At 37.9% G+C, this 144179-nt stretch overlaps 2 protein-coding genes across 6 annotated transcripts; one reads left to right on the top strand and one right to left on the bottom strand.

Annotated features, from left to right (window-relative positions):
- Positions 1 to 29263: 29263 nt before the first annotated feature.
- Positions 29264 to 46002, bottom strand: DIRAS2 (DIRAS family GTPase 2). 3 transcript variants are annotated; one of them, XM_054652055.2, is made up of 2 exons: positions 45809 to 46002; positions 29264 to 33310 (listed from the first exon to the last, which is right to left on the bottom strand). In XM_054652055.2, exon 2 carries the CDS (start codon positions 33269 to 33271, stop codon positions 32672 to 32674), a length of 600 nt encoding a protein of 199 aa, XP_054508030.1. In that variant the 5' UTR covers positions 33272 to 33310; positions 45809 to 46002; the 3' UTR covers positions 29264 to 32671. The 3 variants fall into 3 exon arrangements, with proteins under 3 accessions (XP_054508030.1, XP_077027342.1, XP_077027343.1); XM_077171227.1 differs by lacking the exon at positions 45809 to 46002 and adding an exon at positions 45606 to 45802; XM_077171228.1 differs by lacking the exon at positions 45809 to 46002 and adding an exon at positions 43961 to 43984.
- Positions 46003 to 91687: 45685 nt separating this feature from the next.
- On the top strand, positions 91688 to 139868 carry SYK (spleen associated tyrosine kinase). 3 transcript variants are annotated; one of them, XM_054652026.2, is made up of 14 exons: positions 91688 to 92117; positions 109292 to 109745; positions 111186 to 111346; positions 120287 to 120425; positions 121834 to 121915; positions 122995 to 123041; positions 127308 to 127376; positions 131352 to 131442; positions 132107 to 132284; positions 133434 to 133643; positions 134081 to 134270; positions 135590 to 135730; positions 135936 to 136048; positions 137608 to 139868. In XM_054652026.2, the coding sequence occupies exons 2-14, from the start codon at positions 109332 to 109334 to the stop codon at positions 137678 to 137680; spliced, it is 1908 nt and encodes a 635-aa protein (XP_054508001.1). In that variant the 5' UTR covers positions 91688 to 92117; positions 109292 to 109331; the 3' UTR covers positions 137681 to 139868. The 3 variants fall into 3 exon arrangements, with proteins under 3 accessions (XP_054508001.1, XP_077028342.1, XP_077028341.1); XM_077172226.1 differs by having other exon boundaries at positions 91960 to 92089; XM_077172227.1 differs by lacking the exon at positions 127308 to 127376 and having other exon boundaries at positions 91690 to 92117.
- The last annotated feature ends 4311 nt before the right edge of the window (positions 139869 to 144179 follow it).

Below are 144179 nucleotides of genomic sequence, written 5' to 3'. Positions count from 1 at the left end.
AATTTCCTGAATTATTGGTAATTATGGGTTGAAGTACAGTTGTTTTCTTTTAAGACAGAGATACATATATAGCAGTGTGATTTAGCATTGCAAGTTGAAGGGTTCAATAGAATGCAATGGAAATCAGGGAACAAAAGGAGAGGGCTGGAGGAGTTTTTCTTCCTTCACAATTTTGTGTGGCTTTTAAAAAGTGAAGTTATTTAATTAATTGAATTTAATTTTTAATTTTAATTTTATTCTATTATTTAATTAACTTGCTTATTTCACACCACAGGAAATGTGGTGCTAAGAAATAAAAAGAACATAAGAAAATATGAGATGTCTGCAGGGTTTTTATTTTCTTCTACTTTACCCTGTATACAGTATTTCAAGAGAAGCAAGTATTCCCTTTCTCTTGACAGTCCAGGCTTCTCCTGCAAAGACAAATGAGATATTTGCCAAGATAATGTGCCATGCTTGATGTCAAGTGAGCCAGTCAGAACAAATCACTTCATCAGTAGTAAGTTATTTATAGTATTCATACATATGTTATTTCTGTTTGCTTTGCTTTCTGTCCTGCTGGAAATCCAATTCAGCTCTAACTACTGTGATAGTTAGCAGTGTGTGATGTAACCTTTCTTTCCCACTCATTTTGTATCCTTAATATGTGGAGATGGCTTGGGCATGACTACCCATTCTTTCAGATACAGTTTGGCTTCAGAGAGGAGCAGGAGGAGCAGTGACCATGATCTGACAGAAGTGTCCCCTGCTTTCCTTAAAACTCTTTCTGTGGTCAAAACTGAGGTGTACAGGTGAGCAGTAATTGGAAAGGAAGGACAGCAAAGGTGTTTAGATTGAATTATTCCTTATTGCACTGCTTTTGTGTATTGATAGTGTGCCAGACTTCTCTCAGGGACTGGCTCAGCTCTTCCCTCCTGGTTACTTATGCTGCAATTTCTTTCTCCAGTTAACTCCTTTCTCTGTGTTTCACGCTACATCTTTTCCCTTTCATTTTTCCTTTCCTTCATTTTCACATAAAGTCTCTGAACACCATCTACCAGAAAAGAGGCAAAGGTGAAGTGGAAGAAAGAGTGGCTCAGAGGGCTGCTAGTGATGTGGAAATGCACATGGTATTCATGCATTTCCCTTTAGTTCTGTATATAACAGCTATTCATCAGTAGCTACTATGCTGAAAGTCATTTTGGTATAAAGCCAAAATTAAAATTATACTTTATATTGTCATTTTACATTCTTCTTTTGTATTATTTTAATTAAATCCAAAGATCATCAAGAACTTCATGTTGAATTATTTACCTAAGTATCCCATAGCTTTACTTAATTAATCTCTCATGTAAGTAGCTGTATTTAATGCAATGATTATGAAAGGCCTAAATGTGATATTTGCGAACATACAGTTAGAATTATCTTGAGTGCAAGTGCAGTTAAGGTTGCATCATGTGCTAACTTAATTTTTATGCAAGTACGTTTTCATCAACAGCCTTAAAAATATGGGCATTACATATTCCCCTCAGAACTGGGTTTCTCTATACCATACATATTTTAATAAAGTACTCCTGTCCTGAGAAAGTATAATAGGCAAAATTTGTACTGAAGAGTGTGCATTCAAGTTCCAAATGAAGAGTGGAAACTCCTATATTTCCACATTTATTTTGTATATGATTAATCATGCATGAACACAAAACCCCTAAATGGAAATGAGTCAATTTGCTCATCTCAGTGTGACTTTTAATAAAGACAGGACCTGTGGTCCCGATAGGAGTTTAGCAAGAGTAGGACAAATGAGTGAAACGCAGTGAATACTGCCAAGTGTTGAGCTCAGACAAGAATACAATGGTTATGTAGCATACCAGGAGTAGATGACGGATGGAAATGATGGTGCACTGCTGCAGGTCACACTTACTGAGACTCTTGGGGCTCCACAAGTCATAACTGGACCCACACTTCTCTCCTAAAGTAGGCAATTGAACTTTTGGCTACATTCAAAGGTAACTGTGAGATAATACATTCAGAACTCAGTGATTTACTAGTTTTACTGCTGTCTAAATTAAATAGGTTTTCACAGAAAAAAAAAAAAAAGGTTGCTATTCCTTTTTTCCTTTAAAGGGAAACATGCCTTTCTGTATATCTACAGTAAGCTGTCTGGCCCATTCTTCCATTTCTTTTAGGGAAACAGATTCAACTTTGTTCTTGAAGTTTTTGTAAGGATCTTTCCCATAGAAAAGAGAATTTAGAAGGTACTCTGTCATGCTGTTTTTTCTAAAGTTTGAGTCATTTTTGTCTGTGGTTTTGTTTTCTCTTATACAGAACACAAAATTTAAAGAAAGGTCAAAGCCACAAATATGCCTTCATGCATACATTTTCACTAATCACTTTTCCTGAGGCGCTAGATGTTTAATCAGAAGTGTCTGTGTGTGGGGGTAGGGAATTAAACAGGAGTGTTGCAGCAGAGGCTTTCAGTAAAGCACCCAGTTTCACTTTCTTCTTTTATCTGGCAGTACTTGTACTCAAATTACGGAGCTGATGGTTGATAGTAGCAGATTTAAGACCATACCAGATGTGACAGAGCTGGTATGTGGGAGTAGTTAATGAAATAAGATGTGGTCTTCTTGAAACAGCTCACTATTATTTGAGTTCTGTTTCCAGTGTGAAATCTGAAGCATGGTGAGAGGTAGATGACTCTTCCAGGGGAGAATTTAGCAATAGGTTTGGTTCAATTTGTCTGACACATAATGTCTCTGTAAGAGTATTTAATGGCAGTATCACAAATAGAAGTTGTGAGGTACACCTTCTACTAAGAACTTTTGTTGTCATGATACATGTTTGGTCTTATGATTTTTGTCACTATTTGATTCTTTTAGTGACTGTTTTAATGAGTCATGAAACATTCAGCAATTGCAACATCTTGGTTTGCTTTTAGTGGTTGCTTTGTTACAATTATAAATTCAGCAAAAAGTAAGATAAACAGAATTTTTTTTTTAAATCTGTAATTTAAGTGGTGAGAATGAACAAAGTGATGTATAGCTGAGGATTTTAAACAGGCTGTATCTCAAGCAGATCACAATTGATGCCTGCCTTTATGTCAGGGAGTGGGGGGCACTTAGTGCAGTGTGGGGATGGCCAGGTTGTTATTCCATATCTGGCACATCATCGCTGGGGAGCCTGGTTTCAGGGAGAAAAGTGAGTGCCCCACTAAAAGTGCATCATTTTGCCTCCTCCTCTCCAGCAGGAAGGTCTTGACACCAGACCCTTCAACAACTGGTTCCCACTGCTGGTGCCCCCCCCCCCCCCCCCACTTCCCCTGGCCATTTTCTCCAGGGCACAGCTACAAGACATATTGCTGAAAGGAGAGCAGAAAAAATGAAAATTCCCACTAGTGCTGAACTGACGGCACTGGCACGGAGCCTGCCACAGGAAAAGGAGTTTAGAGTGGGAACTCCAGCCCAGGTGAGATGGTTGAACCATGTGGAAGGGAGCCCAGAAGAGACCAGAAAATCCAAGCCAAAAGGGATGCATCAGAATACCTGTAAAAAGGGGCACCCACCCATGGGATTGCCCTCCAGTGCAGCACAGTAGCAAAAATGGTGGTGCAGGGACCTGCATGGAACTGAGCTCAACAGAACACTGGTGTGACTGGGATGACTTGGTTTTGGGGGAGCTTGTTTGCCATTGTTTGTCATTGTTTCAGGCTGGGGGGTGGGAAGCTGTGGGAGCCCCCTCCACATCTTGCCCTAGGACCCGATGGCCACATGAGTGGCACATGGGGACAGTCACCATAACGCCTCTGTGTGGGGAAGCCACGCAAACCTGACCTTCAGGGGTGTGTGCCGTCTTGGCGTTGTGTTCTCAGCAGTAAACACTTTTTGGTGCATAAAGCACCTTCTCTTTCTGTATATTTTTTTCTATTAATACTGCTGTTATTGTGTGGATCTGATTCCATTGCTTTGTGCTTTCAGTAATTTGTTATCTCAACCCATAGTCTTCGCTTTTGTCCTTCCCTTACTGGAAGGGGTGGGTGAAGGGGAGTGGCTGTTTTGAGTCTATTTTCTGGCTGGTATTGAAACGAGCATAATGGTAAAATTGGCTCTCATTAAAGAGTATTATTTTGTGAAAAAAACTGCAAAAGAAAACTCTATCCGATATTATAGAAATATAATTACATCCTTTATGTTAAAAAATTAGCAAAAGAATATGTGATGTCTTTCTCCATGGAAAATGGAGAAGCAGTTTGAATTATGCATACATATTTCAAAAGACGATACTTTTTTTTTAAAGGCAGCTTCATTGTTTTTAAATATAGGAATGAACAAACAGCATGCTTTGCAGTAGGTCTGATAATTTAATTCTGCTTCTTTAACCTTGTGCAAAAATGAAGTTGTGAGGATAGTCTCCTGGAAGGGAGAAAGATCTTTAGAAAATAGTTTTGTGAGGAGTCAGATGATCTCCTCCCGAAGTATTACTGACATTTCCTGATGCCTGAAAATAATGTCTGTATTTTTTGCAAATATTAATATCTATACACATTCTGTCATTACTTACTGCAGTGGTTTGACCTTGGCTGAGCGCCAGGTGCCATGTGCTCCATCACTCCCTTTCTCAGTAGGACAGGGAAGACAGAGAAGGAAAACAACTAGTAGGTTGAGATAAGGCAGTTTTCTAAAGCAAAAACCAGAAAAAGCAAGAGTTTGTGCTCATATAAGAAGAAGGAAAAGTCAATCTTTACTTCCCATCAGTGAGTGATGTTCAGACCCTTCCTGGGAAGCAGGGCTGCAGCACACACAGCAGCTGTTCTGGAAGGAGGACATTATGGAACAACAAAGGCCTGGCCATCCCTCCTCCCTCCCTTACCTTCTCTATCTGAGCTGGTGAGATATGGCATGGAATATCCCTTTGGCTAATTTGGGTCAGCTGCCCTGGCTGTGTGCCCTCCCAGACCTTGTCCCCTCCCAGCCCTTCGACGTGGGGGAATGTCAGAGGGACAGCGCTGCTCGGCAGCAGCAAAGCAGGGTGTGCTGTCAGCCCCCTGCCAGCAACCAGTGCAAAGCACAGCACTGTGAGGGCTGGGAACTTTACCTCAGTCAGACCCAATACACTCACAAAATGTGCTCAGCAAGAAGTTAGACATAGCAGCATAGTACAGGAATGATACAACAGGATAATGGTACAGTCTTATAAACTAAGTCTAATTTATGATAATTTAGCTACATTGTTGCTGGCATTAAAATACTGTTTATTGGTAAAAGAGACATACTTCAAACAAATTATTGGGTTTTTTAAACATTTTGTGATTATAAGGGAAAAGGCTAGTGTACATAGAAGACTATGTATACATAAATGAGTATAACTGTAAACAGAACTTCATTTAGTAATTCCTCTTCAGTGAAATGGTAATAGTATCATAGTTCATTATAGGAAGAACAGAATTTTCCACTTCCTCTTTTTCAGAGATTTAAAAACCTTATTGCCACTGATGTTTTATGACATTTGGCAAAACTTTCATTTTTTCCTCTCTTGTTAATGTGTAGTAGAAGTTAATATTTGTCAAGTCTACATTTTCAGAGCTTTTGTGCACCAGAAGCATGCTGACCTAGCATTAGTTTTGCATACAATAATTTGTTTTAGCAGATACTAATGCCACAACCTAACAAGTACTGCAGGTTTGTTCTCTGCAATGGGACCAAATCTAGGTTCATTGACTTTGGAAAGATTCCCAGTGACTGAACATAAGCCATGTTCAAGCTGCTTCTGGTTGTACTTTCAAGAGATGCCAAAATCTTACACCACTGACAAAATCTGTCAAACCACCATCTTGTAAGAGACATCCAGGCAGCTAGAGTTCAAGTTGTCTGTGTGCTTTCATTGAAATACAGACTATGTTGCAGAGCCTCTATCTTGCTATGATTTCAGGAGTCCTTATTACTTTCCAACAAGATACCCCAAGGTCTTTGAAAGCACTGATGTGACCTGTCTTTCAAACAATGAACAGAAAAGAAGCTTCAGTCATTAATTGCAATTAGTTTTGACCACAAGCTGTATAGGAGATCTCAGGCTTGAGTTCCAAAGAAAGAATCAAGGATGTTTGTGCTTTTACCTAAGTTGATTATAAAGCAGCAGCTCTCAGAGCTGGGATAGGGCACGTCTCCCATCTTTTGAAGAGCTCACAGAATTAGCTGAGGTACACAGATCTGTAAAAGCTGGCTTTCATCTAAGAAAAAAGCATTTTAATTGGGTTTTTGTTTGAGCACTTTATTGTTTTTTTGTTGGGTTGATTGGGCTTCTTTTCTGTCTAGTTGTTTATTGTGGAGATGTTTAGAGAAGAGCCGATTGAGATACTCGGGCACTTCCCTACTGGACCTGGCCAAATTCTGGAATTGGGGGTGCTAAAAAATGAAAATGAATAGGAAATAAAAGTTAACCACACTTTTTCAGATGTTAGATATGATCAATCTTGAATCTGAGTCATAGGGTAGGGAGATAATCCCAAGATAGCCTATCCTTTAATACACAAGCCAAGATTTATAGAGCTATACCTTGTAACAGTGCAATAATATTTTAATATTTTTATTCTCTAATTTGTCTTTCTTTCTCTCATTCTCTAATAGAATAGTAGCTCATCATCTGCAGGTCTCCTATGTACTATAAAAACCAAGTGTAGAATTTTCACTCCACTGTATAAATTATGGCTACATAGATGTGACTCTAGCTGACTTCAGTGACATTGCTTCTATTTAAAACTTGGGTGAGGAAGAACAGTCAGATCTTTTTGTGTGTGCTGAAGAGAAATCTTCACTTCCTTTTACACAGCAAAAAGTTCATGCTGTCTATTTTTTTTATTCCCAAAATCCTTCTTATAATCAGACTTCTATAAGATATTTTCTCAGCCACAGATGAATTTCATTCAGAAGGGAAAAATCATGAATTTGATCTGTACAGAAAATAGAATTAAGTAGAACTGAACTAGTCTTTCGATAATGACTTTGCTGTATGATGCTACTGTCATGATTTCAATTAATTAGTCCTGCTTGAATTTGTAGCTGATATGTGACTTTATATTATTTTATATTTTCTGACATGGCTTTTTCAGATTTTATGTTTTGGTTTTTCTCTCATGATGTTTTTTGGAACTTAACTGTTCAGGGGGACAGACTATCATTGTTTAACTCAGAGAATCTAAGTAAATGAGTCAGCTCAAATACAGAAGTTATGACTTATTAGAAGTATTAGGTGACAAGGGTATACACATTATCACTAAATATAAATTCCTCAGGAACAGTAATTAATTTAGGAACTTAAATTAAGAAGTACGACTTAAAATCTGCAAATAAAATTTTTCTGATATATACAGGTGTCATTTTTAGGCTTCCTCTACCATGAAAAATAATATAGAGCTGAAGAATATATATACTGAAGTGTACTAGATGGTGGTGATTAATAATTAATTGTCTCAGAATTGCTTGTTATCAAATTATTCATTCTTGAAATGCAAACATGCTGTAAGCAATTTTTTTTCTATTTCTTTTTCCTCATTGATGCAAAACAGACACAGCTTCACCCTAATCCAAATCTAAATAAAACAGATATTCCAGGAAGAGATGTAATGGTTTTAATTTTTTCAGAATCATAAAGAAATTGAAGTAAAATGTAAATATATGATATAATTAAAATGCATTCAGCTCTAATTCAATGGTATCTTGTACCTCATAAGCAAATACTGCTTTAATCATAGACTTCATTACTTTCATAAGGTAGTTTTATACCAATATGTACTGCTACTAACAGTTGGTGAATATATCTCATAATTAAACAAGAAATTCCATTTTTAGGAAAACTATAACTACAAAGCTTATAGTTAATTTCTTATAGTCGTGAGGCATCAGTGCTGCTCAAATTGAAGTGAATATTTGCATGAAAGAACCTCAAGTCCTGTTCCTCAAAGCTGGTACTTTTGTGAGAATGCCATATGCCTACACTCTGTTCTTTCTAGAGCAAACAACTAATCATTAATGATTTATGAAGTCTATTAGTCTTACAATACAAGGAATGAAAATATTTAGAAGCTTCATCTAGAATGATCCATTAGCTTGTGAAACTTCTAAAGAAAAAAAGGTGAAAAATAATTTTGCTAGGTGATTACTTTTTCTAATTCTGCTTTAAAATATTTGAATCTGATCACCAGCAAATACTTTATTAATTTTTAATTATTTTTCTTAGGCATTTATCTCCTAACATTCAATATTTAATAGTTCTTTTATAGAAGAGTGTACAGATTTGCTACATGTTGTGAGTTTGCTCATATTTGTAAAAGATAGATGTTTGTGATATATGACTCTGAAAGAAGGTATCACAGTGTTTGAGAGCAGAGCGAAAGAAAGTATTAATTTTTTAAAATTTTAGGTAATTTAATTGGCTTATACATATTTTTTTTAAATTTCCATCTAAAATTATATAATAGTTCCTTTCTATTTATGGATATTTCAATTATTTTATTTTATTACAATATTATATATATTATCTATTATTATATAGAGAGATTTATATTATAATATTATATATATTTAGTTATTTTAATTTATGGATATTCTTCAAGTTTGTTCTTTTCACATTTTGCCTCTGTGTTTTTTTTAGTTTTTTTCTTTCAGCCAAGGAAGAAGATGAATACTTCTTTCCAATTTAATTATTAAATAGCACTCAGAAAAGATGAGTTATCTTTTAAGAAAGTTGTCTTTTCCTTATTTTCTGAAGCACAGAGCACCATGGCCTTAAGTATTGCAAGGAGGCACAGGGACATTTTTCAAACTTAGGGTCTGTGGGATCCTGCCTGCTCTGCAAAACGGGAAGGGAAATATTAGGGAAGGAGCAGGAAGACAAAAGAAGAGACAGGTCAGTAGCTGGGTGTAGGAGGAGATCTTACAGCAGATCCAGCAATTTCCAGTGTGGTGGGAAGCTTGGGTGGCACCAGCCAGGTCATTATCCCAAGATCTGAGGGAGTCTTGCAATAAGAGTTGGTGTCTCCTTGGGAAAGGACACTGTGCACTCGTCATCCTGAGGAGAATGCACTTTGTACAAACTTTTAATTTCAGTGCTATTCATTAATTTCAGAATTATGCAGTTGCCCTTGCTTCTTTGTAAAAGTTCATTAGGTACAAGCCAAGCTTCAAAACCCTTCAGTTACACGATGTGATGGAAGACATGAAAAAAAAAAAAGCCACTTTGCAAATGAAAATTATGCCAAAACATGTCGATTTAGCCTTATGTTCCCATTTTATAACATGCATCTTTATAAAACTTAATCTAAATTACTCTTTTAGCGAATGGACACAGCAGCCTAATTCTGACCTAATAATGAAGAGAAACTGTAAAAAGAGAACTGATCTCCTCAAGCTGGCATTTGCTTTGGTAGAAAGCCAGAATATTTTAAAAAAATTCATATTTCAGACAGTTATTTAGTCTGACTAAGAATTAGTCAAAAAGTTCTTTTGTCTTTCATAGGAACTGTTTATTATGACAAGATTTCCCAGACAATCTCCAGTTGAGCTGCTTAAAGTGTATCAAAGAAACTATTACATAAAACATTTATTCTTTACAACCTTAATACCACATAAAAGCAAAGAATAAAGCAGTGGTAACTAAAAAAAAAAAAAAGGAATTTTTATGCTGTTTCATCAGCCATTTTCCTCCTTCCACAATGGAGCCAAGGGGTTTTGATCAGAAATGTACCCTAGTGAACAAGAACAGGATGTTACTCCTTCCAGCTGAAATGAAGCTCTCTGACAGATTTTGAATGTATGCAAAGGAAAAAAAAAAAGAAAAATAAGTATTCTCATTATTCTCATTATTATCAAACATAGTGGTTGCATTTAGATTGGAAAAGGATGTAAAATCAACAGCAAAAAAATATTTAACCTAAGGTAAAGGATATCACATGGGAGAAAATAGGATTGAGTATTTGTTTCTGCTAGTTTTTATTATAGCTGAAGTATTTTGTCAATAGAATGTGCTTATTTTTCCACCAGTAATTTATTCATTCTTTGTCACTTCCAGGAATTTTTTTGTTTTCATGGCAGCAAGAAATTCAGTGTTCCTAACCAAGAGAAGGCATTGCAAGGGTAAAAGGTGACATTTTATTGTAGATGAGGATAGTGATGTTTTATCTATAGTGAAGTAGGGCTGTGTTGTGCTCCTACACAGTCTTAGCTAGAGCTATTTGCCTTTTTTCAGGTTTACAGTGGATGACATTTAATGACACATTGTCAGGTTGCATCACATTATTGTCAAAATTAGAGCTTTTATGCTCCCTGCCTCAGGAGGAATATTTCCATGGCATTTCAGAAGTGTACGACAGAATGAGCAACAATGGGCAGAAAAGAGCAGGGCAGGTTCTCAGTCACATTAAAATAAGGAAATGCTCAGGAGCTGAGGCCATGCTACAGAGACAAAATATAATGACATTATACGTCAAAGCGTCCTCTCTATTTCTGCTACCACAAGCTTGGAGTTCAAAAGCCTGAAGGGGACTTGAGTTCATGAAGTATTCCTGCATAAGAACACCCAGGTAATTTCCAAAACAGATTGAGAATAGTTTTTCTGTTTCTTATTTCATATAATGCATAAACGTTCTGTTGAGGAACATGTTCACTTCAGCCACAAATTGATGTTCAGATCACAATCTTAAATTATGGTATTTAATAACACAGTACTATTATACAGATAGGCCTGCTTAAAGCTAATGAAGGATTTTCCCTGAGAAGTTATGCCTTTCATTTGCTTTTGAATGGTAGAATTATTTTAAAATTTAAAAGATTTAGTGTGTAAAATGTATTTCTTCAATTTGAAGTCAGACCTGAAAGCAGGTTTTTTGGTTGGCACGACCATCAGGTTTTCTGATTCCTCCCCCACTCCCACTCTTGATTGGATGAATAATAAATTTAAAATCTTCTGTTTCTTCTAGAAAGGCTGTTACTTGTGAAAAAAGCAGGTCAAAGTCCTGGAATTGATACTATGCTCTTTTATCTTTTTTCTTTTTTCATACTCCTGAAACCTTATGGCTTCTATAAAAGAAAAAAGAAAAAGAAAAAAAGAAAAAAAAAGTAAAAGGTAGTAAAATAATAAGGGTAGCTTTATTTAGAAATTCTATTATTTCATCTATCAGATCATTCTTTCCCTGCCCACTGCTGTAAGGGGGTTGTACTAGATGTGTGGTAAAATAGGCATGCAGTAGGGAAGGGATACAATCCAGAGGGACACAATAGGCTTGTGAATCAGGTCTCTGAGAAGGTTCTTTCATGAAGCTTAAGAAAGCCAAGTGCAAGGTCCTGCACCATGATCAGGACAATTGCAAACGTAATACAGGCTGGGCAAAGCAGCCCTGATGAGAAGGACATGACCCAGCCATGGGCACTCCCAGCCCAGAGAGCCAAACGTGTCCTGGGCTGCATCCAGAGCAGCGTGGGCAGCAGGGGAGGGAGGGGATTCTGCCCCTCTGCTCTGCCTTCCTACCTGGAGTACTGTGTGTAGCTCTGGGTTCCTCGGAATGAAAAGGAAATGGTCCTATTCAAGTGAGTCCAGAGGAGGGCTGTGAAGATGATCTGAGGGTAGAGCACCTCTTCTGTGAAGAAAAGATGCCAAGACCTGGAATTGTTTAGCCAGAGAAAAGAAGGGTTCAGGAGACCTTGTAGCAGCCTCCCAGTACCTGAAGGGGGCCTTCAACAAAGCCAACGAGGGAAGGCCCTGGAAGTGCTCAGGGGCCAGGTCAGATGGGGCTTTGGGCAACTTGATCTATTGGCAGAGTGGTTTAAAGCAGATGACCTTTAAAGGTCTCTCCTAGCTCAAACTATTTTATTATTCGATATAGTTCTGATATATTCCAACCTTACATTCACCTCTTTATTATTTCTTTGGTTTTCCTAAATGGAGATTTACAGTGCTTTTCTCACACTTTGGTATGCTAACTGCTTCCCACGTGGAATGAAAATATCTCTCTGCATTTCAGTACACAACTTCATTTAAAAAATTAAATACTTAAAATTAGTGTGCCTTTGCTTTGTGGCAGGAGACCTCAATAGTAATTTGGCAGAAAAATCTCTGATTATGGTATTTGCCTACACACATTTCCTTCTCTCCTTTAGCCCATTTCTTCTCTAGAGCTGGCTGGTTTAGACAACTCATTTGTGGAATGCACGGTGCATATGTCAAAGCTCATACTGTTGTTCATTGAGTTGCTACGTTCCTCCTGACTTTGCTGCCCCAGTAAAATCAGTGTTGTCTTTCTGGAGTCATGTCTCCAGTACAAAATTTTTTTTGTGGATGTAGACAACTCTGTGTTAAAGTGAACATTGATGTATAATTTTCATGGTTATTGATAGGGATCCTAAGATGAAGACTAAATATTTAGATTCCTCTATTTAATAGAAGATAATATTTATTTTGGTTATTGGTCGGGGTTTTTTTGTGTCAGTATTTCATGCCAACTATAATTTCCAAAAAATAGTTTAAGAATCCCTGGTCTCCTCAAATTCCTCCTTGGGTTTCAGGATTTTGGCTCCTGAAAATACAGTGGACTCTCTGGAAGTCCTGGGTGACCTAGATCCTTCTTGAAGAACCAGAAGACTTCAAGTTCCTGTGACAGAGCTTCCTAATCCTTACTAGGGTGTATATATAAACTGTATTCTATGAAACACACACACACGGACACACACAGACACACACATACACGCAGACAGACAAAGAAAATCTTCTGATAAATTGGATCAAAATTGCAAAGTACTGAAATAAGTTCCTTGCAAACTAGAAACACCACATTTCATCTAAGGCTGTCCTGGAAGACTACTTTAAGGGATGCATAATCCCCTGCTAGATGAAATTAAATTTATTTTTTTCTAGTGAGCTATTACAAATTGCAATTGGGGAAAAAGAATGTTCTTTTTAACAATGTTTAATATTGACCCTGTAAAACATTCTAACCTAATTATTCTAACAAAATGTGAATTGTTTATGCCAGCAGCACAGACTAATTGTGCAAAAGCAACCCATGCAAGCAATTTTGTAATTTAACTGAGGGCAGTGATAGTCCAGGTTTAAAATTATGGTCTATTAGGGAAAGATACCCTTTTCAGAGCGAGTATGGGAGCACCAGCATTATTTGAAAAGAAAGAAAAAACTGTGTGGACCTAATCTTGAAGTAATTTTCTAGCACTATTTTTTTTTTTAAGTCATCAGGCTGGGCTCCAAGTGCAATTCAAATAAGTAAAAAAATTATAATAAGCTTTGTAAATTTTGTTCTCATCTATAAAGTATGTCTTGCTCCGAATTCTGTGCTGAAAATACACCATCCATCAGTCAGGATGTTAAAAATGCAACATGTACAGGATGTGAGATCACTCTCCTTATGAAATCTCCACATGGTCATGTAAAAATTATGCACTCTTTGAGGTAATTGGAATGCTGCAAGATATAGAGAATCAGAGTAACTGTACATTTGAATGAAGTGTATGACAGCAGCATTTAAAAGAGAGGTTTTAAATCCAAAACCCAAAGAAGCACTTCCATGATTTATGGCCTAAAATCCAGTTTGCATGAGCCAAGCCAAGTAATTTGGAAGAGTGCTTCTTCTACCTAAACTGAAAGAAATACTTCTTGGTCATACATAGCTGGATGTATTAGCCAGTGTGGTCCAACTTGGCCCAGAGGATGAACTCTCACTTCCCTGCAGGCATCTTTGAGGGCATTTTATTTACTGGCTCCTTGATGCACCTAGCTATTGGGGCACACTCAAAGCACACAGATTAGCTGCTGTGTTCGAAGGAAACATCAGGACACCTGGGTTTTAATTACATACTCCACTGCATGACAGAACCTCTACCCACACAGGATACATATTCAAAAATAAGAAGGCTGGAATAGTCAGCCTAGATTTATAAAGGGCATCATGTGTATGACCAGCCTCACTGCCATTGCTTGGTGCGTTTGCTGACAGATGGGGAGCAGCAGCTATTTTTTACCTTCACTGTAGCTTTTCAGAAGGGTCCCTCTGATACTCATAACCAGGGAGAGGTGCAGACTGAGTAAATGGACTGCTGGGGTTTAGAAAGTGGCAGGTTCATAATGCTCAAAGGCTAGTGCTGACAGCTGGAAGGTTGGTTACAAATGCTGTCAGGCATTTGATGGGCTGATCCTGAAGCCAACACTGTTTAATATCTTTAGCAACTCACATGATCGGAGGTATTTCCTTGGCAAGTTTGCAAATGAGACTCACCTGTGTGGAGCAATTGATAAATTAGAGAGCAGTGCTGTTTAAAGGGACCAACTAAGGTCAAAGGGAACTGAAGACTATTATCTGAAGAGAAGACAGAATTGCAAAATGCAACAACACTTGCAGTCATGTCCATCTGATGAATAAATTCAATACACCCAGGTGACAGCTGGAAAGAGACTTTGAAGAAGTTTTCAGGGTCCTAGTGGACAACAAAACTGAAGATGGTCTGTCTTTGCAGTAATGAAGGCCAACTGCAAACTAGGTTGCACTGTCTAAAACTAGGAAGCAGGTTTAAGGAAGTGGCTGTTTACCTCTATCCAGTATTCATAAACTTCAACTGCATCATTATTCTGAGTTCTGTGCCTCCCTGTTCAAAGAAGATATTGACAAATTTTAAGATGCCCACCCAAGATAACTGGGAACTGGAGCACATTTAGTTGGAAAGACTGAGAGCACTGGTTTTGCTGAACATGTATAGTGAGATCCAGGCATGCCAGGAGGCAGAAGTACGCAGAACAGGATGAAAGGTAGCAGGCTGAAGTTACAGCAAGGGAAAAAGAAAAAATTTCCGCTGTAGTACTTGTAACCTAGAAGATGTGGAGATTTGACTGAAAAAATGTTTTGATTAGCACAATACACCATTAATTTTTTGCTTTTAGCAGGAGATGGGACTGGGCGACCACCAGAAGTGCCTTCCAACCAATGCTTTCTGTGATTATGCGCTGCAGCACCCTCAAACCACACTCCTAGTGCTACTGCCAGTGGCTGTCTGAATGAACCAAAATTTTGCTCATATCAGCATTTCCCTATCTTTATCTGCTATATCCATCTCACAGACTTCTGTAGCTCATGCACTACTACCACTTGTATGCTGCAACTCTCTTCAGCGTTGCAACTGCTCCTACCAGCCAAGGAGAAGGTTTTCACAAACAGACAGGACCATAAATTATGTAATTTCATCCTTTATCAATCTCTATACACAAATGAACCCATTACCTGCCCAGCATATAATAGTTCCACTTGGGATATTAATTTCTGAGCAGATACTTGTACAAGTACAACTATGTTGTACAGAACTTCCAGACTTAAAAGCAAACAGCTCTGAAAATAGAATTCTTCATTTACCTGTAAATTGTACCTTGAATTCCAGTTGCAGTAATTTGCATTTCTCTCGTAGCCTTGACTACTTTTTCTCACCTTCTACCTTTGCTTAAGTTTCAACATTTACAAAAGACTACGTTTTTCATGATTAGCACTGGCAGCTTTCACAGGAGTAACATGTTTTAAAGGTGAAGGCTAATTAAATCTGTAGATGTACCTCAGAAACAAAGCCCAAAGCATCTACCTCTGGGAGTCATCTTTTTTGGGAGATAAACAGTTGTGGTACCATATTCCACCCAGAGCTGGACAGTGGCTGTAATTTTCTTTTCTTTTTTTCTTTACCCTTGTGAAATCAAGTGCAATGTGCAAGCCACTAGCACAGTAGCTACATCATGTCAATGAAAGCACTGCCTTTGTTTCAGTTTGTTTGTGTCAGCTGGTCCTCTGCTCAGAGGACAATAACTCTTTGTGAGGAAGTGTAATGGGGCTTCTCTACTCTGATGACATTCAGTAGGAAGTGCTATGAGAGAGATACTGTAGTGGCATTGTATATATCTTTTGTACATATACACTTCCTGGTTTTGCTAATAGATGCTTAATAAATTGTCTGTATGAGTATGTCAAGTGCTTTTTTAGGCTTTATTTTCTTCCCTCCAAATTGAATTAAAAAAAATATTTTTTTTCCCTACAGCTAAATTCTCTGACTTGTGTTCCAGACATCTAAATATTAAGATGATATAGAACATGAAGGAATAAACAGAAAGGTGGAGGGGGGAAAAATTCTCAGACAAACACATGCTATGCTACAACAGTTTTAATCTATGCACTATGTTTCTAAGATGTTTTTTGATCTTGTTAGACTGAATTTTTCTTCAGTTGATAGCTCTAGCACAAAATTTATGTCCATGTGGTGGTTCAGCACTAAAAGTCTGCCGGCAATATTCATTACATGCTTCTTAATTCTATGTCAAAATCCTTATCTACATTTTTGTAGTGTTATGGCTGTCCCTGGATATTGGACAGTCAACAACATGAACAAACTGTTGTGTCACATATGCTAACATATTTTAATCTCAAAGACATTTAAGAGGAAAAAATTATTCTGAAAAATATTAAAGGAAGTGATTTTCCTTAAGAATGTAGCTGAATTATTTGTTTTCAAAAAAGAAACCTTATCATCTGTATTAAATATATAGAAATATATTATTCTGAAATACGAGAAAAATCTAAACTAAGCTGATTATCATGTGATTTGTCACTGTGGGTTTTATGGTTTTTTTTAAAAGCAATCTGTAATGTAAGGCAGTCTCACCCATTTCAAATGCAAGAGAAAACTATTTTCTGGCCTTGAAGAAGTGGTGAAGGCAAAGATTGTCAAATTAAAATCTTTAAAATTTATTTACTATAGCAACTTTTAAATGTAGTTATTGGTGCATGAAGTATAGGAGTATTAATTTAAAAAATGTTACTCTTTTTTTCTTCATTTTACTTAAAATCCTGCACTCTTTAATCATCAATAATCTGGGATTATACCTATGTTGGATTATCCAACAAGCTTTCTGGGTATGGAAATTAATTTTTGCTATTACATTCTTACGTCTCATTTAAAATGATGCTGTTAAGAAGACCACACAAACTAGTTAGCAGCACTGTGAAAATGGAAATTACATTAGTATTTTATTTAAGTATTGTTCATGTTTAAGAATTGAAAACTTTTAGTCTAAATTTTTAAGCATAATAGTAATACTGTACATCTAAGTGAACACCTCATTTTCAGATTTACATAAAAATATGTCTGATTTTGCTACATCAATTAAACCCTAGAATGTCCTTATTCATTCTAATAATCTGAATTATATAGTAATTTATTCACTATGAAATGAACACTTGCAAGTACTATATAAAATAATGTTTTCCTCTGCATTTCTTTACCTTGTTAATTTGCTTTTAAATTTAAAGTTGTCAGTTTAAAAAAAACCCTCATCATCAAGACTTTAACATAAAAGCAACCAAGTAGTATGATCCACTTTAAGAAAACAAATGGAATTTTTCAGGGCCAGACATTTTCTTACTGCTCAGATAAACTAATAAAAATGTAGGACAAATCACAATAACAACCAAAGGTACTAATCTGGTCCCCTCTCATCAAAGCATTTCTACATACTAACGACAAGTACTTCCAATATTTGTGTTCAATATTTGATTTTAATATTAGTGCTGAGATTTGTACATAAAATTTCAAAGTTATTCTGCAATAGTCACACTTTATCCTTCCAACAACTTGAGTGTGCAAGTCCATTGACTGTGTATCAAGAACTATACCCATAGTATTATTTGAAGAGCAGCGAAGCTGAGTAAGGGTCTAGAAACCAGCTGCAGGAGCTGAGGATCCTTTTCCTGGAGAAAAGAAGGCTGGGAAGGGACCTTATTGCTCTCTCCAACCACCTGAAAGGAGGGTGTTGCCAGGTGGAAGTCAGTCTCTTCTCCCAGGCAGTGAGTGACAGGATAAGAGGAAATGAACTCAAGATGCAACAGAAAAGGTTTATATTAGATATTAGAAAAGGATTCCTCACTGAAACAGTGGTCCAACATTGGAACAAGCTTCCTATGGATGTGGTGGAACTGCCTTCCCTAGGAGAGTTGTAAAAGTGTGTAGGTTGGGGCACTCTGGGACTTGTTATGACTGCAATGAATGATGGTCAGGTCTTTGTGCCTGCGTCCCTACACACACCTTCTGCCAGGGTGGGAGGGAGCTGTGATGGTTGGCATTGATGTTGGTAAACATCAGCCTGCAGGAGGGCATAAAATGTTGCTGGATACTGGGCAAAACTGGATTAATTGCCTCCAGATGTTGTAGGCATCTTCTGTGTGGATCCTGCCCCTGTCAGAGCAAGCCCCGGCTGCCTTTTAAGAGCTGCAGACAACCAATTTTGTCTTGATATCAGCAATAATTATATTATCTCACATCACCTCAACCAACTAAAAATAGTTGGGTTAAAGTAAATCTATTAAAACATATTTAGTGGGTGATAACGTTCACGCTGTGTATTTCCCAAAGATTTTGGAATGGATGACTGGATGTCCTTGAGTGTTAATACTACTTTTCTGTTTGATACAAAAGATTTCACATTTATTGTATCTTTTTACTGACATTTAGCATTATGCTTTGCTGGCCACAGCCTTCTACATGTCAGATATTGTCAGCTCTCCACTTGATTTGATGCCATGTAATTGAATAGGACATTATTTCAAGTGGTAGTATTTTTCAGACAAACTTCTTATAATTGTATTTATTCATCTGTCAGTAAATGGGCTCTTAGAACATAATTAGTTACAAAGTTTTCACATCTTGCCTTGAAACCTAAAGTTTCATTTCTGGCACAGCTGCTGCTCTATTTTCTCTCCTTCCCTGAAAAAGTCCCCATTCACAACTCAGGATGTGGGATGGTTTCCTAGAAGAAGACTCTATAAAGTTCCTTGAACCTAAGATGTAATTACTTCCCTATGCCAGCTTGCTGTCCTGGTAATTACTGCAAGTGTCCCTCAGCTCTTCACTTTTGGCTCTGTTGGCAAGATCAACAGTATCCCATCAAGGATATCTGGACAGCAGCTGGCTCATGAACTTGCTGGTTTTCTTCAATTTGGAAGCACATTTTTCCTTTATGAGGAGAAACTTTTAAGTGAAACCTGTCACCCATGGTGCAATGCTTTGGCTTCCTATTCATTACATCCTCTGCAAAGAAGTTTAGGCAGGAACCCCACAAAAGGAAAACTGGCTTATCTCAGATTGTGAAGGAAACCTGTCAATGAACTAACAAAAAAGTAGCGTCACCGACCAGTGAAAACAGAGTGCTAAACAACACAAATTCTTGCTTTCTTCTTGACGAGGCTGGGCTGGTGTGATACTGTATTCCTAACATGAAACTGGGATTTCCCTGTGATCCTCTTTTAAAACTCATATTTTTAAGGATCGCAAAAGAGCATTCTTCCAAAAGCATGACAGTTGTTAGCAGTGCATATTCTGTCACTGACAATAATCCCAGGAGAATATATTGCTGACTGGATTTGTTCCCCCCACACACAAGTGATATGCTTCTCTGTGTGGTGGGACATGTCAACAACATCTCATGCTGCTCAGAAATGTGAATCTAAATTTAGGAAGACAATTCATGTAGTCAGATTCAATTACCTCATCTAGAATTTGGACCTAACTAACCAGTGCAAAAATCTCAATTTTCTGCTAAATGGCATAGAGTTTGGCTTTTTTATTTTTCCCCTGCTTTTGTGAAAGGTTTTTTTTTGTTTCTTTGTTTCTTTGTTTTGGTTTGGGTTTTGGGGTTTTTTGTTTGTTTGGGGTTTTTTTTGTTGTTTGTTTTGCGTGTTTGTGGGTTTTTGTTGGTTTGGTTTGGTTTGGTTTTGGTTTTGGGTTTTTTTTGTTTGTTTGGGTCTTTTGTTTTTGTTTTTTGGGAAACTAGGAGGTTTGTTTTGTTTTGTGGTTTTTTGGGTTTTCTGAGGGTTTTTTGTGTTTTATCTTGAAAAAAATTCTGATGGTAACACTGCGTGGCATCAAACCAAAATAGCAAGCTGATATTTATCTAGATGAAATATTGCTACCTACATTATCGGTATATTTCTTGATTATCAGTTAGTGACTTTTGAAAAAATATTTGTGAGATAACTCCTCAGGTAATTTTGAAATTTTCTATGGCTATTCTTACCCTAAATCCTCAAAAAGTTGTGCTTTTAGAAGAGTTGAATCTGGATGTTACATTATCTTGCAGCCTGAATAATTGACTAGAAATCCTGAATTAAATAACATGTTTGATTTGTACTTGAAGGTGACTTTTTAAGCAGTAGTTATTTCAGCAAGCCCTGATATTACCAAACATGGAAAAAGCAATTGCCTTTCTCTCAGACTCTCAAGTAGCAGTGAATACGGAAGCAGGAACCTTTGAACCTGAAGATCCTGAACATTTATCTTCCTGGTTCTGAGTTAAGTGAATTGTCTCATCTTTGTAGTTACATACAAATTTACAAAATGACCTGACCATCTATTCCTCAGATAGGCAGAAGAGCATTGTGAATGCTGGAAACCATCATACGTCTTCTGAAAACAAAGCACAGGAAAATGAAACAACACCTGGATATTAATAATTTTCTGTCTCTTTAGGTATCAATAATACCTCATGTAATATACACAGATGAATTTCATGTATGTTGGGGAATGAGCCATGGTACAGCTCTTATTTTTTTCTGAAGTTTTCGATAGTGCATTTAAATCTGTACATTAAAAAAAACTGTCATTCTACATTACTTTTCCATCGCAAACGGACTTTCAAAATTACTAGATAATTATATTTAATAACCTACTGTAACTAAATATAGGTAACAGAAAATGAGTTTTAATAGGAACAAATAAGAAATTAATGTACTCTAGCTTTTATTGCTCTCCATAAAACAATTTTTAAACTGTTCATAAAATGGAAAATCTTTAATCTGCAATCCTGTAAGCTACATTGGTTAGCATCATCTCAAGTAGAGTAGTGTACTCCTCAAAGCATCAGATTATGTGTTTGAATGTGCAGGTTCATTAAAACAAAGAAGACACATATAGTGCTGAAACAAGACTTGCACTTTTCAAGTCCATGAAGAATTCTTATTTACAGAAGACAAAAAAAAAAACATTGCAACCAATGCAGTAAATCAAAACTTTTATTTTCTCAGTCACTGAAATAAAGCAGAATTTTAAAAAATTAAAATTATCATCCTCAAATACTATGAGATCTTCCATGTCCCTTCCAGGCATAATATCCCTTCCAAGAATGCTTGAAGATGTTAAGAAACAAAAGAATAGTTTCACAAAAATTATCAACATTTTGAGAGGCATTCAACTTTCGAGATTGGTTATTTTGTTGTTTTTACAGGTTTGGCTTTTTTTTTTTCAATGAATATCTCATCATTAATCTCCCTTTGAGATTGCTTGCTATACTAATCATATTGTCCATATGGCATTAAAGTAATTTATAAACAACCAAGATTCTTATTCATCCATGCTTCAGATTTTTCACAAAATAAATGTGTCATCATTTTTGATGGAAAACACATTTGTGATTTATAAATTACTAAATCCAGTCTATTTTTCCTCATATCTGGAAATATAAAAGCTAACAAAAAAAAAACAGAAAGTAATCATCTGGCAGATACACTCCTTCTCTGTGCAATGATGAAATAAAAGATAAAACAAGGCAGTGAAGAAGGATTTTCCTGCCACACTGCTGCCAACCTGGCAACCTCTGTTGCCAGGTGGGGATTTTTCTATTTTATCACAGTCTGTCCAAATGCCAAAAAAAGTCCATTAACATGGAAATTGTAATTCCTGAAGAAAGAAACCTTGCATGTATTATTTCTCCAAAGTTTAGCTGTAGAGGTGGGTGAAGAGAGATGGAAAATAATTATGAGCTGTTACTAGGATTTCCCAGGATCTTCTCTTTAATTGAGGTAGAAGCAAAAGGGCAAAAGTCTAAGCAACATAACAGAGTTTAAAAGAAAAAACAGCATCAAAAATACAGTCTCAGAGTTGCCTTTCTCTTTTCTTCTGTTTTTATTTTTAACAAAGTCTAAACTCTATTCTCCCTGGCATTTCAGCTGAGAATTTTGGAATTAGGGAAAGAAATCCCCTCTCAGTTTTCGCTTCTCAAGACTGAATAGGCCCAGTACCCTCAGCCTGTCCTCACAGTGATGCTCCAGTCCTTAATCATCTTCCTTGCTCTTCATTGGACCTGCTCTAGGAGCTCCATGTCTGTCTGGTACTTTGGAGATCAGAACTGGACACAGAGCTCCAGCTGTTGCCTCCATTGGAGAGAAAGCGTTACACTGAGACAGAAAAGCTGAATTACCTCTGAACATTCACTAGTTTGTAATCCAAGAGCAAGTCTTTGTGTGATACTTTCCCTGGGTGTTAAATAATACAAATGGATGTTGTTGTAGAAAGTCTTATAAAGGTATTTATGATATTCATATTTCATTCAAATATAGCAACAGAAATTGTTTATGTCTGATATTCTTAGTATTCAAAAGGAAAAAACTGAAGGGAAGACGTTTGATATGTAATTTTCACTGAAGGTCATTGGCCAGTGTTACTCCCAGAAAGAACACCCACCCATTCAGGTTCTTTCATTTGTCTGTCTTTGAAAGCCAGCTCTTTGGATGTGCCAAAAAACACCAAAAGCTTTCCCAGTGCATCTGGGAAGTTCTACTTTTGCTAGTTGGAAATATGATATTCCAAGAATAAGGAAAGCTGACCTGTTCCCACTAATTTGGGGATTTTCTATTTATAATCCCATACAAAGTACAGGATAAGAGGATAAGAGAAGAGGAGTGGTACCCATGAATTTATTTTTTTTAAATAGGCACTTCATCAGAGGTGAAGTGAGCTATTGGTCAGTAAGCGCCCATGTCCAGTCAACGAGCAAATCTAAGCTAAAGACTACTTAACTTCTCTCTACTTAAATACTCTCAAATGTTGAATGTTTACAATTTACAATGTGCATTACAATTCTAATGGGAATATGGCCTCTTTTCCCATTAGACATGAATTAAAAGTAAAGTCAGTAGCCACCATCATCTCGTGCAGGGGATTTTTACCATTCAGTTGCTTTCTGACTTTCTCGCATCATGGTGCAATTAAGACATTTTCATTTTAGTCTTACTTCCCATATGCAAAGCCAATCATGCCAATGAAAGCAGAAGTCAATAGGTTTCTGTTGTTGTTCCTTTTGAGACTGAGATGAGAACTCTTTTTTTTCCTCAGCAAAGCTATCTTCAAATGAATGCTCAAGAAAGCTTTCATCTAACATGGCCTTTCATCTCTTTTTAAAATTTTATTTTTATGGAAACCTTCTGCGAAGAATACATAAATAACGCCATATTTTAGAAACTAAACACATCTTGAGCATGAGAACCATGAGAGTACACACCGATGTATCCAAAGGAAATAGATTTTCACCATGTGCTGAAAGTTTGGAAGACATGATAGACTTTGAAAAATTGACACCTATTTCATAAAACAGTATTAAAGGACATAGAGAAATACAGTTTTCACTTTATATGCTTTGTACATTTCCTGCAACCTCAAGAACAAAAAAAAAGTTGCTACAGTTGTATACTAGAGGAATTTGGATACATGGGTATTAGTTACTTTGCTATAGTTCAAATAAAGTTTGAATTAGAAAATAGAAAAGAAAAACATTTCCTAGGAGTCTCCTGTTGTAATTTACAGGTTTATCTGCCTCTTGCATTGTGACCACACAAAATACAGTGTTATTGAAAACAAACTGGAAAACTTCAGGACAAATTTATTACAAACTAAACCAAGAATAAGTTTGGTTCCTAGCATTTGGAAAAATGTGAACTTGCACATACTTCCATGTATTTGAAAGTAAGAATATAAGCTAAACTTGTCCCTATTCAAACTTCTGGTTGAACTTCTGATGCTCTAACATACTTGTTTTAGTGATATTTCAAACCTTAAGCCATATTTGTGGGAGAAAAGGATGACTAATACTGTCTCTACAAATGACTGTTGAAAACTGCTGTTGAATTGCAAACTCTAATTGGCGTTGAATGTAATTTAAAAGTCTCTTGCTGAAAATGATGTTGATATGGAAGTTTGTTTTCCTAACCTAACTCATATTAGGACCCAGTAGAAGAGCACTAATATCAAGCTTCTAAGGAAACACAACTTACATGTTAAAACAAATCACAACAGTAAATAGAATACAGTTTTAACTACTAGTTTGCATGTAACAATACATTATCTCCTACATTTACATAGTGCAGAATAATGTTTTCTTGACTACATCTGATTCTTTAAAATTAGATAATTTGGCTTCCATAAATAGTTAAAAGTGATGCTGTGGTGCCAAATGGACCCAACGATGTTTAGACATGGTAACTTCTGAGAGATGCAGAACTATGTCTTAATCCACAGGCATTGAAGGCCATACCATAACACTGAAGTTTAATATTACTTTTGACTCACATAATTTTTGAATCCACTCACATCACCATACTTGCCAGCATTATATAAGCATCAGTTATTTATGCCGCAAATGGTGCTCTTTTGATTTTTCTCTCTGCTCTATAAATATTTTCTAGCAGAAAAGTGGGTGCTTTGGCTGTGGCAAAGGCAGTGTGGCTGACTGGCTTTTCTGGCTTTTCCCAGGGCATGGAGAGGCAGGGAAAAGAGACAGACAGATGCACTTCCCTGTCCAAGCCCCACCCTCCCTTCAGCCTGCCAGCCCCCACATCTCACCATAATGAAATGCTTAATTTGTGTCCATCTGGCTTTCATGGTATTTTCCAGATCTACAATGGGGGCATGCTTTATGTGTGGTTACATAACTGATAGGATTTTTTTTCTTTCATGGAAAGGATTTAACAGAGTGGTTGCCTACTGACGACTCTTATTACTACATTATTAATACATTATTTTGAACTGTTTTCTAGTCAATAATAAACAAATTTAAATTGCTGTCTACCACAGTGGGGTAACTTGGTGTTTTTGCAAAATGGTATTCAGATTTTTTCACTAGGCAAACAAAAAGATGATGAAACAATTAGGTGAAGGACAAATTTACAGAATTAAGCAGTCTTCAATTCAGATTTGAGTTTGAAAGGAAACAGGAGAGCAACCATGGACAAATATGGCTATGGCAGTAAAAAGAAAGGACAGAATTTAAGACTGTTTCTTTTACCCCAATCTTTTTCTAAGGTTCATATTGACTGCTGCTTGCTCTGAATGATTCACCTGTGACCTAATAAATTTTACCATTAGGATAATTCCAAGGATATGTTACTGGCTTTTTCCTCGTTTTTTTCAACCTTCTGAAATATTACCACTGAAAATAAACACATTCACCTTTTCTCTGCATTCACCATCCCCAGAAAAGCCATTGGCTGTAATTCAGGCTCTGTATGCTTACAAAATGTTTTACCATTTGTTGGAACATGAACATGCACTTCCTAGAGCTACATATAAAGATACTATTATTTAGTCACTTACAGATGTGTTTCTATAGGACTATCTTGCTTTCTCTTGGTGCTATATTAGACTTTGTTGTTCCAGTGGGGTTTTAATTTCATTTTAAAAGGCAAGCTGTGATTCAGTGCAAGGTTTGCAGAAGAAAAGGGCATGGTGCTCATGGCTGTAGAGGTCATCTCCTTTCATTGTGGAGGACATCTGGTCTCTCTCCATGTAGTGGGAAAGAGGACTGCCTGGACTAAATAGATATTATGGCTTAACCCCAGCAGGCCAGTAAGTACCACAGCAGCAACCAGTGGGATTGGGCAGAGAATTTGAAAGTACAAATGAAAAAAATCATGGGACGAAATGGACATTAATGGGTTGCTAGGTAAAGCAGAAGCTGTGCATGCAGGCAAAGCCTCTCAAGGAATGAATTCAGTTCCTTCCATGGGCAAGCAGGTTTTCTGCTATCTCCAGGAGAGCAGTGATAGTGACGTGATAGTGACTTGGGAAGACAAGCGTCATGGCCCCAAATGTCCCTGGTCTTCCTCCCCTGTCACCCAGCTCTATATATTGAGCATGATGCCGTATGGTCTGATGGGGCCTGTTGGGATCAACTGTTTGCTCCCAGCTTGTCGTGCCTCTCCTGCTTCTTGTGCCTCTTGTGCACTCCTACCCTCCTCACCAGCATGCAGTACGAGGAGCAAGAAAGGCCTTGACTGTAAGCCCTGCTCAGCAATATCAAAACCATCTCTAAATTATTATTGTGTTCAACACTGTCAGGAGCCAGGACATCCCTGTGGCTGTCCTGAGCAGCCAAAACACCTGCCAGGGGTCTCAGAGATGCTGGCACAGAGCCCAAGATGCCTGTGGTTTTGATTATGACCCATGGAGCAAGTTACCCACCTTAGATGAAGATCTGCAAGCCACGACAAATTAAGTAGAATGATAGTGAATTTATCATGGGGTGAAAAAGTAGATTTTGGGATTTTTAGAATGGGGATTCAGGGAGGAAAGATGGAGGGATCTGGGCATGTCCAGCATTTCTCCTTCTTCTTCTTGGCCTCTGTCCTCTGCTGTGATGTTGGCACTTTTAGATTGGTTTAGAGTAGAAGCTCACTGTGTATCATAGATGATAGGTATTGCAAAGTAATTGTAAATATTGTACATGTAGTTTTTAGTATAAAGACATAACACCATCCCGGGGGCAGACACAGTGCCTCTGACTGTCTTACTGAGTGGACCTCGGCAGGACAGGAGAAAGAATTTTATAGATAAGATACAAAAAACAACCTTGAGACCGAGAAATGAAGAACTCTGACTCCTTCTTCAAACGCTGGGCTGGGAAAAGAGACTTTCTAACATTTCTTGGGGTCACTCTGACCAGCTAGAGATCCCGACACAGCACAAATCCAAAACACACACCCATACCAGCCACTGTGAAGAAAATTAATTCTACCTCAGCCAAAACTAGTCCAAGAGGAAAAAAAAGAGAGCTGAAACCCTGTGGCTATAGAGTGTGTTCTATACAGGCATGTAAGTCATCTATTCAAGGTAAAGTTGTTTTTATCAGGAGTTAAAGATTTGATGAGATCGTTGAGGGAGAAGCTATTGCTCTCCTTGTGGAATCTACTGTTGTGATGGTCCAAAGAGCCATGTTCATTAGCATAGCTTAGCACAACCACTCTATATTGCCTTTTCTTTTGAAAATACTTTTAGGAGTCCTTGCTGATCTCAAATTTTCTGGGAAACAGAAAGTTCTGTAAAATGTTAAATTTTCTGGCATTCCAATTTTCTTTGGGTCTACCTCACCCCCCAAATTATAATCCTCCTACTTCTACTTTGTTACAATGAGCCCACTTCACAGGAGACATCTAGCCTACAGGGAAAAACTGGAATCAAATTCATGTGCCTACATATGCAGCATTATTTTATTGTAATTAAAAGTAACAAATAAGCCAAGAATAATGTTTTAGGACCATCCTGCAAGGTCAGCAGCGAGATCTGAGCCAGTAAAGAAGGAAGGCAAATTCCAAAGACACAAAGTATCTTTTAATAACAATGAACAGAAGTTGCAGCAAAACAGATATACATTGGGATGAATGGCCCCTCAATGGTCATCCCATCTCTCTTTGAAAGATAATGTAGAACATTCTTTCTCCTCTTACATATTAAAAAAAATATTTGCCATACATGCCGAATGAAAGAACACCAATTCTGCTTATTTGTTGCTTTCTCTACTGAAATTAATACAAATACAGCAGTAATTTCCATGTGACAGACACTGTCATCCACAGCTTTTAGAGCAACAGGTGTGGAGACTGAGAAGCTGATTTTAGTTTTGGGGTGGATTTTGGTGCTGCATCCCTGCCCTGCTCCTTCCCCTTGCCAGCTGCAACATGATCTGAGAATCTGAGAATAGAGATGCTCTTGTGGGATCCATTGTGGGCCACTTGTTGTCATCTGAGTATGAAATAAATATATCAGACTGAATAACAGCTCCTCCTTCGAACTTCAGTTTCTTTATGATTTCATAATCCCTATGACCCGTTATTAAATAATGTACTCAACCAAGATAAATTATAGGAAACAGAAGAGTTTTAATGCTTTCTTTAAACTGCAAATACATCTGGTTAATTTACAGAAGAGTCTGCATCCTTCACAAGGAACACCCTCCATGTATTTTCAAGGCTCCGCTCTCCCTCTTTGCAGTTTTAGTGGAGTTAAACTTTAGATACACTTGAGTATGTGAAATAAATTTGTGGATTAACTAGAAAATGTGCTTCAAAGATGGGTGAACCATGTCAGTTAAATTGCTAGTGAAATAAGTGTGGCAGGTATTCACAAATTTGAATGAGTGTATGAGTTAAAAATTAAAATACTTTCCATTGGGAAACAGGAGTAGTAACCAATGGGAAAAATATTAAAAGCAAGGGAATTTTATAATGCTTCTGGTATTTCTGTGGAATATGATAACATCTATAAAGTAATTCCTGACTGTATTGTGTAAAACCCCGGACAATGAATTGGCACATCCACTGCTTTGCCATAGACTGTGCCAGAATCAGGACCAAGACCAGTAACTGACAGCATACTGAAAGAAGAAAAAAAAAAAAAAAAATAAGAATTCATAAGACCTCTTTACTAAAAATAAAAAGCTTTGTGGGCTGACAAATGTAATTACTTCACAGTAACCTTAAATTTACATTCAGTGCTCAATATTTCGTCACTGGTTATAGTGCCTATCATTGTGTCTATTTATTTCAGATTGTTAGTGGATCCTTTCCTCTGTTGAATATTAATTATTGCTTGCATATGAAAATAATTATTTAACTGAACAACTTTGGCTGCATCTTCTGAATTGCAAGAAGTTGTAAACTATTATTTTTGACATTTTTTGCAACAGGTGGTAATATAGAATGCAATAGTGGGAAGTTCTGCAAGAACATCAAGAATTTTTTTAGAAATGAGCAGGAATAGCAGGATCCATACATTAAGTATTAATTTTTCACAAGCATATAATTCTATCTGCCATTATTTTAAAGCAAATAATAATAAACAGACTAGAATTATTTTGCTTCCAGAATTATTTTGCTTTTTGTTGGCCAAAAGGAGCATCCACTGATAAGCTGTTTTGGTTTGGTTTTGTTTGGCTTAGGTTTTTTTTTAATGGAGGTAGAATTCTTTGTGTGTTTGCCAGAGTATAATAGAAGTAGTATTAGGTAAGGTAATACTGCTCTATCAGAACTGATTTGTATAGCTGAAGATTTTGGGACATGTTAGCGTGTCCTAGCATGTTAGAGTCTGTTTTAGAGAATTGCCTTTGCAATTTCAAAAAATATATAATATGAATCAAACAAATGCAGGCAACAACAAGACTTCTTCCAAACTTGTGTTAAGATTTAAAACTTTATTTTGAATATTTAGATCACCACAAACATGGAAACTAGTAGACACAAATGACTTCTTATTCAGTTTTGAAACAAAATATTTGCTAAAGAAATTGCAACAACACATTTTCATGACGAGAACATACCCTAATATTTCATATCTACATATAAAAGTCATGCATTTTAAAGATCTGTTTTGGCTAGATTGTGTTTTCTGGGTGCTAAAATTCACTGTAGAACTTACACGTTTTAAATATTTTGCATAAACATTTTAAACAGGCTACTATAGTCATACCACATTCCCAAATAAAACACAAAATGTAATAAAGCTGTACATTTTCTTGTTCTACCTATTTTTTCCATATTAAAAAAAATAATTTGATTTGTAATAGCAAAACAAACATTTTAAACCAGCTCACACATATGCAAGATATGTAAAATCTAATAGTAGAAACAAGGATGGCAATGCAAGGGTATAAAATATGCTCTCTTTTGAGTCTGTGGTCCTTGAGTAATATTGCTTCTGTTCTGGCCTTGCTTTGATACATGCAAGTCCATGAAATACTTCATGGCTTATTACATAGCGGGTGAGGAGTCAGCTGGGAACTAAAGGAATATGGTCCTCAAGCCTAAACATTGGCAGGTACTTGTTTTATTTCCATCTTTGCTATACAATTATTCTATTCTTGCTATGAGGCACATTCAAAAAAAAAAAGTCCAGGGCTAAATTTCAGCCTGTAATATCTTTGCAGTCAGTACATTTTAAGTAATTTAGATCCCCTGTACTGTACTTCTGCAAGATATTTTACTATGTAAATAATTCCTCCAGTTCAAGCAATAATGTTAAAAGGTTCTATATATAGTTTTTATTTTTCTCTTTGAGATTCTGTCATAATTCTATGCTGGCTGCTAAGGCATGTGCCACACATGATGACCTTTGGCACCGGCGTGTTAGCATCTGAGGGCTTTTGACCTCTGTATGTGACCCATTATGCCTTAACGTTGATAATTTTCTGATTTTACAGCTTCATCCATGGAATCCATTGCTGTGACGTTGAGCATCATCAGCAATTTTTTTTTAAAAAGAGTAAATGTATAAACATTTATAAAAGTCTTACTAAACATAGTGCTTTTAAGTGTTTTGTATCCCTGATGTGGAAATATTTTTTGATCTACTGACAGACTATCAAGAAAGATGCACTTGGCTGTATAGGTCAAACCAGGCTTCTTTATGTGTTTCAGGAACTATTTAAGAATGTGAAGAGACAGTCTGACAAAACACAGAATGAGCACGGGACTGTGACAGAGGAGATCTGCTTTTGTTCCTGGGTCTGTCACTATCCTGCTGGACAATCTATGTGCAGTTGTTTCCTCTCTCTGTGCCTCACTTTCACCACCTGAGAAGTTAAGGAAATGATGTCATTTTTGCAAAATGCTCTGAGATTTATGGAGAAAGGGTGTTTTGTAAGAGCCTGGAATTTACTGTTAATGAAGAGCATTAATTTTTCCATGCTCTTTCCAGTTTTCTCTTCTTAATGCAATAAAATAAACAGCAAAAAAAAAAATTTGTCTCTTTGAAATCAGTAGGAGTTTCACATTCAATTCTACAGGTGCCAGCACTACTTCTGACTGCATGACAGAAGTTGTCCTCCTCTCTACACAGCACTAGTAGCAATTCTTTTGTATGCTATTACTCTACCTCTGAAATATCTGCACATTTGCTAGAAATGTGGAAGATAAGCAAGCAATAACTTCAAAAGGAACAAAGTAGCAAATTTTAATGCAAACACTGCATTTGAACATCCCCTGGAAAATATTTATAATGCACTAGCATGCAGGCTAATAATATTAGTACTTGACTTAGATTTCCCATGTTTCTTGACATAAACATTTACTAAAAAATATGGTAGGCTCTTCTTATTGGTTCAAAGCAGTTCCTAAGGTACAAATTGAGACTTACACAATTTTAATGTGTCGTTTAAAAATTGTATGTGCTTATTTTATCATAGATGGCCTTTGTCATCACTAGGATACAAACTTCAGTCATTCATATTAGTTTTTTAAAAAGCTTTGGACAGACATCCAGGAAAGCTCACAATTTTTTCTTCCCTTTCAAAGGTTTTGAGAAGAGCATTTTCCCCTGACAGGATGTTTAAATAATGTGTTTTCTATTCTGAACTTTGTATTGCATTATAACTCCATTCTGACTGCAGAATATTCCAGATCCTGTAGTGCTCATCCCAAAAACCCCCATTTTAGAGACTCTTGTGGTCACTAACTTCAGATATATATTTGGTTCTATAGTCACAGCAGTTCAAATCAGTAGTTTAAATGGCAAATATAAAATACTTCTGACAATATAAAGGCAATAGATCTCGTAGGGCATGAGCATAAACCCTTCAAACTGGAATATAGTAATGTAAAGAAGTATCAGTCAGCTAATATGATAATTTGTATATTATGCCAACCCCACTCGAAGGGTACCACCAGTTCAAAAGACATTGCATTCATTCACTAACCACACCATGTGTTCATCTAACTGGCAGCAGCATTAGAACTGAGTCTCTCCCACAGAGCCTTTCATAGGCAACTACCCAGTCAGTTCTCCCTGGGGAAGCTTTCTGGTTTTACACGTACACCATTCCATCTGGCATTCTCCACAAATAAATGTTTGTTCTTCTGAAATATATTTAGGCTAAAAACTCAGGTCGTCCTTGAAACAATGAGCCCAGAAAAGATGATCTCCAACTTACAGGACTTGGCTTTTCCACGATCTTCAGTTAAAACACTGCATCATACTAGAAAGAAGTATCATGCAGGGGGCATAGAGACAATATCTGTCCCTTTTCACTGCTATCCCCATGCTTCCTTTTACTGCGCAACAGTTCATTTATTCAGGTGATCCAAGACTGTCTTATGCACACTCTCCCACCAGTCAGTAATTAAAATGGCATAGAATTTTTCATCCACAGCATTTTTAAGGAAATGGTTAACACCACTAGCATGTATTTGTATGTTCTAGGTTTCTTTACTACCACTTTGTTTTTCTTCTGATATTACACATTGTTTTCTCTTGCAATTATATGCAAATGCAGGTAATATTAAGTTGTTTTTCCAATCTTTCATATTATGTGAATGATGACAATTCTTTTTTGTAAATTACAAAATATGGTATTCCAGGACATCTTTTGTTTTCTTCCTGATATGCTTTAATTGATTGTGAGACTACACATATTTTTATTTTTCCATTTTTTTCAAAGCAATTACAGTACCTTATTTCTTCAATTTCCAGGTATTTCTTTTAAAACAGATACTAATAAATAGGGTCTTGCATGGTTGTTTGCTGTCTATGGGTTTACATGCGTATTGTCAGATGAGACTTCACAGCTGATTCTTGACAATGCAATTTCACATCACCACACATTTTCCTTTCAGCTTCTCCTTCCTTTTCTGCTGCTTGCTTTTTTTGCCATCAATTTGCAAACTCACAGTCCTGCGTTTCTCCAGGTTTAGCAATTCTTGGAATAACTCTTTCACATTGTGGTTCGTCTTGGCAGAGGTCTCCATGAAGGCACATTTCCACTTCTTAGCCATGGCTTCTCCTTCACTGCTTTCTACCTCTCGATTTTGGTTCTCATCATTTTTGTTCCCCACCAGCATTATTGGAATGCTTTCTATGTCTCCTTTAATCTGACATATTTGCTCGTAGATTGGCTTGAGCTCCTCCAAGGACTGTCGGCTGGTGATAGAGTAAACCAAAATAAAAGCATGTCCCTTAGAAATAGAGAGACGCTGCATGGCTGGAAATTGATGGCTCCCTGTAGTGTCAGTTATCTGCAAAGTGCATATGCTCTTATCACAGCTGATCACCTGCCGATAGGTGTCTTCAATGGTAGGGATGTAGCTCTCTCTGAAAGTGCCCTTCACAAATCTCAAGACCAAAGAACTTTTTCCCACTCCTCCAGCTCCAAACACAACTACCCTGTAATCGTTGCTTTGCTCAGGCATGTTTCTCTCTGTGCCACTTGCTCAGCTAGGGGGGAAAACCTAGGAGAGAAAACAACAAAAACAAGGAGAGAGACATTACTACAAATGTGGAGTGCATGCTGTGATGTCTTTCCCAGTAAGACAAATAAATGTAATGTAAGTGATGGCAGTTGTACTAATTTAATAAGTCTTGCAAGGGGTTACAGAATTATTTAATTCAGTTGTAAATTAGGGTTTGCAATCCAGTCTGGACTGGTGGCAAAATACCATCTTTGTTGCTTCATGGTTGATTTTTAATTAACATTATGTGCTTCAGTATTCTTCCTTCTGTACTAATATTAACATGACTAAAAAGTTGCATCTGGGAATTTCTACATGGCCTTGACTTGAACAAATTGTAGAAAGGGAATTATCCTTCTATATCTTAAATAGATCTAAAATAATAGTCAAAACTGATCACTGTATGACAGTCAATTACTCTGAATATTCCAGCTTTTCAATAGCTAAGGAATTTATTCCCGCTATGACTAGACTACAGTTCTAAATGACAACTAAGATGAATTTGTGGATTATTCAGCAACAGCACTTATTGACCTTTGTTTTTAACTCCATGGGAGCACGTGTCCCACTTCAGTGTGTTTTGCCACTGGCATTTCAGGTCAAAGAGCACATTTTGATAAACTCAGATTGCTCACATTCAGTCTCTCTCTTTATTCCAATATTTATCTTGCAGTAGACGATATTTGACACTAGACTAGCTATACTTATCAGAGAGGCTCTGCAGACATATTCATAACATTTTTAGTGGCTTGTATTGCTAAGGTTGGCAAGGGCATATGTCAAAGGTCACAGAATTCTGTGATTCCTGCAGTCAGTTGCCCTTGACAAAATCCATCTGAGTATATTCGGACCACAAATATGGAAGTAATTTTTAAATAAGAGAAATGGTAAAATATTCACATGTTTACAAGCTGTAGATGTTTTAGAATTCATTTAAATAAATTGAAGATTAATTTGTCCTCCCAGCAGTAGCAGCTCAATGGGTACCTAGCATATCAGTACACATAGTTTTTGTATATTTAGTAAGATTTAAGCAAATAAACACTTTAAAAATGAACCCTAAAAATTAAAGAAAGCATAGGGTATTGTGACTCTTCAGACCAAACTGTTATATATAAGGGGTACTTATGGAAAAAAATGCAAACTTTGCTGCATCTGTATTTGTTCTGAAGAAAATGGGCAGGCTTTATAGGGAATTTTGCCCAAGTGCCTTAATGGCACCAAGTGATTAAATTTGCCTGTTGTAATTTTGCTTGGGCAGCAATAAATCTAGAGCAACCCAAAGAATTTCTTCCCTTTTGAAAGCAAGCCTTCAAGCTATTTCTTCAATGCAGCAGAGGGAGTCACTGCATTGCAGGGGGTGATTTTAAGTTACCTTTTACCTGTCTAGCAGCAAGACAATACTGATGGTTTAGAGGTGTGGATCTTAGTGGACTTCCCATGCCCTTATTCTTGTTGCAAGCTCATGCCAAATTTTCTGTTTCTGCATTTTGATGCAGTTACTCATTATGCCAGTTAGGCTTAAGCTACGGCAATGCATGCTGCACTAATATCTTCAGTTTGTTGTTCAAGCATATCCTGATGTAGTTATCTTTCTTTTACAGGGCATCCTATAGTGTCCTAATTTTAATGTCTGAGTAAGCTGAAAACATCTGTCCTTACATAATTTGTTGGATGAAGGAGTTGTACTTCCTCATCTGCCATACCATAGGCAGAATAACCAGTGCTACTGGGGATGCTGATCCTGAGGCAAAGTGCAGAGCTGCCACAGCTCTGTCTACCCAGCCTGGCTTCAGGCAGAAGGCAGCTTCACCCCTTCAATCTCTCCTGTGCTACATTCACTGTCACTCTGAGAGGCTTGTATAAATATAGGAAAGATTGATAAATAAGAGTGTTCATCCTGAGGCACTGAAGCAAAATTGTTTTTCTGACAGCAGTATTGAAGGAATGGAAAGAAAAGGTAGCCTCAGAAAAAATGCTCATGTATGTGTTTATAGAAGATGCAAAACCCTCTGAGGAACAAATAAAATGAGTGAGCAGCTCATTATGTTAAAACGAAAGGAAAAAACATAGCTGGAAAAAAAAAAATGAGGAGAAGAAGCTAGCATAATGCTGTTCCACTGAGAATAAATCTGTATGTAAGAATTGCAGACATGCAAATTTGGAACAGTCTTAGAGCTTACAGTTGTGGATGTCTGCACAGAATGAGTTACCATAAGAATTATAGTTTAATAATTTCTTGTAAGTAAAAAGGCAAGAGAGCAATATCTGCAAATTCCACTTCAGAAGCAGCTTAAGCATTGCACAGTCATATTACACGTAGCCTAGGAGCTACAGCGCTAGGAGAAAAATGCACTGTGAAAACTTTTACTAAGAAAATCAGTGAAATGTGGACTAGAAAAATACAATTTTAAAAGCTAGCTGACTGTACTCCTGCTGTATTACACTGTATACTCTAAAAATACTCAGAAATCTCCAAGAAAACTGGCACATATAGTAGCCCAATAAATAGAACAAATTTAAGTGGGGCACTTAATGGTCTGAAGTATTAAGCATACAGAAAAGTTCTAAGACATCCTGAAATAGCATGGTAACAATCTTCAAAACATAGCAAGTTGTTACAAAGACGAAGAGTGTAGTGAAAAAAAAAAGAGGTTATGTGCTTGCATTGTAGAACAAATTCACATTAGACAATAGGAAAACTTCACAGTGGTAAGAATAGCAGATCTAATGTGTAGGGAGATTTTGTAGATATTCTTCAGAGATTGCCATAGTATCAAAGGATAATTCCAGTTGGCAGAGACCTGAGTAGTTTCTGGTCCAGACTGCTTATCACAGCTGGGTCAGCCATGACACCAGAGAAGGTTGTCTATCCTGTACAGATGTGAAAATCCCCAATCTTTCCCACAGTCTCTCTGGGAAACAAACTCTGATGCAAAATTACCATCAGGATGATTTTTTCCTTCTTATTCCTAATCTAAGGTACTCTCTCAAGCATACCTGTTGTCTCTCCTCCCAGCATCTACTGTTGTGAAGAGTGCAACTCCACCTTTTTGATGGCTTTTCTGTAGGTGTCGAGGGCTGTGCTTTGCTGTCCCTTGAACTTTGCCTTCCCCGGGCTGAGCTGGCCCTGGTCCCTGAGCCTGCAGGGCAGGACAGCGCCCAGCCCCGGACCCCTCGGTGCCCCACCTGCCCTTGCTGCAGTTTCTCGGCTGTTTCCCGGCTGGGGGTGCCCGAACCGGACAGGCGGCATTGCTGCTGTCCCGTGAGCGCTGGGCAGGGGGGATTGTCACCTGCCTCGGCCGCTGGCCCTGCTCCTGTGCATACAGACAGGTGCAGGGGGATTTGCTGCCGCCGGGCCACTGCCGAGCATCACCAGGTGACCATCACCAGGACCATGACCATGACCGAAGCACCAGGACCTTCTCTACAGAGCCACTCCTCCCCAGCCAGGGTGACTGCAAAGGAGCAGTAACCTCAGTAAATGTTTGGTCTGTGAGTCCTGAAGATCCTCAGTTTTGCCAAAATAAAAATTACAGATTTTTATACATTTTTCGTGCTCAGGAACTAAAAAAAAAAAAATACAAATACAACCCCCCCCCTCAAAAAAAAAGCTCACACAAGTCTTTATGATCACACACAGAAAGAATTCCCCAAATGTTGTTTATAATTTTTTTTGTGTTCTCTATGTGGATCTGCTCACAGAATCTCCTGCAGGGACAATAATTCGATATGAATGGTTGGACTTGCACACAAGTGTTCATTTGTTAATGCTTTTCATACCACCCTCTTACCTTACTGATGTTTCTTTGTCTTAAAATGTGTTAACTGAAACACACAGGAGGACAAAATAAAGTATGGCATTATTTAATCAGCTTGTGGCATTATGGCCAGTGAGGGTATGGAAAAATTAACTTTAAAGTCTGATTTTTCTGTACAAGATCATTTGTGATTCAGAAAACCAGTCTTTCATAATCTGCACAGAAAAAAATATTTGCTTTTTACATGTTAGAATGGATTTATTCTGTAATGAAGCCTCATTTGCTGCCTTTTCTGCTTTCACAAACTACAACAGTGAAAACCTATCTCTAAAGTGTCAGTTTATCAACACTACACTTATTTGAAAAGCCAAAGCCATTTTCATAACATACATTCATACCATTCATTTTGAATTGTCTGACTACAAAGGTCAGCAATGAGTCTCACAAAACAGTGAGTCTGTACCTCTGCTATGTTTCCTGCAGATACTTCGCCAGCACAAGGCTGGAGCTGCTCTAGTTCAGCTGCTGCAGGTGAGCTTGATGGCCTATTCACTGGGGCAACATATTTAACCACTGCCTCCAGTTCCAACTTAGCTACAGACCTTTATGTTAGTCTGCATGCTTTCCCTAGATATTTCTGATATGCCAGGTTAAAGAATTGAAATGTTTTTCTGACAGAAGGAAACAGTCCAAGGTCTGAGCAATTATGGCATAAACTGACTTATTTAATTATATAGTGCATTTTATTATTAAAAATATGTATTTTAAATGTCTAAATAAAGTAACTCATGTTACAGATTATGCTCTTCATAGTTTAAACTCCTAACGTTCATTGGCTGTTTAATTAATTTCATGTGAGTATATTAGCATTTAAGGAATCATTTATACTGATCCTTTACTTAGCTACTGCACCTCCACAGCTCTCTGTAATCTTTAATTGGATTTTTTATAGTCTAACTTTTTTGTCAAATGTATTTATGACTTGCCTGCCACGTGGGTATTTAGGCTATACAGCATATGCAATAACAGCCAAAAGCTAAAGGAAGCCTGAAAAATAACTTCTGAAAACTAATCTACTTGAGTACTCTTAGAGCAATATGAGATTAGAACTCGCAGCTGGTGAACTCTTTCAGTTTATGCTTGAAAATAAGCACAGAAAATAAATCAACCTATCTCCAATGTTTCCAGTCTTGGGTTTTGTTGCAAAAGATTTTCACCATGTTTGCATTGTTAGACTACCACAAAATGTCACAAATTGTAAGTTTAGTTGATTTTTTTTTACTAGATTATATCTTTTAGTGTTGCATTCATTTTAAAAAACAGTGTGATGTTGCCTTCACTTTCTGGAGTCAGAGGCTTTGATTACATCTTAACTGATCTAGTTTCTTTAGGTCTTACGATGTCCTACTGAGATGTCAGTCTGATATGAAATTCAGCAGTTGTCAGATGCTGTGTATTAATTTCCTGGATTTTTTTTTTTCCTCAAGTAAAACCATTTCATGTCAGTCATGTATTTTTTTTCTTTTTTTTTTTAAGCTCAAAGGCAATGTCTCTGTTTATATTGTCATTGTTATTGTGAAAAACCAATAAAGTACAGGCAATACATTTAGTTCAAAATCTTGCCTCAGTTTAAATTAACAGTCCATGAGGCTAACCAGGGATGACACCATGACACAAAGATATGAGGTGCAAGGTGAAGGATCTAGCTACAGATAAGATGGATTACAGCAGGACTGTAAGATCAATGTCCATTTCCCAATATCAAAGGTGAAAAATGTCACATTATTTATATGAAAGAGGAAAAGAGCTCTGCAAGGATCTTTTTCTTGTTGTGCATATAAAGAGACATTTCTCAGGGAGTATTTTCACCATATCTGCTAATGGATATGCACTTTAAGAATGGGGACTTTCCTACTTCCAGTGCCTTCATCTGTTAATATAAGACTTGGTTTTTCATTCTATTCCTTCACTTGTATTATTTGGTCTTCTCAAGTCAAGGGTAAGTTGGACACATTTGGAGACCAAATGATAACTGTTAAAAAAACATTTTCCTACAACATGAGGTTCTAATCCATAGGGAAAGAACTTTTTTATTCTCATGTGAAACAAAATGTTCTTTGAAAGTCTGCTCTTTGATGATCAGCTAGTCTAAATCATGATTTCTTTTTTTCACTGCATAAATGCAGTAGCATTTATTTATGTTGTTCTCAACAACAGTTGGAGAGAAAAGCATTTATAGCAATTCTTTTCAGTTATAGAAAGATGACCAGAGAGATTTCCTTAGAAAAATGGCATCTTCTTCACAAAAAAAGTACTGTCAGAAACCTGCTGATTTTATCTGACACATTGTCCTTATTGTGAAATTTGCTTGATTATCTGAAAGTAAGGAATAAAATCAGACATTTTTATTATTCAATGTATTCATAGAAAGCAAAAATTCAAACTAAAAATTCAATTTGTTTAAACCAAAACAGATTTCATTTTAGAGTTAGGTTCTCTACAATGTTGAAAACATTTCAATTTGCATGGAAAATTAATAATTTAGAGTCCTTAAACTGAAATTAACATCACAAAGTCTTTCTGAGAGTTCCTAAGAGGTTTTGCAGGTTCCCTTCAATATCCTGGCCTTACACAGAAGAGAAATAGAAAGGACAGGAGGCTTTCAGACAATTTTTTTTGCATTTTTTTTTCTGTATTTAAATGAGACTATTGTCTTAAGAGCAGCTGTATGTAAAGGAGGTAGAAGCCAGCCTCTGTGCTGTCCTGTAGTCATCACACTTATGTCGAAAATCTCATTCCCACAAAAATGCCTTTTCAAACCTTGAAACCCTTGGTAAAAGAAAGAAATTATTAAACCCTTGGTAAAAGCAAGAAATTATGAAACCCTAGGTAAAAGAAAGAAATCCCCCATGCACAGTTGTGACTGTATGAAAATCTTTACTTGTTCTTTGGCTAACATATGGCTAGCAGATGTTGTGGCAGAAATAGTTTTGCTAGGCAGGAAAGAACTGGAAAAAAGAAAGGGTAGAGACAAATAGACAATGTTTCCTGTAGGAACAACAGATAGCATGGATTTTTGGAATTAGGCTTTACTAAAGTGGCATTGCTCGTCGAAGACAGCAGGACTGGTGGCAGAAGAATGAATGACGCAGTAGGATCTGTTGATTCCCTTCCCTGATGAGGGTTCATGCGCAGAAAATGAAGAAGGTGCTGGACCTGATCCAACAAAGAGCTCTACACATAGGGACACACTGAAATTGTTTGCTCTGCTGTTGCCTGAGAGCTCTGTTACCCAGAACTAACTCTTTTGCAACAGATATGTACTAATGAACCATTACTGTAAAACAAGGTTCAGCATCATTGAACACAGTTACTGTGTGAAAAAAACAAAAACAAAACCAAACAAAAACAACAACAAAAAACCCAAAAAACCTTACTTTCAATTAGCATCAGAAATATTATGCTAAATTTATCCAGGATGGACAGGTGAATACATTTACCACATTAAAAAAACCCTCACTTTTGTGCAGAACCAGAAATATTATTCGAAGATTATCCAGGGTGCATAGGTGTCCTATCGGTTGTTACTTCCTATTTAGTGGCTTGGTTAATCTTAAAATTTAAAAGGGAGAATTTCATGAGAGTTCCTGTCTAAATTCAGGCTTTGCTTTAGGCATGCCAGATACTTTCTTGATTTATCTACTTGAGTATTTAGGTTGACCAGTGTCTTAATCTCTAAGTGCTTATCATCAAAACTCAGAAACAAATTTCTCAGAAGACTTTCCATATGTGTAGTTAGGTAGTCATTAATGCACACATAGAAATAAAAGTGTCAAAAAAACAGAATTCTATTTAGCTCCCTTTGGAAGTGCTTTTTTTAAAGTTTCTTTCCCCAAATTAATTAACCAAATACAGTAGTTTTTCCTCAGTTTTCAATTGATTTAACTTAATGAAGGAAAGATGGAAAGATCAACTAAAACATCATATGTGTGCCTTTCAACAAGTAAGACATAATGCCATTGGACAGAGCAGTATGATTAGAAACCAGAATTTATCACACCTGCAAATGCAGGATCAGAGACTCAGTATGAATTTTCAGCCCCTCTGGTTTCTAATAGTAGAATCATTTTTGGTATTGAGCAACGGCTTTACATGTTTCGTGAACTTCTGCTTCTCCAGCTGTACACTCGAAAAAAAATAGGTTCTGACTTATGGATCTCAGTATTGTGAAATAAAAATCCCAGCGTTGACCAAAAGCTATTTCCGTATAAATATGTATATTTACACAGAAGAATTGTAAATTCATGGAAGACTATTTTCCATTCATCAGAGGAAACACTGAAGACTGGTGGCCATTTTGCCTTTTATTGTGGTTCTCAATTTCATAATGTTAATGTAATTTGAGACTACTTATGTAAATCTTCTATAGAAGCAAAATTATTAAAGGTTAAGATTCTTTTTATGACATAACTCCTGTCATTAATTTTCCTTGTCTGTCTTGGAAGGATAGCTAGATTGCTATCCTGACCACTGGAATATTTCTGATTTCACACCCAAATAGTATTCCATTCAAAGCAATGGCTTAAACAGAACATTTTGCCACTAGCTTGTTGGCGAATAACTTGGGAACAGGTTAATGCAGTGGGTTTCAGGACCCAAAATGATCCCTGATAATTAATTAAACAATGTAATACAGTCGTTGATATGTTTCCAGACCCTACTAAGCAGCCTGTTCTTCTACTGAAATTTTTCTGCAAATCTGAATATTTTGAAAACTAACAATTAAATTATAACTGTGGACTACAATATAGTAATACCACCTTTCTGATTGTTTATAAATGTTCAGCACTCCAACTTGCACTACTTTCAATTCTGAAATAAGACAAGTAGGTTTAGCCTTAAGAGAATTTTTTTCTAGATGCATGTTTCTTTTCCTTGTAGTATCAAAAAATTTTATAAAAATTATATTTTGAAGATAAAAACATACTGAGTAACACACTATAAGCTTTACATGTACAGACTGGGAAAGTGGTAATGTTGTTTATTTGGGTTAACTACAATACTTTAGTTACTAATATTTTAATTAATTAATTTAATTAATTAATTAATTTAGTTACTAATTTTAATACTTTAGTAGCTAATATTTGATTATTTAAATAATTAACTCTTTCAGAAGAGATAAAATTTGTCAGCTAAATTTTCAGGGAAGAATATAAAAAATAAACAAGTAAAAATAAAAGAAGGGCAAATGTTCTTTTCTTAGCTTCAGATTAATTATAAGAACTACTGGGCATTTTGGGAAGGAAACAACAAAATCCAGTCCAGGAATGGATTTGCCCTTTTCATATGGTTTCTTTAATATATACATATTTTGAATGAGGAAAGTGAAAGGCTGACGTATCTTCAGTTTTGAGAATCCTTTTCAGATTCAGCTAAAACCAATTTCATTATCTGCAGTCAGGCTGATGCTGACTGGATTTTCCTGCCATGGCATATTGTAGACGTGCATAGCCAGAGACACTAATTTTAATCTCAGATAGAGAAAATCAACATTCAACTTAAAGTTATTTCACCAAGAGGAGGTGCTCCTGACCTCAGTGTGAGTCAAAAGTGCATTTGTCACAGACTTGACACACACTTTTCCACATTTTCTTGTCTTTCCTTGATACCTATCTCAAGAATTATTCTTTTATCAATACTTTGTGATTGAAAACTAATCAATATTTCTTTTCTCAACAAGGTAAATGAGAATATTTTCTGCTTCAATTAGTATGTACATCTGCATAGACACTCAGGTGGTCTTTTCCACTGCTCTTCCAGCAGTAAGGTAAGACAATTTAATGCATGTTTTAATTTTAATGTCACAATAAAAATGCAGTCAAAAGTAACTGTTTGATACTTGGAAACATCTGTATTTAAAGTTAAAATCCCAAAAGGAAAAGAAAATTTCTAGAAATATTTTCTCTTGGATATTGGTCATTTTGGATATTGGTCATTTAAAAAGGAAATTTATATTACTAATATCCATGTTTTACAAAATTGCCATTTTTTCTTCCTCTATTTAATATTGATTATTGCTCAATTATTCATGGTAATCTAAAATATTAAGGGAAAATTAATAAAAATTTGGAATCAGTCTAGATACCAAACAAAATGTCCCACAGTGAATACTGTTTCAGCTTACACGTACAAATGTCCTGATACTCGCACTAAATTTGGGAGAGGGCATATTCAAATGCAGCTCATTATGTATTACAGAAGAATTACTGAGGAACACTGTGAATTGAATCAATGTAGAAATCAATGTAGAAAATAAAACCATTAAAAAAAAGAAAATATATAAGTTTATAATCTGAATAATGAGAAAAAAAGGGAATATGAATGAAATTGGATGCAGTCTTTCTGTAGGAGCATCTTTGAACCAGAATATTATTTATTGCACATTTATTTAAAAATCTAGTTTTGGGAGCAATAGCACGTACTCTGTCACAATGAAAGTCCAAGTCTGATTTTTCACACATGATGCTGGGATCTCTACATGGGCAGCTGTGTTAGTTAGCACAAAAGAAATCCAGAAAACAAAGTTATCAGGTTATCCTCAAAGGAAACTAGAAACAGTGCTAATAACGACTTCAGGACAGTATCAGTTCATGTACAGCCCACTATTTTTATTGGCACTACAGAGACTGCAATGCTGGTGTAATATAATCATGACCACTTGGCCAGAAGGAGCTTCTGAACTCCAATCAACTTCCTAAGAGCCCTGGTCTGCACTGTGAGAAAGTGATATTACTCAGCCTGAGGTTCATCAGTGCTTGTGAGTCTGCTGGTGTAAAAAATAGTGCAGCACAGAGCAGAAATATGCTTTCATCTGACTGATGTGAGATACCTGGAAAACTGTATTTCCGAAGATCTTCACTCGCTTGCAAAGGGATTCCTTAGTGCAGGCAACTTCCAGAGAAAAGTAAAAATGGTATTCAGTACTGGAAGAGACTTTCTGGGTTATCAGATTCAGTGCTTTGCCTTTGCAGGCAACCATTTCACATAATCCCTTCCATCAAGTTACAACTAAAAGGTATTTAAAAGGTTTTCTATGTATTACTTCAACTAGAATGTAATTTAAGAACCTTGCTGCTCTAATGGTTTGAAATCTTCCAGCCTAAGTGCATTCACTGCTCATTTATACCAATTCATTCTCCTCTCTTACCAGGAATAAGGATAAATAGCTGCACATCACACTCATTTCTCCATATCCATGGGAGCATGGATTTGTAGCTGTGTGGTTGAACTTGTTCCATGTTTGTACAGTTCTTCATGCAAGAGCCTTAGATTTGCTGCGTGTGGTGTGAGAGAGAGCATGAAGCCTGGAGGAATATCACATTTCATAGCTCCAGAACAATGGCACAAAACCCATTCTGCATGAATTGGGTACTACTGCGTTTATTGAGGACAGACTGGCCCCAGAGAGCAGCTCCTGAGCATAACTGAAGTCCATTAGTGAGAAAAGTAAAAAAGGGAATGGGAGGGGGGCAAGCCAAGATAGCCCTGTAAAAGCCAGAGTTAAATATGTTGAGACCTGCAAACATTCTAGATAATGGTAAACTGTAAATCTTGGCAAAGATACAACAGCAGTCAGTTTCATCAGCCTTGTCTGCCCCAAAAGGAGTGGGGTGTACACAGCTGTACACAGCCTACACAACTGTATTTGTGTGCATTTATAAACAGGCATATATGAGTCCTCTCACTAGGTACTCATGAGAACAGGACATTCAGAAAATTCTTTAAAATTAAAATGCATCCAATTTTGTTGCTCCATTCTGTGTTCACCCTTCTGTGTCCAAGTGGTGCAGCATACAGAGCATCCCACATTTCATGGGGAAGATAGAAAGGGATAAATTGTTATCAAATCTGATTCAGCAGCTCTCAGGCACTTGAGAATGGTCTTTCATGATTTATTTTCTTTCATTCAGTTGGAAGAGGGACAATCTACTGGGAAAAAAATCCTGCCTGTCAGTGGGATGCTGCAAAGTTGTATCCGTCTTGGAGAAAGAAACACCTTGTGTTATTTTATTCAGACCCCACATTTTTATATTCTTCTATCAGTTAAGTTAAAATGTAGCTTTCATTTCAAAGAAATAAAAAATTAATCTCTCCTTAAGCCACTGCAGTGGCAGTTCTATAAACTAGGGCAAAATTCAGCACATTGAGTTTTAATGAAAGTCAGCTTGAAAAAAAGGTCATTACTAGCATCCCAGCACACAGAAAAATTATAATTAACTGGCCAGTGTGTCTATGACCAGCATCTGACTTCCTTGCTAGCCTCAGTTTACAGCATGCTATGTTCTCTACATAAGATATTAGCTTAGAGCATATCTTGCAGTTGTAACTCAGGCAAAACTCCACCGACTTCAGAGGAAATTCTGCCCAAGTGAGCATTGTGGATTTTGGCTGAAGAAAAGGAAGACCTCGAAATTCCATGCAAAGCTTTGCCTTTTGTGCAAGATAGTGTAGAAGAACAATGGAAAGAAATTTACCTGTGTAGGAACAGAAAGCTTCAAACGCTCTTCAGTTTCTGTCTGTCATTGCACCAGCTCTTCTCCCTCTCTGCCCTGGGCTCCCTCCACCAGAAAGGAGCCCCTCTCTGAAGCGGGGGGCTGCGGCTCCGCCGCCCGCAGCTTCCCTGCCCCGGCGCCCGGGGCTGGCTGCTGCCCGTCCTCCCTCCCGCCTGCCCGGGTACCTGGGTCCTGGGTAGTGCTCCTGCGGGCTGGATCGCAGCCTCCCTCCTCCTGCTTTTACGGGCGCGCTGACTCCAGCCTCTGCTGGTGCTGCTGCCTAAATGGCGACTGCAAAGCTCATCTAGGCTTTTAACTGCCACCTACTGAATAATTGTGGAATATATGTATGTGTGGGCAGATGTGCACATAAGCTGTAATGTTCTGGTTCTCTCTACCAATGTAGTAGATTTTTACAATTAGTCTCTAAAGCCTCGACACACGCTCTAGTTTATCATTTAAAGCTGTAGATTACATTAACCTGAGCTCACAATTCTCTATTTCTTTCAGTTCTGAAACAGAGAACAAGCCTGTCTCTTTAAGTTAAAAAAGCTTACAAAACCTTTGGTGAGGCTAATCCCCAGGGCAAAAAACAGCATAGCCCTATTCAGACCAATGGAGCTGTGCTGATTTTTATTACTTGGAAATTTAATCCCTTAGGTCTCATATTTATTCACAAAAAACCCGAACCTCCCCCCCCCAAAAAAAACCCCAAAAACAGAAACAAAAAACAAAACCAAAAACCAAACCAGTAGAAAGAAAAACGTGCCTTTAAAATAGCTTTTGTCCAACATAGCACCTCAGAATTTCACTCATCTGAAACAAATCAGATTTTTTTATTTCCTGACAGCACTGTCAGGATAAAACAGGACTGCTGAGATTTATAGACAAAGATAAATTAAGAGGTTTTCTCCACTTTTAATGGTGTAGAGGCTTATTTGTGGGGTTTTTGTTTGTTTGTTTGCTTGGGGCTTTTTTGTTAGTTTGGTTTTGGTATTTTGGGTTTTGGAGTGTTTTGTTGGGTTTTCTTTTGATTGCTTTGTTTTTTTGGTTGGTCTTTTTTATTTTTTTGGTGGAAAAATCCAAATGCAAAATCCAGTGTCTCCTTCAGATGTTTATTTTTAAAGCAGCTTCAAACACTTTTCTTTCTAGGCTAAAAGTGAGGTCCACTGAAGGTCTTTGAACTGTCACTGCAGAAAGGAAGCATTAGTACAGGGTCTCTCTATGAATCTGGGTGAATCCCCAGGGAAGGATGGATGGATGGATCCCTCAATCTGCTCAGCTGGTTAGAGTACGGTGCTTTAAACACCAGGACTGTGGGTTCAATCCCACAACAAGTATGTTAGGAGTTGGACCTGGGGATCCTTGTGGATCAGAATACTGTGTGATCTGTGAGATGCTACCTTTATAAGCAGATAGCAGGGACTATGGCTCTTCTAAGCCAGCTGCCAGCATGTAGCTGAGTTGTGACATAAAAGGGCTCTACGCCCATCTTGAGGAGCACTGCCCTGTGAAGGGCTGGTCGCACCCAGAACCTGTCACAGCAGCAAGGAAAGGATTCAGTTTTTATGCTTGCTGTGACTGACCAATTGAGCAGCTAGCTTCTTACAGCTGCTGTGATAATTTTTAAATGGCACCTTCAGTGGCATTTAAAATATATTTCATTTGTTTTTTAAAAATGGATTTGTTTTGATTGCTTTTATGAAAGGTTCATTTATTGTGTTAACACTTTTGTTGAAGGGAGAAATTATGATGTTTCTCCTCTATGTGTGTTAGGATACATGATGACCTGCAAAATATGGCCTGAGGAAATAATTTTCATTAATGTGCAGTTCATTAATGATTAATGAATTAATCATTACAGATTAATCCTCAGCCCTGTTTCCACAGGCTCCCAGGCAGGCAGCAAGCTGTGGAACAAACCATGTGCTGCAGGCCTGCTCCCAGAGCCTGACAACAAAGCCCTGCCTTTGGTTTTGTCACAGCTTCTCAGCAATATCTTAATCCTGTGTGCATGGAGACTTAGCTGATTAATATCTCAAAAAGAAAAAATTATACTGTAAACTAAAAATTATAGTCTAACTATATAATAACTGCAACACAGCAACGGTCAAGCTATAACATTTATAATATTGCTCAGGGATTTTGTCTATGATTTTTCCTGATTCTGCCCATGGTAGCATGGGTTCAGAATCCAGACCCATTTATTTAATAAGTCAAAGTGCTCTTGTATTTACAAAGAATATGGCTTCTCAATAATTTTCAAAGGTTAACAGATTTCAGTCCTCAGTGAGTGCATCCTTATTGTGAACACATCTTTCAATTTTCCTTAAAAAGAGTGCAAGCATCTGTAGAATTTGAGTCTTGACTTGCCACAGCTTTCAATCACTGAGTTCATACTACAAGTCTGGGAAATCTGGGTCTTGCACCCTATTCTAACAGGATGAATGTTCAAACTTTGAAAACATACTTTTTCAAAATGATGATTCTTTCCAAAACTGAATTTATTTCAAATAAAAGTATAGGTATAGACTGTCTTCATTCTTTCCTTACCTGTCCAAGGAACTGAAATTTTTCATGTACAGGTTGCAGATATGTACCTCACTGAGAAACAAAATGTCCAACAATTTCTTCTATCAAGGCTCTATTCCACCAAAACCACCACAATATTTTTCTGATTAGAAGCACAGTACTGAATTGCCATGCTATAATTCACTGTAAAAGAGTTTTGTGGGGGATTTCCCTGACTCTCTCTGCTAAAAACTAACATGGCAGTTACCCCCATCAGTGAGCATTTTGTAAAATTTCTGCTTTAAATGGCATTGTTCAGGTGTGCTAGGCAAGACAGCTAGACGGCTTCCAAAATCTCAGGCATGCCTCACCTAATAATATTATTCACATGGGATCCCAGCAGAGAATCCCAGAGAACTACACCCGGGTCCGTTCCACACAGGCCAGCAGAGGCACAGCTGGGTAAATATTTTCCTACCCTAAGCTGCAGGGAGGTTGCATTTCTCTGGACGCGGATGCACGCGAATGTGGGTCAGAATGGACAGCGTCTGTTTGCAGTGAAGGTCTTCCTTTCTCCCAGAGGCACCAGAGAGCTCCACTCTATAAAACACAGAGTGTGCATCATCTGTTACTGCACAGAAGTGAAAGTGCAGAAGGCAAGGGCACAAAGCTCTACCAGAGTATTTCTGTTACAAGCTTCCCTCATGAACAAAAGTCTTAGGCAAGCAACATAATTGTCAGGTTTCTGTGCTGCATGTGAGCTAGAGAGGGCATTCAAGGAACAAGAGATCTGCTTAGTTAGCAAAATATGAGCTGCCTAAAGCTTGAATGCACATTTAGCACAAACCTGCATGAGTACTGAAAGTCCAGCTTTTGAGTCAAAATTCAATCCATGGCCTATATAGTGCATAGGAAAATGAGAAAGTCTTCCGTTTCCCTGGAAAAGATTAAGATGTAAAACAGTGGCTCACATGTAAAGATTTTCTCTCTGCAAGGCAGAACAAAATCTTGGAGAAGGCAGCAGAGAGCAAGGACTAAGCTCAATTTTTTCTGTTCTAGGATGGTTTTCCTCCTGTTAACCTGTTTCTCTGGAATACTTTCACTAAACCACAAACTGGCTAAAATATATCCCTTTTCTTCAGCATGTTTGGGAAGGTACTCTCTTAGTTATGCAAGGTCATAAAGAAATTTATTTCTTCTTTCCAACCATCCTTCAAAATGGCAAATAGTTAGTGTAAATTTAAATTCATACTTTGCTATCTTCCTATGCTGTATTTAGTTGTACTAAAAAATTAGCTAATCTACATCATCAGTATGGGAACATTGCAAAAGATTTTAGCATCAGAAATATTTACTGGAATTTTGTCCAACAGGGAAAAATTAGTCTTCAGAAAAAAATTATTATTAGGAGTGATTCTCCAGGACAGCTGATTGTCAGCCGTAGATCTTTTAATGCCCTGTATTTGCTGAGTCCTGCTCTTGCCATGGTATGGCAGTAGGCACAAGACTGTATTTTGTATTTGTGCACTACATCTGAATACTAGGCAACTTCCACCATTTTGTAAATGAAGCATAAAACTTCTATGGTATTTTTAGTGCCTGCATACTGCTTAGAACCTGTAAAACTCAGAAAAAAACCAACCAGTTATCAACAAACTTATGAATAGCATTAAAAAAAATATGATAATCAAATTATTTACTGTACTTTTCCTGTTCATCTAAGTGCATCACAGACAATTTACAATGCACTGGAGGTATAGGTGATTACCTCTGGCAGAATTACATCTTATGTATAAATCAAATGTGATTAAAACATATGTAGTGTGTCAGGCTGTACATGGTCTACACCCAAACCATGAGATGGAACCAAATTCCTCCTGGGTGTAATCAAGGTTCGCATTTATGTTGAAGGAACTCCCGACTGCCTCTTGATTTGATTGGATTCAAAAGGTGGGTCCTTACCCAGTATGTTTAAATGGCAAAGTTTCACCTGACAACCAGTGTTGGTCTGTGTTGTAGAGAAAGCAATTCTTCTGGACAGGGGCATTTTATACTGTATTATTTTCAGGCCCTACTGGCAGATAGATGGAACACTGCTTTTGCTAGGTGTGGACTTTCAGGACTTTTGTTTGTTTGTTTTGGTTTTGGTTTTTCGTTTGTGGGTTTGTTTTTGTTTTGGGTTTTTTTGCAAGGAAACTTTGTGTTGCACACAAAAGCTACACATAAATTTCAAAATTATTGTTGCAATAAAATCCTGCCTAGCCCTTAGCTTGCAATAAAAGTAAGCAGCTAGTCCTGGAAAATTGCAAGACATCATTCTTTACAGACTATAGATGAAATTGGTAGTTTGGAGAAAATATTGTCAGATTTCAGAGTGCCGTTTTCTTCTCTGCCAGTTTTCAGTGGGTTTCAGCCAGTCTCTCTCACTCACACCTCAATAGGATGAATACAGCTGCCATTAGACACCTCTCTGACTTGCAATCTCCATTATTGACTGTTCTGCTCTGAACCAGAATTGTCCAAGTTTTAACCTGATTCCTGATGAAGGGAATGGAGCACGAATACAGTTTTGCCTTATTGTCTGTATGAGGGTCACAACTCTTCAACTTCCTTCTGAGCACTTGACAGCAAGAGATTTGCTGCTGATTTACAGGGAAAGCAACACAAGTTATAAAACTCATTGGTTTCTGGGATGTCAAATATCATAAAGGTGATTGAAGGTAGACCATTGAGGTAGACCATCAAGTGCATTCTCTAATATCTTTCTGGGCTATGCAGGGGAGAGTGTAATTGTCACTGAAAATTGATACCTAACTGCTTTTAACCTGATTTTCTGTGAAAGGGTAAGAGAGTGTAGCACTGTTCGGTGCTACATGACTGTACATAACATGATTGTTTAAAAAAAATATGGATGGCATTTATAATTGCCAGAGGAACAGAAAATTTCTTTGTTCTAAGCATAAAAAGGGTCACTTTCAACTTTTTTGAGGAGAAAACAGTAACCAAGCTTTGTTAGAAATCCTTAAACCACATTTACTGTTATTAGGAACATTATTAGAAGTTGGTGAAATCTCTAAATTCAGGTTAAGAATGCTTTATAGAAAAGCAGAGTATTTCTGTCTTTATTAGTATGCATAAGCACCCATGGCACAATATACTGGATATACATTTGTTTGTTTAGAACAGTTCTTCCATTTACTGATTGCTACTCACACTAAACCCCACAGTGTGCTTGACCCATAATCAGCCAGACATCCTGAAGGAAAAGTCATTGAAGGAGGAAGGTTAAGAAACTTTTGACTTAATTAACATAGATAAATGACATTAACTACATGTCATTCATTGATCTTAACTCTGTTGCTCATGGCTTCCAGTAAATTAACAGAGGTGTTACTCATCTCTTTCTTGAGGATATTCACAGTGGGAAGTGGAGTCATGTATCTGCCAATGGCATCTGCTAAGTTGAGCCCTGTGGTCTTTCAGTGCTTGATCATCAAGTGGATTGTTCTACTCACTGTGTCATGAAATGTCAAATACTACTGCAGTGTTTGACACAGTGAACAAACCTTTTGAAATCAATATCAATCAGAAACTAGACCATGAGTAAGATGTCTGGCATGAAGCAAGTTTAAGAACATGTCTATTTCTTTTTCACTGTCATGTAATAGAGTGATAGACTGATGTGCTTCACTTTCCCTGTCCCACTCTGTCAGCCCTTTACACCATTGAATCAACAGTCTCACCAGCATTGCTGTTGTTGCAGAGATCCTGTGTGTCTCTAGAAATGTTTTAACAAGCAGTGTTCCATCAGCTTGCCAAGAATAGCTGATGATTTTACAGGTTACCCCCACTCAGCTAGAAGAAACACTGCCCTTTACCTGTTCAAGTGAAATTGATTTTTACCTGTCAAGGCTGAAAGAGAGATAGTGAACACTGCAGCCACCTATCCATGTTCCAGCATGATGGCCAAGTTCTGTGACAATCTCCCGGGAAGCTAGAACATGCAGGCTAGGACAGCAGCTCTGACAATCTGTGCAGAGAGTATCTTGTGTTCCTCACTGCTTCTGCAGGGCAGCTTGCTCAGCTAACACTTGTCAGAGTGAAAACTGAGCAGACTACTCCTCCTCCTGGCATTGATCAGGAAGGTTTGTATTAGCAATGGCAGGAGCCTCGTGCCACCTCGTGTTACAGGGATCCACCCCTTCCCCTCTAAGATTCCTTACTTGCCAACCAAAGTAAAGGAAAAGGTTGAATGTATTTTCAGTGATGAAAACTGTGTAAATAATGGGAATTAAAAACCCTGTTAATATTACTATCAGATTCCCCCTTGTCACCTTATTGCTAAATTTTCTGTGGGTTGCACATAAACAATGGAAATATTTCTATCTGCCCTTTACTTTTTGCTGACTTCTCAGTTTTCTCCATGGTCCTTACTACATATTTCTCTGTGCAATGTATTAGCATTTTTACAGCCTTTGCAGACATCTATCTGTACATTTATGCATTACCTGTAGAGCCATATAAAATGTCATGGCATCAATGATACCTGATACTTTTTACCAGTTGCCATTGCTCCATGTTCATCTCATCACTGTGGACTCCCTGCAGAAGCCAGCAGGCCAGGGCCATTTATCCTCCTGGCAAACACAGTCTCTCTTCTGAATGGCTCTGCATGTTCTTAGTATTACACTATCTTGAGTAAATTTGTTAGCCACACAGAAACATGGAATTGCCACAGTGGAAAATCACAATAGACTTAAGTATCTTGATCAAGCAATATTAAATAGCATGATGAAGCAAAAAGACAATTAAAATATTTATTATTTTTTCCTCATTTTTTATGAATTGTCTCAGAGAATGCAAAGTGAAAGTTGCTTAGAGGATATGATAAAATTCAAATCCAGTTTTGTAACAATGTTTGCCAAAACATCAGGAAAAAACATTCCCAAGGACAGCTTTGGGTAGGCAAAATTTCTTTGCAGAGATTCTATTCATTTGGAGTGAATTCCATTCATTGACAAAAAGTTACTTACCCGTCTAATAATTATGCCAAGTAACTGAACCTATAGACCTTCAATTTTTAGAACACTGCTCAAGTTTGAATAGATTATAAGCAGAGTTTGCATGTTCTTCACTTACCCTAAAACATGAACAATAAGAGGGGCATTAAAACTTTCCCAATTACATATCAGATCATAACCCAAGGACAAATAGATGTCACTGTACTTTAGTGGGTAGAGTAGAAGTGAATTCACATGTCCAAGCTCACCTTCTCCACTGGCAGCAGTGCTAAGAATAGACTTGGCTGAGTCCTTGAGAACTTTCTGGTCACTAGTCCTTCCCAGAAGCTATGGATAGATAGCTCTCTTGAACACATGTGTGCTGCATATCAGTTGATAGTAAAAAAAAAATCTAAGCCCCATGGAGATTTAAAAAATGCCTAGACAACTCCACTGCCCTGTGTTTAGTGCATTAAAATGTGTGCATTTTTATGAATCACAAGGTCTGTTTGCTTTCTTTTTAGGTGATAGAGATCTTGCAAACTATCATTTGAACACTGAAATTTGTAGTCTTTTATTTCACTTCTTTGGGTGGGAGGTCTTTACAAAAGAATTTCTGTGGTTGTGAGAGCACCACTAATGAACTGCAGTTCATTATAATGAACTACACCTTCTGTAGCCTTGAAATGGAAAGAGACAGTGAGGATGAGGAAGGAGGGAGTTAACAAGGTGAGAAAGCAAACAGATTAAACGTGTGGGTGTAGGTCTACCATCTGCTTGAGTCCTTGCATAACCACAGGAAAAAGGGCATGTCTTTTTCGGGAGAAAGAGAGAAGCAGCAAAGGCTGCATCAAGGTCCTAAGCATGACGAAAGGTCAAACACTAATAGAAAATATTGAGCTGCCACCTCCCTTCACTGCTGTGTTAATACTTTTGGAAAGCCCCATTACACAAATCCCTGCTCACTGGGGTGAATAATGCCATTGGTAGCTGTCTGCTCTGAATGAAACTGTGAATCACTGATTGTATGTGATGAGGCTTCCTGCATGCAATTCATGGTACAGTTACTGAGTATAAAATAGAGCTTTCTCTCAGTACAAAATATCCCAGCATCAAAAAGCAGAGGTACCTGTATTTGTAAACTGTTCACGGTTATTTCAAGATGCCCATTTATTCCAGCTAGTTGCCTGTTGGTCTGATATCAATAGAGAAGAAAAAATGTATATGCATCCTGTGGGATGTCAAGAATGTGACTGTAATAAAAATGTTCTCTGCTTGAAATATAACAGCCCTTTTAGAGTAATTTGAAGGCCTGCTGTTCATTCAAATTACCTACTGTGTGGGCTGTGTGCTATTATACGACACAACATGTAGGAATAGACAGAATTTGCTTTCCCTGAAAGAAATAAGAAATGTTATCTTGCATGCAACATTTTCAGAGTAACCTAATAATATTTATTTAAGAAAATTAGTTCTTTAAAAATAAAGAAAAAATTAAAGAATTATACCACATGTGCAAGTTGATTCTGCGCTTTTCTGTGCCACTTTTATTGTAATACTTGTTCTTTAAATATAAAAAAATATGGTTTTGCTTGGAGCTTTAAAAGCCTCAAAAGACCTGGACTGTAACTGTGGTCATGAATGAGAGTCTTTGTGCAGACACCCAGCTAGGCACCTACTAAATCAAAACTTGAGTTGTTTGAACATTCCTGTTGAAGTAAAGTGGTAGAATTGGACGGTGAGTGTATGACTACTGTTTTTAGGCTCTGTGTCATTTAGAGTTTGTCTCAAGAACAAATTTAGAGTATGTCTCAAGTGTGGAGGGTACAGAGAAACTTGACCCTCGGCCAGATAAGCTAGCTCCAAAGTCAAAACCAGTACAACTTCCTTAGCTCATCAGTTCTCTCAAAGTAATTCAATCTGCTGAAAAGTGCAGTGCAGCACCTTCAGTGACACTATGCTTGCACACCTGAGACCTCTGCTAGTGCCCAGAAAAGCCCACAGCTACAATGACCAAAAAATTCAAGGTTTGCCCTCCTATATGTAAGAGGTTAACTTACTGTGTAGCCATGCAACCACTGACACTACTGCATTCATTCTGAGGGAGTCATTCAGGTATATAAATGAACCTAAGAAAATAATTTTCCTGAAAAGCCCACTTAACTACTAGACAGAACTTGTCTAGTAACTCTTTTTTTCTGTAATAGAACTTGCTGAAAAATTGGATTTCTCAGGCTAAATTGAAATTGTTTTGTAAGAGGTAAAGCAGACTTAAGCCCCACTTAGTGGGTGGTAGCCTGTCTTCATCAAAATTGGATTTCAAGATGTACTAATTAGCACAGCTGAGACTTTGAACCTTTCTGAGTAAGATTGTTCCAAATAAATGAGCCCTCTCTATCCTGTAACACTGCTGCAGTGCTAGAACAAGGATGAATGCAGGTATACTCTTCCCAAATCGTTTGTACTGGCATAGACAGAGAGAATACACTTGCATTAACTGCTACCACTTCATCATTCTGAGAGTAAAACAATCTTACTAAATCTAGCAAATGCTTTTCCCCTGCTAAATTTGCTGATACATCACAGATAAACTCTAATTCATTGCTGTGTAGACATTAAATATTTCATTTTGTAAAATACTCCTTATATAATTTCAGAAAGAATTGCATTCATGAATACAAATTGGAATCAGGCAAACATTTTATTAAATAAAATTTTGTCTGGAAACACTATGCATACAAATGATTTGCTTAGAGAGGGATTCTTAATCTGTTTTAGTTAAACACAAAGGCTTCTCCCTAAGGAGGAGAGCTACCAGAGAAAGCAAGAAAGAAGAATAGCTTAAAAGATTTAATTGAAGTTCTTTATGTACCTTTTAGCAAGAGAGAAAGAGAGAAGCTGCTCCTTGTAAGTCTGCAAATTTGTTATTTCAATTAAAGCAAAATTTTACATGCCTGTTTGGTTTGGGGAATCTGACTAAATGCAATATGCCAGCTTTCTTTCTGTTCTTTTGGGCCTATATCATTACTTTACGAACTTTCACCATGACCTTCTGATCTTCAATCACCACAAAATAACCCCAAACTCACAAAATTTCTATTGGCAAAAGATTATCTGGATATTTTCACAGTTACGAATCCAGTAATCTCAGGATTGTTTGTTTGAGTTTTTAAAATAAATATTAGCCCAACAGTGTCAGATCTGGGCACCTTGTCATAGTGTCAAAAGTCAGTAGGTAGTGGCATTGCTATTGTTCCACACAGTAAAATCTAGAACTCAGTTCAGGAGTTTGGGAAGGTGTGAATTCTTGTCAGCAAGAACTTCCAATCTCATCTTCATGAGGTAGTAACATTGAAAAACATTGGCCCAAATAGCCTGGCCCAAAGACACTTTTTTCTTACCTAACATTTTATAAAGTATCAAAAAACTTTCCCCCCCAGCAAAAACAAAACAAACAAAAATACAAAAAATCAAAACCAACAACAACGATCAAAAAAAAGAAATGAAACAAAACAAAACTGTTGCTAACTACCTTTAAGTCTTTAATGAGTCAGCATCTTTTACCAAGGCATTATGTGTGGTCATGTTGTGGCCTCACATTATTAGTGGTAGGGTTATTCTGTGCTCACTAGCCTTGCCTTCTTTGCTTGCTTTTGTATAGGTCTGTGTATTTCACACCAGTCCCCCGACCTTGTCAACATTCAAAAGTCTGCAAAAGTCATGCAAATCTGGTGTACATTTCCCAAAAGTACTGCATCTATCAGTACTTCAGAGAAGCCTTTATATAACCTAAATAAAGTTCTGATGAGGTCCTTACTATTGCTCCACTACAAAGGAAATAAACTTCACCACAAATGGCCTGAGCTCTTCACAGCGCACTTTTAAGAGCTGAAAACAAAGATTTGTAACAGAGCTTCAACAATGAAATACACCAAACTTCATATAGCCTCAGTACAAGAGTACGTAAGATTTACAGACTGAAAGCTTCCCTTCCCAGCCTGTTGGTCTTCTTTCAGGATGATATGAATTTAAATATGAATGCTTTGTGTGATCCCTCATGCTATGAAAAAATGAGATAACTCTTTTACAACAGGGAAAAGGTGGCCCCAGCATCTGAGTGCAGTCCTGTTCTGTTCAGGAGAGCTGGCTTTAGCACAATATTATGGCCCCCTTCATTTGCACTTTAGTCTTTTTATGCAGGTTTTGATGGAGATGGTTCAACACAAGTTGCTCTAACTTTTCTGTTAAAGGAATTTCCAAAAACCCAGCATCCACGCATTTATCTCATGATTCAGGAATAGGAAGCCTCTCAATGAGATTACCAACATTGTTTTTTCAAATGTACTTTTGATGTTCCTCTGTCTGTCTGGAAATTCAGTACATAAAGCTGTACTGAGAGAGGCTACAGTCACCAGAACTGATCCCCCTCTTACCAATCCCTAAAGAAAGCTGTGAAGGGAAGTTTATAACATGTCTTAGACGACACCTTATTAGAGTTCACAGAGGGAAACTTCTCTGTCTGCTCCATTTTCAGCAGTTCATCAGTGCTTGCCTAGCCAGTAATGACAACCTTGGGTGTCCCCTGGTACTGCACTGGTAAAAAAAATCTATTTGAAACTATCTCACCCTGAACAAGAGTAAGCCTAAGGGAGATTTTTTTTAAAATGCCAAGTTATATTTGGGAAGATAATAATTTTGGTTCTACCTCTCTAAGAAAGGATTAAAAGGACAATGTTATAAACAGTTAAATTGCAGCTTTGTTGAAACCAATGCTTTTAAAATTATTTATTGCAGCAACAAATTTATCCTATAACATGTATAACATAAATAGTTTTTTAAAAATATAAAACATTATCCAAAAGTGTAATTCTTATTACAAGACACATGGATCTTTATAGAATCTATCTTTTTATCAAACTTTCTATATAATTAAGATTAAATCTAATTTCTAGTAGCTTAAAAAAGTTTGTGGTCTGTTTTTTGGTTAAATTTCCACTTTTTATACTCAAGAACAAAACTACTGACACTGTCTTAGAAATCTATGAGACAAATGATTCACCAGGAACACAATGAAGAAAAATACTTCTAATCAGAAAAATACACAAAATTATTGCTAAAATTGACATAAATTTGATAACTTCTTGCACTGTGCTATATGACATTATGGCGTACTACACAGTTATTCCAGAAATATTTCACCACTGCCTCTTGAAAACCTTGAAGTGTCTGGTAGTTTCATAGAAAATCCAGTACTCTGAAAACTCATAGGAGTAACATAGTACAGCAGTATGCTGGTGAATGTTTGTGAAAGTTACAGAAAAGGAATTTGAGTGGCTAGCAGAAATGATAAAATAAAAATGTTCTAATTAAAATAAGTACAGGATGCTTTAAAAATGTATTTGCAAGGGAGATTAAATGAGATATACAAAAAAACTTATGGTCATATCACTGTCCACCTTTCCTGAAGAAGGTATTTTTTGACACCAGGCCACCATACTATCACCAGGATGTGTAGCATGTTAATATGCTTAGATTTTTCCAGTAAATAATGATTTTGTTCCATCTTTTAATAATTGTATAAATTAACCAGAAACATTCTACAGTAATAATATTGTGATTAATCATAAAGCTAAGAAAGTGAAGACAGAGGTCCATGTGCAACAAATCACTAGCAGTCTGCTCTGGCTCAGAGTTTCTTGGCATATAGGTTTCTTGGCATATAGGTGCAGATTTCCACACTGAGTACTTCCTTCAAACCATATTTCACAAATCTTCCTTTCAAGTCAACACAGCAAATCAAAATCTGATTCTTCAGACTCTGCTTTCAGGAATTTTTTGTTTGACTGCATAGCCTGAGTACAAAGCAGAAGCACACAATATCCCACAATAGGTCTATCATGTATATGGGCAATGTGGGAGTGAAAAGATGTCCCTCATTTGGTTTTGGTCTAACACTTTGTAAGGTGGGACTCAAAATGGCTAGAATACATTTCATGGCATCTGTCAGCGCCAGTTTTATGCCAAGTGGACTCTTTGACAGCAGCTGGCTGTGGCTCTGCAAGGGACACAGGAGTGCCAGGACTGTATTTGGAAGCCTTGCAGACTGCTAAGTTCCCAAAAAAGTGCCTGGCTGGTGCCTGACCTCAGAACAGACCAGACCAGGGTGACACATGCTGATGTTACACCTCGTTTCTAACTTACCCTTCTGAGCAGCAGGGGTGACTGGATCATTTGTGCATCCAATTTTCCTGCTTTAGACCTTTTATGATGCCTGTGCTGGATCTTTTCGGCTTCAAATGGCACAATGGTGACTTTGCTGTTCAGCTGTTAACCATCACCAAGATGTTTTATCACCAGGCCTATGAGAGACCAGGTTAGTATGGCAGCTTTCTCTTCTCACCACACAGTAATACAAGATGTGAACTGAGGCCAAATATGACTCTAGGACTCCAGTGATATTTTTAGTAGTATTTTTTAAATATTATTATCCAGGATGCTTTTTTTTTTGGACTTTTTAAGTGTGGTCTATGTAAATACAGCAGTCTGTGTGAAATCTAATACGTGTCGCTAAAGACAATATAACATTTGTTGCCTAAAATTTAGGCAACACTACAAGCTTAAACTGAATTAACTGATATTCAGTGCTCTGATCTGCATTTCCTTGGGTGGTGCAGAACAGAAACAGGGAAAAGTACAGTTAATGAGTCAAAAGATGATTTATGGCATATACTACTTGATGAATTAAAAACAGCTGACGCAAAAATTCAGATTATGAAATTGAGTACATGTTTTACAACAACAAAGACTGTCAGCACCCCCACTGATATCTGGTCTTTAAGAGGTGTTCCCTACATTAATGCAGTAGGTTTGGTTTCAGTTATGGGGTTTTTGTTGTTTTGTTTTTGTCTTTTTTTTCTGCTTTGTCTTCTGCATCCTATTTAGAAAATAGTAAATTTCAGCTAATGCTGTAGTCATTTGGTCTTCCAGGGATCCTTTCACTTATTGTCCTGCTGCAACAATTCTGGCATTGCAAACCAGGAATGAATAAAGCCAAGAAAATGAATCAGGTTTGTAATTTATCAGAGTGCTTTTTCATTTTAGCTATCTTTAAATTGCTTTTTCACATAACAAAGTATCTTAGAGTGGAGCAAGTTAAACCAGCAATCTTATAAGAGCTCTTTTCATTGACAGAATATCACAAGAGTTTTCTGTAAATATGCACCACCTCTAATACTGCAAGTGATGGATAAAGCTTAACCAAAAAAAAGCCAATTAGTCACAAAAATTATTTTTTATATCTAATTTTTTTATCCACTTTGTTTACACGTGTAAGGATTTTAAGCGTATATGAACAGAAATAGTCAGAAGCTATTAAATGCGACAACTTTCTGCACAATGAGAAAAGGAAGAGGGGCTGCTGGACAGTCTAAATTGCTTCAAACAGGGTAAAGTTTCAGGATCCTGCTCCCAGAAAGACCATTTTAATGTACTGAACAGGAGGACATGTGATAAAGGGCAATCAGAAAATGGAATAGAAATGGGAAATGAAAACTATTGTATCTGTAGCCCCTTGAGGGACAAAGAGTGCAGGAACAAAGTTAAAATAACATCTTTGACTTGAATGATGTGGTAAAGGTCATTCTGCCTCCAACAGAATGTATGAAAAGTACATTAAGTCAGAGGCTACCACAATTTTAACAGATGATAAAGAAATACTTTGAAAAGACCCTGGTACAGAAGCTGCCTTTTTTGATTACACTGCAGTGAAATCTGCAGGCCAGAATAGGGAGCATTTGTTTTACTGTAGCTAGAATTTCTCCATAATTGTCTGAATTACAGTTTTAGGTGAACATAACATGTCACCAAGCAGATTTGTACTCTATGTTCCACAGATTTCCTTGTTTTTCAGAACAGACTTATTTTTCACAGTCAGGTATTTTAATGGTCAGACATCTCAAATGCAGTAACAATAATTTCTTCATATCTATGCAATTTTGCCGTTCAATTATACTGCATTTTAAAATTATGCATTTATTTCTCTGTGCATATGTGTGTGTCTGTATGTAGCTATATGTAAATATATAAATAAATTTATTTTCTTTAGGTGTACATTTAAAGCTTGAAAACCGAATTTTTATTTTGGATAACATTACATATAACAGAAATTAATATATCAGCCAGATAATTATTCTTTGTATCTAACAATGAATACCACAGTGTCACTGGTACTACAGTACATTCAGGCAGTAAATAGAACATACTATGCTCAAAATACTGTATAAAAAACCCCACTTACTTGTATTCATGGCTACTTTGCCAGCTCCCTACTCCATTTAAAAATCCAGGACAGACAGAGACATTGAAATAAAAGGATCTAGACATATTCCCAGTGTCTTGCTCATTCATTAAACACATGTGGCTGCCTGAATTTTTGGAGAATCTCAGCTGCAATGATCATTGAATCTATGTAGATTACTGGCCACATCACACTGACTGTATTTATTGGAGGGATTGGGTACTGAGCAATTATATATTCAATTTCCACAGCCCAACCAATGCAAAAGTCCAACATTTTGAAAGGATAGTTAATGCAATTTTTAAAATTTGTCCAGAAAATGCAATTAGTACAGATCTTGCAGTCTTTTCATCATCTGAGAGGACGGTACAAAATAAGAAAATGCAGTGCTAAGTCTTTTTCTGCTTCAAGCACTGCAACATGGCTGATGTAATTGAATTGGAAGCCTGTGGGCTGCTGGCAACCATGTGCTTCTGAAAGTGATCACATGTGAACACTTTTAGGAACTGAAACCCACATAAGCTAACATTTCCTAAGGGTTTGGAAATTTGCCCAGTAAATACAACCAAAATAAAAAGTGTAAAAAACAAAGCAAAATCACCCTAAAAAGTAAATAAATTAAAAAATCAAACAAAAACAGCCCCAAAACCAGCCCTGCAGAGGAGATGGCTAAAATACATCAAGAAATAGATTTGAGTATTTTTAGGATAGATGGTACCAAAACCCACCACCATGATCTTGTCATACCAAGCCTACTTATGAGTATGGAACATCAGAAACCCCAGGGGAAGGACAGGATTTCAGAAATCATGATGATGATGATGATGATGATGATGATGAAACATTCAACTAATTGCTTTTCATGGGATATTTTCATTTAAAACAGCTGCTACTTGTGCATCAGAACTCATTAACATACTGCACTCTCTATTTAAGCTATATTTATATGAACAAATAATAAATCCCTAAATGTATTACTCTGACTTTGAGTGTTATTTGCATATTTTGGCAGAAAACATTTAGACTTCTTCAGTAAGTCCTGAAAAGTCAGATGGGAGTTTGAAGCACAAATTGTGCTTTTCGGTTTTCATCTTATCATCTGAGGTTACTGAGGGTGAATACTCTTTCTGAGCTGGAAACTTAACATAGTCTTAAAGTGCATCAGGCCAATTCCTCCAATTAATTGTGAACATTCTGAGAATCTCTGCTCTTTGCCCACCTATAACTCCAATTACTGGACAGTTTTCAGGTTCCTACATGGCATTTTATGGTACCTGCCCTCTTTCAGGTGTAGTCTGTGGCCTCATCAAAATGTACCTGTCCCACTGCTACAGGGAAATCTTAACCAAACACCTGCAACAGGCGTGCTTCAGATTGAGTCAGTTATTTTGCACATCTCTTTTTATAGCTATTCCCATTACGTGTCTGAGTTGGAGTAAGCATTAGAAATGGTTAGAGAAAAAACCAAAGAATCTTTGAATTCTCCAAAGTATTGATTATGAAGATCAAATTGCTCAAGAGGCATGATAGTTAGGATATATTTCTCACCCCATATCAGTGAGCTCAGTTATGTCATGCTGAGTATAATTAAGCTGGACAAATAAGTCCTACTGGTATCCTCCAGAACCAGAAAGGATTATGTCCACAGAAAATGGAAAATTATTAACTCTAACAAAATAAAATGAAGAAATTATTTTATGGATTGATCAACCTTCTATTTCAAAACAGTTCTATAATTTTCTAATGAATAATAATTTATAATGACTTGTGATGGAATCTGTAAGCTGGTGGAAGAAAGGAAATGACATTTGCTCCCAAAATTAAAGAACATACAAACAAACAAACAAAAAAAAAATCCAGACCAGAAAAAAAAAGAAAATTTATCTCTCTGAAACAGCTCTCTTTAAGCAAGACATCAAGTTGCCCAAGTGCTACTTAGAAATTAGTGGTATTTTGGAAAACGTCTTTGTTTTTATGAAACAGGTCAACTATAAATCAAGATGTAAAAGAAACAAAAGTCTCTTCATTCTCAAGAAAATATTAAAGGGGAGTCATAAATATACAATGGAACAAATCCATCCTTGGCTCACCTTTACTGAGTCACTGTTAAAGACAAAAGCCATCCAAAGAGAAACACAGTGAAGTAACATTTTACTAACCCAAAAAGGGAAATTACCTGAATTTATTTACTTCCACATATCTTGAGTGTCCTAGGGTGACGTTATGATGCTTGTATCCCCATTCATGTGTTCTGTTAATGTTGGATATTATGTTCTGTACCTTTAAGACCGGCTCTGGAGAGGGAAAGTTTTGTTTTGGTTTTCTTATCAGCCTTGCGGGACACAGAGACTGCAGCTTTTGCTTTTGCTGCTTTTGTTTTTTGCTTTGCTCTCTCGCTCTTGCTTGCTTCGCTTGGACAGTTTAGCTAAACTAGCTAATGAGCAAAAGTTTTTGCTCATTAGCTAGTTTAGCTAAACTGTCCAATTTCTTCCTGGACTGTTTCTCCTTTCCTTTTTCTGATCATTTTGAACCTGCTCCGGACTGGGACCTGGGAACACCGAGAGTTTGCACCTTGTGGCCTGCAGCAGCTGCCCCAGCGCCGGAGGGACTGAGAACAGAGTGACCACCCCCCAAGAGAGACTTTCTGGGTTTGTCATCTCTTTTCAGAGCGGTGTCATCCAGTATTGTTCATTTTGTGTGCTGGGGGGTGCTGTGCTTGTTAAATAAACAGGTTCTTTCCAGTCCTCTCCGAGGAATCCTTCCCAAACCGGTTGGGGGGAGGGGCCGTGGGGGTTTGCTTACTGGAGGGGCCCTAATTTGGAAATTCTCCTCCAAATTTGCCCTAAACCAGGACAGCTTGCTGTTGCAGTTAATAATTAATAGCTCTGTTATGGTTATGTACCAGCCTTATTCTGTTCACTGAAGGAAGAGTGAATGACTTAAGTCCTGAGGGTATGAATTTCTGCCCATTTCCATGCACAAAAGCCTTTTACTGATTCTCAGCATTTTCCTTCTGCTGTTTAAAAAACCCAAAAACCTCTCAAAAAACAAAATAAACAACTACCACAGAACACTGAACTTTTACTTCCCCTTCTGATTATAAGAAGATAGGGATTGACATTGAATCTGGTACTTCATCTGGAAAAACAGTTGTGAGGAAAGTGTCTTGTTTACAAAGATATTCTTGTCTCTGACCCTGGATCAACGGCTGTGCCACTGCAGATTGTGAAAAAGCTCTTGTTTCTCCTCCATCTCTTCCATCTGCCTAACACACCGATGATGACATGGCAGGACACTATACTCAGTGCTGAAACATTGCCTACTAAGACAAAGACCCCTCAATCACTATTATCTTCCTGATCCTTGCTTGGCCATGGCAACCAATGTCTCTCCACTGACACCTGGGAAATATTCATGGGAGTCTTTTGCCGAACACAGCTGCAATAATAATTGCAGGTCCCAACATTTCTTCTCAGCACAGGTTTTATTTAGGAAGCAGAGGAGACATACTAAAAAGTACTCTTTTGCTTTCAGCAAAACACTTGAGCAAGGCTATGGTAAATCTTTCTATTTCTCTATATTCTCTGTCTTGTTAAATACTGATGTATTTTAAATACATTTAAGTCTTTGTTTTTGTGTATGTGCATAAAACAATTTGGACCTACCCCTTACTTTCGTAACCCAGTGGTTTTGTGAGATTTAAGTTACCTTTTCTGAAGATCTCTTCTATGACATCTAGGAATTTCACAGAATTGATTAGCATTTCTTCCATAAACGTTAAAATGCATTAGATGAAAGCCATGGAACTAGTCACAGGATGCTTTAGTCTACCATTGATCTACAGATTTGACGTAGGCCCTGGCAGAGGTTAGGGACATTGTAATTATTTGATTCTATCCAAGAGAGTTTAAGTGGCATGAAACCAAGATAGATGAATAGAAAGCCAACTGCATCCTAGGCTGCATCAAAAGCAGCACAACCAGGAGTTCAGGAGAGGTTCCACTGGGAGTACTGCATCCAGCCCTGAGATCCCCAGCACAGGAAGGACATAGACCAGTTGAAGTGAGCCCAAGCCCAGAGGAGCCCACCAAGATGAAGAGAGGGATGGAGAAACTTTCCTATGATGAAGACTGGCAGAATTGCAGATGTTGAACCCAGAAAAGAGAAGTCTTCAGGGTTACCCAATTGCAGCCTTTCGGCACCTGAGGGAACTTACAGGAAGAGAGCAAATCGTCACAAAAGGCTTGGCATGAGTATCTAGCTGTTTGCAAGAGCACATACTGATAGGATAAGGGGGAATGGCTTCAAACTGGGCATGTTTAGATCATGTGTTAAGAAGAAATTCTTTACTGTGAGCATGGTGAAGCACAGGAACAGGTTGCACAGGGAAGCTTTGGATGCCCAACCCTGGAAGCGTTTAAGGTCAGGTTGGACAGGACTCTGAGCAACCTGGACAAGTGGGAGGTGTCCCTGCCCATGTCAGGGGGCTGGAACTGGATAATCTTTAAGGTCCCTTGCAACTCAAGCCATTCCATGATTCTATGATGTTTGTGTTCACATATGACTTTGGTTTTGACTTAAAGAACCACAAAGGTGACTTCCTTGAGTATTCATACAACTATGTTCTTATATATTGCTGAATTTTAGCAAGCCATAGGTTTATGTTCTAAGCTGTTCTAAGCAAGCAGCTCTTTTACAAGCTAGTCATTGTCAGCCTTGTGACAACATATGAGCTAAATCCAGTTCTGGCTCTAGCATCCTTCACCTTTAGCATTTGATTAAGCCATCCTCTTAACTCTTGGAGTAGCCATCTGGACACTGATTCTTCAGCAGATGTATTTCTCCTTCACATGGGACCAAATGATTGCAAAATACTTTGTGAGATTTTCATGGTCACTAATGACAAAATATCTCCAGGAATTTTTATGCCTCTTTTCCTCATCCCACATTGTTCTGGTTCCAGCTAGGACAAAGCTAATTTTTGCAGTAGCCAGGAGGATCCAGGGATTATCCTATGCAATCTCACAGCACTTTTTGAGAACAGGTAAAGAGATCCCTTCTGGGTCATACAGTGCAGCAGAGGGAGCAATTGGGTATTCCCTATTGTCAGGTGTTCCATAGTGAGCAACCAAGTGTGAACTGTTCACCTTTTTTTGTATGCTCTGTCATTAGTATTGATGTTGTTGTTCATTGTCTCATTTCATTGCTGTTTCCAGTAAATCTTACTTATCTCAGCCCATGACCTTTACCTTTTGTGCCTCCAATTCTCCTGTCTATTCCACCGCAGAGGCATGCAGAGAGTGGGGAGTGATGGAACTGTGCATGGTTTGGAGTAATTCAGTGGAGACACTAAATTGTGTCCCCATTCCTAAATCAGAGCACTGAAAACAGCAGCATCTTTGCTTTCATACTTTGTTTTAAAATTACATTTTTCTTTACATGATATGCCTTGAACAATAATTTTTTTTTTTTTTGCACTCAGTTCTACAAAATTCTACAAATGCTAAAATGATAGATTTGGATTCCAAAAGCTCCCTTTTGCTTAATCAAAATATCCATGGAAACAAATATTGACAAATCTCTTTGAAGATTTCTGTAATATCTCTCTCTCTATATATATATCTATATCTCTATATAAGAGATTTATATATAAATCTCTTTCTAGAATTTCTACCATTTCATTTTTTCATTTTCTTCTTTTTATTTTTTTTCTCCTTGTTCAACCTGAAAGAAAAAAACCCAACAAAATAGGAACAATTCTGCAGACAAGTAAAAATTATAAATTCTTTATAGTTATACTAATTATAAAGTCACTGGAATATTCTGTTATTGTATTGTGGAATGGAATATTTCAGTCATTTTTCTTCAGAGGTTTCTGTTGTAATATTTCAAGAAGTCAAGAAAATTTGCATTAATGAAGCAGAGAGTTTGGCTTCTTCCTTTCATATTTTTTTTTTAAATGGCAGTTCCTGACAGCAGATTTGGCCTTTGACAAGCATGTCTTTTCTAACAGATGGTTGCACAGAGTAAGGTTTCAAAGAATGCTAATAAAGTTAGTACTTGATATGTGCATGCAATTCTCCTTTAAAATCAAAGGAGAAGCAAAGAGCAGCTGCCCTGAAAGGGCAGGGATGCTGCACACATGGGGGAATGAGAGCAGAACAGGCAGTGGCCTCCCTGGCCACTGGGAGAGCAGGATGGGGTGCTGATGGAAATCAGGATCAGCTGAGAGCCTGAGAGGCCAGTGGGCAAGTCACAGGCTAATGACACATCCATTCAGATGGGCATGCACAAGGGAAGATTTGTATGCAGTGATTGTACCAGTTTGATGTTTGAAAATGTATCTAAATTGTTTTCAATGATTAATACTAATGTCTATCATTTTATAATATAGAAATATGAGAGGAATCCTTCATTCACTCATCTTGAATCATATTGAGTTCTTTCACATTCATGTTTTTTACCAAATAATCAAAGCTATGATGCGTCATTTCCTCCACAGCTTGAAAGTAATTCTTCTGGCATATTTGAGAAGCAACAGTTTGACATTGGTGTCAAATAAATTAAAAATCAGCTTGATGGTGGCAAACAACACAGCAGTACAGACAATAACATTTGAACCTGTGTATAGGGAAAAGTAAAAGAAAGAAGATTAAAACATCAGCACAATGTGGGTAAGGATCCTTTCACTTCTTTACAATACATTATTTAATGGCTTTATGTGCTATGATTTCTAAGTATGTAATGCTGCATATCTGATCCTGAATCTGCATAGTCAACCCACCCTGCTATAAAAAAATGCTTTTGAAGAGTAATCTAGTCTAGAACCTAGACTACATTAGAACATTCTAGTCTGAAAACTACTTCGAACAGCCTCACAGACTGAAAGTAGGATGTGAACTCAATTGAACACTTCAGGTGCAATAAAAGAGGAGAAAATAGTGATTTTAAACTGCAATTGTCAGGGAAAAAATAAGTAATTCTTTGTTTCATAGCATACAGACTCTGAAAAAATTATATGAGTATCAAGAGAAGATATGATATAGAGACTCCCCAATCAAATTACAGTGGATGAAAAAGCCAATAAAAGCAGTGAGAAACCAGAGTTTCTACAGAATGCTGGCAGGGGAAAAGTCTGTCTAAATTCTAAAACAATAATAAAATTTATTGATAGACTTCCTTCTTTAAAACACCCATATTTCATGTTTTCTTTCATGACTCAGATAAACATTTTCTTTTGTGTTCTTTTTGTCTGCTAGGTGTTAAATAAGACTTTGGAGATCAGGAAAATGAGATACTAAAAATATTGTATTCAGCTGAAGACTGTAAAGTTATGTACAAAAAAACCTACCTACTCCAGCAACTACTTAAAGCAACACATAACCCCTTTCCTATTCAGATTTTGAAATTTCTGTGCTAAAAATCCATCATGGTGTATTTTAGAGGAGAAAAACTCACAAAAAAGCCCAGAACAAAATCAAAAACCAAAACTGAAACAAAAATATCCCAGGAAAAAGCAAGCAGGTACCTTTTAATTTATGAACTTTGAAGAAATAGGAATTTGATTTTTCACACTATGTTTGAATATATCACATAAAATCTGTCCATCATTTTGTTTTCAAACCCCTTTTCAATGCATCAAAATTTTAGTTTCAAAACTTTACATGATGAGTTTCCTTCTCTCCTTATTATTACTTTATCTTGCATGAGTTCCCCCTGAAAAGGAGCTATTCACAAAAGAAGAAAAAAAAAAGGAAGAAAAGGACCCACAGAATCTTGCTTGAGTCTTACTGAGGTACTTTCTTTGCAAATTTCCCTCCTGTTCCTATGTTCTCCTTTATGCATAGTTAACATGATACACAATGAAATTACAGTGAATGAAAAAGACAATTAAAATGGCCTTAAAATAAAGAAAAAAGCACAGCTTTTCCCGTTATTATTACCATCCCATGACAGTCTGTGTGCAAGATATTGCAGAGGCAAACCCATGTCTCTGATCTAGGGGAGCCTCTGGATAAAGCCTTCTTGCTCAGCCTACAGGAGGCATTACACTTGCTGGCTCCTGTCCTGCTGGGGCACTTCAACCACCCTGATAACTGCTGGGAAAGTGGCACAGCAAGCTGCAGGAAATCCAGGAGACTCCTGGAATGCATGGAGGAAAACTTCTTGAGCCAGGAGATAGCACTGCTAGAGAGGATGTGATACTGGAGCTGATGGTCACCAAGAGAAGGGAGCGAAGCAGGAACATACAGAGTGGAGGCAGCCAGGGCTGCAGTGACCATGCACTGATGGAGTTTGCAGTCCTGAGGGATATGGGTCAGGTAAGCTGTAAAGTTAGGAAAGCAGACTTTCAGCTGTTCAAGTCAGTGTGATCCCCTGGGAGACTGCCCAGAGGATCAAGGGAACAGAGCAGAGCTGGTAGATATTTAAGGACACCTTCCACAGAGCACAAGAGCTGGCAATTCCCAGATGGAAGAAACTGTGCAAGGATGGCAAGAGACCAGCATGGCTGAGTAGGGAGCTGCTGGTCAAACTACTGGGAATGAATCAAGTGCAGAGACAGCCGAGGGTAGGACAAGTGACCTGTGAAGAGTACAGAGATGAACTTCAGCTGTGTAGGGATAAGGTAAGGAAGACCAAGGTGAAGTTGGGACTGAGCCCAGCATGGCACACAAAGAACCCGTAACTTTTACAGGTACACTAACCAGGAAAGGAAGGTCAAAGAAGGTGAACACGCCTGATAAACCGTTGGAAATCGGTAACCAGGGATAGGGACTAGGCTGAGGTATTCAAAAACTTTTTTGACTCAGTCCTCAATGTCAGCCTCTCCTCCCACAGCTCTCAAGTAGATGGACAGCAGAATGGGGAACAAGGGAGCAAAGTCTCCCTCACTCTAAGTAAAGATCTGGCATGTGACTACTTGAGGAACCTAAATGTGCATGAGACTATGGAACCAAGTGAAATACACCCCTGAATTCTGAGAAAACTTCCTGATGTAGTTGCCAAGCCACTCACCATGGTATTTGAAAAGTCTTGGCAGTCAGGAAAAGTTCCAGGTAACTGGAAAAGGGACAACAATTTTTTTTAAAGGGTAGGAAGGATAACCTTGGACACTACCAAAGTATCAGCCTCATAGCAATGCCTGGGAATACCATGGATAGATCCTTCTAGAATCTGTGTCAAGGCACATGGAGGACAGGGAGTTGATTCAGGACAGCCAGCATGGCTTCACCAAGGGCAAGTCCTGTCTAACAAACCCAGTGGCCTTCTGTGATGGCATGACTCCATCAAGGGAATGGCTACAGATGCCATTTGTCTGCACTTCTATAGAGACTTTGACACAATCCTCTATCTCTATCTCTAAATTGGAGGCAGATGGATTTGATGAATGGACTGTTAGATGGATTAGAAAATGGTTGGAAGTGACATCCAGAGACTAGTGGTCAACAGAGCACCATTGGGCATCAATGAAAAATGGTGTTTCTCAGGAATTCATTTGGAACAGTGTTCTTTAATAAATTCATCAATTACCTAGACAAAGGGATCAAGTACACCCTCAGAAAACTTTTGGATGACACCAAGATGAGTGGTGCTGTTGACACACCTGAACTTCCAAATTCCATCCAGAGGGAGGGATGAAGCTCATTTAGCCATGGGAACCTTAGGAGATTTAACAAGGCCAAGTTCAAGGCACTGCACCTGAGTCAAGGCAACCCCTGCTATCAGCACAGGCTGGGGATGAGCAGATGCAGAGCAGCCCTGTGAGAAGGATTTGGGGGTGCTGGTGGCTGAGAGGCTGCACATGACCCAGCCATGGGCACTCCCAGCCCAGAGAGCCAAACGTGTCCTGGGCTGCATCCAGAGCAGCGTGGGCAGCAGGGGAGGGAGGGGATTCTGCCCCTCTGCTCTGATGAGATCCCACTTGGAGTGCTGCATCCAGCTCTGGCTTTTATGTAAAAGCTGTATTTCTGTTCTGTTTTTCAAGAATCTCAGGCTGTATATCTTCACTTACAAGCTCCCTTATCATTCACAAGTTCTGTTCCTAGAAGAAAATGATTCAGAGACTTTCAGGTTTCCCTCTGTTGTTAAAAATATTTTAGATTGTAGTTTATATTTTTTAAAAAGAAGAATGTACAAGACCACACATGCACTAGTTTAAAATCTTGATTACAACAATGTCTAAACAGAAATGACAAAAAAAGAAAAGAGCCTTATGAAAAGGGCAAACCTGATGAAAGTTTCTTTACTGTCAACTACTTGAGTCTTAGGGATGTCCTGATTCAGACATCATGTCTTCAAATAGAAAGCTTTTTGTATTAAAAATGCTTCAGAGAATTCTCTTTTGTAGCATCGCCATTTACGTCTTAATCTAGCACCAACTTTTTGAAGTCTACAGCAATATGTATCAGAGCCTCCTGCACTTTCAAAGTTTGTGAAGAAGACTGTGTGAAGAGCAATGCCTTTGTTTTGAGCACGCCCTCTCAACTTCAACTGATGCCCTTACTCAATCTTTTATAGATCTCTATGAAATCTTTCCTGTCAGACTGTTTGCTAGGTTGAAGAGGCTTAGTGATTTTCCCTCTATCTTAGTTACTGCTTTCAAGATAGAAGCCCTCCCTGTAGTAGCTCTCATTGTGTAAATAGCTGCATTTAGAGTACAAAATCAATAGAAAATAAGGACCCAGCATAAAACAGTTAAGTGGCAATATAGAAGGTTTTTCTAAAATCATACAAGACTATTTATAGCCAAAGTTTTTTTCCCCTTAAGTGATACAGAAATGGATAAACAAAATCATAAGGTTTGTGCTTGCTCGTCTACCTGACCTACCTAACCATGTGAGAGAAAATGTCATGAAAAATTTGCCTCAGAATCTACTTTTCATGTTTCTTTCTACTTTATCTTCTGATTCGCTAGCCAGAGAGCCACCTGAACTCCTGCTGTGGAATATAGCAAATAGGATTTTTCTTCTAATTTTTGCATGATTCCATCACACCTTGGCAGCTGATCTAGGACGTAACCACACCCACACACACATGCACACATACACACTCACTCAAACATACATGCACGCATTGTGGAAGTGCACAGACATTCTAGACAACCTGCACAAAATAACTATTTTTTGTCAGTGAGTCTCTGGTTGGTAAATAATTTTCTCAAAAAAACCCTCTTGATGTAGAACATGAATTTCCTTTCTGGTATGAACTAACCAAAATTTCAAAAAAAAAAGTTTCATCTTGCAAATGAAAATCAGGAAATGTTATTAAAAAGTAGATCATACATAAACATCTATGTGCAAATTTACCTTACATAATTTTGATGATATAAATATATGCAGAACAATGAGTCTAATAATTTTACAGAAAAGACAGGTAAAAATTAGAATTATTGTGAAACAAAAATATAAGACACAGCTTCCTCTACTGACCTTACAAAATTATATTATAGATCCAGCGTGGAACATAAATTTTATAACTCAATACATAGACATCATGAAATAAAAGCTTTTCTAAAATGAGCACATAAGAGTGGAGAAAAGCCTTCTTTCCTTTTTCAAAGAAAAAAAAAAGTGTTTCAGTTTGTAAAATTGAAAAACAAATTATTCCATTTAAAATTTATTTTGATTATTCAATGTAAACATCAATGTTCAGTATGAAACTGCAGTTCTCCACTGTGGTGTACTATTTACAGGGACTATCATTCAGGCTTTTGGAAAACCTAATTTTCTCCTCCATGTTAACATTCAGATCAGACTATATTCTATATCATCGATCTAAATAATGGTTGAGAGAGACTTTGCATTTTTAAATATGTAGTTGAAGAAGAGAAGCCAAAAAACCAAGCAGGAACAGAATCCTAAGGGACTCTGCTGATACATGAACTGCAGGCTAATGTGAGCGATTAAATTTTTACAGATTGTTTATCAGCCTGGTTTACCAAGCATGACTTCTGCTGCTGTGTATACAAGAAGACTGCTAGACTTGTTAGAAGAATAGTGGTGCTCTGGGACAATTTATAGAACCCAAGATAATCTCACTGCACAGCTGTGAGGAGCCAATTTAGTTTTGATTTGTCTCAACCCAGGTTGTCAGAGGCGTGTGGAGGAGAGGTGCACTTGTGCCATGTGCAGGAAGCAACTAGAAGAAGCCTGGTCTGTGGGGAGGCTTTGCCTGGCAGCTGTTTCATATCCCACATGGCACAAGCAGACAGCAGGAGACCACCAAGGACACCAACAACACCAAGCACCCTCCGGAAAGGCTCTGCAATCAGATGGCAAATTTCCAAGTTTCCACTGCAGTCCATTGGTGGAGACTTGGATTGGGCCAATGGTCTCTCATCAGCAGGCAGACCTTGGGAGGGGCAAGGGGGTATAAAAGGAACTGCACCACAAACTCTGGGGCATTTTGAGACTTGCTTTTTGGCTTTGTGCTTCTTGTTTTTGAAGCTTGGTGATTGGGGCATTCTGAGAGTTGTCTTTTAGGGCTTTTGGAGACTTGTCTTTTGGCCTTTGCCCCAGCCTGGCTTTTAGCACTCCTGCCCTTGCTGGCTCTTGTCTCTTTGTCTCCACCTCCATTCCTTTCCCATTTCCTTCCTTCTTTTTTTTTTTTTTTGTTTTTGGTTTTTGGTTTTTGTTTTTTTGGCTTTTTGTTTCTTTGTTTGTTTTGCTTTGGTTTGTTTTTTTTTTTAGCCCACTTTGTTTTGGGCAACTCGTTTTTGTTTTTCATTACCAATAAATGGTTCTTAGATACAATGTTTGTCTTGTTTGACCTAATTTCATTCTAGAAATTTTAAAAGAGCTGGCAGCTCCCCACAGTGGAACATGACAACAGTGCACCAGGAAGCAGGATTTCAGGAGCATATGAGATGACCCCTGGGCACACTTGCACGTTATCAGGTCAAGCTGAGCTTTTTCAGTTTGTATGTCATCAGCACTGGAGTCAAAATCAAGAGGTATGAGAAGAATATGTCAGAAGCCTTGTAGTTGAGAAGAAAAGGGAGAAATATGAACTTTCAAACAGCTATGTGTTGAAAGTCCTACAGCCCCAGGAACAATGGAGGCAGTGAGGCCTGGAGCACTGGAAGTTTCCTCTGTTGAGGCTTGCATTCAGTGAGATTGCAAGCTACTTACCTCTCATTTAGTATTGTATTTATCTAGCTCTGAGTGAGGAACTGAGCTCCAGCATCACTAAAGAGAACATGTTGCATAGCCATGTGAGCTATCTCCCAGTGCACCATCTGGCACAGTGAATGGAGGGAAGGCACTATATAATCTGCCACAGCAATGCATTCAAACAGCACATTGCTGAGACTCTGACAATCCCCCTGTAGCACCAGAGGAAAATGCAATACATCAAATGCAGCAACAGATCCTATAGCCACTCTGACAATCAAAGGATTTCACATGACTTAAATTATATCAAATGGACATTGGAAACCCAATGAAAAGATTCTGTCTCTGTGATGCTGCTAAGAAAAGTGCAGACACATGGAGCAGGGAAAGCACAGGAGGTCTTGCAATGTGCCTTTTAAGGTGAATGGGAAGTTCCTTATCGATATCCAATCTGACATCCTACTCCTGCTAAAGCTTACTAAGGGTTCATCGTGCTGAGTTTTGCTCAGTATTGAGATATAATTTGCTAAGAAGCACTTTTTATTTTATAAGGCTTACTTCTGCTTTTCTGGACATTAGAAACTAAATTACCATGCTCTGAATAGAGCTTTTGTTAGCAAATTAATTTACCTTTTGACCAGCCTACAATGGTAAGGCATGGATTAAGTAAATGGACGGTATTTTCAGTGGTCATGCTTTATAGCAATATTGATACATTCTGACTAAATACAGCCATTAAAAAATGCTGTAACTGGATAAAAATGCTGCAAGTAATACATTGCAGTTTTTCCACAGAAATCTCAGAATGGTGTCCCCTACTTGAATAGTAGCTTATGCTCGCCCCTCACAAGGAGTTACAGAAAGGGACCAAAAAAATTGGTACAGGCAAATGCTTCCTCATTGAGAGTGAGGAAAGATCAAGACTCCATGATGCCCATTAAGTGGTACTTCATTGATGACAGTATTGTAAAATGCATGTATGCATACAACAGTTAGACTTCTGATTATAAAAGTACTTTTTAACCCAGATGAAAAAAGAAATAACCCTTAGAATTGAGAATTTTTAGTCCTCATTTCAAGCTTTTTCTGAATAGCAGCCATCAACATACCTCCCTGTAGGAATGTTGATAAAAGACTAATGGATACAGCAGAATATGCTTTATGCTCATAGAGATAAACAATTTATGGAGCACAATATGAAGCAGTGGACTAATACAAGAGTTAAATAGCAACAATTTTATGTCTGAAAAAGCTGCCTGCTAGGTGCCAGGTGGATATTGTAATAATTTCTACAGAGTGTGAAATGCGAGTTAAGATATTGCATCAGAAGCAGCAGCTCCCAAGATAAAGGAAATTACCTTGGTAGGTGCTGTGGCATGTAACAATAGAGGGATGAGCTGAACAAAAATAAACTTGCAGAAGTGAGTATTATAAGAGGAGTTGTAAACCAGGAGGTGAAACTGCAACTGAGGTTACACTTGGGAAATGAGAATTGAGGATATTTTGATTCTTTACCCAATTCCATTCTATGGATAATATATGTAAGTATTTCTTATTAATTCACTAAGATTAATTCACACTCCATAATACTGCCTTAGACCTTACACTTTACCTGGAACTTCAAATTACTTTGGCTATCATGTTGTATATGACAATATTCTGAATATGAATCTTTCCCTGTAAGCCAGAAACAGCAGTACTCAGTGCAGTAGTTTAACCCCACCTGGCAACTAAACCCATGCTCATCTGCTCAGTCACTCCCCCTAAAAGAGATGGGGGAAGAAAATCAAAAGGGTAAAAGTGAGAAAAGCAGTGAGTTATGATAAAAACAGTTTAATAATGAACATAAAACAATAATAGAAATATTACAAATACTAAAGCTAATATGAATAATATTTTAGTGAAAAGGGAAATAACAAATAGAGAATGATAAAAGCCAAGATAAGTGATACAGCTGAAAATAATTATTCAGCACCAACCAACCAAAGGCTGGCCAGCCCCTGAGCAGCAGCCCTTATGACAACCTCCTCCCCAGTCTGCTGAGCATGGTGTGGGATACCCATTGTGGCAATACATGGTGTGGGATACCCATTTGTTCAATTGATACCAGCTGTCCTGGCTGAGTGATCTTCCTATTCATGTTAAAAAATAAACATCAAGGGAAAAAAAAGGTAGAGAGAGAATAAGAGCTTGTCAAGTTAATTCTTGCAGAGTCTTCTGAATCTGTTTTTTGTTGACACAGCTCGCAGCTAAGATATCCAAAAAAGCAGATGCAGTGTCAAAATAAACTCTGTAAACCCATCTGACTTTTCATAAAACTACACTGACCTGCTTTTGGATTTCAAAAATTGTAGCCCAATTTTTGGGCTACAGAATACTAAGTATTTTATTTTTAGACAATACAAATCAGCTTGGGCATTGAAGAAATTATTATATTCCTTTGTTTAAAGTGGTGGTTGCACTCTTTTCTTCACAACTGCCAATATTAAGAAAAATTTGTCATACAATATTTAATATCAATGCTTACTTTATAGATAAATTGATGCCTTAACTTTAAATAAATATTCAAATGCTTGTAGTCACTTACAGGAATGTACATAGCTGACAGAACATGCAAACTCAATTATTGGGAATCGTCCCACACTTCACTGAAAGAGATTAACTCTTTAACTCAAGCAAGCTACAGTTTTGTCATCTTGATCAAGTCCCTATCTAAATACACTTAATTTATTCCTCTTTTTTGGTCTCTTTCATCAACTGCTTATATAAAGCATGTAAGTAAGTTAGGACATGATTTTAGAAGCCTATGCATAAGAGAATCTCATGTGTCAAAATGTATGTCAAATAATTTTAGTGGTGTATTCTTCCAACAGTGTGATCTACCTTCCTAAATGCAGTAACTGAGATGGCTCCACAGGTAAACCTGTAGTTAGACTTTCATTCATCCAGTTGCAATGAAGATGAAATCACTGCTTACATAATTTCAGCCTTTTAGAAGAAGTTAGACATTGAGCCTAAATTATTTCCAGTTTTTAAAGAGAGAAAATAAAGTACACAGAAGATGAGTTTTTCCAGTTAAGTAATTGGTCATCTTTCAGCACAGCATTTCTTCTTTGTTGGATTCTAGATGACTTGTCTTTCCAAGATATACATACCATTTAGATAATGAAAGGTGTCTGGAATGAGATGACTCTCACCCTTTCTGTGTGCTGTGGATTAACACGGTGTCTTCATGCAGAATATGAACCGTATGAATTCACATCACAACGCATGACAAATTATTCTGCTCAAGCAGGCTACCTCTGAGAGCAACACACTCATTCAGTCTCTCAGAATTTTGTCCCAACAGGTTCGTATTTTTACCCAGGCATGAGATTCCAAAAGATGGAGCAGTGCATTATTCCAGTACTATTGCTGGAAGATACCATGGTAATAGAAGAAATATGCAAAAAGTGATGTTATCAGTGTACATGTACAGGGTTTGCTGAAACACTTTCCAGTTTATTTTATGCAATTTGTAACTTCTAGATACCAAAATATCACCTTGAGAGTTTTTTTTAGGTTATGTCTCTTTGGCAAAAAAGACCAAAAACTTCATGTGCAATCGGGAAACAACTAAGGATTGTGAACATTTGCCTCTAGCTGGGGCTAGGAGTGCTATAAGCTGCCTGCTGGAAACAAAAAAAAATCTATCATGGATCTCTATTAATCTCAAATTCACTGTAGAAGTAAAACTTAATACTAGGAAATGAAACCTGGAGGGAAGAGCAAGAAGACTTCCATGTCAGGCTTTTGTTCCAGAGGAGGATTGGATGAGGTATATGCCAGAGAATTGTTCTGTAAACCTAAAGAGACAGTAATTCCATAACCTGCCCATTCTATGTACTGCAGTTACTCACTGACCTCCTTATTAGAATGTTTTTCCTTATTTCTATCCTGCACATTTTTGGCTGTAGCTTAAGCATATTATTTCTCATCCTAGCTATTTTTCAGACAGACTGAATGCATTTCTTTTCCTTTTCCATACTCCTTCTGTTACATAAAAGCCATTGTCTTTAGTTCAGTCTTTTGTTCATGCTAATAGCCCCACAGGTCATGGCTCCTGGATTTCTTGCAAATTCTGTGGACTGGACTGAACTACTTCTAAATCACTTTGCTCTAGCCAGTGTCTTTGCATTTTTCTGGAAATACATGTGCTCACAAATGAAAATTGCACTCCAGCCACAGTTGTAGCAATGCTGTTTAGAGTAGAAGTATTCCAGATGCCTTGATGACTGTTCTCCTAAATTCCAGTACAATGTGTTTAGTAGTATCATGATGTTTTCAACTCACGCTGAGGCTGTTATAAAATGTAACATATCTTGATCACTTTCAGAACAACACTTATCTTCAGCTGACTCTTCCTCATTTGTGTCGATGATACTCATTCCTACATATAGCTTCTGGTATTTCTTTTTGTCAAAAATTGAGTTAGTTTTCCTAAAAACTCCTCCAATCTGTTGTCTGTTTTGAAATGTAATACTGTTTTTCCAGCCTTTCCAGCCTTCCAGTTTCACTTCACCCACATCTTTTTCATAAACACATTTCATATTGAGGCGTAACTGGATAAATACTCTGTGCAGAAAAATGACATTGCCAAGAGCTCTGTTGTCATGTGAGCAAAAGCCCGAAGCTCTGTGTAACTATGTACTCAACCACACCTCTCTAAGTATATGAGATCAGGACTGTAGAAGTTGTCACTGCTGCTAGGGAAGCTCAAACCACCCTATGGCTTTTTGTGTTCTTTTTTGTCCCAACTACTTCTTTATCTCAGCTGCCATGTTTTGAAGATAAAACAGCAACAGACAGAGATTTATTGTGATGTATCGTGCTGCTGTGTCATACAGCTATGTGCCTCGCATTTTCAAGGTGACCCTTTCGTCACACTGGAGTTTAGTTAAGGAATGCATGCACAGTGAGAAGACAGACTGTTGCTGTTGTCTCTGTCACTGAGTAAGGCTTATGGTGAGGTCAAGACGACATTAGGGGAGTCCTCCTCACCACACCAGCTGACTTTTCTTCATTGATATTTGCTTTTTCTAAATTAACAAATATTTGCATAACTAAATATTATATGCAGCCATCTCATATTGACTGAAGTGTGCATCCCAAAAGTAGTTTTAGACCCCAAGGTCTATTTCATCCAATTTTTTGGCATTCAACATCCAAATACCTATTAAGTGATCAAGCAATGTCATGCATTAAGAAAACAAATCAAAAGGAGAGAAACTGTGGACATAGTAGTAAGTACTAGTACTAGACTGACAGAATGGGATAAAGATGCTTAACTGATTCACAGAACAGGCATAATTTCAGCTTATATTCAGCAAATATTCAGCATATTATGTTTGAATATTCAGCATATTCAAAAATGTGCCTCTGGTAAAACTCAGCTCAACTGCTGTCCAGTATATGCAGATCCCTCTATCCATCATTCTCTATTTTCTTCAAAACTAACAAATGGGGTATCAGTTAAATGCTTTTTGTGAAGGTAATGATTTCTGCAGACACTGTACCTTTTTCAAGTAGACAAGGAATTCTATATAAACCACCAGTCATCAGCCATTCATTTCATGTTATTCATATTTACCTGGTGTATAAATTGCCTCCCTTCAGTTTGACCTCCTGGGAAGACACAGTTCAGCTGATCACATGGTTCACAAATTTTCTTGCAGGCCCTTAAATTTACAAGGAGAGCTTTCAAGAACATTTGTAAAACATAAACATATGGAAAAAGGAAGTCATACTAAAGACTTAGGCTTTTAATCTGACAACTTACTTAGTTTGTCCTCCTTCTCACATTCAAGTCCTGAAATAATCTCCAAATATTTTTTCCCACTGGGGAAAAAGAATTTAAACAAAACACAGAAAAACAAGCGAATGCTGTAGATGGAGTTGCAGCACTATATAGCACTGAGGTTCATGACCTTTCCAGAAAGCCCTGATGTCAGTTGTTTATAACTTCATCAGACCATGACCTTTAACAATGATTTTTTGCATGCTTCATTGCCTGCATAAAATTCTATCTTTCATAATTTCATTTAAACTCTATCAGAGGCAGGTTTTTGGGTTTCTTTCCCCCCCTCAGAATGCTAGAATAAAGGGTTTTTTTTGCTATTCAGCTATTCAGTGATGAATTGTAGTATTTTGTACAGTGAAACAAGGATCCAATAAACGTTATGGGACATTTTGTGAGAAATTTAATGGTTTTCTCATATTAGTCTGGCTAAGTTATGCATTCCAGTTATAAAGCTAGGATCCCATAAGATAAGACTCGAGACTAAAGTCACATGTAACCCACTATAAATCCATTATGTGCATGCTGCATAGTACACGACCCCTACTTGTATAAACACAATTTTTTTGCAAGACCCCTGCTCATTCACTTGATGAGGGCATTTGCAGCTCTTCTGTAAGCCAATACTTAGGGTTTTTTATTAATGCTCATCTACCATCAAAATGTGCAGTGCAGTAGGCTATAATCCAGGCTGACAGGACATCAGCTGTCCTCCTAACCCCCTTGTGCAGGCAGTCACTGACAGCCCCCCAGCACAGGGAGGGAGGAGAAGAGGCAGATGGGAGGAAGGGCCTTCCTCTCTGAAAGAGCAGCAAACTAGCACACAGAAAGACACTTTCGGCTGTAGTGAAGAGTAACCACAGAGAAGGCTCAGTGCAGAATTACTGTCCTTTAAAAGTCTATGTGTATGTAATGTTTAACACTTCTTTCACAGGCAAAATCCTCATTCATCAAATAATGTCCAGTCCAGCTATGAAAACCATATGAATTTCATCAGCAAAATTCATGTCTATACAACATGATTCACCACCAGAGCAAGTCTACCCTATCTATGCTATGGGTCAGGGTTCCTGGCAAAGACAGGTTATGGGCCATGCAATTTCAGAAGACAGACGCAGTCAAGCAGAATGACTTAAAACACTGCATTGGATCTTCAATTCTACATTTCTTAGCTTCAAATAATTTAATTTTGTGACCTCAATGGCCTTTTATTGTATTATTTCTATATGCATGTCAATGCATATTGTTCCTTAGGCAAAATATCTTGCCTTTTTTATTTTTATTTTTTCTTTTTGTATTGCTCCTGTCTACACGCATTTATATTTGTCATGTTTGTTTCTACATCCACAGGGCTGGAGATGTGCCTTATAAATCCCTGAATTGTCATGTACTTCCATGACGTCATATCAATAATAATAAATGGAAAAAAGAAATCAGAAACTTACTTTGTGAAGCCCCACTATGAAGTATTGCTGAACTTCTGAATTAGATGTTGTTGGAAAAAAAAAGGTGTTAGAAGCAAAAGAATGGTGAGGAGGATGGTAAATTATCTTAAGTAACCTTGCAGATGGGAATACCAAAGCCTGGAAAATAATAATGTGGGAAATGCCATATTTTATGCCTACTACTGCTTGTATTTTGTTTGTTTTGAGAATTAGTATTTCTCTGTAGTGATAACACTGGTGTTTGGAGAGATTTAGAGGCACCCTTATTGACCTGCTTGAGCTGCCTGTCTTGGGAAAGAGAAGATCAAAACTCAGAGATCATAAAAAAGTACAAGGGAGTTCACAGGAAGGTGGTAAACTACAGGTGCATGAGTCCTTTATAAATGGGCACAAGCAAGGTCATTAGGGTGAGCAGAGCCTGACGGTGCCTCAGTTCCTGCTTGAGTGCCTCTCAACCCCTCCTGGTGCTGCTGCAGGATCCTCCCACTAGTGAGGTAATGAAATAAACTTACTCTTTGCATTTCAGCCATGGTTTTGTGCTGCCTGCCTGTGTTGACTCTCACAGATATTTACTGACTTGGTACAATTAAAAATAAATGCTTTGACATAATATTTTTCTGTAATTTATTGTATTCAATACAAAATTATATTGCCTTAGTTGGAGGCAATATAAGGAGATAGAAATTCAATGGTTTTAATGCTTGCAGCCTGTATTTATATATGGCCAAATTGTTCAAAACCTGCTGCCCTTTCACTGACAATTACTCTACTGAAAAAAATTGCTCATCTTACAAGAGCACAAACATGATAAAAGAAGAATATATGTTGTGGAGAGACAGGAAGAGAGAAAGAGAGAGAGAAGAATACTGGCCAGTCGAAACCTCAACGTGTGCATGAATGGATGTACAGAATCACAGAGAGTAAATGTTCTCTCCTTATGGTCATGGATCTACCACTGCCTTATAGCAATATATATACACACAGCTGAGATCCTAGTAAGTTCAAAACAATGCTCATCACACATTTCTAAGCATTGAAACACAAATAAGACAAGATATATTAAACATTGAAAATGAAAATTGTAACAATGTAAATGTTATAAACTAAGGCAATAGCAGCTTTAAAAAATATGAACACAGGGCTGGCCTCAAAGTTGAATAAAATCTCTCATAAAAAGTGCTTCTTCCATGTACTCAAAATCACCTCAATAGTTCACTGTTTCTCTTAACTCATTTGATGAAGAAACCAGGAGGTAATTTCAGGATCCCTGAATTCCCTGAAATACTCAACTAATGGAATCAACAACCTGTGTGGCTCCTGAGAGCCACAAGACATGATCCAAAAGCCAACTAGGGCCACGTGTCACAGTTTCTATTGAGGCATTTTTTCAACCTATAAAAAGTGTATGAATAAGTTGGGAAAGCAATTACTCTTTGGCTGTAACTACTGCAGCCCACAAAGAGAAGCAAATAATTAATTAAGATGAAGTGGTATTTTATAAGAATAAGTGAGAGGGGGAAAGTAACCAGAATGTTCTTCTAGATAGATTTTGGAAGGCCTAAAAGTGAGGTCTGAAAAAGTGTACAGTCCCCAGCAAGAATACAGTACATCTCAAGAATACAGTACATCAATACAAATGCAATGGAAATGCCTCTTCAAGCTAGAGTCCAAGAAAAGTTGTTACAATATAAATATTTCTCTAGTCTTGCAATCATAATCTCCTTCACCCATCAGCATCTTTTTATAAACTTTTTCTTGTATCACTGTTGAGATTGATAAAAAGTGCAACCACTGTGGAGCTGCCTTTAAATTATTTGAAAGACTGCAAGATGGAAGAATAACTGAATTCAATCTAGGGCAATGGTATCCATTTGCCGTGTCTTTCTGAAATCTTGGTGAAATTCATTTCTGTTTTCCATAGTGCATGTTTTCCATCCTTGCACATGCACCATGTAGCGGTCAGATACACAGTTTGCTTTAGCACTCTGGGTTCTACACTGTAGTATGACTTGCAAGAGATAAATCAGGCTAGATAGGGACTAGGAAACAAGCATCGGCTTTCCAGGTATTTCAGTGAGACTCCAACACTCCAGACCAGATCTTAGGGTTATTTGGGTGTCTGGAGCCATCTGGAGTCTTTTTAACACATCTGCCTCCAAACTTTTCCCATAGTGTACCTGTTTTCAAACACAAAGTCTGATTTTCCCCATTATATCATGGCAATATGTACAGCATTCACATGTAGACCATCATGATTTACACTTGAAAAATGTTGTATACAGAACAGAGATTTTTTTGCTCAACCAAAAACCCCCAACAAAACCACCCCATCTTGCTCCACAGATGCAGAGAGGCAAAGCAAACCTATTGTTTTAAGTAACTCCTAATTTCAAAATCTTTTATTTGACTTATTTATGCCTGCTGCATCACGCATTTAGAAATACACTACAAAAAAAAAATTTAAAAAATCTTTTGATGCTTCACATATAGCATGCCTTATTTCTTCACCCCTCACTTGCTGTTAGAGGTGCTGTGATGTGGTTGTGACTCTTTTGGAAAGACATTATTCATATGTGATTAATGTTGAAAGACATATTTTAGTGCCTCTACTTCCACCCCAATGAGGGACACCTGCAGTACAGTATCTGACTAAACACCCCAAATGCTGTTTTTTTAACTATAGTTTTTTTCTCTATGTCATAAGCACATGTCTACATTAGAAAAATAATCTAGAAAAATGTTCCTTTTTCATATAAGGTTTGTTCATTCCATTTCTCTGTGCAGCTTTTTAAAAGTTTTGTTTAACTATGAAAATATCTGGAAACAACATATAATATAGGCATAAAGGAAATTTTGACAGCATTATTAAGAAATCTACCAGACATAGAGAAGTCACTGTTGTATAACATCAATGTAAATGAGATTAAAATCAAGGGAACTTCTGCTTTCTGTTTCAAAACGATGAGATCTCAAATGGTTTCAGTTCACAAGGAGCTACAAACACTTTTGTGTGTGCACTTGGGTGAACTTTGACGGAAATTCGGTTGAGATTATTTTTCCCATGTTCTTATTTGGGGAAGATAAAAGAGATCTTTCAGCTTCCCATATTCATGATTCATTCTAAGTATTTTTTAAGCCTCAGTTTTATTTAAAATGGATATTGCTCCTGTCTTGTCCCCTAGAGCTCAAAAGCTTTTGTATGGCCATGTGATGCTTCCATTCTTGCAAAGAGCACCTACCCCAATGAAAAAAAGAAAAAACTTATTACATTGATTTAATTCCTTCTGATGGCTCTGCATAATTCTATAAGCAAGTGTGTTTTTAAAGTAATGTTTAAGTTTAAACTGATTTAGTCCAAGATAGAACAATAATGACTGTTTAAAGACATTTTAAAATATGTGTATGTGTGTGTGTTTGTACACCTATAGGGAAAAACATGTTATTAGACAAGTGGTATTTCTTTCTTATCATCTGGACTAAAGAAAAACTAGAAAACTAGCCTAAAATTTCAGGATTATCAATCCCTGATTGTAAAACCTTTTTGCTTTTTGGCAGAAAATCTGCCTTCTTCATGACATACATTATTACAGCTGTTAGAAGTACAGTTTCTTTCTGGTAAAATTCTTTTGTATGCACAAAATTAGGAAACAAGTACCAGTATAAATGGCATATTCATTTAAATAGCAAAACTTCCGCTCCTCCTGAACATTGAAAACAATGTTAACATTCTTGCAATCCATGGATTCCCAAATCAATTTGATCATGGATAAGATAGTAGTGTTCAAAGCTTTTGGAAGAGTTCAGATTCTTTTTTTACTCATTTTAGTATAGTTTTTATTCAGATGCAGACTGTGATAGAGTTACATCACTGCTAAATCAAGTCTCAGAAAATAAAATACGATGGAAGACTGAAAAGTGCCATTTGTGTAACTTCAAGGCATTCCTTAGACTACAGCATCTTGGATATATTGCTTCAGCATGAAGACCAAGATACCTTGCAGCAGCAAACAAGTTAAAACTAAATTATTCATGACACTCTGATATTGACTAAATATTTATTACTGTAAAGGCAGGAATTTGGTCATGTTAACAGTTAACATTTTGGGTTATAATTTTATCATATTTTATAGCCTGATTCATTTGACAGTGAATCCTGGATTGGAGGTGCTCACACTGTTCAGCTGGAAGATATTTATGACTGGGATGCAAGGTCAGCTCAGATCTGGCAGGACTCATTAGTTCAGGTGCAGTGATGTGGAAATGCTTCATAGCTCTTCCAGAGTTGGCACAGTCCAGAAATAGTACATCTGCCTTTTGTGCATCAATCAGATACTGAGACAATTATAAACTGGCTTCACAAAAGAGGACTATTTCTTGCTATTTGGTATTCTCTTTCTGCTTCTTCAGAAAGCAGTGTGGGTCCATCTCAGATTACTAGTTCTGAGCACTATGGGTGACAGCTAATTCATTTTCTAGAAGTGTTTAATAGACTAAAGCATAAATGCACAGATGCAGCCGGTGCCAGCTCTGCGTTTTAGGAAATACAAGACCCTTGACCACAGTGCAAAGATTGAGTGACTGGCTCTGTAGGAAACAGCTGACAAGTGTAACACAGAGGATAAAACTACAGCTGCATCCACGCTGATTCTTGCAGTGTCTCTCTGCCTCATGTCTTGTCACTGCTCCTTGAGATTAGAGAGGGGATCAGTGACAAAGGTATAACAGGAAAATTTAGGAGAAATAGTATAGAAAAGTCCCATAAGTGGGTTTATACTGAATTGGCTTCTTGTAGGTTTACAATGGGAATATTTTTTACTATTTTCATTTCTGCATCTCTTAAAGACATGGAAATTTCACCTATTTGTCTCTACTTACTTATGTCCTAGATTCAGTATCAATATGGCTGCTTTTACTGTCCATATGAAATGTATAATAGCCTTCGAATGAAACTGGAGATGCTTAAATGCCAATGCATATGACCAGGAGGTGTGACAGCTAACAATAGTACACATCTCACCCAGTGCAGTCCCCCCTCACAGCATGTTTCCATCCAGCACTTCTCTGCTTTTGCATTTCTAAGATGGCAGCAGAGGAATGCCCACCTAGGTGTCAATCATCACAGTACACAAGAGAAGGAAATGTGGATTACCCCATCCATTAACTGATGCTGCAACCAGGAGGGATCACAAATGGAACAGGATGAAGAAAATGTGCTCTCCATGGTCTCTGTACACAACCGATGACAGAAAATAAAAGGCTTCTGTTGATTGTGTAACTACATGTCAATGCAATCATCAGCTGTAACGCAAAGGCTGCCAACACTGTTCTTTTTGCCAACTGTGACAAACCAAGACGGTTGTCAGAGGCTATGGACATATCCAGCACTTCACAAACTGAAGTGCCCCGGAAAGGGGGGCACTTGCTGAAACAGAATCCCCCCATAGTTACTCAGTCTTCTGACAGTTAAAAGGTGATTATGTATCTTTCCTCTTTCCTTTTTTTTTCACCTTCATGGTGGTTTTCATTCAAAGCAGAGATTGCTAATGCTAATAAATTCTTCCTAAGAATTTTGCTCAAATCTTCTTAAAAATCAGTTTATCATCTCCTTGTTGCCCATAGTTAATTTTTGTGCTACAATTAGGCAATTATTTTACAGAAAGATTTACTTTTTAAAAAACCCTGGGTTTTTGTCCAATCATAACTTGTTATTGTATATGCTTTTCCTTCTTTCAGCCAGTGTTTTCATGCAATGCATCATTCTTTAATATTCATTTAAACAGACACATCTTTTCTATAAAAACAAAAGCTAGAAGCAGTAACTAGTCATGGGCAAGCAGCGGAGGAAGTAATAAAGACCAGACTGGCTTAAATCTTCATTTCCATGTAAGTATGTCTTTTGTAAAGCCATCTAGGCTCATAACACGTCTTTTCTCAACTAATCTTAGCTGGCATTGCCCCACATAAAATTTAAATTTAGACATCATACCTCCTCACTCTTTAATGTGTAAAAGTACATCCTACAACTACTCTTAATCACTGGTAAGCAAAACTATCAACACTTTGAAGTGTGACACATTTCTTGTTTTGAGGTAAAAATAGAGGGGAAAGGCGATAAATGTGGCTATTGCTTGAAAAAATTTAGTATTAAAATAGTTATATTTATACAGATATAAAACAACACAGATATAATAACAATTACTATGAACTGACAAAGAAAATACCTTCACAGCCCTGAATTTTCTTATTACTCTTGATTTCATATAGCAAAGAGTATTGCTACTGACATTTCTGGTCAAAGCAGTAAATTAGTATGCAAACTAAATAGTCATAATTTATAGATTCTTACAATGAGCAAGCAATTAAATTAATTTGTTGGATACCACCAGTTTACTTCTGTTTAAGTGTACTGAGTTTCCCCTAGAGATTGCCACAAATGTTTTCCACTTAAATTGATCTACAAGTGAGTGAAAACTTTATGGAACACATATATCTTGTATTTAAAATCTATGAAATATTTCAGGCCTGTTTCTTACATAAAATAGGGATCTTTCAACTCCTTGGATAACAGAAGGAGGCCAAAATATTTGAGATTACAGTCCTTACTTTTTGAAGCTTCTGATCAAGTTCAGTTTTTTGACTCTAATACAGGACATCTGTAGTAAAAGGTGGCTCTGCCTGTGGCAGAAGGTTGAAATGATCTTTAAGGTTATTTCCAATCCAAACCATTCTGTGATTCTATGATTCTATGACATTTGCTTTTGTGTCACAACATTGCTTTCAGGCTATTGACTCGATTTTCTCTAAATGTTGTTCACTGCTATTGTGCTAACATGGAATCACTGCTTCCATCAAAATTAAAATGAAGCAGATAATAAAGAACTCCCAAATAGAACATATTTTTGCTCAAACCATGACTGAATTCAATGATCTGTGCAGAAATTTTATACGTCTTAAGCAAGCAAAATGCGTCACTTCTGCATTCTTTTTGTGGAGATGTACAGTCCCATCTTACTGACACCAACTTCTTCTATCACAGAGACCCTTTACTTTTAGCTGTAGATATGGTCACATTGAGAAATTGAACCTCAAATAAAATCATCTTGTCAGTGGCATTGTATCTCTTGTTGCTATGCGTTTTAGGCAATTTCACATTTAATCAGACAACAAAGCATGAGTTTAACTTCAGCGTTCCCTACTATAGAAATGGAGATGGCACTGCAGAGAATGCCCACCTCCAGCCTGTACTTACCTAAAGGGTAAGCCACAGTACTACCACGTGTGCTCAAGCAGAATTCTAGCAGGGCAAACAGCGTCTGTAAAAGTTGCCTACACTTGTACGACAGAAACAACAGCTTTGCTGAAGAAAGCCTTATTTCCACATACCTACCTGTATTTTCTCCAAACCACCCAGTCCCTGCAGCAATGAAGACAGAAGGAAGGCAACAGAAGTAGTAGGAAGGCAACAGAATAGACACTTTATTCAAATTTGCAAATTTTGGAGAGGGTCAATTTTAATCTTATAAATTTTATAAATTTAAATTTTATCTTATAATTTCTACCGATCCTAAAGTCAGTATTGTAAAGAAATGAGGTTTGAGAATATTCTAATAAATAATTTAAGCAAACAATCATGACTGCTGAAAGCAGAGATCTTTCAAAATATATTGCCATAGGGAAAGCATTGAAACTCTCTCAGAAACTCCTAAAAAGTAGGGAGTATTATAAAGTTAAATGTTGCAGTTATTATACTGCACAACTATTTGGACACCATGTAAAAATTATTAATTTCTACTGTATATATTCCTGTTGGGTAGGAAAATCCACACATTTACTGAATCCTTCCAGAAAATCCAGATTATTAAATTTCTAGAAAAAAAGGATGAAATATTTTACTTTATTGGTTGCTGACCTTAAGCAGAGCTGGCCACACATCACAGAAAAGCTTCAGAATGATAATATGGATATGTTAATATACAGCATTACATGTAACACATGAAATAAGACACCACACTGTTGTGAGCACCTTACCAAAAATCAGTATCACAGAACTCAGCTATTTGTAAAATAGCTTGTATGAAATGAAAGAAAAAGTAAACTGTGGACAGCCTAAAAACTCTTTGCTTCACTTACTGGGTTTCCCCTCCACTGGTGCCATAAGCTGACCTGGGCCAGCAGCCAAGCACCCACACAGCCAAATGCTCAGCTCCCCCTGCCCAGCGGGACTGATGGCAGAGAAGGGAGACCAAAAAAAGCCATGTGTCAAGATAAACATAATTTAATAGGTGAAGGGGAAAGCAACAAGATCACAACCACACCAAATGATGCAGAGCTGGTCACCCACTGCCTCCCACAAGCACAGTGACAAGCAGCAAACATCACATTAGTGGCTGCCTTGGAAGAAGCCCACATCCTTCCACCCTCCTTCATCTATACCCAGTTTTGAGTGCTAATCATGAGAGCTATCCCTTTGTTCACTTGCAGGCAACTGTCCCAGCTCTGTCCTGTCCCAACTTCTTGTGCACCTCTGGCTTACATGCTGGGGACAGGGGCAAAGTGAAAAATGGAGAAAGCCTTGACATTGTGCAAGTAGTGTACAAGAATAGACAAATTATTAGTGTGGTATCAAGACTTTTTCAGCCAGAATCAAAGATTCAGCACCATATTGGCTGCTGTAATGAAAGCTATTCCTTCCCAGCAAGGTCCAGTACAATTGCTTATTCATTAGTGGTGATTTTTTCACCAATTTAAGGTTAGACTTCCCCTTAAAAAACAGTTCATAGTCCAATAATGACTTTCCAAAAGCTTTTCCTGCAGATCTGCTCTCACTTGGATGTTGACAGGAAAATAACAATACCATAAAAACAGGTCTAAGAATTAGGTTTTCTAAGTTATTCTCGTTTTTCTACCATGCAGACAGTGCCAATAAGAAATGCACTGCCATTACAGCAATTGCCAAAAGTCTCACTGAAACAAATCAAAAGCAGAGACCTTTTTAAATGGTATGAAATATGTGAGATTTGTACTTTGGCAGCTCTACTGAATATCAGGTGTACAGTCCGTTTTGCAATAAGGGAGACAGTGTTTTGACTGAAAATCATGGCTGGATCCCACAATAGTGCAAACACCAATTTATTATGGGGAAGAAGGAAGTGGATTTTTCCTGTTGCAAGGACTGCCCATCACGGGACACCGCACTGTATCACGCAGCACAGTCACTGCTGAAGGAGACCTGCCCACTCCGGCCTCACCCAAGGCCCCTCATGCCACCCAGTCCTGTATGACCGGCATTAGGAGTGGTTTGTGCCTGGGCAGTCACGATAGCAGCATTTTTTGGCTGTGTGGTCTCAGCTTCCAGAGGAATTAATTCCATCGCACAGGGTGCAAAGGACGCCTTGGGACTTTCCTTCAAGCTAAGTGCATGGGACACTGGAGTCTCCTTCACACCTGGAGTTGCTACAAATGTTTGAACAAAATATGGGAGAAATTTTTGTGTATACACGGCATACAGCAGGAAGGGTAATACTGTGCTGTGGCAGGCCCCTTTGCTGCTCCAAAAGGAAATCCTCTGGGAGTCCTTTTCTCGGCGAAGTACACACAAAGCAGCAAAGAACCTAAATATTCCAGAATTTACCAATTCACAGTTGGCATGTGCACCAATAGGCACACACTCGTTTTTTCCCTTTCCAGAAGCCGCAACTGGCACACTCCGATCCTCTGTCCCCAGCGTGGTGCTGAGCGACGGCACGTCCATCTTCCAAAGCCAGATGACCGTGAGGCGACACCGGCGCTACAAGGAGCTCGGGCCGGGGTGCCAAGGCGAGCCGGCATGGCGGGGTCCTGGGGACAGCCCCGTCAGGCGGCACTAAGGGACGCACGTCACGGGTCCCGGGCAGCCCGTGCCGCGGGGTCCGCAGGAGACGGACGCTGCCTGCCCCGCGGGAGAAGCAACAAGCGACAAGCGACGCCGGCGCCGCCGGGGCTGCAGGGGTGCCCGGCCAGCCCTCCGGGGCCGCCGCCCGAAAGAGGGGTCCGGGGGCACGGCGGCCGCGCCCGCTGGAGAGGAGGGAGCGCTCGCCCACACTGCGCTGAGGAAGTGGCCGCGGCTGCGAGTGAAAACGAGGAAGCGGCGGATCCGGCGGCGCTCTAGGAGAGGTCCGGCCCGGTCCGGCCGCAGCCCGGCACGGTTCGGCCCGCCAGAGCCGCCCGCCCGAGGGCTGCCTGCCGGAAGGAGGCGGCGGCGCGGAGCCGAGGGACCCCGAGGCAGCGGTGAGCAGCGGCCCCGGCATCCCGCACGGTGAGCCCGAGGGCGAGCGGCCCGGCGCCACCGCCCGTTCCCCGCCGGGGCCGCGGCCGGGAACGGGAACGAGGCCGGGGCCGGGGCCGGGAATCGGGGCTGAGGCCAAGGCCGGGGCTGGGGACGCGGCCGAAGCCGCAGGAGCGGGCGGCGCTGCCGCTCCCGGTGCGGGGTTGGGGTGTCGCGGACACCGTCAGAAAGGAGAGCCGGAGCCCTCAGCAGTGGGTGGGAGGGAGGCTGGAGCACCTGGGACGCAGGAGAGTCCTAAGGAGCGGCGGCGGAGAGGAGCACTCGTGTAAGGGTGGGAGCGGCCGGCTGGAAAGGCACCGCCAGCCTGAAACCTTGCTGTATTGCGGTGCTTCGAAAAATAATTACCACTAGCCCCGCGTCTCAGGAATTTAAATCTAAAACTTAGGTGCAAAAGAAATTTGATTTTGCTTTGCTACGAGACGTTACTGTGGTGGCAGGTTTTAAACAGAGCCAAGCGTACACAAAAGTAAGGCTACTGTTTGAGTGGTGCATAGCCTGTGAAAGATTTATGACTGAAAAAAAATCTTTAAAAAAGAGAGTTCTCTTACCAAACTTCCCTGTTTTGATTCCAAGAAAACAACTGTGGTTATTGTATCACTTGTAGTCGATTCTACAAGCCTGGTGCCAAAGAAATTTCTCTTAGTTTTGTGTTCTGCCAGCATTATTCAGTTATCTTTGTTAACACTGTATTTGCATGCACTTTATGTTGTAGCTGTCTAGATTAGTTTGAAGTGATGTGATGTTTTCTTAGACAAAGTAAAACAAGACTTTTGTTAGATGAAACAATCCTTTAGAAGAGTGGTAAGTAGAGTCCTAGTCTGACCAAGTTACATGATATATTGTAGAACAATTATTTAAGGTAAATTTAAAACGAAATTATTATTCTTTAGGGCATTAACAGTTAATAGGATTTTTTTAATGTTCTTTTCCATTAGGTTTCTTTCTTGCTCTTTTTATCCACAGAAGCGTAGATCTCCTGCGTCCTTGGGTTGAATCCATGGAGTAATCAATGGACACAGCCATGGAGTACAGATGTGTGTAGATTCAGCGTGCAAAGCTCTATATTTTTACAGGCTTGGAGGCCATACAGTGTAGCGGTGTAGATTGAGGCAGTCCCGTTAGAGGAACTGTGACTTCTTTTTTTTTTTTTATCCCTCTGTTGAGCATTGAGAGATAAATAAGGAAGTTTGAATGTTCTTTATATTGTGACAGTTATCTCGTGAGAGAGAAAGATTATAGTCATAGATACGTATATTTAAAGAGTTTGGAATCAGATGTGATTCTTTTAAAAAAATGGCTGAAATAGATTAAAGTATATAATTCTTTTGGTTTTCACAATCATTTAAAATCACTAGAAAATACCATGATAAATACTGTTGACATGTTCAGTGTTTTTTTCAGTTAAAAAATATTAGCACTCTGTCAAAGTAAGGGTGAACCGTGCAGCTTTCCCTTTTGCACATTGTTGCAATTTGATAGAAGAGCAGAATTAGATCCAAAACCACAGGAAGACAAAAAACATATTTATTTTTAGAATTAGCTAGTGGTTTATCTTGAGCACAAAATAACAGTGTAGAAGACTGATGGTGGAATCATAAGCTTGTCTTAAGCACCTTTGAAGATACCAATGACCCAAAAAAAAAATCTACAGTAATTTCCTTAGTCTCCCATCTTTTTTTCTGGACCTGTTAGGACAGAAGTATTGGAAGTGTGAAAAATCACTTCTGAAATATATGTTATATTCAGAAGTCATGGTCTCTCAATAATAATAATAATTTTCTCCTTTTTTGCAAATTACACTTCTTTTTTTCTTCCTAATCCTTTTTCAAGATGCAATATTTAGCGGAAAACAATGAGTCCAATGCCATTGCTGATTTGAATCCTATAAGTATAAGAAATTGTTTACATCTGAACCTACTGAAAATTCTAGGTAGTGTTATTCTTTTTCCAGCTTTATAGACTTTTGGGTCAGTTCTCCAAGATCGGTTGTGTACACATTATGCAGACTGTGCCAGAATCTGCCTTCAGTGACATGTTTTTAGCTCCAGAATAGCACAGCTGAAAAGGGGAACTTGTCAGGGTTTATATCATAATTGCAAGGAATACAAGAGTTATCTATGAATGTGAGTAATAGTCACATAAAAATCATTCCAAATGAGTATTCTCTGTTATGCTGTGCTCGAAATAAACCTGTAGCTGCTTCTCAAAACTACCTCTTTTTTGCTCAAATGTAAACATGTGCTTTAGTTGCTCCACTGGGGCAAGAGTGCTTGTACCATTCAAGATATCTGTTACGAAGCTGAAGATGGACTTGCAAGTGTTTCTGAGTTTCAGTAGTAAGTTTCAGTCATAAGAATGAAAACTTCTCATCTTGCAAGGATTTACAGTATAATCTTCTTAAATTCTAATTTAAGAAAAAGTAAAATACCAACTTATTGTAGGGAAACAATTTTGTAGTTCAGTTTGACAGTAGTTTTCCTTGCATTTGACAAAAGAAAAGAATCTTGGTGGAGGAGGAGAGGGCAGCTCACTAGATGTCTCAGCTGGCATTTCTAGAAATGATTTTACGAAAAAGGATTCTTAATATCTGTACTACGTTTACAGAAAAACATTAATTTCTGCTGTTGAATTTAAGCCTTTCAACCACTCTCATAAGAAAGAGAAACCTTGGGCTTTACAGTATCCTTCCCTAATCTTTTGTATGGTGTAGGATAGTACAATACACAATTATTAATATTTATTTGAGGCACGGTACATAGCTGACACTGTTTACCTTTTAATTTCATGACATAGGGTAATGTTAAGGCATACAGTTAAGCAGAAGTTAACTGGAAGAAAACATTTCCTACTGACTTCTTCATTGCATGTTGGGGTGATTAGAAAACATCAGCATTGCAAATGTGAGAAGTGTGAAGGAGAACCAAAAGAAAAAAATGCCAGGATTTGCTGCAGCAAATGATAATTAATAAATAAATATTGTGTTTGACACAGAAATATTGCCTGCCTCAAAGAAATTAAATACAATTTTGTAGTTTGTGTATGCATTCCAAATTTGAAATTAGGTATAACTTCCTGTGCCTTTGCATACAAAGATTAGTGATACTTCTTAAGAGTGGCTTTTCTAAAAATGAAAGAAAAGGTAGAAATGCTTTGGAGACTCACAGGGATCCTAATGTTATAAAGTGACTTCAGAATATCTTGGGACCAGTGTTATTTAATATCTTCATTAATGACAGACAAAGGGATCAAGTACATGCTCAATAAATTTTTAGATTTATTGAGCATGCACCAACACCAAGCTGAGAGGTGCAGTTGATACACCTGAAAGATGGGGTACTATTCAGAGGCACCTTTATAAGCTCAAGAAATGAGCCCATGGGAACCTGAGAAGATTTAACAAGACCAGGTTCAGGGTGCTGCGCCTGGGTTGAGGCAAACCCCAGTACCAGCACAGGCTGGGGATGAACAGATGCAGAGCAGCCCTGCCCAGAAGGACTTGGGGGTGCTGGTGGGTGAGAGGCTGCACATGACCCAGCCATGGGCACTCCCAGCCCAGAGAGCCAAACGTGTCCTGGGCTGCATCCAGAGCAGCGTGGGCAGCAGGGCCAGGGGGGGGATTCTGCCCCTCTGCTCTGCTCTGGTGAGAGCCCACCTGGAACCCTGCATCCAGCTCTGGGGTCCCAGCACAGGGAGGACATGGAACTGTGGGAGTGAGTCCAGAGGAGGCCACCAAGGTGACTGGAGGGATGGAGCGCCTTTCCTGTGAAGAAAGGCTGAGAGAGTTGGGATTGTTCAGCCTGGAAAAGAGAAGCATTCCAGATTACCTAATTGCAGCCTTGCAGTATTTTAAGGAATCCAACAAGATAGACATAAGAGCATGTAGTGACAGGACAAGGTAGAATGGCTTAAAACTGAGTTGGTTTACATATTAGTGGATGGATTATTACATGGATTACGTATTAAGAAGAAATTCTTTACTGTGGGAGTGGTGAGGCACTGGAACAGTTTGCCTGGGAAGTTGTGGGTATACCATCCCTGTAAGTGTTCAAGGCCAGGAGCTGGCCCCTCCAGTCTGGGGCTCTGAGAAAACCTGGTCCAGTGAGAGGTGTTTCTGCCCATGACAGGGGGCTTGAATCTAGATGATCTTTAAGGTCCCTCCAACCCAAGCTACCCTGTGATTGTATGATATGCAAAATGCTGCAAGCCTTCCCTTTGTACCAGAGGAAATAATTTAAACTTTGCATGTATTAGAACCTAAATAACCAGCATATGGAGTATGATTATAGCTAGTTTGTCCAGTTTCACTATCACTCAGTGTGTAGTAAACAGATGTTAGAGTATATTGGTTGACCAGCTAGGACTACTGAGTCATTTCTCCAGTTTTGCCCTTATTTGCTTTGAGATAGCATTCCTCCAAACAGATGGATTTCCAGGTGCTTGAGTGGAAAAAATGTCCAGTAAAAATTACAACTTTGCCTTCTTTAAAAATGGAAAGAGGCAGCAGAAGGAATTTTTCAGCACTGACACTGAGCAGAAGTAAGGTATAAGGTGCTAAAAGCTTTGATAAAGAAGCAGGACTTCTGGCATGGTAGTGTGTAAGTCCAGTCATGTAAATCCCTGAGACAGTATCTAGGCTAGGGGTGGAATTGAAATTGACAGGAAACACAATTGTGAAAGGAGGCAACTACAGAAAATACATTCAGGAAGTGTTAGCGTAGGGTATGTGCCAAGGAATCGGGCACAAGCTCAAATAAAATGAGTAAGGTATCACCATTTCATGCATCAGCCACAGCCCATCCCTACCCTCTTGGAGACATTCTCTTATTTCCCCCCCCCCACCCCCCCCCACCACCCCGTCTGTATAAAATAACAAAGTAAATGAGTGGGGGGAAAAAGAGGAAGAAACCATAAAACTTCTAAGACCATGGAAGAAATAGAATCCAGAACATATAGAGACAGTATGTGTCTTAGCTAAAGCCCATGTGACTGAAAACGTGTGGTATGCTAGATCTAAATGCTAAAATGTGTGTTGCTGCTGACCACTGAGTGTGTAGTTCTGCTTTTAAAAGTTCAAGTATCAATTTCAAAATTGGCTCAGTTTAAAACAATGTCTAAATGTGTCTTACAAAACTGATTTCCTGATTTTTTGATAGGGTTACCTGAAAAGTTGATTTTTTTAATCTAGATTCAAAGCCTGAGGTTAGAACTTTGCTATAAAGACAGTCCTCCCCCCCCCTAAAATTCTTGTAAAGTGCATTAAAGAAAAGCTTCAACTGAAAAAAAAATTAGTTATTTTGTTTGTAGAGAACATAGAAAAGGAAGCTGGTATGTGTGTGAAAAGCAGTTGCTTATGGGTAAGTTCCTACTCTGGGAAAGAGACCAAATTTGATAACTTGAATCAAGTAGATCAATCTGTGCAAAAAACCACAAACCTAAAATTTTGTCAAGGTGGTAATCTTTGATGTCATAGAATCACAGAAAGTTTTGGATTCGAAGGGACCTTAAAGATCATTTATCTCCAACTGTACTACGATTGGCTGGGACACTTCTTGTTAAACTCAGTTGCTCAATATCTGAAATACGCGGAATGTTGAGCAAAGGAAGCAGCACTAGTATTGTCAACTTAGGCATAAAGTTATAAATGTCACTGCTGCATTTCATAGAATTCATGTGAATTCCACAGTGTTTTGCTCAAGAGTTAGTAAAGAAAGCAGGATGTTTAACTAAAGATTATTTTTCCAAGTTGGATAACTGGATTAGCTATCTCTTGGATCAGTGAGCATCTTGGTGCTGTGAAGTGAAAATGATCACTTCCTTAAGATATGATAAGTATCAAGTTGGAGAGCACTGTTCTGAACAGTTCTGACACCCCAGAATTGAGGTGGCCATTAAGGGAGGCTTTGAGTAACTTTTCCATCCTCAGTTATCAGGTGCAGTTGGCAAGAAATCTCCTGCTGCCTCAGGTGCAGGGAATAACTGTGTGACAGTCTTGATCCAATAAATGCCTCAAAGATCTTCTCTGCGGGTACTTCTGTGCACAAAAGTGCAGGGGGAACCCCCAAGATGGGATGAGTAAACTCAAACCCACTGGAACATGCTTTCTGAAAAAGACGCAGAGCCGTGTTCACTTGGAAGCAGCGATGTGTTGAGGCCATGATGTTGCAAGTGTGAAATCCAGTTGCCTCCAACTCTCAAGAGACAAGTTTCATCAAATGGAGTTGGGTTTTTGTTATCCTGACATAGCAACTATCCAATTACCAGTGGACCATTTAGAGAGGTAGCTGTTGATGCTGTGTGGAGGACAACACACCATGAAAAAAGAGGCCTGCCTATGCAGCCTGGCAGTTTGTCATGCAAGAGGTAGGGAAATATTGCCTATTGGCCCAGAACACGCTGAGGCCAGGTGCATCCTCTTTCTGCCCAGAGTGATAAATTGGTCTTGTCAAGGGTATTTAGTTGGCCCAGGGGTTGCTAATGGGCTTACTTTGCAGGATGGGAAGAGAGGGCTTATATCTTTCTCTCTGTAGTGTTTCTGGAATGCTCTGTGTTTTATGTGAGAGGAGAGGTTAGGTTTCAGTTTGCTGGCTAAAATAAGTTCCTGCCTGTCAAGAGACTGTTCTGTCTTTATACCAATGAGAAGTAAGTTTTATCTGTGCTGCTTGTTCTGATGATAAAGGTTGATATGGGGAGAGATACAGACTTAATCTTTTCAGGATAGCTGATGCACTAATTATTATGAAGAGCCTCTTTTGCGAAGCAGTCTGCCTTTTATGATGTCTCTGTTCTCCTCATAAAACATAGTCAGGAAGAGCTGGGACAGTTGTTGGATGCTAGTATTTTTTAAGAGAAGCATTCCTTTCCTAACAAAAATACTGTTAAATTAAAAATGCTTTACTGGGGGAGTGTTCTTGGAGTGGTTGCCCAGAGAACTTGTAAATGCCCCATCCCTGGCAGTGTTCAAGGCCTTATTGGATGGGGTTCTGAGCAACTTGGTCTGGTGAAAGGTGTTTCTGCCCATAACAGGAGATTTGGAAGTAAGTGACCTTTAAGGTGCCTTCTAACCTGAACAATGCTGTGCATCTATGCTTCTAATTATTAGATAGATTTTAGGAAAGATATCCCTAATGCCGTCAACCTGGCTGTGTGAGCTAGTGTCACATCTTCCTTTCAAAAAACCAGAAATGCTTGGCCTTTTTTCCATACTTCTGTGGCTGTCAATTCTTTTTGAGTGTAATTTCCACTAAGAGATAGTGCTTACAGTGTGTCTATAGCAGAACATTTACCTGGTCTGTGCTCCTAGCAGAAGGTTTTCAGAAAATAAGGTAACATGGCTTGGTTTTTATAGACTCTAGAAAGTGGCACTGAGAAGACTTGGCCAGTTTTATAGAAGCTTGCCTATTCTGGGAGTATGAAAGGCAAGTTGTTTTTGTTCCTACAATAATTTCTGTATTTTATATATAAAGCAGGATACTGCAGACTGTTTCAGGTGAGAAAATAACCTCGGTCTGAAAGAGGAAGCTGCCTAATTTTGCCTCTCTGACTCATGGGGCCAGTCCATTGAGGCGTGTGTTCATCAAAGGTTTTAGCAATTCTGTAGATAGACCAATACATTTCAGATAAGGAATTAAGTATAATGGGGTCCAAGCATTCTTGCTTAACAGTAAGTGAAGGCTAATATTCCTGGTTGAGAAACTGAGATAATTTATATATCTGTAGCCTCTAGACTTGGAACTAAGTAGAGACAGACCTGCACAAAGGGGAGTTCATACCTGCATAGTAGCTTTGGAAATGCCAGCCTGCAACAATTACTGATTTTAAAAAAGTTAAAATAGACACTTACTGGAATGTAAAATAAATCTATCTTGTGGGTCTGCTGACTAGTAAGACCACAGTGGTCTTTATCTGAAACTTTGATGAATGAAATTCATTCAAATTGCATATGAATGAAATATGGCATTTTGTCTTAGTCCTGTAAAACTAAAAACTTTGAGACTGCTGTAATAATGTTGAATTTCTCCTGGGTTGTTTATTTTAATGGATGAAGCTTTTCATTCACCTTCTGTTTGATTATAGCAACTTCCTTCTAGAATTCATGATTCTTTAGTTCTGACATGTCTTGCTTTCCAGAAAATTTGCTAAAAATATTACAAGGAAGGAAAAACAAAGTTATGGCTTGTGAATCCATCCACACTTGGACCCTGATCTTTCTGGATGACTCCAGCCTTTCTCTGAAAATTTAAAGTATCATCAACTCTCTGCCTAAGGCACTTTTTGTGTGTGTTTGGAAATCAGACAGATATTCCAGGTTTTGACTTCCTGGAAAAAGAGGAATGTTTTGAATCAATGTTTTTGGTCTAACACTCTGGTAGATCTTTCTCTGGCAACTTCTTTCTGGGTTGTGACAAACAACAGACCTCAGTGAACCTTGAAAGAAGATTTTGGAGTAATTTGGGGCTGGGGGGAAATTTAGTGATAGTTAGATCTTTGTTTTGCTCTGCAATCACTATCTTGTCCATAATAGTTTTGTTATTGCTGTCTCTGTAAAAACTCTTCTGTAAAAATGAAAATATATTCCACTTGGCAACCGCTATACTGTCATATTTAATGTCACTGTAACTTTGAACCTGAAAACAAGCAGGGCGTTGGCTAAGCAGTTCAATCCCTTTTTAGTGATTTCTTGCAAGAAAGATGGTAATTTTTTTTGTTTTGCTCTTCACATATTTTCACTGCCTCTGTAAGTTCATTTCACATCTCCTTCTGTGCAGTCATAGTGGGATCTATGGTATGCACAGGAGTTTTACTTTTTTACTGTAGTTCTGGGAAGTAAATACCTGTTTGAAACAAAACCATGAAGGAGCAATACGTATACACATACATACATATATATGTGTGTGTGTGTACATGCATATTCATTTATGTATGTCTCAGTAGCTCCTGAAGGGAGGTAGCTGGGGCTCCCTAAGACTTTTGTGACTACACCGCAACACAAGCTTTTTTTTTTTCTTTTTTTCTCCCCCAGCATTTGGAAGATGCAATTATACCTGTACTATTCTGCAGTCACTACAGAGGCACAGCTGGTCTTAGTGAAGACTATCTGTGCCCAGAGAAGTTTGTTCACATCTTGTCACAGCAGGAAAATGGGAGATTAGAAGGGTCTGCCCACAGTATCGGAAATGCTTTCTTGCAGCTGTTCCTGATCCCAGTGGTTCTGTTACTTATAGGGTAGTTTAATCACAGTTGAGTACTTTGTCCAAAAGGGAGCAGGCTTCCCCATACAAATGGTGCCACCCATTTTAAGTCTGAAATTCTTGATTTGACAAGAGACGAGTTTAGCAAGAGGCAGTGTTTGCGTTTGTGACAGTGTAAGAGTCGAAAAGGAGGTAAGGGAATGACTGATAGAGCATAGTTAAAATATAGAAGAAAATGTTCACATTTTTGTGTAAGTGATCTTGTCTTTTTCTAAAAGGAGAAAAAAATTGTTTTGGTTTTGGGTTTTTTGGTTGGTTGTTTCCATTTTTAGTATGTGTGAAAATCATAGGATTTTTTTATTTCCAGGGAAAGAATTATTGTAATCCATAAACACCTGGCCATTTTTTTTTCTTTTTCTTTCACAATAGCATTCTGACATTTTTAAGAGATCAAAGCATAAAAACCTTATTAGAGGAAAACTATGGCATGTGAAAAGAATACCAAATACATGAGAATCCCAAAAGAAAGGTGTTGTATAAGACAGACAGTAGATTCCTAGCATCAGTGAAGAACACTTTTTTAGTGATGCATGCTCCTCCATGAGCTGAGTACAGAAGCTTTTATAGAAAAGCCCTGAATAGAATATAAATGCAGTGGTACTTTTTCTGAGCATCTGTTTGCCTTGTAATAGGGCAGTAATTGTGTTGACAGGTCAAGTAGTTTTTCCTCAGGAAATACTTCAATAGCTAGAGTGCCTGGAATAGTCTGATGATATCAGAATGTCAGATGCAATTTAGAGTAAATGAGGGCATTTCTGGCATGTTTCAATGGAGAACAAAACATCTATCTGTCCTCAGTATTAAGATGACTCCAGAAAGTAAATCTATAGGAAAATATTTTTGATGCTAATAAGGATTTTAGGTATGTTTGTGACTTTCCTTTTTAGTTCATTTTATGAATGACTCTTTGATACAGGAGGGGAGATAAATGGAGTTCACCCTAAACCTAGTAGATGAAATACCAATACCACCTGTTTAGTAGCCAATTATTTGTTTGGATGTGGCCAAAATGCTGAGGATTTACATGAATGAGGGCAAAAGCTGTTTCTTCTTAAGCTCAGAAAGAGGCTAGCTAGGCCACTAACTTTCATAATAACGATGAAATAAATGAACCTGTTGCAGATTGGACAATCCCAAAGCTCACTGACCAAACTGTAAGATTCAGGTTTTGAATTCCCCATCAGAAAAGTCTTCAGGGCCAAAGCTACCATATTCCCTACTTTTCCCAGACAGATTTTAATTAAGCTATGTTTCTGGTGAAGAATACATCTCAGTGTTTAAAAACCTTAGCAGAAACACCATTGTCACCCTGAAAGCATCACAATAAAGCAAAAATATCTGAAAGAAAGAAAATGCTTCTGAAACTGAACTGTTAAATTAAAATATGGAACCCGAGACAAGTATTTTTAGTAAGTAGAAGTGCTAAGGAAAGAGCCCAGTGTTGAAGAAATAATAAAAAATTGACAATATGAGCTTCCTTGCTTATTGTCAATATGAATTGATAATATGAAGGCATAACAATATGCAGCTTGCTAAAACCTAACACATGCTTCATGTATCTGTCAGCACTGGCCAGGAGCACGTGTGGAATAACAAGAAAGTCTTTGCAGATGAAGGCATTTTTAAAGTCTGAAGAATAAGGCAAAAAACAGAGCAACATAGCTTAGATTGTCAGTAAAAGGTTACAGAATTCAGAGAGGAGTGTTTGATTGTGTGAAGAAAGTTTTGCTTGGAGAAGCCTGGGAAAACACATGGAGAAGGAGGCTCAAGCATGAGTGACAGGAATGTTGCTGTCGGCTGTAAGCCGATTAGAGACACAATAGGTGCAGACTGAGACACAGTGCCCTGAGCATCAGTACTAAGCAAGGGCGCTTCCCTGAGGAAGGTCAGCAACTCAAAGATATCCAAGTGTCACTTTTCCCTCTTAGGCAGTACTACAGTACATCCCCTTCAGTGTGATAAGTGGGACATTGTTTGAAGTTGTCTACAAAAGTTGCAAAATCACCAGTATTACCAGTTGAATTACTCAGGATTTCAAATGTTTTTCAGTAGGTCAGTAAGTTCACTCTAGTGTCCTGAGCAATCTCTAGTTTGTTTGAATTACTTGATAAAATTATATTCTGCTGCATTTCCTGCCCTGATGACTTCCTTTTAGGCACTTGCTGTGTTCTTCCTTTGTTTCTGCATAATTTGCTCATAAAAACCCTTCTCTGAAAGTGTGGATAGAAATTGGATCTTCATGTTTATACAAAAAGCTAAAGGAGGAATTTAGAGGTAATCTGATGATCAAATTAAGAGCACTGTTCAGCTGCCTACACACACTGGAAGATGATTTTAAAGGTGCAAAAATGAGAAATCCATTTTCTTTGTTAAACTTCTTCAAATTTAGTTTGCTTAAAAGTGAGGTAGTAGCAATGAATTTGTAATACTTCAGTGTTAATTATTTCCAAGTGTACATCAAATCGGAATAGACCTTTAAGGGTCTTCTTAAACCCTGAAACTACCAAAATATTTAGTATATTATATCAAGTCACCATAAAAAATGTATTTATAATTCTACGCATACTGAATTTCTTTCAGCTTTCATGTGTGTTACGTAAGTTCAAAATGTGGAGAAGAATCTTAAAAATACTTATACTGCTTTTCTCAGAGGCACACATCTTGATTCCAAGAATCCTAATTAAATAAGAGCTTCAGAAAAATACACATTCATATTATTCTTTTATTATTAATGTTTTCCTGTGTATAATTAGAGAACTGTTGAAGTTCTGTGGGTGCTTGAAATATCTCCCTGTTCTAGACGAAACTGTTTCAGTAAGCATATTTTCATCATTCAGCACTGTCTGTTGTGCCTTGTAGGTATGTGTGCATGTGAGACATTTGCTTTAAACCTTACTTCTTTATTTTCATACCCTGATCACAGAATGCTACCTTGAAAAACAAGAAAAGGTGAAAAAATTACTGCTCAAATAAGGAATATTTTTTTGTAACACTTACTTCACCGCTCCACAGCTTTTGGTCTTCTGTCACATTTTCCTCATCTTAGCCATGAAGGAGTAAACTTAAAAATCAGAAATCCCTAAGTCTCCCACCACACTACTGTTTGGTCTTTTGAGAAAGATTCATATTCCTATTTGTATTTTTTTTAATGTTAGAATGGAGAACAGTACCTTGGCAATATTATACTCTTTGCTAGGCAAACTTTTCAATATAGCAATTATTCTCCTTTTATCCTTGTCTAAATATGAGATGAAATAGAATTAAGCTAAGTGTAGCAGTATGGTTAGCACAGATTTTTTCTAACACCTTCCAGGTGAGTTTTCATTAGTTTTGTTCATCTGTTTTGAGAGAATGTTTTGCTTCCTAGTATGCATAAAATGTGTGAGGTACTAAACCCTTGTGCTATGTCAGGAGTACCCTGCAGAGTTGATGAGGAAGCTGCCTGGGGGGAAGTGAGTACCTAATTTCCCTATGGGTTTGTGCAATACTTTTTCTTTCACGTAGGATAAGCCTGATATTTGCATGCATTTGTAGCTTCATTAAAAGTCACATTTAATGACTAAGGGGAGAGTTGCACTTAAGCCCCTCTATGGTTGTTATGCTCAAGCTTCTCTCTTGGATAGCCAGCCACACTTCCTTCAGCACTTGTAAGGGTAAAGCCTGACAGTCAGCTGTAGGGGGGCTGATCTCCTTGTTACAGCTTCACGTTTGCAACCACACTGGCTCGAAAAACACTGCACTGTTTGTGCATCTGGAAAAACTTAAAGGAGGAGGAAACTGAATTCAAGCATTTTCTTCTATTCCATTACTGATCCTAGAAGGGTATTACACTCCCAAAAGGAAGGCAAGATTTTGAAATTCCAAACAAAGAGAACAGCCATCCCAAATTCAGACAGTCTTCCAAAATTTTAAATTAGTTTTTAATCATTATCTAGAGGGGTTTTTTGTGATTATTTGCCTCCATCTATGCCCAGCAGGTGGTGCATCAGTCCAAACATTTCCTACCATTGTTAAACATTAAATATTCTTCACATATTAGAAAGTGGGGTAGAGAAACCTGGCCTGAAATCTACCAACAGTAACCTATTTTGTGAAAGTAAATCAGGCCATTGTTTTCTGAAACAGATATAGATAAATAATTTGTGAAATATTAGAGATCATAAGAATACCACTGCTGTTCTTTTTATAACTGAGGAATATTCTTCATATTTTAGAAACTTGTTATATAGCAGGCCTTCTCATTCTGAAGATTTAAGAGACAGTCCCTCACGAGTGCCATCACTGACATTTCATCTAAATTACAACCAGTGGATCTCCCCCCAGGCTCCCTCTGCCTTTTAAGAACTTTTTTTTTCCTGGGCAAATCATCCTGAAGATTGTGTAGAAAATAGCAAGATTAATATGAGACAAAACAATACTCAAGAGTAGCCTGATCTGAAACACATCCTAGTCAAAGTGAATTTAAATTTCAGTAGCCATAAAGGTTTTTGTAGTCAGGGGTGGTGTGTTTACCCCCTCTAACCCTGTCCCCCACCTTACTTTTATCTTATTAGGTGTTATTTTCATTCTAAAGTTCTTTATCTTTTTTAAGTCTGAAACTAGAAGTATGGCAACTTTAATGAAATACATTCATTAAAATAAATTTCTACAGATGAAGAGTATGGTGATATTTTTCTGTTTGATATTTGTTCAGTATGTATTATTGAGGTGTTCTGAGCAGGCACTGCAGTGCAGTACCATTCTTGGCATGAGACACTTTATGGGATTATTTCTTCCTTTTCTCCAAGTTGTACATTACTGGTGAAGAGCCAGTGTCAATCAGTCATCCATCCAAATTCTTTCCTTACTAAAAACCTAGTAGTAAATCTGTTTTCTTCCATCTTTCCTGAAAGTGATATTGAAGACTTGGAACCTGCCTTCCAGGACCATTTTGGTAGAAGTTGGATGATGTATATTTGTCTCCTAACCACCAGTATATGTGGTGCATAGTGGAGTAAAAAAAAACATTAGATGGGGGTGTGTGAAGGAAGCAAGTAAGCACAAGTGAAGGAAACAGGAACTAGAACATTCAAAACATCCTTATTTGTAATGACTTTCAGAATAATTGAATCAAAGAGTCTAGGAATATGTAGGTTGGAAAAGGTCCTTAAGATTATCAAGTCCAACTGTAAACCTATCACTACTCAACCCACTACAAAACCATGTCCCTAACCAGCATTCTGTAGGTCTTTAAATCCGTTCAGGGATGGTGATTTAAGCACTTCCCTGGGCACCTGTTGATAACTTCCTCAGTGAAGAAATATTTGCTGGTATTCAATTTAAGCCTCCTCAGTACTACAGGAGGCCTTTTCCTCTCATCAGGTGTAGGAAGAGACTGACTCCAGCCCTGCTTGGGATGTCTTCCCCATGCCACTGTCCCTTGCAGCAGAGTTGTTCTCCCCTGTGCCTTCTTAGGTGCCCAATGCCATGTCCTGCTAAGACAGACATACAAAGTGATGGGACTTGTTTTTTGTTAGGAGTAGAAAAGTCAGGGAGGCATCAGAAGGCTGTGGGAGAGGGGAGATGGTGAAAGAGCCTCCTGGTGGCTCTCCTTGAAGGCTTGAAAGCAGCACCTGCGCCCTGGGACAGGGCAGTGAGATGTGGGGCTCGGCTGGTCTGTGCCCCTATCTCTGCACCCCACTGGAGGGCAGGGAGAGATGGCAGGGATGGAGAATAGGAGGAAGGCCCTGATCTCCTCCACATCTCCCAAGTGCTCAGGCTGAGATATATATTGCACTTGACAGGCTCTGGCAAGATGTCAGGAGGGCTTAGGAGAGGAACTTGTATATTTACAACCCTAAGCGCCCATACCCTTCCCAGTCACCACCAGCTTAGTACAGTGTACTTGGGGGAGGTGGTTAGGGAAGAAAGGAATTTTCTGAGTGTGTTCCCTTCTATCAATGCACTGTCCCTGGACAGGTTCCTGTGAAACCCTCAGGACTGTGCAGCTGGGGAGGGGAAGGGAAGCACCAGCAGGGGCTGCGCTTATGCAGTGCCCAGGCCTGCTGCTGTCCCCTATGCCAAAGCTGGCAGAGCAAGCCAAGAGTTCTGATGGAGCCTGCATGCCTTGTGTCTGCACCTACAGGGGCCCTGGACAAACTGTGGACAGACAGACCCTGCTGGAAAACATCCTGGTCACAGACCTTCCTTCCATGGTGACATCACAAGGGTGAGAGACACCGCCGTAGCCAGGAAGGCAGATGCTCCAAAAGGGGCAAAGTCTGCTCCAGCGGATGTTCCCCTTTGTTGAGCTTCATTAAATTACTTTCATTTGAATTCCTTAGTGGTTTCAGGTCCCTTTGAATTGTATCACAGCCCTGTGATGTTTAGCCACTGTGCTGTTTTGTATCATTTGTGAATTTGCTGGGGCTGTGCTCTCCCTGCTCTCCACCACCTCAATGAAATAACATTTACCCCAGTCCTGACCCTGGGTTACAATACTATTAACTAGCCTCCAAATGGGCATTGTATTATTGACTGCAGTCCTCTGGCCCTGCATTAAATTACTGAATGAATCTATTCCATTTGAAGAAAGCTTTGTATGGTACAGTCAGAATGGTCATTTTGCATACAGAATAAATGTTGGGTGGTGACTGACTAAGGACTGCCTTCTGTGTCTTTGGTTATAACTTTTCTTTGTTGCAATTACCAAGCAAAAGTTATGTTACTAGATTGGTATGGGAACTTACACCAGTAACTTTTAGTTGCAGATCACAAGAGTAATAAATAATATGCTGCACAAAGCTCTGTTTTATAGGTGCAATATCTTTGCAACTTTGAGATCTCCCTTATTTAGGATGGTGGGAGAAGACCGGAAGATCTGCACAGCATGTGGTTTGACATGACTGTGCCCTATCTAGTTTTCTATACTGTGTGAGCCTTGTTGTTTTGACTCCCCTGCCTCTTCCCTTTGCCACATCAACCCTTTACATATTCACAGCATAACACAGATATTTCTCTACTGTTTTTTGATATGAGAACAAGAGACAGCAAGTCAGCACTGATGGATCAAATATGAATTAAGCAGTAGACACAAACAGCTCTGCCTGCTTCAGGACTGCCAGGGAAGGTGTCAGTCTGAAGTGCTGTGTGCTAAAAGGTCCTACATTGAGACTCCCATTCCTCAGTTACACCTTTGCATTATGGACCCTCACTTTTTACATAGTTATCCATAAAGTCTTCTGCACTTCTCTTCATGTAACTCAGTTGCATACTGTTCCCTATAGCCTGAACTGTTTTATGCTGATTCCATAGATTGCTGCATGACTTCCCTGAAATGATGCTTCATTTTATTGTGAAGGGCTCATACTTTAACTCCTATGTGCTTCACAACTGTATAAGGAGAAACTGAACTTCTGATCTCTTTGTCCACTTCTAGCCAAGGCGCTGGGAAACAGGAAAAGAGAGCTCATGGGATTTAGACAAACAGCTTCTAACAAGATAAAATTTAAAATGGGATCTTCACTTTAAAATAATTTTTTTAATTGTCAACATATATATCACCAACAAAGGTTTTACTAAAATTACCTCAAGCTGTGCCCCCTGGACATTTTCAGGTTGGACATTGGGTGAATTTCTTCACAGAAGGGGTTATTAAACATTGGAATCCTCTGCTGAGGGAAGGTGATGGAGTCACCATCCCTGGAGGTGTTCAAAAAACAAGTGGACAGAGCACTCAGTGCCGTGGTCTTGCTGACAAGGTGGTGATTGGTTCAAGTTTGGACTCAATGATTTTAGAGGTCTATGCCAGTTTAAATCATTCTGTGATTCTGCAAACATACTACAGGTGAACTGCCATCTTACTGGTTTATCCTCTTTTTTCTACTGACATTCATGTCTCTGTCTTTGTATTTTCAGGTACAGTATTCTAGGTTTGTTACTTGGAAAAGAAAAAACCATGGCTTCCAACACATCAAACCCTGCTAACCATTTGCCATACTTCTTTGGTAATATCACACGTGAAGAAGCCGAGGAGTATCTGATGCAGGGAGGAGCAAATGATGGACTGTACTTGCTCCGCCAAAGCCGGAATTACCTGGGGGGCTTTGCCCTGTCCTTGGCCCATGGAAGGAAGGTTCACCACTATACAATTGAGAGGGAGCTGAGTGGTTCCTATGCTATTGCAGGAGGCAGGTCGCATGCCAGTCCTGCTGAACTCATTAACTATCACTCCGGGGAAGCGGATGGCCTTATCTGTCTACTGAGAAAACCTTTCAACCGGCCGCCAGGTGTTGAACCCAAAACAGGACCCTTCGAAGATTTGAAAGAGAACCTCATCAGAGAGTATGTCAAGCAGACTTGGAATTTGCAGGTAAAACCAGACTGATCTTGCCATGAAGTAATCTTTGAGCTAGGAGAAAAAAAGATTGCAGTGTTTGTTTCCAGCTGTTGCTGCTGCTAGGTAGTATTTTTTCACATTGAAATAACAGCTGTTTGAGATTTAACAGTAAGGGGTTTTTCTCCCCAGTACATGCAGTAACTTCATGATAAGTGTAGTTTTCCTGAAATTTAAGCCCTTAGAATTTCTACAATGTCCTGGTCTAGCATAATCTTATCTACCTCTGCACTAATATATGCCATCAGATTTTGACCAAAAATTAATACCTGTAATGAGCAATATACAGAAGTGGTTTGTCTCATTGCTTTTAATTCTGATTTGTTATGGATTGTTAGGCAGGCAGGCATGGTGACATGATGACTTGTTGTACATCTTACTCTCTTAGTTGGCCTTGTTTCTGTGATGCTAATTTATGTCCAAAACAGAAATTGTTCCAGAAAGAGAACAGTTTCTACAGTCCGGAGCACTGCATCTTCAGTGCTGCAGGGGTCAAGCAGGAATTTTCCATGTGGAGGACAGATGTTGGATTTTTTTCCTGGGAATGACTATGAAGAAGCCATTCTTAACATGGAAACACTAGTGTAGGAGGCTGCAAAAAGAGTATTATTTCACCTTGCGATGTCATGAGTTACCTTTATGAACTCATGAAGATACTCAAGGTTCCTAATCTCTTTTGCTGCTAGCAGGTAACCCTATGAATTCTGCTCTGTAAAATATATGGAGCAACCCCCAGCTGGGAAAACCTGAAACTTACACAACATTTTCTATAACTGCTGAGATTCACTGTGTCTTTTCTGATGAGTCTGAGCTCAATGTAGAGGGAAGTTGACGAGCTCTGGTTAAATGCTGGTGAAACTAGTGAGGGTTGCCCTCAGATTCTGAGCCCAATTTAGAAGTGGTAGGTTGTAGACAAGGTTAGAAATATCTAAGTAAATATTACTCTGAATAATTCACTCTAAAATGGGGACTGTTCTGTCTGGGAAAATTTGCATTGATGTCTTTGACATAGACATGCTGCAACAGTGCAAAGCACATTCCGTTTATTTTAGTACACTGCCATAGGATATGTAATTTGGAGGTATGTTTGAAAGCTCAGACTAACCCTAACTTCATTTAGCCATGTCTCATTACCGTAACAATATTACTTTTTTTAAGCTTAAATACTAATATATCAGTGGTTTTATTTACTGGTTAATTTTTCTTCTTTTTCTCAGAGGTAGAGGGAGAACCCTAGTTTTGTGATATGTTAGTTTCTGTTTTAAAATCTTTATAGCAACCAGGCCTTCACACACAACAAATATGTGCAGATTTTGGATGTCCCAAAAGCAGTCCCAAAAGACTGAGAGTCTACCTGTCATCTTTTTATTGCAGAAGATAGTTTGACTGTTTCACCATGTTTTTACTGTTCTCTAGGGGCAGGCTCTTGAACAAGCTATCATTAGTCAGAAGCCTCAGCTGGAGAAGCTGATTGCCACTACAGCCCATGAGAAGATGCCATGGTTCCATGGGAGGATCTCTCGGGAGGAGTCAGAACACCGTATCCTCATCGGGTCGAGAAACAATGGAAAATTTCTGTGAGTTTCTTTTTCTGTGGTATTGTTGTTTGCCTCCAGTATTACTGTACAGCTCTTTTGAATAAATCTCAAATGAGACTGTGCCCTAAAGCATGGTTCATCCACAGTGAGGGCACCCAGTTCAGCATCATTTACATGACATGATGCTTCCTACCCTCAAGTCCCTCACTTAACTAAAGATGGAAAACTATAACAAAAGCCTGAAACATCTGCAGGGGTGTCCACTAGGACCTGCTGGCACCTGTTGTGAACAGCCCAGGGCAACCCCTGGCCTTTGCAGCCCCACTGTCAAAGCCTGACCACCTGCACCCAATACACAGGCTTATTAAACTGGTACAATTAGAGACAAACTCCCTATGTTAGCAGCTGTTGGGATCTGTATCTGTCACATCTCCCAGGGACAGTGGTAGTGCTGTGTTTTGTAATTAAGCAATAAAATGACCACTTCTACCTTGACAGCACTATTTTGTGTCTGGTGCTCACCCTCTGCATTTACCGAGCCTGATGATCTTTTGTTTTCTGAGCACAAATGTAGGATAGTGACTGACAGCCATCAGGGACTAGAGCCAGGGGTTTGTTTGGAGAGTCCTCATTTGAAAAATACCAGTGTTTTAACAGAGCTGTCTTTTGTCACTCCCAGCCCCACCCAGAAAGTATTTATATCATTATAAAAAATTTGAAAAATTGGCCTAAAAGTCTAGCCACGTAAGGATCACTTGGAACTGTATAATTTTTGAGGGAAATTTCATCACCTACCTATGTAGTTTTCATTAGCACTCAGCCTTTGGCTTTTTTTAGAGGTAGTCCAAAATGAAACACCACAATTAAGTGCAGGAAGGATATGGTTCTTCAGTACCAATTCTTTCACTTTACTGTTTCTCTGTACTTATGCCATACTAATTGCTAATGTGGGTGCAACCCTTGCATATTTCCATTGTTTCAGTCTTAGTAGACAGGAACCAGCAACTCCTTTAAATCCAATTCCCAGTAGAGTGAATTCCTATGAGGTCTTAACCACAAATGCTTGGACTGTAGTGACATCTCATTTCTTGAACTCTCTTTCCTCAGTAGTTGAGTTTTTTGTGTTTCATAGCCAGTCTCACCTAAGTAGCCATGCATGCCTGTTTTCAGCCTGGTATTCCCTATGGGTGGGGACCACATGCAGAGGGGCGTTACTCAGTTGCTTCGGCTGCCATGTGTAACAAAACATTGTAATAAGCTTGTCACAGATTTTGTCATACTTGTAGTAAAAAAAAAACAAACTGTTACAAAAGTTAAAAAAATTTGTGGAGCCAGATGTATGTCTTTCCGCTGAATAGGAGTTCAGAGGATTTGATGAACATAGCTGCTGTTACCAATTACCAGCCCAACATCACCACACAACCTCTCCTTTTTCTTGCCCTGTGATTTTGCTAGTTTCTTCTCCTACTTTTTAGACGGAAGGTCCAGTAATTGAAACAAAAAGCAATCCTTTCTTTTAATGACAATTTTATACCTAAAAATATATTGCTTTTTTGCTTTCCATTTTAACACCTTATCAAACCAACTTTGTATCAGCTGAGTCATGGTGTTGATCATGTATTAAAACTGGCAGCTTTTCCAGTTTCCCTCAGGTTCCTCTGTGGCCAAAGAACTTCTCTTTGGGGAAAAGGGGGTGGGGGGGGGGGGGGTGCACAGGGAAGGAATCTAGTTTTTCTTCAAAGAAAAGAATCCACTAGTTAACATTTATTAACAAGAGGGATAGGTTTTGGAGTAAGGGAGTGAAATTTTCTAATAGACTTGACATTTTCAGCCTCTATTATAAACACTAGTCTCTTTTTAATCTTCTATAAGTAGTCCTACTGCTTTGACTGGAAATATTTTCCCAGCATTTTCCTATGTTCCTTAAAGATGGCCTAGGAGGCATTTCTGATACTCTTTGCAGTGACATGTTCAATCATTTGTGGGGAAGCATTCAGACCTTCTCCCATGAGACTGGATATGTCAATGGATCCATATTTACATAGTTTTGATGGAACTTGGGTGGCTACTTTCACACTGGGAGGAGAAGCTCATAGAGGAGAAAATGCTAATTTTAAGGCGCTGTTTAAACCACGAGAACTGCCATTGGAGCTTAAATAATATGAATTGCTAGTGTTTGATCTTGGATATCTGTTATCAAGGACAAGACTGATTACTTTTGCATCTGTAGGATGCTCTCTGATGTATTAATTTTTCTTTCACAAACTTCCTATCTGGCCATTTTAGAATGCAGTGGCCACTCAGCTGCCATTTGCTCCTATGGTCTCAGGGAAGACACAGGGAGAGAACTTAACATATCCCATAGTTCAGTAGCCAGTGCAGCAAGAGAAATAATGTGGTGTTCATTTGTGTTGAAATCAGTTATTCTACATTGCTGAGCCATTCTAACTCTCAGACCCAAACACTTAGAGGCTCATCACAAATAGCAAAAGAACTGTCTAATTTAGAGACGTTTATTGCTTTCAGCAGTGGGTTGCCTAACATAGGTTTGCTCAGCAGGTGTTGAGAAATAACCACTCATTTCTGGCTAACCAAAGCAGAAGCAGCAAAACTGTTGAGTGTGAGTGTGGTGCATTGTTTTATATTTCAGGCACAGACATCACAGTTTTACTTACCCAGCAGCAGTGCTTGCCAGAATATTCTGTACATCTGTGGATTGAAGGCTTTGAAGTTGTGACTGTGAGTTAGTGTTTTTCTAACATTGGTCAAGATAATTCAGCCCAGTAGCTGACTGAAAAGTAAAACTTTCTAACATGTAAGTCTAAGAGATATTTGCTTGTTGTAGGAGTTGGAACGTGGGAACAAAGAGAGGAGCTAAATAGCTAAATTTTTTAAGAGATTAGGTTATTTAACAAGTCCATGGGTGAATACTTGTATGTGACAAAAATCAAATTGTTTATTATGGAGAAAATAATAAATCTTAGAAGGATATAATATTTTATATATTATATAAAAATAAATATTTTTAACAAGAGTCTCCAAAACTTCATTACACTAGAAATTTGCTATCCATCTGACATACCTACCTTAAAGCAAAATCCAATACAGCAGTCTGTGTAATAATACAACTAACATGTAGATTTCTTTAGCATTGCTATGCAAGATTATCAAATCTATAATTATTTTTAATGGTTTAAATATTTAAATAGTAGAAAAGATTCCTGACTGCAGTTCAAAATATCATGAGTAGCGCCATAAAAATAACATTACAATGCATCCAAGGAAAAATTCTGAGCTAAATGTGGATGTTTTACCAGGAGTTTTCAAAGATCTATTAAAAGTTTTTTTCATGGCTTAAAAGTCAGTAAAGTATGTATGTGGATGCTAGAGTTTGTTTTCAAAACCAAACACAGAAACCATGACATGAAATGGGAAGTATTTTCTACCTCTTCTGTGAAGAATGTTTATGTAAGATTGCCACTCTAGGCACAAACTTTGGGGGGAAAAAAATAGCAGTGGAACAGCAGTAAAATATTTCTAAAATTATCTGAAAAGAAACTGAAAATAGAGAACTTTATGTCTGAATCCACACTTAACTACACTAACACTTTTACATTCTATATTGGGTGATGGTTCTTGACCAAACTTCTGGGGTTTATTACATTTTGTCTGGCAGGGAACATTGATCATAGATTAAACTGTTAATATTGATAATACTTTTATTAATATTGCAATAGTATTTTATTAATAATGTATCATTAAATATTTATAATATTGTTCATATCTATGTGAGTTCATGCATGCATATGTGGAAGAGTTGAAAAATAAATTATAACTTCACTTAAAGCAAACAGCAGAAGAGTTAGTTTCCTCTGCAGTTTCACATAAGAAAGGCCTCTGGTATGTGGCACGGGTTGGCATATCTTGCAATCAGTAATGAACACATAAGTTATACAAGCATCTGATCTTGCATATGCGTTCAAAACCAGGAGTTATGGAGTTGGAGGAGAATAAAGAATATTCAGAAATACTGGTAAACTTAAAAATTCAGTATTAGGGAAATTGTGAGTGAAGGCATTGCAAATTAGCAGTTTAGTCTATATAAATTTTTTACCTGTATTCATGGCTGTATGTAGTTCACATAAAATATGAACAATTGTGTAAAACGAAAGTAGACAACTATTTTGGTGTCATATGAGTGTCCTCAGTAAGTAATGAGAATATTAAAGAGGACAAATCTGATTTAGACTATTATAATGAGCCACAGTAATATGCCATATCATGGCATTCCATGACAACTAGAAACTAAACTGTCTCTTATGTGTCACAATACTTAGTACTAGTAACAACATTTCAAAATAATAAGGTTTGAAGTGCAGTTGTCTGTAACAGTTTTATTGTCTTTTGTCTGACTAAAGATTTTTGTTTCTGGGATATGTATCAGTATATATTTACACTAATATTGCTGCCTTCTTCTAGGAGTTTGCTGCTACCAGACTGCATACTGAGCTAGGTCATTTTTCTGACCATATAGAGAATTCTTAAGATAATTCTATCAGTATTAACTTTCTATCTATAAAAGGGACTGGACATTGTTGACATCATAGAAGATGAAAACAATCCTATTAAATGTGACCCTCATTCAGGGACATTAATTAATGATGAAATTCCTCTTGAAAGTGCCAAGGAGTTGCTAGGCTTAGACGAGCTATAAAAGACCATAAAAGCTTTTCAAGATAAATGATAATACACAGACATTGAACTGTGTTTCTGGAGGTGCTGTCTTCCTCTCCACAGCAGCCTGGATGATGCGCATGACTCTTTGGGAGAGCTCTTTACTGATCTTCAGTTAGGTACATGTTGGGTGCCACTTGCAGACCACCGCAGCAGAGCTGTGGCCTCTCAAGACAGGTTCTGCCCTGGGTGCTTCAGCCGCAGAGTGGGTCTAAGGTATGAAGAAAAGCTGTGACCTAGCTGAGACAGCTGTACTAAGGTCTCCTATTTCAGGTGCAGTTTTACTGCAGAGCTGTTTATTAGGGGTTTCGTGGAGCATGATGTATTTTGCTGCCATGGTGAAGTCAACTAAATAAACTAATTTGATGCAATCCTCACAAAATTATTTTGTAACTGTGCAGCAGACTCACCAGGAGATGAATTTTTAGGATCCATTGTAGATAGCAATAGTGTGAAGCTGAGATATCTCCTAAATTCTGTAGCGTTCTGACATTTCTGAAACAGCTTTGAATGTGTTAGCGAACAGGGGAGAAGAAATGATGCAAATGAAGACAGCAGTCAATCCACTTTGCCCTTTATGTAATTCTTTTACAGATGGCGCCAAGTTCATTTCTTATTACCCGCAAACTTGGAACATATGCAATGTGCAGCAGATCTTTGAAGTGATAATGAGTACCCATGTTGATAATAGCATTACCAGAGAGATGGCCATGGAGAGAGAGAGCAAGACAAACAGGGAATGGCTGGAGCTCCATCAGCAGTGGGGAATGTCAATATCTCTGGCATCAACAAAGCTGTAATTGCTGAGAAGGCAAAGCAATGCCAAGAATAAACTTTAGTATGCCTTTGGATTCAGAAGCAAGAATAATTTCACACCATTCCTAAAGCAAGCATTTTGCTTGTTTATTTTCTTCATAATTCTCCACTGCAGAATGCTGTGAATTCTGTTTTTTTACACGGTCAATGAGGCATATTGTGGTAGCAATTTATTTCTTTGACCCTCAGGGATATTTTTCTTCAGAAAGAGAGGGATCATTTGGGTTTTCAGATAGAAACAGAAAAAATTGGGACATTGTTCTTTTTGCTTCGAAATGAAAATACCAAAGGAAAGAATGGATAGCTATTTACACGGAATGTAATAATACTCCAAATTGTTATTGGTTGCTGTCTAGGTTGCATTCCCAAAACCACAAAAAATACTCAAACACACATTGCATGAAGTATAAAATCAATACCTAAATATTCTCTGCATTGCATCAGGTAACAGTTTTAATTTCTACATTCCTTATTCTGCTGTTTTAAAAATGTATGTCACAAAAAAATCTAGATACCTTGGCACTTATCTAATATAGCTTTGCGGCTATGTACTCAAATCTGTTCTCAGTGAAGTTGTTCATAGTTCTGATGAATTCAGTGGATGAAACAACACTTGTTTATTTACAGGTGTTTATTGTCTTTATGTTTTTCTTTCTGGACATTTGCAATTCTCTGCAATAGCATGAAATGGAAGACGAGGTGATACCTCACTGCTGGCTTCCATCCTTGCCAAAATTTTTCAATGAAGGCCTTTTTATTTAGCAGTTTTTATTGAAGAACAGTTAATATTGTGTTTCATTTCAGAGCCCTTTAAAGCAGAGAGTGCATTTGGAATTTTGATTTTTTTTTTTAATTAACATTCCGGAATTTGTTACTTTCCATACAAGGAAAGTTCCATATATGAGGAGAGCTCCCAGATCTGAAGTGAAGGCCCTGGGTAATGCAGGCAGTACCATCAAGATGTGAAACTTTTCTGTCCGTTCCATGAGGTTTCAGGTTACAACCTTTAAGTTTGAATAGCATTTGCCTTTTATTCTATTTTTTACAGCAGCTGTTGACATAGAACGGGATACTGTTACCCAGCTGCAGTTCTGGAGGCTTAGCCTAATCTAGACAGCTATTATCACAGTCTGCAAAACCAAAGTGAAATTGTGAAATGTGGCTTGGGGCAATCCATGTCACACAGTAAGGGTTCAGTTTGCCAAAACTAAGACTTAAGCTGTCAATTCAATGCACTTGACACTTCTGCCTTTCAGACGTATTTAGAAAAATCGTAGTATCTTCTGGTTTCATATTTTGTGGGGATCCAGGTTGTGTACCTCTTGATTTTATCTTTTGTAGGGATCTAGGTTGTGCTGGAGTTGACTGACTACCGTTTAAAACCCACCTGCTCCATAACCCTAAGGGAGAAAGGGTCCCATGGACCCTGACCATGTGTTGGAATGGAGGTGTTTTCAGGATGTGCAGTGATGGAGCTGTCTGACAGAAGTTAACATGGCTGTAAGCTACAGGTGGCTCCAGAGTTGTGTAGCTGTTTGGTTAGGGGAAGGAAAACCTCTGAAATGCAATTACAACCCTATAAACCTGAACTCCACCCCCAGTCCTGCACTGAAGAGTGAAAGAGCTTTTTGGGTCTGTGCCATAGTCTTCAGAAATCAGGGCTCTCCCCTCCCATGGGTGCCTGTGCTCTCAAGAAATGTTTGCAGTGCCTCTCCTGAGAGTAACAAGTCTTCGAAATGAGAACCAGTTTCAGTAGAACTGAATTGTATTGGAGCCTCCATTTCTTCCTGTGAAACATGAAGGATATTTGTTACTGAGAAACAATCCATTGCATTTTTAAAATCTTATTTGTGCTATTCTCAACAGAAGCCTGATTACAATGAAATGCCATTTGTTTGTGTTTTAGAAACAATGCCCTCTATTCTGAAAATATTTTTCTAAGCTTTATTTGCTTTGAGCAGGTCAGAGGAAGACTAAGTAAAAGTCACTCTTCATTGTAGCAGAGCCTGTTGCTTTTCACTGGTCAGTCAGTGCAGGAAATCAGCATGCTGAGAAAACACCTATATGCCATGAAGAAACCACAATGTGTTTCAATTTGCTTTAGAGACTTACACAAGTTACTTTGGTGTCAGGAAAAAAAAAACTGACCCTACTTCCCTTTTCTTTTAGCCAGTGTCCTATTCACATCTTAGGCAACAAGAATCATTCTGTTTGAAGGAAAAAGCTACATAAGTAATTCAGGCAAAATACACTTTTACTTCAACCTTGAGAGAGTCAGCTGACGAGAATACTTTAATACTTGCCTCTGCATCTCCTGAGATATAACAGGAAGTACCAGTGTTGCACCAGCAAAGATTCTTAACACCTTAGTGAGTATTTACTGCTATAATTCTTTTCAAGGCTGCTCAAAAATTCAAGGGAGAGAAAGTAGATTTCTGTGTACACCAGAACAAGAAATGTTTTAGTGCTCCAGAATCTAAGCTTTTCATTAAAAAAAGGAAAAAACCAGTCAGTTTTATTCTAACTCTATTGCTGTCACATTGTCAGCTGTCAGTCAGCATGGAAGCCTGACTGAAAGAAAAAGCCTTCTTTCCAAACTCAGAAATGTTGCACCAGCTATGTTGGAGGTAGTAACAGACTCCCATCTATTCTGCATCCAGTAGTAAGAATATGCTGGTCTCAGTGTCAGCTAGCCCCGAGTACACACATAACAACTCTGTCATGCTTTATAGGCATCTCAGAGGGCACTCATAGGTCTCCTGGAAGGAGGAGATCATCCTACCTATGAATTTTAGACAAAGTTTTTATATTACATTTGGCAGTCTCTCCGTGATGAAGTTTAGATGAGATATGTACACTTCAATACCATGTTAAGTTTCATATGAATTTTATGTAAAATCTGCAACAAAACATTAATGTCTTTCCTGAAATAATAAGAATTAATGATTACAGAAATACATTATTTTCTTTAAATTCCCAGCCACACAGCAAGCTATTTCAAACACAAAAATTTTGCCTTTTCACATTACTTTCTTTTAATATTTTATCTTCGATTCTTACTGTCATCTCTTCATTTCAAAATAAAAGATACAAGAGAGGCGAGCCAGTACTGCAAAACCTTTTAAATGCATATTTGCCCCAAGAGTGCTTTATGCAGTGTACAGTGTTCTGTAGCTGCCTTACAGTGCCTTACATAATTGATTTTTTGTTTTCATCTGTTGCCTTTTTGGAAGAAAAAAAAAGAGAAACTTTAGTCAATTAACCTGAAAGTTAATTACACTAAGAAATAAATGAAAAGCTTAACAAAATGTTTTCAGAGGTTGCAGTGCTGATTTTGTTTTGGTTTTAATTCAGAAGCTTTAAGGAAAGGGTAAATAGAAAAGAATGTTCATTCCTGGTAAATCCTTAAAGTCTTTCTTATTTCTACAGTATCCGAGAAAGGGATAGCAATGGTTCCTATGCCCTGTGCCTACTGAATGATGGAAAAGTACTGCACTATCGTATTGACAGAGATAAGACAGGAAAACTCTCCATACCAGATGGAAAAAGATTTGACACCTTGTGGCAGGTCTGTTAAATTTATGTCACGTGGATATCTGTCATCGCATTTCTATATAACTGACCAACTGACCAACGTTGTTTTATTTTGCCCTGTGACAATAGTCTTTGGCTAAAACCAACATGTTTTGGCAGGTTATTTGTCAAATGTTTCCAACATTGTGTGGTTTCTGTATATGAAGAAAATATATGTTGATATAGAAAGCTGTGTGAGTGTAGAGAGTTTAATAATTTTTAAATGTGATATTGCAGCCTGGCTGTGATTTTTATTAATTATATTATTAGGTGAACATTCTCTAGAATAACAATCCATTCACATTTGCAAGTAACCATTTTCAATAGTGGATATGCTTGGTTTAGTCTTTTGCTAATGTCATTTATGACAGCAACAACAGAATTCTAGCAAGCAAAAAGAGGATGGTTTAAGTGTTGCACACATAATGCAGTCTTTAGCTTTGAAATTCTCTACCTTCAAGTCTGGTAAAGCATGGCTTGCTGAGGCTTACCACCCTAATATGTCTGGATCCTGGTAAAGATTAAACAATGAAGAAGTCCATAGCTGACTATGCCATAGTTGATACTAAAACTGAATACTGGTGAAATTACTGTGTAAATTGAAAATACTAAGGGAATTGAAATCCCTGCAGAAATCTCTTATGTCCTCCTGCTTAAAAATCTATTAAAATGAGTTAAGTGAGTCACAGATCTAAAATATGAATCTTTGCTTGCATATATTAATTCTTAGGGTTTTTGTATTTCTTTCCTGATGTCACTAGAGATTAAAAAGCAGCTCTACTATCTTACAGTTTTTGTGAACTGTGAACATGCCTGCAACTCTTATACTCACAGACCTTCTCCTTTATACCCAAAGGGAAAATATCAGTAACAAACCTGTAAAAGATGATGTGGGGAGGACAATCCAGGAGCACAAATGGTCACAACTACTGGTGCTACATTTATTAACTGTGCACATCCCATTGCAATTCTGAGGTCCAGAGAAAGCATTGCATATTAAGGCAATCCTTGCACTGTAATTATCCCCAAAAATTTAAAAAAAAAAAAAAAAAAAAAGGAGGAGTGGGAACTCAGAGACATAAAAATAAGTTATTTGGTCAGAGTTACAAAGCTGTCTAATAGCAGAACTGGGGGGAAATACTGACCCATCACATTGTACATTTATTCACAAGGTTACTTCAGAAACATGCACCCCTGCTAAATAGAAATAAAGCAAATAACATGTGCAGTAAAGATTTGTGGTATTCCAAGGTCATTTGTTGTAATATAGATCAGCTATTGTAAATATGCACACTTTTCTAAAGAGACAGTATATTTAATTAATATATTTAATACCACCCTCATATTTTCTTAACTTTTTCTCTCATTATTTCTTTTTTTTCCCTCCCCTCTCATTCTGCTAGTTAGTTGAACATTACTCATACAAACCAGATGGATTATTAAGGGTTCTTACCATTCCTTGTCCACAACATGGCTCAGAAAATGGTGAGTTATTCCTATTATTTTTATATGTGTTAAAAGACATGATAATTATGATAAATGTGTGTGAATTTTTTCCACTTCCCATATAGGTGGGTGCAGATTTTCCACATTTTCAAATGAGGTAATATCTGCCAGACTGTGCATGATGGGGGTAATATCCTGTAGCTTAGGGCTACCAAGTGAAATTACTGCTGGGTCTAAATTATTGTTAGATCAGCAGTGTGCTTTGCTGCTCAGAGTGGTTGTGTGTGTTACTTAGACCACAGACATGAACAAAGTGCTCTTCCCAGCACTGCTCCAGTGGTCCTTACTCCAAGCTGAAGCAGGCACAGCAGCAGTGCTGCTGCAGGAATTCATCATGGGTGCAGTGAGTCATGTGCCCAGCAGGTGAGTTCCTGTGTTGGGGGGAGCCGGGCAGAACAAGGCACTGGCTGCACCCAACACTGAAAATGGGGTCAGAGAGCCATTCCTTGATAACTTGTGGGAAAGGAGGAGAAGAAGTGGGAGAAAGTGTCGGTGTTGGGTGACAGTGTTGGTTTTTATCCTGTTTCTTCTTTAATGTCATATCACACTGAAGAGACATTGACCTCCCTCTTTCCCTGACTGAAAAGTGAAAAGAAATGGATCTGACTGATCTATGTCCAACTTGTGCTCTTCCAGAACTGGTTTTCTCTCTGTAAGGCCACCTTCTGTCATTCTAACTGGATGCCAGTGCTATGGTGAGAGGATTATAGAATAATAAAATATAATCATAGAACCATTTAGGTTAGAAAAGACACTAAGATCATCAAGTCCAACCCTGAAGTTTTTACATTTTCCATTCATTTGAATCACTACATGCTTTTTTCCACCATTATTTTCATTCTCCTTTGAATCATTTAGGCTCTGCACTTACTTTTGTCTCTGTGGCCAAAAGTACCAGAGTCTGCTGCATATAAGAGACAAAAGCAAAGAAGATGGTCCAAGAGAAACGCTGTAATGGGATCTAAAAACTTCACAGTTGGTCCCTTCTGTAAAATTCTATGTTCTTACACAAATTTTTCACCTTGCTCAGTATCATTTTACGTTTGATTCTTTTGCAGATAATCTTGGTTTTAATACTCATTCTTCTTCTGGAACACTTCCTAAGGTAAGTGAACATGGTGGTATAGCAATAGCATTCATTTGAGGAGGATTACAGTCACATACTGTTCTGGGAATCCTAATTCTTGGGTATTATTTCATCTGTGAGTTTTTTTTTCTTGGGTTATAAACAGTGATTTGAAAAGAAACAACATTCTATCATGGTATTGCTTTCATCAGTGTTTTGGATGTGCTAATCATAATTTAATTTTGTGAATCTCTTTTACACATATCATGCATGTGATAAAACAGTATTTTACATAGGCAAGATGCCTCATTGATGGTCATATTCTATAATGTTGTATCAGCAACACTAGGAGGAGAGATACGACATTGCTTATGCTGTTCACTTTGAGAATCTGCTGACTGAAGCAGAAATGGAAGTTCAGTTTATTTTCATATTTGGTCTGTGCAGTTAACATCAGACTTTGCACAAGGGTTTCATTTCTTATGCACTGCTTTAGGGGTGATTCTTTCATCCACTCCATGAAGAGTGAGCAAGTCCAACTGTTACTAAATTGCCCAAGTTCTCAAAGTCCATTGACTACAGAAGCCATCTGAGGTGTGATACATCCACAGAATCACGTAACACTGTCTTGTTCAAGGTAGTTGATTTCATCTGAAATAGGGAGTTAATTTTAGTCATTCCCCTGCATAACTTAATCATTTAGATCATTATTTTGATGCAGTCCCATATTACAGAAAAGAAATTTATTCAAATAAGCAATTACCTCCATTTCAATACAATTGACTCCTGGCAGGCCTGTGAACAACCACTCTCATACCTTCACTTCTGAACATCAGGTGCCTTTATAAAGAATTGGAAATTAAGCTACCAAAATCAGTCCCTTTTAAATTAGAAATATTTTAAAATTTATTTCTTCTTTATTATTAATAATATTTTTAATTAGAAAAAATTAAATATGAAAATACAGCCTTGAGGTTTGGATCTGTGCCATTTACAAGGATGTCCATGAAGTTTAAGCACACAAGACCACGTGTGTATCATCTGGTATACATGCAGTTGTAGAGATAGGGCAAACATATTTAGTGTGGTAATACTGTGTATTTCATAATATACACAGAAAAAATTCACAATATAAGTGTAAATCTAACTGCTGCTGCTTAAGACTTTTCATGACAGCTAAAAAGAAAGTCACCAAAGCTAAGTGAAAGTGCATATTTTGCAAAGAGTGTACTGAAACATTGTTTTAATTTTCAATATATTTGATATTTTGAATTTCTTAAAATTGAAATCTGAGTTTTGTGTTTTCTTTGGGACTTTTTAAAAATGAGCCTGCTAAATTACTTTCTTGTCCTATAAACATAGAAAATGGAAAATTTTAAATAACTAATACTGCTTATGGAGCTCAGAAATTTCACTTAATTTTTCTCACAAATTAATATTTGTGTGTAAAAGCAGTGACTCATGAAGACTTTTTATATGCCTGAAATACAATTATTCAGATTACACAAAACCAAAAATTATGCCAGCTTGAAGAGAAGGAATACAATCACCAAATACAAACAGAATCTTATGTGGAAGATGTGCCATCTATCTTCATATTATTTACACCATGATAATTAAGATTTTGGAGTTTCTAACATTTTTAGTATACTGCATTGGGTTTTTTATCTATGAAAATCATTGCTGAAATATGTAAATTGCAATAGTGAATTTTTGAATTGGGTATCAAAATAATTGTGATGAATTAGGGAAATGTCCTGTAAAAAATAAAAAGGGTGAGGCTCAGAAAAAAGTAGTACAAGATATTGCACTTTTAATAGTCAGATATAAATCACAGAAGAGCGGGCAGACACAGCTTTTCAGAGGATGTTATGCCTGTGATGAATCAGGATGGGAACAAGAATGAGCAGCCACCATGCTGGTAGAGGAAAGGGAAACATCAATGTGTTTCCAGCTTGTTCGACTCTGGCAAGGTCTCAACTGAGAGACTTTCACCTGTTTTTGGTATTGCATGGAAGAATGTTTTCCAGGAGGAGATAATTCAGAGCAAGACAACAGGGATGATCATGACTTGTGAGAAAGGATTGATTATAATAAAGAAGCAAAGGAGAGAAAGTAGAGGAACAAAACATAATGGCCAGTTCTAAGCAACAGTCTAATACTGGTGCTCCCATGCAGACCAATTTTTCAATATCTTTTTCATTTATATATATATTTATATATACATATATTGCAGCCTAAAATACAGTGATGCTATTCCAAAGCCTTAGTGGAATAGAGTGCCCAAATCTGAAGTTGAATTTAAGAAGGTGCATGAAATGTAGAAGCAACTGCTGGATGATGCGCAAATTGTCCAATTATTATCTGTATACTGTTGGTTATAAAAAAAAGATCTTGGAGTAAAATTTACACCAGGGACATAAATCTACATCAGATTTGTCTAATATTTGCTATTGTTCCATGGGCAAATTTGGAGTAAAAAAATGCTTATATTTAATGTAACATGGACATCTCCTTCTTAGTCATACTAACATGCTTCCTCTGCAAAAGAAGGGACTTTATGCTAAATGTCTGTATTGAAGGTAATTTTCCATGCAGAATATGGAGAGTTGCTTGTTCTTGGTTCTCCCAGAACATGCATGGACTGAGATGTTTCTTGCCTTTCACATGAGGCTCCATGGCTAGATTTAAGGTGATTTGACCCCTTACATTTTGTAAATTACTTCTTTCTCTTTGCAATCAATTTCATCTCAATATATATTTAAACCAGCAGAGGAGCCTTTGAGTCTTTATTTCAGTTCTCAAGCTGATGACATTATAGTGAAACTGCCAAATTCTGGCCATTTCCCAAATTCTCCTCTTAAACCTTTCTCAGTATTTTGTTTAGTCACAGTCTTTTAGGTGGTAATAATAGACCTAAACTTTATGAGTACAGCGTAACTAACTAGTTGCTGTGCTTGATGAGGTATTCATCTAAACATACATTTGTAGGTCTAATACAAATATGTGAGTTAAGCAGTATCATCGTAACTAGGTGATTGCTTTCCCAAGTGCTGGGAGATACTCTCGTTGAAAAAGTATAATGAGAACCATGCTCAGCTTGTGCAACAGAGCACTTGACCTCTTAGAGAATTTATCTACTTTCAAACTGCAACTAAGTAGTACTTCAGGTTTAATTTATTCCCAATATGGAAAGAAAATTTCATGAAGTAAAAGAAAATAGCTGACACAGTAACCTTTTTGAATATGCAGTATACGGAATTTTTATGTATCACAGCTATGAAGAATGTCAAGCATCAAAAAGGTTTCTGTTCTTCCAGTAGCATCTCAGGGACTACATGGCTGTCCTTAGTGTCTTGAAACAAAAGACACCTTTTTAATGTGAAATCAGAAATTTTATTTTAAAAGAAAACTAGGGAATATACCAACCCTAGCAATTAAAAAAGGTACCTTTTCAGAAAATAAGAAGTCCAAATGGGCTGTTAAAAAGTTCTGAGTATCTAAGTTCAGAGGCTGTTTAAAGTGACTGAAAATGTGGCTCAGATTGTTGTTTTAGCTTTGGCATCAGACTAAATGTTTGAACAGTAAGTGCTCCATCTCAGTTTTTAATCGTCATGTATGATCTCTCAGTGACCCCTAAAAATGCTAATTTGTCACATTTAATTAAGTTAATGTGTTCTTGTAAAATATATTTGCGTATCTTTCAAAGGTATCTTTATACAGAACATAAGTGTGTGTGTAAAATGTAAAGCCTGTTCCTTTTTGTTTGGAATTAATATTACCTAGCATGCTTTCTGCTTCAATAACCACAGTGTTTGCTTTTTGACCAAGGTGTGCTTCAAATTTTGCTTGATATGTTAGATACATTACAATTAGGAGGTATTTCCAGACATGAAAGTTATCAACTCATTTCTAAATATGTTTGGGGGCTGGGGGAGGGGGACTAAAGTTCAGTGACAGAGGCAGGAGAAACATACAATGTACTCCATAAATAAAGATCTGGACAAAGGGCAGTGCATTTGAATTTAAAAACTGCTTTATGGTATGTCTACAGGTTCAGGATGGTTTGACAGTAATATAGATGAAATAAAATTTAATACTAAGATTTCCTGTACTGCGTTTTTCTGATGCATCATATGTGTGTACTTGAAGGCAGAAGCAACAGAAAGTTTGGGAGTTTTGTTCTTTTAGAGTGTTTTGTTCTTTTAGAGTGTTTTGTTCTTTTAGAGTGTTTTTGTTCTGTGAAAAACCTTTAGCTATTTTCATGACACATTTACTGTTCCTCTTTGACATTGTGGTTTCTAGAGTTGGGCAGGAGGTGGAATTATCTCAAGACTCAAATCGTACACCTTCCCAAAGGCTGGCAGCAAAAAGGTGCCTCATATACTTTTTTTAGGTTTTTGACTGAGTTAAATTACTAATTTCACTCTCTTCTCCCCCTCTTTTCGCTTGCTGTCTTGTCTACTAACAATTAGATTGTTAAGATTTTGTCAGTTTTCTCTATCTATCCTAATCATCTCCATAATTATGGGCTTGATGTTATAACTGAAGCAATGGGTTTGAAGGAGTTTTAAAAATAGAGGGACTCTTTTTTGTTTTTATTTCTGGCATACCAAAATAATGCAGATCGCAATATTTCTGCAAATGAAATGTGATAAAATATTTTTCAAAACCACTCAGTTATAACAAAATTATATTTCTACTTTCCTTTCTAATCAGAAAATTGTCTTGCTTACACAATTATGTTATTACTGAACACATTTAGGGAACAATAAAAACAACAACATACATACTTACATAACCAATGTGCACAGATCTTCTTATGCATTCACTTACATTTAGGCAAGCATAAGATGCCACAAGACCAAGCAGAATGGGAAAATTGGCCAGATGCCAAGGAGCCAAGGGGAGCCCTGCCCTGTCCTAGTGAAAATGCTTTTGCATGGGCCAGAAAATGGTGCTGTCCAGTAATTGATGTAGTTCTGAAGCATGTAGCTATGAGTTTGTTTGCATGCTGAGAATATGTATGCCCCTGTTCGGTCCATGAGTCTGTATGTTTATTGATTTATTTCCACTTGCTCTTCAACAAAAATGAGCAGGCATGAAAAGCCCTAGAGGTATGCTACTGTTCAGAGTGAGAAGCTCTGTTTTACATATACTGTATTTGATAATCCTGATAAATAACAAATATTGTTTTCCTACAGCTTCGGTTCACTTTTATGCTGAAGTGCCAACAGCTGTTGTCAGCTGTGTATCCCTACAGGACCCATACCTCTTTTTCAATGTGTTTGTTATATATGAATACAGACACAGTCTTACGATCTGCTCTCAACCATCTGAAATACAATGCAAAACTGTCACACATTTTGGGTTGATTCAGAAAAACGGGTGTCAGGTCTGAACTCTGTAGACATATGTTTGGTCACACTGCTGTCTGTTAACCTGGTAAAACCTGTGTCTTGCTCTGGTCACTTTCTGCTGTCAAATACCTATTTCCTGCCTTCTGGAAAACATACACAGTCTCTACTGAAGCATATTGGCAGAGTAAAACCATTCAGAAAAATAATTTCAGAAACCCGATTCGATTGCCATTTACGTGTACTATACCTGGAATACTCAGACCCACATCATACTGCCAGATTTTAGACTCTATACAAAAGTTTTGCTGTGAACTGTTGAAAGATTTTAACCATTAACCCAAATAAGCACAGTTTACTTTAGACCTGGTTAATTACACAATTACTTCTACTATGTCAAAAGCTTTCAGACAGTAAACCAGAAAAAACATATTTATTTTATTTGTTATGTTGTTATGTTATATGTATTCACTTTTGGGAATTTCTTTTTTCAATTTTACAAATGCACTATTTGTATTACATTTTCAGATGCAGTTGAAAATTTTTCAGTCTGTTTTATTCGTGTAAAGTTGGCAATTTGGACAATTTAAGTGAAATCCTGCCACCTAGTGGCAATTGATGGAGTAGGCAAAGCTCCTCTCATGGCTACTGAATGTTTGTCATGCGGTATTTAGCTATTAGATTTTAATAAAATAAGATTACTTTATGCATTTTTTCAAATCATAGTTATTTCCCTGAAAGAATATTGCACTTGCTGTACAACTTGCCTTCATGAGAATCGTACAGTGCTATTTACTATAAAACTATAATCATCACTGTAAAAGTCAGGTTTAGAGTTGTTGGAGCCATTTCATTCATATGTCACATTTTCAAAAGGCTCCTCTAGAGGACTGTTTTCTTGTACTCCTTTTTATTGGTTGAATAAATCCTTGGTGATCTTGCCCGTTCTCTGTTTCTTGTAAGAATACAAGAAGTAATCAGTTATCCTCTACCTTACATGTATTAAGACAAAGATCCTTTTGTCCAAAAAAGATCTGCAGAATTATACTCACTGTTTTAAAAGGGTAGGGCAGAAAGGACTCTGCATTTAAATGATAGTTAAATAAAAAGTAAAGTAGGAATATTAACATAAAAGGCATTACTGTTATTTAATCAATCTGCAACAATTGGAAATAATTCTATATGTATTAACCAAACTAAGTAATGATAAATAAGGCACTATGATTCTTCTTAAACATGAGCAGCTCTCTGAGAAAGAAAACCCACTTTGATATATCTGGTGTCACTGTGTGATTTTCAGTTCACAGCTGCAGAGCTTTATTTGCAAGCATGGAAGTGATGTACTTTTTTGGTTTTATGCAGAGCAAGAGTATTCAATCCTTTTGGATTTTTGTTGTTGTTGTTGTTCTTGAATTGCAAAGAGCAGTCATATCTCACATGTCTAGTTTGAGGACTCAGCTATGTCTTGGCCAGAGCTATGTTTTTACCAGCAATTCTCCACTGGTGAAAGGATTCTTGAGGTGTGAAAAATTTGGTGTACATTAATTACATTTGGCCAGTTCAAAGTATGCCAGTTGACTTCCAGTCTTAATGGGGGTTGGGGGTTAGTGAATTGCCTGTGTGAAATAGAGTGACACAGGTTTTGTCAGGGTGAATCAGTCTAGAAAAACAAAACTAGAGCTAAGGATCTTGGTTTACACCTTCATTTGCCTTGAGAATGGTAGATCAATCAGTTTGTTCCTTGACATATCCCAGAACTGTCTTGGGGTTTTGTGGCTTGCCTTGACAGCAAATGGCCTTTTCACACTGTTCCAAGTCAGAAATACTGCCCTTGCTGTGCCTGATGTCAATGTGCTCATCCTGCTAGGCCAGAATATTGCTGAAAACTGGATTCCTACACATGAATCGCAGTAAAATCTGTGTAGTGAAACCTTTTCTATTTCATCCAGTTGGGCAGATAACTTAATTATGATTTCAACATCTGTAGTTCCCAGGTCAGGTGTTTTCCCTACGAAATGCTGTTTCCAAATGATAAAACTTCTACTGCATCTAATAGTTCACTATGGGAAGCTTCACAGAATCATAGAATGGTTTGTGTTGGAAAGGACCTTAAAGGTTATTTCATTACAATCCTTTTGCCACGGTCAGGGACAGCTTCCATAGAGCTTTGTTTCTCTTTGCTTGAGAAAAAACTAACGTCCAGAAATAGATTCTGTAATTGCATGTTCCCAAGAGCTCACAAACAGAAGTGACCAGATCAGTAGAGTTTCTCTCATCTATACTTTATTATGCCAGGCAAGGAGCTTCAGAAGACACAATGGGTGAGATGGTTTGTGTACACCATATTATTTCTCTGTCAAGAATAAGGGCAGAAGAATTGTATTTGAACCAGATGCTTAATTAAATAATCTTGTCCCTCCTCAGAGCAGACAAACAGGCTGTACCCCTAGTATCTGGTCCATGATGTTTGTCCCTGATGTTACAGAAGCCTATGAAAGTAGTAACTTTTTACTACAGTTGCTTCCACTTCTTTAAAATAGAGCTCCTCCGTAATATCCACAAGAGAAACAGGAAATTGTTTTTTGTTTTAATTTGTGCTAGCAATTTCTCTGTGGCCCAGATAGGGGGAGAGATAACTTGAAGAAGGAGGAAGGACAGATTAAAGAGAAATCCTTCTGACTGCTTGTGTTACGTGGCAAATTTGAAAAGAGCATGTAAATTTAATAACTGCAGAATAAGATTTGTGCATGACCCACTACAGTTAGTTCTCTCTTATCTAATGTTCTGAAATATTTGTAATATCTTTCTGTGCTTTTGGCCTGCCCTAACAATAACCTTCGGAATGAAATAACCTCTTTTGGATCCCTTTCTTTCTGATTCTCACCTATGTGTCTCTTGCAAACATTATGCCAAAATTCTTAGCAGGGGGGAAAAGGTGCTTTTAACTTACCTATTTATTGTTAAAGAGAAAAACTTTATTTGTGTGCTACAGCTTCAGTCAACTATTGGCCACCCACCAGAAGAAGCACCTTTTAATCCATATGTGCTGCAAAGGATCAGAGGTCTTACAGGAGCAGAAAGAGGTAGGCAGAGTAATATATGTCATTAATGCAATTTTCTTCCTCATGACAGAGCTCTTTCTCAATCCTTATTTATTTTTTCTTGCATATATTTCACATTCTGTTATGTATTGGTATAGCCACTATCATAACTGAAGCCAGGTAGCTGAAGATACCAGCTGTCACAATGTATAACAAAAATCATTTAGTAGAAATCCCTTTTTCCATTTCAAAGTGGAGTATTATTTCCTGGACTCTAAAAACTATATCATCTCATGTCACAAAAAGAATTGTGCCCTGTTGCATCCGCAGTGCCAAGCGTAATGCAGTTAAAGTTAGGTGCCTGAGAATGAAGTACATATAAGGCAGCATTCTGAGTGAAGAACTGTGTGAGGTAACTCATGGGGAGTACCAAGGAGAAGGGCCAACCTTTAGCCTTCCTTTTATCAAGTAACCTCCTGGTTTCACCCTGCACAAATGTTCAGTAACTGCAGCATGTCACCAGGGGGACACCTCTGTCTTTTGGTCTGCCCTAAAATGCATATAGATGGACAGCATATGGTTTCTTTATAATGCCTTTGCAAGTCATACACACTGATGGTCTTCAACGTAGAAAAAATGAATATATTAGCTGTGGCAGCAAAAATGTCTGAAATCATGTCTAACTTTTTCATTGTTTGAACTGCAGGTGATCAGAGAGAGGCCTTACCCATGGATACTGAAGTCTATGAAAGTCCATATGCCGATCCAGATGAAATTAAACCAAAAAATGTCACTCTCGACAGGAAGTTGTTGACTTTGGAGGAAGGTGAACTTGGCTCTGGCAACTTTGGTACTGTAAAGAAAGGGTTCTATAAGATGAAAAAGTGAGTGTTGTCTTCTATTTTCATGGAATCCAATATGTAAAAGTTCTAGCATTTACTTTTTGGAGTAGCGTGTCATTTGGAGTGACACACTGTAACTAATTTCAGTTAATATTCACCAGTTTCTCTCTTTGTATGTACACTTACGCACTCATTTGAGTTGTAAAATAGGAAAGTACTGTTTATGACTATTTTCTTTCCTGATGGGGATAGTAGAGTAGGAGTCCCACTGTCTTGCTCCATAGTTTGCAGAACTACTAATGATGCACAGAATTTCCCATCTGCACAACATCTCTGTCAGAAAACCTGGATAGTGCCATGGACAGTTTACCTATAGCAAAGAGAGTTTTGCCTGAAGTGTGATAAATACCAGTTTCCTGAAGCTGGAATGATGATTTTCAAGAAGACAGAACATGTAACATTTTCCAGCACATCATGTCAGTAGGAACAGACCCTGTTTGTACTTGACTCTTCATGCATTTTCATAGTAAAATGTTATCAGTATGCTGTTTATGTGCATGGACTGGTTTTGTACACACTCTCATCTCTTGAAGTTGGAGGCATTTCTTTAACTGAGGTTTTCAGACGCAGAAAGGATTTCTATTTTTCTAATATAGGATGTAGGAATTTGAAGGGCTCTGATCTCAGCTTGTGTATATTTTAATCGTGTTTCACACTTGAGCTATGTTGATCTCATCAGTCACTCTGTCAGTTTGCTGTATGAATGGAAGGTTGCAGAAGTAGGCTTAGATTCTCAGGGTTTCAAAACCTTGCCTTGGCAACTGGCAGTGATGCATGTTCCCCCCAAAACACCCCAGTGCTTAGAAAACTCTTTATAGCTTTTCTTGCCAGAAAAGCTTTATGCCATCTTACCAGAGTGGACAAAAAAAAATTTGTCCAGTGTTTTTTTTTCAGGCTTCTTTAGGTATTGTTATGACAATCTGTAATTTTCTCAGGTTCTTTTTGCTTAGCTGTCTTCTGAGCATTTGATAGAGAGATGTTCCTGTTATGGCTGGATTTTTCTCCTCTGAGTGTCAATTCTTTCTTTTGTCACAATTTGTACCATGTGAATGGAAATATCTGATGAAGATTGTGTGCATTAGTGCACAGATTTTTCAGCAGCTAGTCTCAGAACTGGATTCTCTTTTGCAGGGGTGCCAAGCCTGTCGCTGTAAAGATTCTGAAGAATGAGAGTAATGATCCAGCCATAAAGGATGAGTTACTGAGAGAAGCGAATGTAATGCAGCAACTGGATAACCCATATATTGTCCGAATGATAGGTATATGTGAAGCTGAGGCCTGGATGTTAGTAATGGAAATGGCTGAACTTGGGCCATTGAACAAATTTTTGCAAAAAAATAGGTATGTAAACTTTGATTCCATTCCATAGGCATGGAAAAGTTCCTTTCTTTTATTTTTTTCTTTAAGGACAATTAAAATTGATATGTTGTTAATGTAATAATTAATGATTGTAGTTATTCTTCACTGGAACGTGTCTCCAAACTGTCAAATATTTCTGCCAAAATAGAGTATTTTGAATAAATGAAGGACTTTTCATATATCCTTCTTCTCCATATCTCCTTCATATATCCAACTTCTCCTCTATTAATGTGATCACATGTCATCTTGCCCAGGACGAGAGCTTAGATTGCCTTTTCAAATTGAAGCTTAGATAAATGGAAATGAATCAGGTTCCCAGTGTAATGTGGACAAGTTTGGAGTAAAGATTTGTATCTGAACTCCATGAAAAGTCATGAAAATGAACTACTGACCTCTTTAAAATTCAATTGTGATTTCAGACATGTCACAGAGAAGAATATAACAGAGCTGGTGCATCAGGTTTCCATGGGGATGAAATATCTGGAGGAGAATAATTTTGTTCATAGGGATCTGGCTGCAAGAAATGTGCTCTTAGTCACCCAACATTATGCCAAAATTAGTGACTTTGGACTTTCTAAAGCTCTTAGTGCTGATGAAAATTATTACAAGGTAAGTCTGAGCACAACATGAAAACTGTGTAGTATCATAGCTTAATAAGGATATTTTCAGTTGAAATGCAGTTGAAAATGAGAAATATTATGTATCACTCATTATTTTAAAACCTGATATTAGATTACCAAATTAAAATTTTGTGATCAACATTAAGACGTAGAGAAGAAAAAGCTTGTCCTTCCTTTCACTTGTCTACTTTCATTTCCTCTTGATAACCTTGTCATTAGAAGATTGAAAGTTATTGTGGAAATTAGATACTACCTTATATAAATGGGGGGAAATGTGTTCGTTGCAAAACAGTTCCCATTATGTCCAAGTAAAATGTACGCTACCACTAATACACTGTCTTATAGAACAGAATTAGGGGAGGCTTTTGAAAGAATACCATTGTTAAATAATAAATTAACCTAAGCAAAATTTGTTTATCTTGGTTTTAAATTCTTTGGACCTCAGTACTCCTCAAGTGATTAAAATAATTGCAACATTTAATAAGGTAAAAGGTGGGAGACAAAGGCTGTTACCATGTGTATATTTGTTTTCCTGATATACAGTCTTGCAATTCAAATTACTTCTTCCTTCTGCTTATTCCCTTTTATCAGCTCTTTGAAACTAATAGCCCAAGCCCTGAAGCACTGCAGAGGAGAAGCAAGCCCATGCTCCCTTGTGAAGACCTTCCTGTGTAGGAACAGTAGTCACTGCTGCCAGAAAAGGCCTCTTAAATCTCTGCCACTAGCCTAGCCTAGCTTCTCAATCCCAGTCTCAGGGCCTCGAGAATTAATGTCAAAGTCCATTTTTTTTACAACTCCACAGGATGCAGTAGGGCCCTGTCACTAGATGTAGCACTGTGCTGGTATAGCTTGACACTTGAATGTTCATAAAGCAGTATTATGGCATAATTTAGGTAAACTGCAGTTTGCCACAAGTCACTGTGCTTTGAAATAGAGCAACCTCTTCAACCATCTGGACATGTCTCTTAGCCTTTGTGAGATCCAAATGGAAAAAAATTATTCTAAAGAGCAACTTTAAATTAAATGCCACTAAAAGCATGACTCAAAGTCATTTAGCTGCACTATTTTTACCATGGATTTCATTTCAATACATTGTTTTGAAAGTGGAAGATTAGAACAATTTTGTAACACTTTCAAAGAAGCTGCTACCCATTTTCTCTAATGCTAACTGCATCAGAAATGTTATGGTACTTAGTACAAATGTGTGTAGATCTAAGTTAATGTTAATTATGTGCATTCAGATGTTGTTTACTGCTTATCAGTTAATCTAGTCTGCTTTTTTTTCCTTTCTGTTATGACATATTTTAGGCACAAAGTCATGGAAAATGGCCAGTCAAATGGTATGCTCCAGAATGCATGAATTTCTACAAATTTTCTAGCAAAAGTGATGTCTGGAGCTTTGGGGTTTTAATGTGGGAAGCTTTCTCTTATGGACAAAAACCATATAAGGTGAGTGTTTTTATTTGGTCATGTTTTTTCTTTAAAAATTCAGAGCAAATTTGAACCAATATTTTTTCCTAACTAAAGGGACTTGCTGCAAGAAGTGAGTCAAAGGATAGCCCAAAATCAGTTCCAGTCCTGTGTTTGATTTATGCTGTCATGTGTGCTGTAATAATTTGGACCTTGGATGACTGTTCTGGTCACCCTGTTCTAGGGAATGAAAGGTGGAGAAGTTGCACAGATGATTGAAAGAGGAGAACGAATGGAACGTCCTGAAGTCTGCCCAACAGAAGTCTATAGTCTAATGAAATTGTGTTGGACATACAAGTGAGTGTGCTGGGATGCTCTTTTGATAGAAGTACATTTTGATATACATGATTAATAGCTAGAAAAGGGGTGAGTAGGGGTTACTTCAAAATGCATCTTTTCACCTGGAGTTTAGCTTACAACCGCACTCCAAGCTCAGAAGTCAATTGCACTTTCAGGTGAAAATTATCTGAGTTACAGAGTGTACTACAAAAAGCTAATTTTGTAGAACAGAGTTTGCCAGAACAGTTATATACAAAATACAGGGTATCATAAAAAATAAGTACACAAAGATGTCAGTCTAATGCATTTTGAAAAGAATGTTTGAAAGTATGCAAATATTTTTGTTTCATTTTGAATTGGGGTTCATTTAATTTTAATCTCCAAGGCTTTAGCTTTACTGAAATTTCAAAGTCATATTGCCAAAATGTTTGTTCTATTCCTCAATATTTAATTTTTTTGAGCTGTTTATCTATTCTCTAATAATGGAATATCTTCAAATTGGATCCCACACTGACTTCTTATCAGTGAGAGGCAAACCATCTTTTCTGATATATCAGAAACGTTTTTTCTGTTCATAACAATTTAGAAATTAGAACTATGAAATACAGAAAAAAAAATAAAGCCTACCTGATTTTTTAAATTAGTATATTGCAAAAATATATTAAAACTCTTTCATGATTTATTGTTTCAAACTATTCTGCTTTCTGAAGTTACTTTTAACTGTAGAAGGCACCCAAAATTACTCTAGTATCACTTATTCTTCCAGGTCATCATCAGGAGAATAGGTTTGTCCAAAAGTTCTATGTTAAGGAGCTGTGGTACTTCATTTTAGGTATCTTGCTTCATGTTAGCTTTATTAAACATAGTACTCTAAAAAGAACATGCAACCAAAAAGTAATTCCTACCTTTTGGTTTGACTCCAGGAATGCTACAGCAGGTCTACAGTGAAAGGGATCAGGTTTTGTTTTTAGTAAGAAACATATCATAAAGCATACTGATTTTGTTTTTGTACTAAAATATCTTTATTATTAGAAAGAAAATAAATTTAAAAAAGAAGATTCAGGTCAGGCAGAGTAACTATCTCAATATGTAATGTAAAATTGTAAGGGCTTGTTGTCAGTTTAATTGTGTTCTCCAAATAAAGAAACAATTGCAGATATATAAGAAAGATGGTACAGTCATATGATGTGTGGATAGGCTCCTCTCAGTGCTTCTAACCACTCTGTGTGATGGTACTACCCATTATAAGGCAGATATTGCACAGCAAATATTCTTTTCTCCAGATTATTACTAAAGTAAATTAAGTAGAAAATTAAATGGAGCTGATTTACCATTTCTTTCTTCTAGTGCCTTCATCAACCACAAACAGGCATGATAGTAAATGGGATGCTCTGTAGGAGCTCTGTAGTAGTATTTGTCACTTGGTATTAATTTTGTAGTGTCATTTTTGTAGCCTTAATATACTGTGAGCATCTTTAAGTGAGCTGTCACTGAGGTAGAGTCTCGAGGGGTGTAAGGCCCATGAACCTTGACAGCTCTGTCCTTCCTGCACAGTGACACTTGTCATCTTCCCACAGCGTTGACGACCGACCAGGATTTGTTGCAGTGGAGATGAGGTTACGTAACTACTATTACGACATTTCCCACTAACAGCGTGGAGAGCAGCAGCTTCCTCATCGCCAGCCAGCACCCTCTGAGAAGCAGCACATTTTCCAAAACCAAGCAACCTCAATTTTTGTACTTCCGTTTTCAACCTGCAAAGCTCAGAGCTGAGCCTTGCATCCGTAAGGTTGCCTTTTCTTGCCTTCTACACAAAATCCAGCCCCAAAAGAGTTTTGGAAGGGTAACTGTCTCAAAGTGCGCAGCAAGGATGTTATATAAGATGCTTGTACTTTTGCTACATTCAATTTTACTTTATTTACAGCTTTATTTGCATTATATTTTGCAGTCTTGTAAAACCTATTTAACGACTTTGAGCCCTCTTCCTCTCCTATATAGGAATGCAAATTGGAATTTAAATTCTTTTCATCAACATTATTATCCTTTAAATGTATTTAGTTGTTCCAGCCTTCCCTTTCCTCAAGGAAGAATAGCATAAACATTTCTCACTATGAAGCAAATTGGCTATGCAAGTGTGTCAGACGCTTTGACTGACAGTGTGCTTGATTTTATCACCAAGCCCCTTTAAACCAAATCACATTATTCCTAGTAGTAAAATAAGCAGAGGGGAATTGGGAGTTCTGACTTTCTAACATTGTCACATCCTTTAAATGTGACCATTTTCTTTTGTTCCTCATCTCTTCTTTTGTTCTTCAGCCCAGCTGTTCCTCAGGGAGTTATTTTTTCCTAGTGAACTCAGAGGCTTGATCTCATCTTGGAAGAAAACATACCAGCACCTAAGATGATTCTATATTTTAACATAAACTCCAACACTGCATTCCTGAAAATACACCTGTGATGGAGCAGCACTTACCTTTCTCTGGGCTCTTCCATCCTTCTCCAGAGATACTTTTTCTATGTATCTATTTGGGTATACCATAGCTCCTTGTGTTGTGCTTTGAATAGCAATAATTTCTATCTTTTCTTCAAGCCTTTCTTTAGAAAGCATGTGAGAATTTCATGACACCTTACTCCCTCTAGATTTAAATTTCAGATCTAGTTGAAATATTTTACAATGGGCATATGGACAACAAGATTACCAGCTCCAAAATCTTAGTATTTGTCCTGTGGGACAAATCTCAGGAAAAGGCATCTCAGGAAAAGGCATTTGTCTTACCAGTCTTCTGTAATGTAGTGTGCATCTCCATTAAATTGGAAGTATAGTAGAGTAATAACAAATAATGAAATCAATTTCTGATTCAGTTTTTACCCTTATGCTTTGCTTGCTCAACCTCATTTTAAATATTATCAATAGAGACATTTCTATCACTTATTACTTACAAGCAGCTATTTTATTGTCATTTGCATATATCTCAGGAATCTACTTACATTTTGTTTGCTTGATATAGAGATTTTAGAAGAATATAAAGAATAAGATTTAGAGTTAGATATATTTATTGCATATGGCTGGTTAGTATATACGTGATTAATTTTTGTGTGAACAGAGTATTCTTAGAGAGGCAGTGGTATTTTTTTTCTCTAGTAATTAAATTGTGTGAGCAATTAAACTGAGAAAGGGTGAAATCATTTTCATAAAAGACGGGACGATAAACAAATATAGAAGCTACTGGTATTTTTTTTTTTTATTTTTACTAAGTTTATAGCCTGTTTGTTAAATAATATCTGGTGCCTTTTAGTAGTTTAGTCTTGGCTGTCCAGTGCAAGGCACCACAAGCTACTGGAAGATACTGAGTGTAATAGACTGTGTTTCAATGTGACCAAACATGACTTGCTTTGAAGATGATTTAATTTTGTTTTGTTTTTAAGATACATTTTTCTACAAGACCAGCTTCTGTAGAAGTTACCCATATACATAGGTGTTTTGTCACTTTAGTTATGTTGCAGAGAACTACATGTGCAATTAGTACAGTTATGGGGATATTAGCTATAAAAAAATTGCACAAATCTCTATGAACCAGTGAGTGACAATACTCAATTTTCTAGAATGAGGGATATATTCATCTCTGTCTTTTTCTCTCTCTTTAAAAGTGATGTCTGATACAACAAACATGGAGGATTATTTCTTCTCTTCTGAGTGAATGTCAACATCACTTTCTGGAGTTACTTGATTATTTTTAACTTCATTATTACATAATTAAAGTTTACAATGAGAATATAAAGTATTGTGAAATAAATAGATTTGGTTTTAACATTTTAATTAAAGATACTTTATAAAATATGCTGTTTTAACAAGAATCCTTTCATAATTACATGCTTTGTAAAAAATCCTGATGCTGTGCTGTATATGTACTGAGTTATCGAGATTGTTGTGGAAGACTGAGGTTTACCTGCTGACAGTGAAAAGTACCCACCAGGACAGATAAGGCCACTGAAGCTTGGGCTGCTTTCAGAGCAATTCAGGAATAGCAGGAAATTCCCAAAATATGCATATTGTTATTGCATCTAAGTATTTTCAAAGTGATTTACAACAATTCTGTGCTGAATCTGTAAGGTTAGAGAATTCCAGGAGTCAATGCACTGTATCAGCTAGCTAAGAATTTCTGCCTTACAGATGTCAGCTATGCAAGATTTAAGTCACATTATATGACATGGGGCCTCCCTCAGATGCAGACAGCTGTTCTAGATATTCTAAAATAATAACAGCAACCTCTTAGTGTTTCATTTTGCTTTTTTGCGTGCTCAGGTTTTCTGGAAAGCTAAGGCTAGATGAGTGTGAATGTGAATTTGAACAATAAACAAGAAAGGCGGAAAGGTAGACAACTCTTCAAGCAGCTATTTGCCTTTGGATAAGTCAGTCAGTGTCTGACTGACTGTTCTTCTGTGGATGTTTTCCTGTATAGCAAATCTGGCCTATTTGCTGCATCTTCCCACTTGTAGGGCTGCACCATCAACTGACATGAAGGGACTTTTTCTCTTTTGGCTGTCTGGATCTGGTTGTCTGTTTTTAGATTGACTTGTCTCAGAAATGCCACTTGGTGGTGTAGGCCTACAGATGATTGTCAGGACAGAGTTAAGGGGTAGAAAACTGCAGCATGCAGTTAGGGAGGCTGGTGGAAAAGGAGGACTAGGTGATAACATGCTAAGAGGGCTTTTCACTGGAGGAAAACTCTGTATTTACATATTTAGTTAGGGCTCAAATTTACAAAATTATGGAGTATGATTTTGAAGTATGGGAAGCATGTGGCCTTTTTCATAAAGACACACCCAAACATCCTAAAAGCCCTGATCTAGCCTGTCCTTGCTTCTAACACTGTGCAAAAAGGGGGCTTTTAATCAGACAGTGAGGAACCCATAATTTTCACCCCTTAAATCAGCACAGTCAGCCCTGCCAGTTTGCCAAAGAACCCATCTGCAAGCAGCCTGGCCTGCACAGCCAGGTCATGCACCAAGGCAACGGGGTGTCCTCACCAAAGTCCTGCCAGGAGGTGGCAATGCCTGAACACAGTTGCAGTGAAGCACTTGTCTGGCCATTTCTGGCACCCTCTACTCTGCCCTGGCTGCTGTTGTGCCTGCATGTTACAGAGGACACACTCTCTGTGCTCCTTGCTGTGAAGCAATGCTGCGTGTGAAGACGAATCATCATTTATTTATATGGTGAATAGTCAGCTGTGGATGATTAACCAAGACTTCTGAGACTCAGTGTCCCCTTGTCTTTTAAATGATCACAGCAATGAGGGATTGCACGCAGACTACGCCCCACATGTGCCTAGAAGGGAGTGAGGGTGACATATGGATTGAATAACATAGGGAAGCATTAAGCAAGCAGTTGTAATTACCAGCCCTAAGTTTAGTGAGGACAGACTCAAGAAGACTTGAAGACTGTAAGGCATGCAGAAAAAGAGAAAAAAAAAATAGATTCCTGTTAAAAAAAACAGTCAGAGAGATGTAAGGCAAATCCTGAGAACAGTCCTCCAGTCACTCAGAGTTCTCTGAAGCCAAGCTAGCACTGTGCATCTATGTCCAAGTAGGTATTTTATTATTTTCTGTCACGTATGTAATAATTGAGACAAAGACCCACTGGGTTCCTTGGCATGTAATTAACTCTGCATGGAGTATAATGACTGCTTCCCTGAGGCAATGGACGTGTGTGCATTTCTTGATAACCAGAGAAGAGAGAAAACAAGGCAGCTGGGGAAAGCATTACACTACTGTCCATTAAAATTCATTACTTCAAATGTAAATAGCCCCTGGATGACCAGTCCAGTGTAAGTGTGCGGAGATGATTAACTCCTCTTGTCTATCCACTGCTGCAAGTGCCTTAAAATGTCACCGAGAAACTGTTAGGTCTGGCTTAACTGTATCAAAGTGCTTGTGGGGGAATGCCACTGCCCTGCACCTGCAGCTACACTGCCCCTGCAGCACACTCCACGTGTCAGACGTTCAGTCAGCTGAGTGCCAGGCTCCCTGTGCCTCTGCCATGTTAGAAATGCAACACATTTCTGCAGTGACAGAAAAAGAGAAAAAATTTTGCAAAGAACCATTCAATGAAATTGTCCTGTTCTATTGTCACCTGCCAGTGGCTGCATTAACATCAACATCTGTTCTTCCTACTTCCTGCTTTAATAAAGAGAAATTGTGCCAGTTTCAGCAACAAGACTATAATTGCATGACTGAGCAGCAGAACATGTAGCAGAGAACTTTAATAGCTGTCTCTTGAACAGCTTGAAGACTTTCCTTTAAAAATATTACACACTTATGCACATATGCAAATATTTCTTGTAATTATTTCATACTTGAGTTCAATAATGACTTGTTCCTCAGTTGTTACTGAACAACCATTGTGGCTGCATCTTCATGTCTTGTCCTAATTTATGTGCAGATTTCACCAGTGTTACCACAAGATTTCTCTCTGACTGGTGTATCAGGTCCCACCTCCAGTAATCTGGCAAGAATTAATGTTGGTTTTCAGTGATAGTTCTAGAAGATAACACGAAAATTTGTTATCCTGTTAGATAACAAGGAGATGGCTTCAGGGTGCATGAATACATCAAGAAATGCATGAGAGGTACAAGCTCACTGAGCTTTGTCAAAGAGCAGCACTTCGGGGTGTTTTTCCCACTCTACTTTGGAGCATATATAAATTGACTGCTTGGCTAGGTTTGATGTTTCTTTTCCCAAAAGATACATATTTAGAGTCAATGTTTCCTTAATTTTCCCCAGTAATGTCCCATCTTTATACCCATAGTTGGGTATAAAAACCTAGATTATCAATATCATTTTGTTTCAGCAAGATTTCCTCTGGTGCCAGTAAATGCCCCAAACTGGGCTGTTTCTATGCATACAGCTACACACCTTGCACTCAGGACCCACCTCATTTTTTGCACACTTCTAATGCACTTGAGCACAAAACCTTCTTTTTTTTTTCTTTTTCTTCTGTAAATACTTTGTTGAGTCTGTCATGGATACACATATCTTTGGGTATTTTAAAATTGTATATTCACTGGTTTTACTGCTTCCCCAGGGGCATGCAGCAATGAGGTACTATTTTTAAACTCCTCAGTCAGCCATGACTTCCTTTTTGTCTGTCCACTCTGTAGCTGCCATGGGGAATGAGCATGGCATTCCTCATCATTTTGTGGTTTCTACTTATAAGGAATAAGCAGAACAAGTAGTGGTTCTTGTTGGTGCTGGAGTACTACACAAGTCAGATTACAGGAAAAAGCAAAGACTGAATCATGTCTCAGAAATTCTCCCTCCAGTGTCACATTGTACCCGAGTTAATGCAAACCAGAACTCCTGCTATACAAGCACAAGTACAAAGCTCACAGTTTGTTCCCAAAACTCCCACAGCTTTTTCCATACCAGCTATATAAAAGAAAAAAACAAAAACCTAACCAAACACCAAAACCCAACAACATTTAATAATATGACACATTCCTGTGTTTGTTTGCAGAACTGTATGTGACCAATTTTATGAGTCATTTAATTACAAGGAAGCCAAGGCCTGGACAAAGAAATACACTCAAGGTTTGCTTGGGTTGAGGACAGTCTCTGTCTTTCCCCCAAAATGAAAAGGTCCCAGTGTGTTTGAAATACAGCTAGAAGGAATAAAGACATCAGATGTCACACCAAAACTGGACTTCGAGACAGCTGTGAGACTGGTGGTACCTACACCTTTTGCTTGAAAACTCCCTTATTTGGTGGTGGTGCCAGGCCCACAAAGCCAGCATGTCCCATTGCTTGGCCCCCAGGCCTCAGTAGGAACCTGCTGATTACTACACATTAACAAACATTTGTGGAAAAAACACACAAGTACTGCACCCTCTTCACCTAACGTAAACATCATACACTGAAAATGTCATACATACATACATGGGACATGGACTTGAAAGGGAAGGAGCCTTTAAAGGCCTTTAAATTTATTTATCCTAGTAAATGCAGCCAGTCTCTGCTCCTTATCCAAGGAGCTCACCTGCTGCCAGCATGTCCTGGCTATATGTTATTGCATACCTTTTGGAGGTCACCAGGAAATCAGTAACTTCCACAGGTGGGAAGAGATGCAAAGGGAAGGGAAGGGCGACAGACACTA

Source organism: Agelaius phoeniceus, chromosome Z (genome assembly GCF_051311805.1).
Source record: "Agelaius phoeniceus isolate bAgePho1 chromosome Z, bAgePho1.hap1, whole genome shotgun sequence".
NCBI classification, from domain to species: Eukaryota; Metazoa; Chordata; class Aves; order Passeriformes; family Icteridae; genus Agelaius; species Agelaius phoeniceus.
The sequence above is the reverse complement of the archived record's forward strand: the minus strand, read 5'-3'. Positions and strand labels throughout refer to the sequence as shown.

What these genes read in the sequence shown, in the direction of transcription:
- DIRAS2 (XM_054652055.2), bottom strand. Translation starts at nt 33,271, where the DNA reads ATGCCTGAGCAAAGCAACGATTACAGGGTAGTTGTGTTTGGAGCTGGA.
- SYK (XM_054652026.2), top strand. Translation starts at nt 109,332, where the DNA reads ATGGCTTCCAACACATCAAACCCTGCTAACCATTTGCCATACTTCTTT. An exon ending in CTTCTGGAACACTTCCTAAG is followed by an intron (nt 123,042 to 127,307) that starts GTAAGTGAACAT and finishes TGTGGTTTCTAG; the next exon opens with AGTTGGGCAGGAGGTGGAAT. An exon ending in GGGTTCTATAAGATGAAAAA is followed by an intron (nt 132,285 to 133,433) that starts GTGAGTGTTGTC and finishes TCTCTTTTGCAG; the next exon opens with GGGTGCCAAGCCTGTCGCTG.